Source organism: Pieris brassicae, chromosome 11 (genome assembly GCF_905147105.1).
Source record: "Pieris brassicae chromosome 11, ilPieBrab1.1, whole genome shotgun sequence".
In the NCBI taxonomy this organism is placed as follows: Eukaryota; Metazoa; Arthropoda; class Insecta; order Lepidoptera; family Pieridae; genus Pieris; species Pieris brassicae.
The window spans coordinates 10,541,925-10,652,527 of record NC_059675.1 but is presented as its reverse complement, the minus strand read 5'-3'; the positions used below and the strand labels follow the sequence as shown (position 1 = coordinate 10,652,527).

At 32.8% G+C, this 110,603-nt stretch overlaps 2 protein-coding genes across 8 annotated transcripts; one reads left to right on the top strand and one right to left on the bottom strand.

Moving 5' to 3' along the window:
• The first annotated feature begins 10,913 nt into the window (after positions 1–10,913).
• LOC123716395 lies at positions 10,914–68,854 on the top strand. Of its 7 annotated transcripts, none has more exons than XM_045672122.1 (17): positions 10,914–11,007; positions 17,286–17,647; positions 42,191–42,314; positions 52,489–52,697; positions 52,902–53,015; positions 54,235–54,420; positions 54,824–54,972; positions 55,580–55,724; positions 60,591–60,727; positions 63,463–63,595; positions 63,714–63,871; positions 64,033–64,189; positions 64,310–64,470; positions 65,406–65,601; positions 65,680–65,857; positions 65,937–66,124; positions 66,408–68,854. In XM_045672122.1, exons 2-17 carry the CDS (start codon positions 17,566–17,568, stop codon positions 66,491–66,493), a joined length of 2,403 nt encoding a protein of 800 aa, XP_045528078.1. In that variant the 5' UTR covers positions 10,914–11,007; positions 17,286–17,565; the 3' UTR covers positions 66,494–68,854. The 7 variants fall into 7 exon arrangements, with proteins under 7 accessions (XP_045528078.1, XP_045528077.1, XP_045528076.1 ...); XM_045672121.1 differs by having other exon boundaries at positions 63,463–63,622; positions 65,937–66,112; positions 66,411–68,854; XM_045672120.1 differs by having other exon boundaries at positions 63,463–63,622; positions 65,937–66,112.
• A 14,447-nt stretch (positions 68,855–83,301) lies between these two features.
• Positions 83,302–86,036, bottom strand: LOC123716206 (G protein-activated inward rectifier potassium channel 4-like). Its single transcript, XM_045671831.1, has 3 exons — positions 85,950–86,036; positions 85,726–85,807; positions 83,302–85,342 (listed from the first exon to the last, which is right to left on the bottom strand). The coding sequence occupies exons 2-3, from the start codon at positions 85,799–85,801 to the stop codon at positions 84,273–84,275; spliced, it is 1,146 nt and encodes a 381-aa protein (XP_045527787.1). The 5' UTR covers positions 85,802–85,807; positions 85,950–86,036; the 3' UTR covers positions 83,302–84,272.
• Between the last annotated feature and the right edge of the window lie 24,567 nt (positions 86,037–110,603).

Here is a 110,603-nt window from a genome sequence, read left to right as displayed (position 1 = left end):
TAAGTAATTAACTGAAATAGTTTTACTATACTCATCAGCGATGCTATTGTGTAATTCCCAATAGCTTTAGGAAATGCGAACTTTACTTAAGTGTTGCGGCTTTGTACTATGCGGTCCCAAGAGTGCGGATGCGAACATCTAAGCCCAGGTGGGGTGCCCCCAGCCCCCAGATCACTAGATTTGAAAAAAAAATCAAATTAAAAGGTAAGGTAAGGTAAGGTGGATTCATTTTCCGCAATTAGACTCATAATTGGTCCGTTGTGAGTTAAGTCTTGGCTGTTTTAGCTTAACTCTTTTCAGAAGCACATAAGTCTCCCGGGTACTTCACAGGCTTCGCGGAGCGACCTCACGAGCGAGGATTTTTGTACATTGTTTAGCCACAGCCTCGCATTCCAGGACTACGTGGGTGACTAATACCTCTGCGCTGAGACAGCCTCTACACAAGGGGCTATCTGTCGCGCCTAGGATATAAAGATGTTTATTAAGGAAAGATGGTTATTATTCAAATTCAAAACTCACCTTTGTTTCATTCGCTTGCCAATGATCTACAATAATACACCGACCTACAAACTATAAGCATAATAGCGAACAATGTAAAAAAGCATTCTATGGAAACATTTCAATAACTTCGTACAAAATAACTTCTCTAACTAACATTTATATCATGGAAATGAACATACGTGCCGCATGAATATAACTAGGGCACAACTTATGAGAATATTGTCATAAGCAAATAAACAGAGTACAACCAACTCTTATGACTTAACGTAGCAATATTCTTTATTCACACAGTTTTAAATCATAGATACTTCTAATACACATACATTTTAGGTCTTCCACATAAACTGATATATGTTAATAGACGAATGTGTTCAAACAAATTGAGATAGAATTTTAATAGTATATGAGAAAAAGAATTGACGAATATTGTATGAGTTTGGGATGTCCGAAAAACATGTGGAACTTTATGCATTAAGCAGGGTAATAGCGTAGGACTGGTTTACAATGCACAATGAATTAATGATTCAAAATTTTTGGTAACTTAATTTTTTCTTATATAATAAGAGGCAAACGAGTCTACGGGACGCCCAAAAAGGGCAATCATCGCAGCCCATAGATACCCATTTTTAGTGGGTGGTTGCCGGCCTTTGAGGGAGGAGTTAACTAACTTTGAAAAGTTGGAGGACGTATCTCTCAGAGAAGTCCGCAAAAGAAAATGCCTCGTGAAACGGACTGTGGAAGGCTTTCAACCATCAAGGTGATGGTGATAAAATGTTGAATTGATACTCGTACGGTGCTGAAAAGAGGCAGTAAGATCAACCCAAACAATTCTTCAGAGAACACTCACCGTAGTACACTTTATAGAAAATGCAAAGAGATGCAAAGTCTCTTCGTAGAGAGAGAGAATCAAGGCGATTATTCATTGGAGATTAACAATTCCACAAGCTAATCCTCCGGGCTTCCTGTTAACCAAAGTCCAGCCTAAGGGCTAGTTCCAGTTCTTAGCCCTACCCAAAACACGCAGTTTGGCTTTTTCTTCTAGATGACTGCGGGATTGGACTTCTTTCGAAGAAAGATGTTTTAAGAGTCAGCCTTTAAATTGAGAAGAGTTGACAAAAAGATCTCTCTTGGCAAAAAACTAACAGACCTGAGTCAATTTAACAACAATTTCCAGTATCGTTTCAATTGGGAAAACAAGTTAGTTATGAACTTCAAATGGGGACATGTATATTATTAGAACTAAATGTGCACAAAACTAGAAACGCACTATTAATAATACTTAAACTAGTACAATAATAATACTCGTTATGCATTTGAAAACAAATTTCAAGAAAATCTCGCGTTTAAGATTCCTCTAAACTCCGATTACAATCATTAAAAGTTATAACGTCGTTTGAAGTATATCTAGTATTAAATGTACTCCACGACGGGAACCAATTTTTTTTAATTTCTTTTATTTTCTATTTATTCGTTTTTAATTATTATTATTATCACTCCTAAATAGTTAAGAAGATTAAATACTTTATTTGTGTATAATTCAACATTTAGAAAAAGTAGATATTTGAAATGTTGTATTATATTTCATAGACGTGACGTGGCGAGATTACCCCAGGGGTACCACACGTTTCCGCTGTGGAGAATCCCCCTCTGAGCGTCCATCATCGGAACAATCATTATCTTGCAGAGCCAAATTTAGGGAAGCATACACACACATACAATAGAGACTTCGGAAAAAAATATGTTTTAAATTCCGACTAGAAAGCCACTTTTCTTTTGATATATTTGTTAAATACTAAAAGAGTAGTTTCTTTTAGTATTTAGCAATCCTTCTGCTTAAGAGGGCCCATAATACATGATTAATTGAAAAACCCGACTGAAAGAAAGTGTTAATTTTATTTGGAAAATAATTTGTGGCTTCCAATCATTCGTTGCCCCCCCAGACCTCCAAGCCCTACAGCTACAAAATAATCGGAACTTTATTATTAAAAATTATGATAAAAGCCTTTTTGCCACGGTAACAATTCAGTAAAAATCTAATAAAGTTGTCTTTTATTCAAGCTCATTGTGAAAACGTCGATAATGGATGTGTTGTGTCCTCATGTCCGAGCAGAGCACGCGACACGACGCTTGAACTAATAATAATCCTACGCCTTACTGCATTCCTCCTGTAAATAAACGACTTGAGACGAATACGAAAGAAATAGATGTGGCGTATGCTTGTTATTGAAATTCAAAGACTTGTTTGAGAAAGATAGAAGCTGGAAAGGAAAGTCTTTCTGTAATAAATCTTTTAAGTTACTTATATAAATTTTATTACATTTAATTTTATCTTTGAGGGTTAAGAGTAAAAAAGTTTTTAATCTTTGAGCAAACCTTTCACAAATCAGTTGTTGATACAATCGGTACAAAGAAATACCTTTTAAAGTTATTTATTTAAGTATTTCCGTGGCGAGACGTAAATTGTTTTTGCTTCGTACAAATACATCGAATTAAGACGTATTGTTTATCTTCCTTTTGTATACAGGAGTATACAGATTTTTATTTGGTTTTATTAACACTAAATTTATTTTTCATTTTTGTGTCTAATATTTTCCTTTTTAAGTGATTATTTGCTTTTTCTTGTTATCAGCCTACTGTGTCCGACACACACATGCTTTTTTGTTATTGTTACCGGGGATCCTCACGATGTTTTCTTTTCTCCGTACGAGCAGGTTTAATACAAGCGCATAGACAGGATGCACATAAATTTACCATTGGTGCACCGCCGGGGATCGAAGCAACCACTCCAGGTATGAGAGTCGCACTCTAACAAGAGCATTGTAGTTTAGGTGTGTAGAGCAATAATGTTTGTTTAAAAAATAATAAGTAAATATTCCATAGTATTTTTATAATTTAATTAGCTTCTGTAAACGATAGCGGTAGCAGTTAAACACATAACAAATATTAAGATTTTGCAGAATGGGCCAAAATCACAGAAAACATGCGATACGGTCATTAGACCCTACCGTTATTTGTCTATTTATTCCATAGTTTAGAATTAATCCCTAGGTTACATTTATTTATTTAATAATAATGTAAGTACATTAAAACAATTACAGAATCACAGATGAAATACATATTATTTATAAAAAGGTTTACAACAATAAAAATATTCAATACATTTAACTAAGTAATGCGTTATTCGCAGCTTTGTGTGACGAAATTGTATTTTATCATATATGGAATGTGAGTATCAGAGAAAGAAGAGTTAATTTTAAATATTTTGAAATGATCGTGCCTATGAACATTCACATAGTTCTAATGTTAGAAGACACCAGCGAATAGACCCTAAATTAAGCAATTGACATTATTATGACATTAATGTCACAGTAATTTGTTAAGCTAGAAAATTTGTTTACCAATGCCAAAAAAGCGGAAGGAGAAATGCTAGAAAGAAGCTTACAATTTTATGGCTATGTTTTATTGTAAATATTTTTTTTTTATAAATTCGTGTATAACGCATAGCTGCGCCGCCAAGAACGACTTTAATGATCGAATTCTCGTTTTTAATTACCATTTAATTATATTTATAATAAAAGCACGAAATAAATATAAATAATCAATCCGACAGTAAAGTTTTATTTCGTTTGTTCCTTCATTTTGTTTTACTGTTAAGTGTGCAAACTTTAAGCATTTGCAATTTGTGATGGCGATACTCAAGTGATTTTCCATAGCAACAATATTGATCACATTGAAATAGCACATGGCCACTATAAAACGAATATAAACGGACGATAAAGGAACATGTTTAAGCGTAAAGAACAAACGCAATGTTAGAATTACAAGGATCATTTACTGAAGAACAAATGATTATTTAAATATAGCGTTAAATAAAGAAGAAGTAATTAGGTTTTCTGATCGACTGTGAGGGGAGCAAATGTCTTTTCAGCACAATGCTAATTTCAAGATAATTTATACAAAGGGTATTCAATATTTAAAACCTCTAAAATTGAAACAGAAATGTTCTTTGCTTAAACCAAACCAAATATCTCGTAAATTGAAGTATTTCAAAGGCATAGTCAGAATTAATATCAGTACTATAAACTAGCTTTGACAAAACATTCAAAAAGCGTAGATTGTATACAACAACTATTTATCAAAGAGTCATAGGAGTACACATGTCCCTTGCTTTTCAACCTTTTCGATTGGCTTTTTTTCAAACTTTTTTGGTAGCGTTGCGTAAAATTGGGAATTTTCACATGGAGATGAAACGTCAGAGTTTTGATTTTTATTTATGGTTTGTGGTGTGCCAAATTGGGACCAATGAGATTTTTGATTTTTTTATTACCTACGGCAGATTAAATACATCCGAATATTAAGCACGTTCGTTCCGTAACTTTAAAGCGATTTTATAGAATTAAATATTTAAAATAAAGTGTGTACCGTTTTAGAAATTATGTAAGATTAAAATTTCACTTATTATTTAAGAGCATTACTGAAATACAGCGATACATACGCGCTCGTATGAATTCAATACGTAGTTTATCGTATCGTAATTATACCTAGTTATTCACGCCATAACTTAACATTATTAGACTGTAATATTCCATAAACAAAACTTGCGCTGGGCGCCTTGTAGTGAAAAATAGTAATACGAGAAACTTCTTGGCAATACAAACTTTGACTTGGTCCGACACATTTTAAACGGACTTCAAAAATACCAAAGGTGAGCTTAAAACAATAACATACCGACTATCAGACTATCATATATTTTTTTACATACAGTACGAATGTTTTCAATTATTGCCATAATAATAATGAAATTACGTAAGGTAACATTTTTGCAACCACTAAAAGGAAATTTTATCGAAATTACTATATTTTCTGTTCCAAATATTTTGTTATAGGTAGATAAATGACTATTGGAATAGTTGATAATAAAGTTCACCTACATGAGTATAACATGAATTAAAAACAAATACTGTAGGCATCTTAGCAATAAAATTATTAAGTCTGTACTTCTGTACATCAAATGACACGGCCGACTTATTTGCTGGATATTAAACGATATTAAAATCACTCCCCGGGAATCCATACTACTGGTATCTTTGACATCTAGATTATATTTTTATGACCGTTACGGTATGATAAGGAATTTAAATGGTCTATATTCTATTTTATTATATTATCAATAATCATGGTAGACGTTTTCTGGAGTATTATCAAAAATATAACTTTAATGAATAATACATTTAAGAAAGAAATTCAAACTTTCTCAAATGTTCATGGCCAATAAATAGGTCGCTTATTTTATAAGGAAACGAAAAACAAAAATTAAAACAATTGGAACAAAAAAGCAAAGACAAAGGCGAAATATACATTAACGCAAATGCCTAACTTCAATGAGGTTAAATATAGGGAGCGATTCGATTGTTTTTAAAAACTTATAAAAGCGACCTTATTATAATAGAACGCTTATTTTTTATATTTTTATCTATAAAAAGCAATCCTGTCCTGTCAGGTGACCCTAAATTAACAAGAATGCACAACAAATAAAAAAACATTTACACACAAAACAAAAAACAAACATTTATTCCAGAAAACAAAGTTACCGAAAATATAGGCATTAATAAATTATAGAACTTTTGTCAGTGTACTCAGTGTACCCATAATAAACAAGGTCTGTTACCCAATGTAATTCATTAACTAATGTTAAACACTGAATCATTTGCGTCCCTTTCAGATGTCCTAGCCGTGGGCACATAAAGTAATGATGGATCGATGTCGTCTGACGTACCGCATCAGGCACATTAAAGCATTTAGTACCTAATGCCGAATTACTAATTCTCGGCATACTCTTAGCTTGTTGTAACCCATAGAAAAAATAATAAAAGAACACCGTACATGCTAGGATAGAAGTGCATCAGAATTTTTTTATACCTGCTCCAACAACACCTAATACTTAATTTCTTCATAAATGCTCCATATGACTTTTAACCAGCGTATAGTACAAGTATAACACTCTCACAGTAATAATATTCGGGAAATATGCTTGTCTCAGTACAAACCCAAGTTTTTTTATAAGATTTTCGACAAATCTGTCTTATGTGTTCTCGGAACTTCAAGCCCAGCGTAAACACAATGCCACGATCGTTTAGTTGCGTCGCCCGTTTGATTGCTTCCGATCCTATTATGTAATTGTATAGTAGGTATTAGGTGTATAATCTAGCGTAGATTGGGAAAATGATAATGGAAGACTTTACAGCATTAAAGTTAGTTTATTTAAAATTCTCTCTGAAGATGCTCGTAAGCAGACAGTTACAAAAAACGCTACAGTATTTAGGTTGGTTGGTGAGACCAATACTCTTAGATTTCCGTATTTGTTATGTGATATTTTTCTTCTGAATAGCTAAATAGGTGATGAGACTTCTATGCCTCACGTACGCCATCGATTTGTAGGCGGCCAGTTTCCTCAAGATGTTCCTTTACCGTTCCAGTTCGAGTTTATTACGCATATAAAAAATAAAGTTTATTAGTCAGCAGCCATCATTCATACGAACGACCGTCAGAGTGCGTGATCAAGCTACTAGGACTACTCAAAGTAATAACTTTATAAAAAATATTAATAAAATAAATGCAGTTATTTGTCAATCACTATACTTTTGGGGTGTTGGGAGTTTCTGACCTCACATTTAAACATTATATAGATATATACGTGCGTATAGGAAGTCACGCGTTTATTTATTCAGTGCTAAACTTCAGAGTTTTTTTTAATTGCGAACAATAAAGAACAGGTTTCGCAGGCTAGTATTCGAAAAGTGTTGTTTTTTTCTTTTTATTTTCTCATCAAAAATATTTTGTAACATTTTCTAACCAAGCTTCAAAATATCCCTAAATAAATCCAAGATATTATTACACATTATCACGAGTACACTAGCACATGTTAAAAATTCAAAGAAAACCGAGGTTCCACAGAGAGTCTTTGATTCTAAGTAACAAGATTAATTTGATTTACATTTAATCGTCTGACTATATCACGAATTAAGACGGCACGGTTTTTGCAAGACCGTTTTTATATATAATATTATACTCATTTATGGTTATCATTGTCACGGCAGTACATAGTTGAGTAGGGTGTGAGGAGGCACTGTTTCGGAGACAGCCGGGACGAAGACCTGCACGTTGAGGGACTGCCCAGGGCTGGGTGATGGAAAGGAGATCTTTGCTAGATTCACTCCAGGGAAACGTAGTAAAGCGTAATTAAGTACGGGAAATAACACCTGTGGATTTTTATTACAATTTCACCGAGGCGCTCATGAAAATCAAAGAAGAGGCGGAAAGGACCAGGGAGCTTTGTCCCGAAACCCATACGCAACGGCAAAAGAAACCGCAGGGCCGTCGCGTAAAAGCGCGACTCACTCATTAAACCCTTCTAAGAAGTGCCCAAGCAGTGAAGCAGGGGTCCATACGCTCAAAAGAAGTGATGGTGATCTATGCCTGCAAGTACTGGACCCGATCTTCCCTAGATATTTGTAAAAGCGTATGGCCTGGTCTATGTAGGATAGGTACTTGCTGTGTCAAGTATCTTCACAGATCAACAATGGAGAGGCGGACGCAACCGCCGCATTGCATGTCGTAAAGCGAATAAGACTCTGCTGTTACCGCATCCCACCTAAGGCGAATGTTGGTGGCGCCATTTAAAAGGGGGTATGCAGAATCGCGAGACCTACATAACCCTCCCGCAATTTGCAGTCGCGCCGTGGTAGATATGTGCAATGCATTTTCATAAGAATCGAATTGCTGTACTCTCTATTTGACGGAATAGTAAAAATAGTTCGAAAACAAACCAAATAATAGTTTATTTACTCACATAGTTTCATTTCAACAGATGCATTAGCCAAACATTTGAGTCAAACAAAACAGAACTCCCTCGAGGCACATTAGCGGTGTATTCGACCGTGACTTGCCCTTATATTTCGGTTTCTCTATTATTTGTACTAAACGAAGCTCTATTTTGTATCTTTTCTCAGCTATTTATGGGTCTCACCGACAGATATATAGGGTATTTATGTTAAGGAATACTTTTTAATTTGGCTAACTTAATAGCCTATGCTGCTATGATGTAGGTATATCTTTGTTGTTAAAGAAATTAATTAATCACGGTTTAGGGAATAAAAATATTTTTACAACTTTCGAATATCCATTATTTTTGTGTGTTGTCAGTATAATGTGTAGTTAATGTTCTTTAAGCTGAACCCTAGTTTGAAAATACAAAAGCGTTCTATCACTCGTAAATCATCTACCAAAGTCGATAGAAAGCACATAACTTTTAAACAATCGAATTTGTAACGGTGTAGTCATAAAGACATTTATTAAGAGTCGTCCATTAGCTGAATTGCAAGTCCCGTCTGGTTATTATCCCTATAAAGTATAAATCACTACATTTTAACCACCGATTTAACGCTTCTTGTGAAGTTGCTGTTCTAGTCAACATTAGATGATATTTTAATAAGTACTCGATTACGGTATCAGGAAGGGCAGCATAATCCGCGATACAGATTATTATATCCTTATTAATCTACAATTGACAGCAAACTATCAAAAACATATTCTATTTGTGAACTGGGACATCACTTAATCTGTAATAATACTCTGTGCACAATACTAAAGACAATAAACCGATGTAACTCGTGCGTTTTTAATTCCAAAACTATGTTGTATGCATTATATAACAACACTTCAAAATAAGATGAGGTACTTTATTAAAGCATATCACGATTTGCATACGACTTTAAAATTAATGAATTAATTATCAAACTTAATAAACTCAGGAGTTGTACGTTTCACAGTAATATGATATTGCTTTGAACCCATTTCTATCATGAATTTGTTCCATAACGTTGAAGAACATACAACTTAATGAAATGCATAAGGATTCCAATCTTTAAAAGAATGTTTGAGTAAATGTTATGTTTATCATTTTTAGGTAGTCATATTTACATTATTAATAGGCAGTAGCCGCATTGCATACAGCTCCTTCCACTGTAACGAAAAGCGGATCGAATCGTCGACGATCAATAGTTTTCCGAGCTGCTTTATCTCTTGGTGTTGCGTAGAGATGTATGATTAATTTGTTACAGCTGGGTTTGAGATAATACGACATTTCTCCCGTATTATCTTGTCGGCCGCCATTCCACAACTGTGTTAAGTTTTTAAGGCAGTTTTATCCGCGCATCACCACTATATGGAATTAACTCCTCACTGAAGTATTTCCGGACCTATTTGATTCAGCATCCTTCAAGAAAATAGCTTACCAATTTTTAAATGGGCAGTAACGCACTCGCGAGCCCTATAATATTGAAAGTGTCCATGGTCCGGATCACTTAACATCTGGTGAGCCACCTGCCCGTTTGCCCCATGTCATATACAAACAAAATACATTTTTTAATGTACATTTTTGATCGAAAGATAATAGAATACAAAAAATCTACATTCACTAAATAGTAGATAAATACTTAGAGCAACAACCGGGCTTTTATTTAAATAATATGACACAGAATCGACGTTTAAAAATTATTTATAATTGTGACTCAAGTAAACAGAGCGATATACTGAATTATCAAAAAGGGGCTTGTAATAAAATTACCTCTCAACCTTTCGAAGTAAATAATGTTCATTCTATCTGTTCATCATGAAATTGTGGAACATGAAAGACCAACATTTGCATATGAACACTTAATTTATGTAAATTATCTGGTTTCATTTGACTAGCATAGATTTGAAAACATGGGTCTTTTAGCATTTTTGTTATTATTAGCTACGCAATAAATGTTTTAAGTTTTATGTTTAAAGCATAACTTAAGGTCCTAACTACCTTAAATATCGTCTCAATTTTGTTAATAGCAATTAACAAAAATGTTTAAACAGAATTTGTGAATGACTCATTTGTACTTGCATAACCCGTCATAATAAATTAACAATTAACACATAAAAGTAACTTGAAGATCCAAAATAGTTTGTAGAAGGCTTTTTATCACTGTAATATTATAAAACTTATGTATTTTTGAATCTCTATCACACGAATTTGATGTATTGTGATGTGTTTTACAATGATTATAAGCGGAAAGAAAAGGTATATAAGGAGATGGTGGAGATTAATGCACTTCGCTTTAAGGTATAATGTGTATGTATCCCCTGTCTTTTTATCGGGTATATACTAAAACATCACAAATTCCATAATTGTATGAATATTTTATTGGTTGTTATGAAGACTGTACCAACTGTTTTACACATCACAAACGATGTTTAAGGATATTATCACAAATAAATAAATTATATCTAGATTTAGGAAGTCAACCTAACCGACACAGTAGCGACAATTTATTTATAGAAACGGGGCAACTAATCAAGACCAACTAGTTCAAGCCGGGACATCGGCGCGCGCGCGCGTTTTAAAGTGCTCTTCTGTGGTTGATCGATAGTTTGTGTACTTGTTTTGTGCGTAGTTATCAATGGATATTATATACGGTTTGTTATTTTGATAATTTATTTATTAATATTATATAAATAGAACTAAGGATATAGATTTTAAGTCAATAACGAGTGTGTAAAAAGGTCTTTAAGAATTCAGTCGTAGTCGTTTGGCGTTGAATGGTTAGTACATTATATAAACACGGTCATGAAAGTCCTGAATTGTCTAACTTTTGCATTTACCTGGATGAATTTATTTTTGTAATATATTGTATAACACTAACTTAATGAAACTGACGTCTAAAAAACTACATGAATATGACAGAAACTAAAAAAATAATATATATTTTATGACATCGTTTGATGCTAAAAATAATCTTAAATGCTACATTTTTATAGCTATGAATCCTGAGTATCCTCAGGAGAGTTCTAGGTATCTCTGCTTTCCTAGTACGTAGATTAAATACACGATTCTTATCCCATGAGGATCGGAGGTCGTACAATTGAAACATAAACTTCATACTTTAAAATAGTCGAGGAGACGTAGAAATATGTTTGCCCGATTAGAGCGTTACAATACGCCATACAAATAATATCTTAAATCTCTTTATATAGTTATGTTTAAGTTCACCGGAAGTCCGTCACTTCAATGTAATTTACGTCTACAATTAATATTAATAAAAGGTAGGTCTTTTATAATAGGGAAGCAGGGCTAGCGAATGATTGATGTGCGGGCACTCATACTTATTAATATTGATTGCAAATATTACGACAAGGAGTTTTGCCTTCATGGATCATAATATGAAATCTTTAAGAAATAGCTTGTATTAAACCCGGCAATCAACTAGTGAGCAGTGAGTGACTCGAGCCTGTGACTCTCATCCCGAGGTTCCATTTCCTGCTGTGGTCCAATGGACTTTTATTTTTAACCCCCATTTACAAAAAAATTGCAGAAATCTGAGGTCAAAACCCAAAGCTGTTTATTTTGAAAAAATTGACGTTATTTAGGTTTAAAGAACAATAAATTGTTCATTAATAACTGTAAACCTTACTAATTTGAAGTATTTATTGAAGTTAAATAAGAAAACCCTTAAGAATAATTTTTAGAAGAATAAAATGGTGGACGAATTTCTACGAAGACAATTGGAATAAAAGCGATTGAACGCAAAATTGCAAACAAGTATTCCCTTTGTGTTGCAACATCAAAAGTAAATGTTAATTCGGACATTCCATTAGCGACTGTAGGGGAAACAAAAACAAAAGACTCACATTAAGCCCCTCCTCCGCTTCCCTTCATGATTTGAGATTCATTTTAATACTCGATTTTAAAACTGCTTGAAACTATATGTTGTGTCGAGTTTACGGTATGTTAAACACATTTTGAAATTATTTTTTTTCCGGGGTGGGCCCACCACTTTCTCACCCATATCTCGAGCTGTGGTCTGAACTTTGACGTAGTAGATAGTTATCACTCCCACGAGTACCTCCACCCTGAGTACCTGGTCGTAGCCGATGTTCCATAGCAGCAGACCAAGGTCGGAGCCGTGTGGTGTTCCGCATTTGTTAAGTCGCTCCCTGGTACCTGTTTAGAGGGTCACTCGGCGTTCTGTATATGATATACACTCGAACGGATAAGGAAAACATCGTGACGAGACCATCTTGCCTTAGATCCAAAGAATCGATTGTCTTAGTCAGGCACAGGAGGTTGATCGCCTACTTGCCTATTAGATTAACAAATTATCATGAAACACCTACCTAAAATATTGCACCGCCACTGATTTATTTTAGATAAGATCATTAAAAAAAATTTTCGATACTAACTTATACTTTATTACACTGTAATCTAGTAAATTAACATACTACTATCTACTAGCTGCACTTATTTATAGAAATATATAAAATTGTAATAACTACTGCAATTTACTATCTAGGCAAGATAGATCTAGTTCACACACGCTACGATCCCACCTGCCATATTAGTCACTTCCTCCTGCCAATCAATTTGCAGCCACTCTTGACACTTGCCGTTTCGACAATTTACAATCTAAATGATTTGCGCGTGATTTATGATAGTTGCATACTGACCATGCCAAACCAGCAAATCAACAGCTTTGCTTGAAATGCGAAATTGGTTCAAAGTTTCTAGAATAGTTTCAATCTGTGTTTTATATATTAAAAACCGCTACAACCTTTTGGCGTGAACCTCGGATTTTCTGTATTTGTTTCATAATCGTTTTTTTTACTGATAGGAAAGTAGGTGATCAGCCTTCTGTGCATGGCAACTCGTTGTAGAATTTTGATATAAAGCATGCCGATTTTCTCACAATGTCTTCCTTCACCCTCAGGTCTAAAAATACAATAGTACAATGGAGTAAGCACACATCTTAGTTCCCTTTATAAATATTTTTGGCCTACTATATTAGTGTTATTCAAGTTATCGATTCTTTGAGTAACACGAAACATTGATTATTTACACGGAGTATGGGGTATACATAAACACTACGCCATGGAGTCGGGAGGCAATATATTTGTACTATATTGTATGTATATTTAATTAATAATTTCCATGACGTTAATAAATACAAATTCTCTAGCAAGGAACTATATTGTCATGTTAGATATAAAATGGTGATAAGCAAGTATAACTGGGCTTGCAAACAATTTTAATAACAAAATAGTCTGTGTCATCTCTGGTCGGTTTAGTATTATAAATATGACAATTGAATTGTTTGAAACTTATCTGATTTTTTCATGTAATGTTCCCATATAATAAAATATATGCTTGCAAACATCTTATAAGAAAATGTTCACTGCTCAATAACCTTGAAAACTTTTTAAAAGGGCTGAACTTAGGAAAAAAATATACATTAATCAAATTAGGTTTAAATATGTAATCGTCCATATTAGTTAAAATTTTAGTTATGTCTTCTTTAGGCGCCAGTCTAGCTAAATACAATGAGTCATAACGATCCAAATTCCCTTCACAAACATACCTTTAATTGACGCCCGCAATTACCATTCCGCGTGACACATCTAAATTGAATTAATTAATTCGTTGATCCTAATATAATGGTTCTAAATGAGCCAGATAGATCTAAGTCTACAGATTATAGTATATATGTTTATTCCATCTCTAATATTAAAAACGCATTTTGCTAGGAATATTAATTTCATTTGAATCAAAGCCCTACCGCTATCCTTAATATTATATGTTTATTTTTAACGAACTGCAACTTACGTTGAAGTCATAACTAATAAAAGCAGATAAGAAACATAAATATCTCGGAACCCGCTAGTTTTCAAGAAATGTTTAATAGACTGAATGGGGATATCGTTAATAGGATTTTCCCTAAGCATTTACACGAAGTCGTCGTAATGATTGTAGTATTGTGTTTTATTTAAATTGGTAAGCGTCTTACAATACTGAGATGCTCTTTGAGGATATTTAGAAGTGAACATGTACTTAAGCCTGATAAATATTACTATAGTTTGTTGTAGTGTTATATGTTATATGCCAAAAATCTATAGCGAAAGCCTATGAATACATATTTTTAAGCGTAGGCAATAAGCAACAATTCATTTTCCAACGCATCCATTACAAACCAAGAATAGGGCGACATCACTCATCACATCATAAAACAAAACGTCAAAAATTCTTTCTATAATTAGTTAGTTAAGGCAACGTACATATGGCGTTATTATTTCAAGTTCTCGATAAACTGTTGCAAGTTGTATCACTAGTTTCTTAGTACGATTAGTTTTGAAATATTTTTAATTATGAGTACCTATTGGAAGCGGCTTACCCAGTGATGATGTTGCCGATGACGAAGTCATTAATTTTAGAATTGATGTTAAAATCTACAAATTTTTTGTCATACAGTGTCATAAATCCGACTAATTACCAACTCTGAAATCGTATTAAGATTGCGATTGGTCGAATTTTTTGTGGAAAAATATTCGTTCGTTTTTTCGTTCTACAGCCTCGACTAGAGGCTAGTTTAAAGTATGGAAAAATTATTAAAAAAAAATTAAATCCGCAATCGCAAAATATGAAATTTTTAAAACATAAAGAATGTATATTACTATGTCAAGTGTCAATCATATATTTTGTATTATTATTATACAGGTTTTTATCAAGGGCCTTTACTCTGCAGTCACCCTTATAACAATGTGTGCTATATCATTCCAAGAGCCACCAACCAAGGCAAATCACTCCCAGTTTACAAAATGTCACTCACATCAAAGAGCTTACATCAAAAGGTATTATAATGACTGACCATATTGTATCGTCATACATTTTTTTTCTGTACCAATTATAGGATTCTTACTATATGTTACTTACGTTCGTAAAATACGTTATTGTTAAGCTGATACACACTAATTAGACCATAACTAACTGCCGCGTGATAACTAAACTAATTATTTACAATAAAAAAAAAATAACGATGGTAAACTTATTATAAAAATATTACAAGCCGCCTTTTTATGTAAAACTAATTTATCTTAATAATCAAATATGACAAAAGTTATAAAGACCAGATTTTTTCTAAACTTAATTATTTTTCGTTGTATTAATCCTGGTAATTATATTTATCTAAACTACGTTCCGCCATGCTATAAGCCGTCAGCTGCAATTTAAACTTTGTCAAGATACGCATCCTTTCGGGATCTTTTTTAAGCTGATGACAGAGTTGCATTTATTTTGAACCCTCCCCAAAGTTGTTGTGACATTTATTAAGCTATTTTTGTCTAGATAAATGTCAAAAAATAGATAATATAAATAGAAAAAAGACACACGGTATAAAGACCTTAATTTCTTAAACTAATTCAAAAATAAAAACTAACGAATTAGTAACAATACATATGTTTATAGAATACAACTACATAAAAGTGTTCTATGCTTTTAGTTCATTTAGTAAGTTATATATTCACGGCACTTCTCTGGCGCAACACCATTATAAAGGGAGCAGACAATAGACACCAACTGCTTTGATCTGATAGCTCACATCGGACCGGTCAAATTCTTGAATTAATTGTGGCCTATAATATAGATTATTGATTTCTATTTTCATATTTAAGTATGTTGCATTTATTATAGTACTATTTAATTAAAGTATTTGAAATAATTGTTATTTTTTTGGGATTCACCGCTGGCCCTCACTTAATTAGTAACTAAACATATTGATGAGTAGGTAAAATACAGACTATATTAACCTATGAAAAATATTATATTATCTAGGAGTACATGTTATATTCCCAATGTACCGTGAAATGGGGATTTGTTTGATTGGAATTGATCAAAAGCATATTTAGATCTACATTGTGCTAAATGATATTAAGTTTTCCGATCGTTTATTCAGTAATATCATTTAACAATTTGATAGCATCAATCGGTTCGATAGATAATAACCGAAAAATAATGTATTAACAAAAGCATCTAATGAAATACAAACAATCTCTAGTCTCTGAGACATATTATAATATATTTCAATTTTAAAACACCAGATAACGATACCAGTAACATATGGGATGGTTATCTTATGTCAGGTATGCTTAATTTCATTAAATAATAATATGTTCATTTCTAGGTAATGGAAACTTATGTTATTATAATTTACGTCACCCTTATGATCCTTATCTTTTATTTATTAACAAGGGTAGATAAAAAGAAACGAATGTAATGTTAAACATTTTGAATGCTTTTTATTATTAAAATTTGCAATTTAGTTCAACAAAATTCCTTAAAATTGATTTTTCCCATATTACTAAGTTAAGGGACACTTACGTTATTTCAATTTTTTATAGTGCTCCATTTTTCGAAATTCTCATTATATCGTGCACTCTGTTACTGTATGACTTCAGAGTTAAAAGTTGCTTATTCATAAAATTATTTCATATAATTACTGGTCCTAATTGGATCCGATGAATTTCAAGGCAAAGGAAGCGAAGCATCCGGAGGGAGTTACATTATTAGTTCGACGGAAGCGTGACACATGTCCAAAACAGCCTGACCTCTTGGTGACACATTAACAATACCCAAATATAATTTATGTATATTTTATGAAGAAGAAAAAACTCTGTAAAGTATTTTAAAAATTCAGAACCAAAAAACCTTGAGAGCTTTTTGTAAAAGAATTTCTACTCTGACGCGTAGTTTTTGGAATTCGTAATTCGAAATCGTAAAATTATTTAGTTAAGAGTTTGAAAAACATGTTATTATATTATTGGGAATAATGTGATAGGACAGCATTGTGAACTTGTATGTTTATGAAAACAGGATTTAGATAAATATGGTAATAAGAATTTTACTAATTTTACCAAAACATTCCTTTCAGATTTCGAGTTCCGGATTACAACGTGGAAAGTTGGACATCGACTTCATATTATGACACTTTGAAGATTTTTAATAATAGCATTTCATAATGCGGCATTCATTCAATTACGTCAAAAATGGAACAGATAATCACGGAACACAATTAATTAAATAAATAAATGAGATACATTATTTAAAAATATAATGAAGAGTTAAATTTACCTTACACATGGATAAAGATAGTTTTTATTCTTGTAATGAAGATGGGTTTCGTTATGTTTCGAAAAGTATTTTAAGTGAAAATGGGAAAGGATTTGTGGGTGATGGTGAAAGTGCTGGTGATATTGACTATGACAAGGACTAGCTTTGAGATGATGGAATCAAGTAAGTTTCTTCTCGCTTAGATATTAGGATTAAAGGTTAAAAGTAATTAGCCGGGTTCAAATAGATAATCTCAGGCTTGAGTTACACGCCTTAGCCAACACTGGTGCACATAATTGTAGAATTTACTCAAAGTAGTCGAACAGATTATTAAACACACCCAATAACGTTTTAGTATTATATAATCTTATACATTAATAAAGGTAGTAGGTTTCCGGAACTGTGTCAGACTTAGCACATAGTTCCCGGTATAGCAAATAAGATCTGATGCACAGATTCAACATGGCAACTAATAATCTGCTAGATCAGCCAAATTTACCTGTGCTTGTACGATATTTAATTCAATTGAATGAATTATTGTGAAATGTTGCCAGACTACTCAGACTAAATGTGCAATTATAAAAATCTGGTCGCCTTGAAAAAGCATATAACGTAGAGGATAAAATAATGTTAGGTACTGTAAGCTTTCGCTCCCAGTCAGGGTTTGAACGTAAAACCACATAATTTGATAAATTCCCACTTAGCAACAATATTCAAAATATAGGCACTTGTATGCTACGAATTAAATTTATTTTGCACTACGAAGCATTTTATATGTCAACCGGCCACCTTATTTCTATTTTGACACTAATTACGACCTCTTCTAACCCTTATAAAAGACAACAGAAAAATGAAAACAATTGTAAAGAAGTGTGTGAAGGCGATGCTTATAGACAATATAGTAATAATAAACCAAACCTTTATATTAATAAATATAACTAATAACTTAACCATAAACCTGCTAACAGAGAGAATAAAAGGTAAATTTTAACTATATATATTAATAACGAAGTGTTTATATCGGAGATTTGCGAAGTCACCAAGCCTATGATGCGTTACTACGCATGTAAATATCAAGTACACTACAACTATAACCATTAATTGTTGCTGTCTAACTAAAAAAGGCTCGGAAATAGGCATATTGCTTTTTGTTTAGAGGGCAGTATTGAATTTTCTATATCTATGCAAGCAGCAGAGTCGCATACACCCTGGCGGTTCGCCAAATTGAAATGATGTTTTGGTCCCCGAATTTAAATATTGCTTGTCAATAAGATAAAGGTAATTGAAATCAGTCGCGTAACGAACACAAAATCACTTATATAAGTACTGCACATTATTACTTTTATTAATAAATCGATAAATAGTGTGTTATCAAATTATTGAAATTAAACATAACAAAAACTAATGGAATAAAAATTTGTATAAAAACAAAAAGGCACTTTAAATGTACTAAAATGACGTATTGCAACAATTTACGCCATCTGTGGCTTTCATACACGAAGTTATGCTATACGAATATAATGGTTACGAGTAAGCGTAAAACATACCTAAATCGCTTGTAATGATTATATATAATATTATATTTGAATAGCAATTATATTTTGTAGTTTGCAATGGCAATATACTGTCGTAATACTTTTATTAATACTGCATGAAATTAATGACAAGCTTAGTTTCCAATTGCTGGAACAGAAGAGTCTTTACTAGGAAGTTTAGGTGATTATGTGACCTTTAATAGTTCTAGAGGCTATGGGCATGTCTCGGTCGTCGTCGTTTCTGCTATGCATAAATTGTATAATATATAACTTTTTAACTTTATTATTTAACTTTAGGTCACTGTGATCTACTTTGTACTAAATATTTTATGAAAATCCTAATCCCTTATTATAAATTAGTAGGAATGGTGGGTTTATAAAAAATATTTTATATTTTTGCTTATTGTATTTTTCCACCATTGTTCAAGTTCTGGTAACTACTTCTTACTGTAAAATAAACATGTTTATCTAAAAGCCAATTAATTTAACTATTGCAATCTTCCTTTTCAATTAACATCCGTAACAGCATCATTTCTGTTGTTACCTCTCTGTACTTCTCGCTGCCTTTGTCTGGGTTGACTGAGATTTAGTTTGGGAAATTATTAATTGCACATCAAATGAATAATCGCATTTCAATATATTTTCATCATTTATAAGCTTTTTTTACATCCATTTAATTACTTCACTACAAAGAAACTAAATGTTTAATAGAACAAGTACTGCAGATAATTCGAAAATATACATCAGCTTGACATTGCTTTTTTTCCTGATAATGCGATACAAATAAATTTATTTAGGTACAAAAATACTGCATGTTTATCATAAATACTGACTGCACAGCAAATTAACCAGAAAGCATGTAGATGATACTCGTTGTCATAGCAAAATAACTATTCGAGTAGCAAATATATTATTCAGCACCACTAAACTTGCTCATCATATTTGTCGTAATTTTGAAGAAGACATGCTCGGCAAATTGAATAATATTATAGCAACAATTTTTTTCATTGCATTTGTCGGGAGTTAACCGCATAGATAAGTAAGTAGTAAGAGCGAAATAGAAATATTTTGTCAGGTTCTCATTTGTTTGTTAATATTCATTTAATTTACGAGGCAACGAAAAGCATTCAAAATTATTTTCAAGAAGTGTTTGGCACATAGTCTATAATGAAAATGTGTTGGGCACACGCAAAACCCATACAAACATTGTAGAAAAATATTATCAAGAAGAAAAAACAGAAAGGAATGTTGTATGATATCGACTCGTTCCACTCAGCTACCTCTTCTACGTTATTTCAACGAGCGTTAACTGCGTTATAACGTAAACATGCAAGTGAAGAACAATTCATAGCATATTTCAAACAGGAGTGGGTTTCACTCAATCTAAATTGGTATCTTGGATAAGCCGAAGATTTTCCAGCGACAAACAATGCACTAGAGTCATTCAATAGAGGCATAAAAGTCAGTCGCTTGTTGCGATGGTCAAGGAATGGTGATTGAGATAAATGAGAACGAGAAGAGAATTGAGATGAGTGATTGAGGTGGACGATTTATAACTGTACCTCCGAAAGAACTGTAAGACCGGACCTTGCGTATCAATGGGCGAAACTTGACAAAAATGTCAAATTCCTCGAGTCTGATTCCGAACTAAATACTTAGATTGTAGCAAGCTCAACAGCAAGTAGCATTACATATAATCAAGGTTGAGAAATTTTTGATGGATACAAAAAGAAAGCTTTCGCGTATTGGAGAGTTGCTTTGCCGCCGCCTTGATGAACGGAAAATGCACCTGCCCCATTTTTTAAAGAACATTTACATATAGTTCATGATGTCATCGGACTTGCGATCCGACTCAAGTACGTGGCACCACCTGCAGAGCCAAAAATGTGCCTATAGGCAAAATAAAAAGCGTGGACGCCCCACGAAAGCAAGACCCGCCTTAATAATCCAATAATAAAATTACTATTTGTATCTAATTTGCTATTTTTTTGCTGATCTCATTATGTTGTACTTAATAAATAATGAGATGATTATAACCAATCATTTCTTTAAACTGTTTTATTTAGAAAAACTGCTGTAATTAATACACAAATAGAAGGTATATTTAAAAAAAGAGTTAATAGGTGTAATGTGCATTAGTATTATTAGCTGTGCATTGGTAAAATAGCTTCGCTTTAAGATAAATAGCCGTACGCTGCGAACATAAATTGTAGTTTATTTTGTAATATTTGGAGTTAAGTATTTTGCTGTGCAATCAGTAATTTTGATGGGAATTCGGATTATTTTTTCATACAAAAGTATTTTTTATTTATTTGCGTTTAAATACTACCCATTTAGTTTTAGTCGCAAATGTACTCACAGGCTTAGTAATATCTATTTAAATATTGTAAATACTATATGGTATTAGAAGAAGTAATTAATGATACTTAAATTTCTAATATAGCTATGCCATTATGGAATTGATACGATTTTACGTAACAACTTTCTCAATTCCATTAACAACGTCATATTAGCTAGCTGCCTTCTAAATCATTAAACAGTAGCGTATTTGGTCTTTCAAATACGAGATATTATGAAACGGCAAGTTCAGATAAAATAGCACTGGATTCGAGAAGTTATTAGTATTTTACATAAGCGCTTAAAGCTGCAACATCCGATAAATTGCACGTATTGCGCTTTACAGCTCTTGTCTGCGAATTGTGGTTTTCCTATTTAAGATTTCTTGTATTATTTTATCCATTTGTTTAGGAAGACTATAAACTTGCTAGTCAAGGGGTTCGAAAGATGGCCCACTTGTCCTCCGCCTACGCCTCTACTGACTGCAACAAAAGTGATCATCGATTTTACAATTCTTTAACACATAAGATAATTTATATAAGAGGACGGCGCTGAGACTTTTTTTATTACTTAGAGACTTAACACAAAGTCCGCGTCGGTTATTGTGCTATGGATAGTGCTATGCTCGGTGTTTTTCTAAGTAGTCGAATAAGAAAGTAGTCGTACTGGAAAGTTAGGGAATGGTATATGTCCAGAAGGGGACATCGACATGTTGAAACGTTCGGAATGAACAGAGAGTGGGATTTACTTTTAAGTAAATGTCAGTCAATTTTATATGTATAGATAATATTTTCAAGGGACGTCTTTTTAATACAACAATTATTACATTTAAAAAAAATTAAAAATTCTTACTATCAGGCGAGTATGAAGTAGTTGTTCACATAATTTTCATGTATTTTCTAACGTAAGCTGCATATAGAAACAGTTTAAATACGCATAGGAAATAGAAAATATTTTGTTAAATCCTCTACAAATAACAGTTCGATACAAAAACGGTTTTGTCGAAAGTTAGAGAATTAAGGATTCAATCCGGATCTATGTTTAATTTAAGTCAAAACTACTATGAACTTTTTCAACAACCTCACTATTTATATACAAAACAACCTAATTGCTGCGTTGTTTTTTTTAATATAACACACACATGACACTATGACACACAAACAAAATGGTGTAGAGAACGGCTTACATACATCACATTTAAATAAGAAAACGAGTTGGTAGGTTTCGAAAGGTAATAATCACGATGTATAATTTTATGGAGTCATTAAAGACTCCATAAAGATATTCCTATCCAATACGCTAACATATTGTATAATATTTTGTATATAATGTTTTAGTGTATTGGAAGCGACTTGATTTATATACGTATAACTTAACTATGCCACGCCCAATTCAGGGCTAGTGTATAAGTTTAATTTGGTGACTTTATAATTAGACACATGTGATGGTCTAATTATAATATCTCAACAAAATAGGTGTGAGTCGGACGTGAGATGTCTGGTATTATAACTAGATGTAACTTATCATACTATTTTTAAGCACTGATTTTGTTTTACGTCACGCTTAGAACTCTACAATAGGGATTAAAAAAATAACCTCAATAAAAGTGATAACCTCCTTTAAGTCGGATTGAATTATAATAAAAGCTATATACCGCAAATTGCGTTGTATTTAATAATCGATTTGTTTGAATCGAGATTAAGCGATCAGAATGTTATGATGGATTACAAAAAAAAAATTACTGAAATAAATAGGTTTTTTAAGTCTCACGATTTATTTCCATGGCAATTAACAATTCTTAACATTCGTAAAATAATTTATAACTATTTAATTGTAATTATTAAGATGTTATAAACTTTAAAATTTGTCAGAAATTCATATAAAAATCTATTTAACGATAAAAATATATGGATTAACTTAATGACTACATCGTATATGGACTATCTATAATGATACATGTGAACATAAAGAAGATAAAAGAAGGATTGGGTCACTAAAAATTAATTATAAAAAAAAGAAGTAAAGTAGCTATGTGAACAAAATTTACTTATGTATTTGGCCTAGTGCTGATCCTAAATATTTAATATGTTTGGTCATTTCTAAAGGCAGTTAAAATTAAATAAAGCAAGAAAGGAAGGTAAAGAAATACGTTGGTGGCACCGTGCCAAGCAATGCTTTCAGAAATCGCCACGTGGCACGACAATTTTGCTACTTCTTCACGTATTTTTTATCAAAAGAGGATAACCGTGAGCCAAATGTTCGTGTCGGTTGCACCATGAGGTAGAAATTATCAGGGACAGTTTTAGGCATTAATAATGGAAATGTTGGTAATATTTTTACACTTGCTTATTTGAAGTTGATTGTCTTCTATTATTTTATAAAGATATTATGAACGTAAATCATGGAGAACAAATACGAATTCTATATAGGCGTTTTCCAACGATTTAACACATTATTAGCCATTATAAGTTAATAATTGAATATCAATTTAAATTATTTGCATTCACCGCAATATAGGTTTGAAAACTGACAGAAATGAACACCAGACATCTGATGTGCTCTAACAACAACATATATATACCTGCCTTAACAGCAGGAAAGGTTTATGCCACGTCAAGATTGACACTGCTGGAGAGTCAGCTGCTAGGCAATGTTCAGTACCACCCACACTTTCTGCATTTGGAACACACGATTTATATGAATAATATAATATTATAACAGCTTTTATTTAAAAAAAAACCTGGTTTTGTATTTCTCACACTGCTTATAACAAAACAGTTAAGCCATTTTGGACCTACTTCGGAATACTTCGGTAGTTGGCTGGCAAAAACTAAAAAAAAAAACGAAACGTTGACGTTCGGTGATGAAACTCAGTTACAGGTATTAATCCAGAGACACATCTCTACGCATCGCCAAGGGATAACGCCACTGGAAAAGGCATTGGTCATCGACGATTCGAAACGGTCTTCGTTAAATACGCTCAAGTGGAAGAAGCTAGAGCGGCAAAGACTGTGTTTTTAGCGGTAATGCGCAAGCTTGTGCTTATTTATATAGGGATTTTACTGTACTGTACTAATGTTTCATTACAAAACCACTTCTGTCGGGTCAGCGCATATCATAGACCCAATTGTAAATGTAATATGCAGAAATCTGACGAAGTCCTAAAATATGTAAATCTTAACTATGGATGTTATCTAATATAGAATTTGTGTAGCTAATGTGTGGTTTTTTGCTACCGGTGCTTATTTTAACTGATCTTTGGCGCGTGTCCAGAAGATGCCGATCCAAAAATATCGAGTGTCGCTGCAATTCTGTATTCAGGACAGTTTTGATGGGGGAGCGTTTTATTTTTAGCGTAGTTAAAAGAATTTTGTTTTGTTGACATCGAGTTGTGATGATCTCGATGTTGTATATATATTGTCATATGTGTATTCAGTATATGTACGTGTGTGTCAGAACGTAATTCATTACCATAGTTACTAGTGCTAACTTTAGTTACTAATTATGTTATTATTTTTTTAAGTCCAAATAAATTTACTAGAGAATATAACCAATAAATCGCCGTATCAGATTTGATTACTCGCTTTTTATCGAAAGTCGCATTAAAAGAAACGACTCTAATTTACAATCCTTGATAATAATTCCATAAACGTATCACCATTTCAAACGCGAACAAAATCGTTTCTTATATCCCATTGAGAAATCTCTCCGCAACAGTGATACAAGATATTTGAGAGAAAAAAGCTAATATCGGTCTCGTTATTGTCGGTTGGACGCCGCATACATAAAACATATCCTCTGCGGCATAACACCATCTATGATCTAATAACGTGTCTAAAGTGTTCCCATTGTTACACACGCAAAGTATTCTGGAACTTTCTTCGGATAAGAAAGGAGTTACCAGTGCGTGTTTACTACTACTAACTACAAATATTACTAATTCGAATACATGACGGAGTGAGATAGGATAGGATAGGATAGGGATAATGGATTAAAAGCTAGGATTCACAGGATCGATGGTAGCACCTACATAATCGTGCAGAAAGGTCCGTAAGAATTACGCGTGAAGAAAGGGTTAAACAAGAAACAACAAAAACAGGACCTGCGTTTACATGATAAAAGATAATGCAATCAGCAATGCTGCGTTCAAAAATTAGTTAGTTGGCATCAGCCGTTTAATCACATTGAAGTCTACTATTTAAAGGCTGTTATGGGTTTTGACATTAAATAAAACAAATTAGCACATATTAGGATATTTATAAAAGCAACCTCAAACAATGCTTCAGCTTGGTTTCTCTGATCAATCGAACGTTGAGGGCTGCACCCACCAGTTCCTGTATTTATAGCAACCCAAATTTGTGATAAACTAGTTTCGTGAAAATTCGTGAACTCATTCCGCGACCAAACCCGGACCCGCTATAGAGTCACATTTCAGTTATGGGAACGAATGTCAAGATTACTTTAATATTGTTAAGTTCGAAAGGTTTAATATTATGATAAATTACTTTTGACGAAAGTAATGACTATGGAGTCACTATTATTATCGACCATTGAATAGTCGTTAATTTATAATATTTTTAGGTTTTGAACTAATTTGACTCGATTTTAATAATAATGCCTATGAGTTTACTACTACTATAGACATTTTATTATATACAAATTATATAGACACTGGCAGCAGACCTTATTCTGTCTTAACTATGAGTATTGATTTCGAATTGGTATACTTAACTAAAAATGGTTTATGATATACAACATTATTTGTTTTTTTATCTCGAGCGTATATTAATAGTTTTGTTGGTATTCCGCCATGGGAACAGGCGACATATAATTGGCTATGAGAATAATAGGGATTATCAAGATTAATGCCATAAACAATTAGCAACTGTATTAATTTTATATGTATTTAATCAAAATAATAACTCCGATCGAAGCATTTGTTTTAAAAGAAATTCTTTTTTCTTACGATATAATTTGTAGCACATTCTGTCAAACGCCATATATAACATCAAAAATGTTTGAATAAAATGAAATGAAAATGGTTATGGTAACAAAAGTATTCTTAAATTTTCCACGCAATTTTCTTATTTTTTTCATAAGAATCTTCTCCTGACCATAATAAACAGAACAAAAAAAGAATTAGTGAAATCAGTCCAGCCGTTCATGATGCCGTGAACAAGGGAAATACGGATTCATTTTTATATAATATATAGATTTTAGAATATCAATAATGACTATCACAGTCGTTATTAGGTAAATAAAGTGATATTGGCAAGTCTAATAAACCTGTACTCATGGTTTTAAAGTGGTTACTCTCTGACGTTGTTAATTTACCATTACATTTTATATATTATATTATATATCCTATATTTTGACCACAAATGAAGCCAGCGCCATTGTTCCGACATATACTATGTATGTATGATATATATAGATAATAAGAGACGTATTAAAATAGTTCACTAGATGTTAATTTAAATTTTATTAATGCTTAAAAACATGAAAGAGATGTTTAAACATTGTTAAGTATTTACGCATAATGGTTAGAAATAGTGTTTATACCAATCTGGAGTATCATTATGCAATGTGGAGAATGGAAACAGGCACTTCCTAACTCAATTCCTAGAGCTCCTTTGATGAAACAGCATGTTAGCACGCTATCGCAACGATCCTCATAGCCTAACCTGTTTTTGTTGAGTATCAACGCGGTACCCTACTTTTGAGAGGGTAACGTAAAATACGTTATTCCGAGGAACTTCCGAGTGTTAATTAATTCAGATAAATCCATTCTTAAGAGTTCAATGTTTTTAGTGTTTATTAATTTATATTTATTACGATCCCATTTGGGCTAGGTTTTAAACTCGGTACATAAAATCAATGTTTCCTTAAATAGATTGATGCATAATCTTTTTTAAGGAATATAAAATCTGAGTTATGTTTGCCTGACGTACTTTAACGGCTCATTACGTTTTATTTTGAACTAATATGTGTTTAAACATGTTAAAAAAAATTAATATATCACAAAGACATTTAAATTTTGTAGTTTTCTAAAGCTAGAAACTGATCTAAGGTTCTAAACTGTTATAACTTTATATAAAATCATACCTTTACTATAGAAATCGTTTCAACTATTCCTAATTATTGCCCTGATTGTAGTATAAAAGCAAGGAAATCACACAGTTATTGTATAAATCTTAATATTTCTTGCTTTTTTAAAAACTAAAATAGGGTGCAATAAACTTTTAATCACTCTTCACTCCTTATGGTTTCATGTATATTTTCTAAATACGATTGGAACAATTTGGGAGCGTATTTTTTTGTTTTTTTTTTAAATGTCTCAGCGAATTAAGTAATGTAACAATAATAGTAGCTTAGTACAAAAGCAATGGTAATAGCATTAGATTAATTATTCCTACTCTAGTACTAGTACTCCAGACAATGAACATTTGCATGTGCTAATACTATGTGGTTAAATCTGATGGGGCCAAAGCAATCTTTGTTTGTAGAGTAGTTAAATAAATTGAGACTTGAGATCCTTCCAATGTAATCGGCCATAAAGAAATTCGTAGATTTTAAGACGTGCAATAGGAATTATAAAAATAAATTACATTACGATTTTAAAGATAAAAAGGCAATTTATAAGCATACTAAACCCGAAGCTTACTATATCGTAGGTGAAAAATCGACCTATACAAATTTATTATAAGATAAAATTTACAGAATCGAATTAAAGGACTTTTTTGATGCATCACAATTATTAATTTACAATAAGATATTATAATTGGCAGCACTGTAACATTTTTTTAAATATGGTTGTGGCTCAAAGTTAGCCTACTATTGAAACTCAAAATAACTTTATCCATATAGGTAAACAACTACACTTATGAAAGTCAGAAAGGATGTTAAATTAATTGTAAGTTTACATTTACTACCATTTCGCAAGTTAACCACACAAATCTGCAAATTCATAATTTCTTTTATAATTATCAAAATGTTTTTAATTGTTCTGGAGGGTCGTAACCTACATAGCGGATAATATCGTTATCATTATGATTCATCAAAATGTTTAATTAAAGCTGATTGCTATTAATTTATAATAAAATTAAGAAATGATCGTAGACGATAAGCCATTTCTCGTGAAGGAGCAATTAATTATCGTAAAAATAATAACTGAGTATGAGGCTATTAATATACATGTATATGAAACTATATATGTATATTAATTAGTGAAGAAGAAAGAAAGGAAAATATTATGAATCCATTTCTGTGTATATAAGTGACTTCCCAGTTTTTACAATATTCACGTTCATAAGGCTACTTATTTAACAATATTGATAAATAAAATCTGAGTTCATTTGATTCAGTATCACACACTTAATTAAGCTAATAAAGTTTGCAGCAGCAGCATGTAGCATTTTGTGTCCATAACTTTTAAGCTTTGACAGTCAAGCTGTACATCGCTAATGTTTTTTTTTAATATTTTTTGTTGAATAATATTAATACAGTTCAAAGTTAACTGTTTTATTTTAAATTATTAACAAAGTCAGAGAGAGCCAGTCAAAGTTAATCTCGATTTGGACAAATTTGATTAGCCCATACAATAAAGAAAGAAAGAAAAACCTCTTCAGCTTTTTAATATACAATCATTTAATCGAAGTCAACCACGCAATTAAATTTAATTTAATTATTGAGTTACATAAAATTATAAACGTCCACAACTTATTTTAAATTTCGATGGATTTCAATAAAATCTTGATATGAATATGGGAATAAACAATCTAGGATTCTCTGAATATGCATAACCAATATTTTGTTGGGCGTGTTACTTTGCTGTGCATTGTCGAGTAGATTTTTAGGGTATTACCACATTATACGAGTAAGTCTAGATTTGATATGCTTAAACAATAAATAAGATTTCATTAAAATGTTAAAACTTCTATTTGAATATCAATCAATTTATTTCCTTTTACTAAAATGTATCCAATTTGCTCCCTTTATACAAAAGGTATATATTTGTGTAGATGTGGTTTACATGTTAATAACACCAATAAAATTTTAATTTAATATAATTTATTTGTCTTTTAATCATCTTTTTATTGTGAGATATGTGAGACCCATGTTGAATAAAATTATAGGTAAGCAGGCGCTGGGCCCGAGTTATATTACTCGGTCAATCATGACTGTCATACGCTTATAATACATTGTATACCTAGAAAAATTACATACTTCAACTTGGCACGTAAATCATTATAGATATTGATGAACAGATAGACAGAAAGTGGCGATAGAGGGTTTCTTTTTATCTAATATATTAGATAGACTCATCTCATAACTCTTTCTTTCTTGGAAATCCTTTGAGGTCTTTGCAGTGGGGCTATGGATCTCACTTTTTGTCCCTATTCGCTTAGCTCCTTCTCTATCTTCCTTTATATCTCTTCTGTACAAAGAATACATATTCACATCGTATCCTTCCATGCATTGTTACTTTGGTACTAACTGATGTGTGACTGATCTAAACTTATCGTGCACTTTTTATTTTAATATAAATAAATAATTATATACATAAAACTTTTCTCTAGAATTCATTCGTATGTATCTCTCATCATTAAGGCATCGTTTGTAAGAAACGTTGCCGTTCGACCGTTTCTTCATTAACTTACTTTGCAATTACGACGCCCACGAAATAGTCAACATTTTTCGGTTTAAAAACTCACAAATACATTTCTAATCTATCGTTTTGGTCGATCTAAAGATTTTTATTAGTTTTACCTGTTTGTAATATTAGTATAGATTCAAACTTCAAACCATATGCAGCTTAATATGGGAGATGTCTTTACCATATAGATTTGATTGTAGCTGCAATGCATTTCTGTTTCGTAGTTATAGCCCAACGCAGCTGTGCCTCAGCTACACAACTCGAAAATATAACTATTATTATGTGTAATCAATATGAAATGCACCGAGATACGTTCTATGCAACTATTGTTAGGTTATGTAATAATCTTCATATAACGGTATTGTATGTTAATTTGTAAAGAGTATTTTCTATTTAAAAAAAGAGATAATAAACTACAATATAAACGCTATTAAAATCGTTTTTTTTAATTTGTTGAGTACATATCTTTGTTAAATCAGTTTTGTCTCACTACACATCTATAAGGTTAACTTTATAACTCTGTAAATAATAAATATATAATCTGTGGATATATTATAGGTAATTATATTTTTTTAGTCCATATAGATGGAGTGACAATATTTATCCGATACATTATATCTAGTTCAGCCATAAGTTCTGTTACAAAAAAATGCATCTTTTTAATGAAGTAATGATAAGTATTATTAAAATTGTATACCTACATTTTTATTAAAGTCTCATCAAAAATAAAAAAAAAACTTATGTTCGAAATGGCCACCTTTGGCTTTTATACAGGCCTTTAATCTCTTAGGCCACGAGTCAATGGATTTACTCACCGTTTTCAAGGGAAATTTCGCCAATGCTTTCTCCAAACATTTTTTAAGAGACTCAAAGTCGCTGTGTCATTTAGACCAGGCCAAGTCTAAAGGGTGGAGGTCTGGGCTATATGAGGGCCAGTCTTCAGCGCATATAAAGTCCGGAACGTTGGTTTCAGGCCCGGCTTGGTTAGTTCGTGCTTTGTGACCAGGCGCAGGATCCTGCTGGAAAGTCCACGGTATATTAAAAAAAAGGTTTCACAACATGATCCAATAATGTATCTTGATACACTTTGGCTGAAGTTTAAACAACTTTTTAAAAAAAAATGATTTGTGAGTCCTTAAAAAGACTCACCCCACCTCACCATCACCGACGGAGGATTATGACCACGTTGTGCCTTTCCGACCACTTAAGCAGCTTCTTTAGAACTGTGAGCATACAATTTATCATTTTGCTTATTGTAATGTTCTTCAATCGTGAATATTTTTTAATCGGTAAAATGATATTTCTTGATTGATCTTTGTGTGTATTTGTGTGTTCTTATATCATACTCTCAATATGTATTGAGAGTATGATATAAGAACATACGGCTGATATCAAGCTTTTGAAGTGGCTGGAATATGACCGTTGACTTCCATACCCACTTTGGGCAAGGTAACCACTGCAATCCTATTTTCTTTAATACCCCATTCCATATTGTAATTTCATACTGAACCCGAAAAAATATGTGAAATAGTGCAAAATTGAAAGAGTTGAAAAAAAGAAATGTTTTACGTAACAGTATTTATAGTCAGACTAGTAATATGTATATAGTAAAAAAAAAAGCTTAAAGTTCCTACACGAACAAGAGTAAAGGTTTTTAACGTCAGTAGACCTACAATGGCGATTTATTTAGTGAGTTTTTATTCTTTCAATTCCAAGTATGTGATTAGCGTATAACATATAACAACATCGTAATATGTATATATAACTGTAAATGTACGTAGGCTATAATTGTGACTTGATTTTCTTGTTATTGTGCCATCGCTTTTTGAAGGTCTACGATACTTGGCTACTTTGATTTTGGATGCCGCGCTTCTGATCATTGATTTTGTGTTTTGACTAAACATTTAATTAATTAATTAAATTAATCATTTAAACATTGTTTATGTACGTTGTTTCAAAATCTAAAACAATTATTACCTAAAGCTATGTTGAGAGCCCACAGAGATCATGACACATACTAAATATTTATGCACACTTTAGAGAAACTTACACAGAAATAGGCACAATACAAAAAAACCAAACTAGCACAATACATTAACATTATGGCTCATGTATACAATTAATTTTAATATATACAAGGCTTACGTTATAATAACGAATGACATGGTTTATGTTATATTGTAACATGGCGTCCGCCGTACAAATTAATCCGCCTGTGTTCTGATATTAATTCTAATTTAATGAGATTTCGATCCTGGAAATTCGCTCTGGAATTAGTATGTATCATAATAATCTTAATGGAAATTAGAATGACAAAACGTTAGACTAGCTGCTGATATGTGATAATTGCCAACATAAGTATCCTATCCCATTTAAAATAAGTGAAGAAGTTTTTTTTATAAATTTTCAAACAGTAAAGGAATAAGTGAAATTGCGAAGCTAATTATGAACAAATATCTAGTTCCTCAATCTCCACTGGTGCTAATATTGTTGTTCTTTAATGTAAAGCTAAATAGTTCGCAATTTCATTTATTTTAAAGCTCTTGATATTAAAAATAGTTCAGATACTTAAATTGGGGTATTAATTTACTGTTTGAAAATTTATAAAAAAAAACTTCTTCACTTATTTTAAATGGGATAGAATATTTATACTTAATACAAAACAAAATATTTTAAATTTGAAAACATATTATATTAAGATAGATCCTAAATAATGTAATGTAATTTAAATTCATGTAACATGAAGTACAAAAAAAATCACCATCTATGCGCCAGTCTACGAGATTTTCAGCCCAGCTAATGCATGTATGCATACCCACGTTTAATATTGCCTTTATTATTTTTGGATTTCACCTCTAATATTTGTTGAATAGGTAATAATAATCTATGTCTATGGGGTTTGGTCTTAAATCGCATTTGTTTCCTTAATATTTTATTATATAGACACTCATCTATATTAGCCTTTAATGTCTGACACTTGTCGTCAGTTTTTGGATTTAAGTTATACTGATTTTCTGACGATATTTGGCTTCATGGGTGTAATTGCGTACTTAAAAAGAAAACCGAATTATTGCACTACCGGGACTTGAGTTCATTGTTGAAAGTTATTCGCTCAAGCCACTAGCTAAACTCTTATTATATATAATTATTTCTATAATATGATAGCCGTGGTGGAAATAAAAGCAAATTACATAATCCTTTATGGGTTTCGGACTACGAAAACTTTGCATTTGAAATATAAAACCAGCTAAGTTAAATCCCAAAGCAGAAAAGCAATTTCTTAAAGAAGTGCTGACTGGAAATTATCGGAATTGTCAAGTAATACAATTACAGCATAGACAGAACGCGAGTGCCTAGAATGAGGTTCATTTACCGAGATAGCATTCAAACTTACTTAGTTGTCGATATCTTTGTCCTTGATGCCGTAGATGAAATATTAGATAGACTTCCCTTTTGCTTATAATGTATGTTTTGCTTAAAGAAGAAGGGTGTAGTAACAGTTAAAATACAACGAATATCGATATTTTTTTATAGAACATGGGGCAAACGGGCAGGAGGCTCATCTGATGTTAAGTGATAACCGCCGCCCATGGACACTCTCAATGTGCGACTACATTGACGGCCTTTTAAAAATTCGTACGCTCTTTTCTTGAAGGACCCGAATTCGAATTGATTCCAAAATACTACTGTGTGTGTATACTACCCCATAGTTGACTTTATTCTCATTTTATCATCTAAAATAAATAAAGACCACCTTACATATTCACTTAATTCATAATTTTGAATTTTCAAATATATTGTCTAGTCTGCATTTTCATAGCTCTTCACTGTCGATACGATACGAACGGAGCACTTCCAATGTATTTGCATTCAACAATACTGCGACACTCATTTTTGCTACTTAAGTGGGACATTTCAATGAATCGCCTTTGAAATCGTATCGATCTGTTGTTTCGTCTAGTTGATTCATTGTGGGGGATGAGAGGCTTTTGTTGCTCTTTTGTTTATAACGCTCCGCAATTGTTTTGTTCCTGACATTAGAATGCATTTCCAGTAGTTTGACGTTTACGTTGTCTTTCAACAGGTTATGTAAGCATTTGGTGTTGGAGTTGCTAAGAAATTTGCGTATTTGTATACGGTTTGAAACTAAAATGCTTTTGTTTGTATTTCCATTTAAAATATCTTACCAAGTTGCTCGCAAATACACGTATTTAGTGACATACAAGGCATGACCTAAAGGAAGAATTATCTGTACACTTTAAATATACATACTAATTCAGTTCTATGTGTATTCAAAGTTTATCTATCTAGTCATCTGAAATGTTTTAATTAAACAAAAACAAGTTTTGTTGAAGTGCTTTTATTTATTACTAGTTCCTACTTTAATGTCGTTCGTCCCAAGTAAACATAATTATGTTGCATGTATGATAAAGTTCCTACTAATTTTCTCGTTCCAACATTTATGGACCGGATTCACCCGGTTAGCATAATAAAGTAACTTAAATATAAAACAATAGTAAGCTACAGATATCTGATAAATATAACACATATTTTTTTTCAAATTTATAAGGAATATTTTTGCAAAATAATTACATGTCTTTATGCTTCGGATATTAATAATCGCAGTCATAGTCAGCGAAAGTCATACAGTCACTTGTAAACAATGTTATATATTTCTTAATGACGATTTTTAAAATTAGTAGAAATCGCATAAACCAAACACAGTTTTTTGTTACCAAATACTCTTCCTATACTCATCAATTAATAATATATTAAACACCATACCCATTCATACTGTACTATTCTAAAATCTGTAAAATCATTAAAAAGCTGTGTGTGAAAAATAAAAATAGTAACTCGTACTTAGGATACTGTTAATTTGAATAATATAATGTTGAAATGCTTGAATCGGTCCAGTCTTTTTCTCTTAATGATATCAGTAATGAGTTTTGGGGCTCCAGATTACTTGTTTTAAGTACGTTCCCGACAAGCTACGTAATGAGATAAACGTCGACGGCCACCCAAGTTGACTTGTAGGTTATTAATTAGACACCCTTCCGCTTTTAAGTAAGCACACATTTCTGTATATTGTTTGGGTTAATTCATAACATAAAATATACAATATGTATTTCTTATGTTTGTTTTATTGGTACAATTAAGCTATTCAAACCGTGTCGTTCAGTGAGTAATGTTGAATTTCAAGCCTGAGCACCATCATCTCATCATATTCTTCGGCTCTGAAAAAAAATCTAAATTAACTAAAATGAAGTTCCAAAATGTTTGTAAGGAATAAGAAATTATAAGGAATACTGTTAATTCCGTTGTTGTCATATTCATGTATCATATCTCTCTATCTAAAATAGCGATATTGATATAAGTCAAGAGCTAATGTTTGGGCGGTCTCATGGGAAATAACCGATATTTATCGTGAGCAACGGAAAATTAATCAGAGACGAACCGTAATACATATTATATTAGTCTAGCATTCATAAGGAATATCCTATATACGTACCAGATTAACTAACAATGAATGTTATAATAGCAATTAATATTCGTAATTAAGACAGGGCAATGTCGGGTCTGCTAGTACAAGATAAAAATCAACAGTATGCAATGACACAAGCTCTAAATGCAATCAGAAAACGTTAAATATTCCAAATAAACTGATTTCTATGAAAAATGAGACCTGGGTCGGATGACGGCATTCGTTAGGAGAATCGATGGCTCATACATATTCAGGGCGTGGACACAATTAGTCCTCTCCATAGTACTGAGCCGGACCGCCAATTATATTTGCGAATCGCTTTTTGCCACTAATTTGAATTGTCGAGTGTTCGCGGCGTGCGATCGTGTTACGATTACGATTTGGTTCTCGTTCAAATTTCGATTTGGCAATTACAATCGAATAACCAATATTGCTTCGCACTTATCTAATATTACGAATACTGCCGTTAAGAATCGGAATTGGTTTATGAATAATTTAAACCAGGTATGCAGAAATAGGCTGTATGGTAAATTAGACACATATTATCTTACATATCAATATCTTATTATCGAATGAGATCTAAGTTATAATATTGAAATTCAAAATATGGCAATACCTAGTAGGGCTTATTGCAAAGGTATTCTTATATTTCTAAATTATACTTTGCAGCAATTAAGCTTTTTTTTTGCAAACAATAGAATCTTATGTTCAATACTAGGAAATACTTATATTTTTATGAGTCTTGAGAGATTTTTTTTTCAATTGTTAGTTTTTGTTATATTAGAGACTTACAGGGAAATTAAATAAATCATGGTTTTCAAAAAACAAGTAAACACCTGTAAAAAATTGACTTTAGAATTCCTGACCAAAGAGGAGATATTTGAGGTCAAAGTGGCCAGTACAACAAAATGTCAATTTTATATGTTTTCACCCAACACTTAACACTCAAGCCAGGGAAGAACCACGCATTACTCGCGTCCATTATGTCCGGGATCTCCTATTTTGTACCCTAAGTATTTTTTAAAGAAGGATCAATAGAAAACTAAAGTATATTTAAAAAGTCTCGACCGCTCTACGCTCTTTATTTGCAAACTGGTAGTAAATGTAAATATGGAATCAATTTTATATCTTTTATGGAGACGTTCATAAGTGTACTTGGTTACCTATATGAATAAAGTTTTTTTGAGGTTGAGTTTAAGTTTGAGACATTTAATGTTGGCAGCATTTCCTTGCTGTATTATTATCATTGCTTATTCAAGCAATAGCTCTGGGGTCATCGGCCTATCGAGCAGGCGGCAAGAATCTTACTGTAACTGAAACAAAACCAAAGTTGGAAAGAAGACTCCTCTGCGGCCACATCAGATTTTGTGCTTGTGCAAAGGACTTGTGTTAGTCCCAATATCTCTACCACTACCACCTACACTACTACCACCAAAAATCCGATCCTCCAAAGAGACCGCCGCATTACGCCACCTATCCCGCAATATATATATAGCGGGATAGGTCGTCGTTATATATATATATATATATTACGTACGATATATATAGATGACCCCAAACATATATATATATATATCTGAGGGGATGCGATACCGTAAGCGAATATATATTATTTCTTGAAATTATTTCATTGTGAGCACATGAAAGAAACGCTGGAATAACTACAATTCCTGCGTACTCCCAATCCGCCAAAGGAAATGCTGTATTTCAAAAACATGTTTCAAAACGAACGTTTAAAATAAAAACCCACATTTTTAAATGATTATCCAAATCATGCAATATAACAAAATGATGACATCACACACAGTTATTTGTGGTTTGTTGTGTGCCGTTAAATTCTCATGCAGATATAAATAAAGTATCATTATCGTCTCTTTTCACACACTTAAAATATTTGTAACCACAATATTACTTTATTGTTTTATATTTTATATAAAAAGAATATTAAACGAATATTATAACAGAAATTGTATACACAAAATAACAAACCGATGTACAATCACAAATACATCGAGGACAGAACTTATGTCCAAAAGTATAGTTATTAAACGAAGGTCAACAGCTTTCGATACGTCCACTCTTTATTGTTAGTGGCGAATACACGATTTACATACAAACCCGTGTAACTAAGCCGCTGTGTATCGGGATTAAATTTTTTGATAGTTCTGAAAGCAATTTTGTTTGATTAGGACGGAATTTTCAGATCCATGTGACTGATCTTTACTCGTTTATTTTAATGGAGAATTGATTATAAATAAATTTTTTTTCCATTGTATTAAGTCCAACAGAGAATTATTAGCCTTGAGGATAATCGTCGCACTCTTAATCAGATCTAGATCATCTTTTATATTCAGAGGAAACTAGTATATCTTAGACTTTAAAAACTTGTTAAGAGTAGAATTTTTAAAGAACTTACAATACTTATCACCGACTAACACCACAATTTACTTATTAATTGTTTAATCACCTGCTAATCGTCTCAAACAATTAATTAAGAAAACTTAAAAAGCGGAAAACTGTCAATGGTTTTTTTTAAGTTACTAGAGGATACGAGGTGAAAATAAATCACCAAAAATGTAGATATTTGGTTTACACTTGCGTTGAACATATGAATATTTGTTGTAAAATATGAAACACTATGCGCGATTGTAGCATGCCGTCATCAATAAACGACATTCCTTAAATGATTTAATTGTTCCCATAATAAAGCCCTGTATTACGCACTGCGTGTCTAAAAGTATTTTATAAAAAATATATTTTTAAATGTATATAGGTCATCGCATCGAGTCTGTAAATTATGTATTTAACGCGGTCACTAATCTTTTGGACTCTAAGACAACAGAGGTAGGATCTTTACAATGAAAATTATGCGAGCTTGTAGAAATGGGAAATACAAGTACATTTACATCGAACTATGAAGCTTATCAAAATTGAGTGCCGGGCCTATAGATAATGACCACAGGCCAGGCATACTTTCGCAAGAATGACATTATTTTTTCAAAATACGCGACCTATTTCCACCTACCAGCATTGGTAATATAGAAAAGCAAACCAGTTCTGACTCGCGCGTCAATCAGATTAGGTATCAAGATGCACGATATATTGTGCTACACAAGCGACCAGGTGGCGTTGATAAACCACCTGGGCACAGGATGTGGTGAATTCAATAAAATTAAACTCATAATCGCCGACCTTCCGGATGTTGAGGTGCACACAGGCTTTTTGTAATAAGGTGGGACATCTAAAGTGAACCTGTCTATTGCTGTGTATAAAAAAAAAACTGAGTGTCGCACGTCTGTTAATAAATATTGTGAACAGCAGACAGTTACACGATGCTCTTATTGTTATAATCGTCATTCGTGCATCATTCCAGGCATGCACGATGCATACTTTCCTCTTCAATGATCTTGAAGAGAGAAATAATGATTGTAGAGGAAATCGCTTATTATTTACTAGGTAATAAATAAACTTTGTTTAACCGTCTCACAGCAATCGTCTCCGTACCATGTTTTTTTTCGATTCACTAATGCTTTGTTAAATGGAGTCTACATCGTAAAAGCAAAGTATTATCTACCTTTTTGTGTTTGTTTATAAAACAGGGGGCAGGCAGGTAGTTTTATCTTCTTCTGAATGTCTAGAGAAGCTCTCTATTTTTTTACTTATAGAGCGTAAGCTATAGTTATGGGCTCCCAAAAATTTTATAACATTTTTGAGATAGGAAGGAGTTTTAGGATTGAACAGGCTGGAGAACGTGAGCATCACGCCGCTGACGAATGGGTAAGCCTAGCCTATGGTCGTATTTCTCAGACCAAATATAAATCGGATACATACATTTTTGGAGACGATCCAGTTTATTTAGCAATTCCTCGTTTAGAGCGGACGAGAAAAAATCGGCGTAGTCCAGTAATGGCAGTAGGAGCGATTATGCCAGTGAGGTTTTAGTGCTAAAGGGAAGAAAATTACTAAGACGTCGTAGTATTATTTTTTTTATTTCTTAAAGTTTACTACATTATACATAGTACTAAATCTCTTTTATCTAAACATAAGTGTTAGAAAAAAAAAACATAATATAGGTATACAAGTTAAAATAAAAATACCAGAAATTTTTGTTAAGCACAAATAAATAAATAAAAACCTACAATACATAGCTTCAATCCGGTAAAAAAGTGATTTTTTTAACAAAAACCTAGAAAAACAGCGGATTAGGTTCGATAATGCTTTTTTTAAGCCAGTCAGCCCACTACTGAATATATCCAGTTCCAAATAAGTTTATCCCTTAATATCGCGGACAGTCAATCTTGAAAAGAGCGTAATACAAAAACCGCTAAAACTATGCATCGTTCTGGGATGTACAGTGCGTAAGTATGGTAATAATGTACTAGTAATTAACGTAATAAAGCTGGCTAGTATTTGAATTAGGATTAACTAACATATAATTAAGAGACGATTATATGAGCGATAAATATTACGTCATATTTTTTATGCCCAAACATATAAATGAACATGTGTGAATTCAGTACATATGATAAAACTTTAAATGTTATAAATGCCAATTAATTATTTACGCAACTCGACGTTTCCAGTTTTCATCAACGTATCCTCAATTAAGTTTTGTAAATATTTTTTGTATCAGATATTTCAATGTCGTGCAAACTAAACTTTATTTAGTTTAAATTTCATATAGAAACTCAAAAATAAATAACTTGTTTCCCTTTGATCATAAAAACTAAATCAGTATAATTTTACCCTTTTAATTACACTCTCATTCTAGTGTTTACGCTTTTTTTTGAAAAAAAAAGACAGGTTAGTACTTAAGTTAAAATAGCGTAAATATGACTTGTAGTAAATGACAAGTTTGTTTGTTTATGTGAAACGCCATCTTATAATATATTTAACTTTTAGGCGTTGAAGAAATATTTTACAGCAGATATAATAGCACATTATGATTAATAGATAAAGCCTAATCATAGTATCCCAAGTGATTATATAAGTTATAAGTTATGAATGATAATTATGGGGGTCAAACTTTGGGGTCAGCTTAAAATGGTATCTACCGCAGCCAATAGTACTATTAAGATGCGTTATGCTATCGTAACAGTACGCATTGTTTCAAATACCTAACATACTACTACTACAATAATATAAATACAATATTAATTATAAGGATTTCAATAACTGCTGGCCATAGCTTTTACCACAATTGACTGTAACTATTCTCTTCAATTTGTATTAGTGCTTATAAATGAACCAAAATAGGTTTGCATCTAATAATATGCCACTTTGTCATTTACTTGATGTGCATTATTTACAAGAGTTAATCATTCTTAACAATGCAAACAATATAACGTTTATTTACTTGGTTAGTCATATTTGTTCTTAATTTTCTTTAGGATTTAGTTGCTAATGCTAACCTTGAGTTAGAGCAAAGTTACAAGTAAAATATGACGTAAAACGTGTGTGTTTAAAGGCTATGTACAGGTTAATCGTCTCAATACAAAAGCTTGATCATTAAGACATTGTCAAGATCAAAGATCAACGCGTGTATTCTATTACTGTTCGTGGGTGGAAACGACAAAGCCTTTGAGGCGTCGTTAAATTCAAGATTTTCTTGTGATGCAGCGTTTACATTTGTAATCTTACTAAGACGAGTTAGTGTGCTTCACTTCAGCTACTTTATTGAAATTGAGGCAGAATAAAAATATATGGTATAGATGATAACAACCTCAAAAGATATAGATATGTAAGATAAGAGAGATATAGGATAAGATTAGATATCATATCTTGTATGATGCGAACCAAAAAAGAAGCTAGTGCTATAAATTAAAAGGTAGTTTTCCTAATAATCTATTAAATGTTTGCTTGTTCGATCGTTTTCTGTCAACGTCTACTGCCGGCTATATCTAGCAGTGGACCGCGATACTCTCAGTGGCGTTTCCCTAAATTTCCAATACAACTTGCCGAACGCACGGGTTCAACGCCTTCCCTCTACCCTCACCAGATCCTCATTCTATCTGAGGGCGGCCATCCAACGCTTCGTTGTCTGTTCCTCCATCTCTCGAACATCGGTTCTTCGCCTAATATCTTATTGAATACAAAATATAAATAAATAAATTGTACTGAAATTGAATGGAAACGACACACGTATGATTGACATGCACCATGAATTAACATTTAGAAGTCTGAAACACATGAAGGTGAGGATGATTTCAAATAAGGTGATTTGAATAAGCTAATACAGAAATTTCGGTGAATAAAATGGAATTTGAAAATCATGAAGTATTTCAATTAAGTACATTTACTAAAATCATTTTTATTTATAACAACATCTTATACAAACGCAATGTAAAGGAAGCACTAATACGACACTGCCCGCGAACAATGGACACTTCCGAGCTCACTCGTGATGTTCTTTCGCCTCTCCGCAGCGTTTTGGATTTTAAACCTTCCCTTTGTAGTAAAAATATTCAAAAAAATGCTCCTCACAGTTTTAACTGTGAGAAGAATTTTTTGAATCAGGATTTTCGATATTAAAGTGAACAAATGCTTTTTAAAACTTTTATTTAAAGCAAATTTATCTCAAAATTTGTTACAATAACAATGCGTGCGTCAATATTTTAGTGTTTATTAAATAAATATTGGTTATTCTGAGTTTATGGACGCTACCTAACTAAAACAAACAACAAGTAAATTAACATAACTAATTATCTTTACAGATGTGATTCAAATATGGTCAGTGCCAGGCAGTGAGACTCGCCTGCCTTGTAACCTGGCTGCGTCAGTTAGGGATGTTGCCATGACAATGTGGTTCAAAAATAACGACAGGATGCCCATATATACGTAAGTGTTATATGGTTACTACTATTGGTACTAGCTATCATACTATTGATAAAAAGAGACCTAATTCTGCTTGAAATTGAATTAAGAATATTAAATATAATACGTAAAAGATTCTAATTTCGAAAACAATTCAACAATACCTGACATCTACTGTACATGGCAATAACATGACCAGTTATTAAACGCAACTACTTAAATTTTATATGTTGAACGCTCCGAATTTTAAACTGGCAATAGTCTACGTAATCACTTAATAGTGTACTGAAATATATCCATGCGTAGTTAGACTAGAACTAATTTGGTAACATTTGCTCATAGCACTGTACACGGGGTCACAATAAATTATCACAGGCGTTGACACGTTGTGAACTATGTATATTCGCGCTGACAGTTCCATATCTTTATTAATTATCGTCGTGTACTATCATGCATAAAAGTGTCAAAGGTTACGGCAAAAAAAACAACAACAGAAACATTAACTTTGAAACTGTCTAACGATTAGTGAACGAGATTTTCTTAATAATTTTTAAAATCTGCAAACGAGTGCTGATTTCAATAGTAATCGTCACTATTCTTCCAATTTGACAACGGTCAAAGAACTTTTGTATCATTGATGTCCTAAAATACAAATACTATTGGTAGCGCACGTAACCAGCGTCAACCCGTATCAAACCCCAGACTGTCTAATCGCTCTTATGGGAGTTCATTGAAACGTATTTTTTCCCCGTGGGTACATATAGAGGAATTGAGCTGCAAAACGTCACAAAATGAGATAATTAATAACGTGCGATAGTGATGGATAAATATTAAATAACTTTGGTTAGAATCTTGACATAGCATTTATATGATTAAATATTTGTGTAATTTTTTTTTCACGAATACTAAAAAAGGCTTTTTTTTATTTATTCAGTCATATTGACATTGTTAGTAATTATAAAAAAATGTTAATTATTTAAACGTTATACGCTTAATTATTTGGGTTTTATTAATTATAGGATATTCAATGCAGACATACGTCGAACTGTTGTAACCCGAATTTGACTGATAATAATTGAACTCACAGGGAAGTCCTATGCATATTTTAATTAAAATTAAATCCACTCATTTACAAGACTTCTTTATATATATAGTTATCTTGAAAGTGAGGCAGGTTCTGCATAACGCACATAAATCCACCCGGCTTTGTACAGGGCGTGTGAAGCCATTCCTATGTCTCGTAAATACAGAGGTAATTAACTGTACCTGTCGAATCTCTAGCGACGTGGCTAGCTTCCAAATATAAGTTATATGGATTACAGTTATAAAGGGTCAGGGGTTTATGTTACAGTTGTCGATATTTACTTGTTCTAACTAATATAAATAGCAATCTATGAAAATATGAGATATTAATAGAAACCTTCAATTAAAAATGGATTTGTATATATTTCACAGTTTTTTACTATAAATATAACTTATGTGGCCATAAGTTCTGTTACAAATTAAAATCCATTTCAACTTTTAATTATTTTGAATTTGACACACATACATTATTTTAAAAACTTCTTTCCATTTTACGCCATTTCATATATTTTTTCATGCGAGTTATCAATTCACAATATGGAATGGGATGTTAAAGAAAATAGAATTCCAGTGATCGCCTTGCAAAAAGTGGGTATCGAGCCGTCGGTCACATTCCAGACACTTTAAAAGCTTGGTATCAGCCGTATGTTCGTATATTGTACTATCAACAGATACAACGACACTTCGTCTGTCGAAGACCAGAAAAAATCGGAGTGGCCGCGTGCTGTTACAACTACCAAGGCTGTTATGTTGTTAAAGCCAGAATTCATCGAAACCCCATTAGGAAGCAAAACATCTTATCGTGAGAAATGATGATTCCTCTAGGACTCTGTCGCGTATTATAAAATAAGACCTGAAGGTTATTGTCGATATACTGGTCGTGCCCTAAATCAATCTTTACAATTAAAGAGAGTGGATCAAAATGCCTTCTGTCGCGATACACAGGTGAAAAGCACACAAGCTTTACCGATGAAAAGTATTCACGATTGAAGAACACTTCAATAAGCAAAATGATAAATTCAAAGTTCTATAGAAGCTGCTCAAGTGGTCGGAAAGGTACAAGGTGGTTATCATCCTGCGTTAGTGATGGTTTCGTGGGGCGTGTCTTGGCTAGGAATCACAAAACTGCATTTTTGTTAAAAAGGAGTGAAAACTACAGCCAAAGTGTAAGATACAGTCTTGGATCGTGTTGTGCAACCTCTCAGCAGTTCACTTTTTAAAAATATACCTAGGACTTTCCAGCAGGGTTTAGCACCTGGTCTCTAGGCACGAAGTACCCAAGTCTGGCTTGAAAACAACGTTACGGACTTTATAAGAGCTGAAGACTGACCCTCATCTAGCCCAGACCTCAACCCTTTAGATAAATTATTGTCAGTTTTAGAGGACATGGCCTGCTCTAAAGGACACGGCGGTATTGAGTCTCTTAAAAATCTTCGTAGCAAGCAGTGGCGAAATCCACGGTGAAAACGGTGCGTAACGATTCGTGACCGAACAGATTAAAGGCCTGTTCAAGAGCCAAGGGCGGCCATTTTGAATAGAATACTGTTATATTTTTTACTCAATTTTTATAAATATGTAGGTATAAATTTTAATAATATTACTTCATTAAAAAAAATACATTTTCATTTGTAATAGAATTTATAGCTGGGCTGGGCTATTCTATATTGCTTTATTAAAACAAATGTAACTTGTACATCTTATTTCAATCAAATAATTCATTAAAAGTATCTTGTATGAAATTATCAGATCGATATTGGACTAAATACAGGCTTCTATTTTGTAGTTTAGCAAATTTCCTTTCCTATCCAACATCTAGGGGAGATAAAAGAGCGGTATCTTAGTGCACTTACTAGATTAACACACGAATACTGTGTGTTAATCTAGTAAGTGCACTCTACCTTATAAACAGTCAACGTATCGATCGGTTTGTGGGCCGGGCCTACAATAGCAAAAAAACGGAGCCCATATTTTTTTTCTATATTAGTTTTATAACAGGAAAATTTGTATTTTTGTTAATTATAAAGAAATAGGTCAAAATCTACTGCACCGATTACAAACATTATTTCACCGTTATATATGCTTATCTCTGAGGAATTTATATAACAAATGACGTACAAAGCTAGGACAGGATATTATTACATAACTATGTATTTCAAAGCTTTCTTCTATTTTTAAATTACAAATAGGTGAAACGTAAATGTGTTTTCAGAAATATATAATAAATGGAAACTACAATTTTTTCTCATCCATATTAATGCGGTATTGGATCTTGCTCTTTGTTCACATTCAAAGCGAAAAAATATATTTTTTTGGTGTGGCAGTCAATATAACATGATAGAAATGAAAATATTAAATGCAGACTTGAAAACATAGTACTTCACCAGTACAATGAACATAAACTTCTTATTCTATAACCAAACCAATATTTATTTAAATTTTTGACTTTCTTAGGTAACGTTTTATATAGGTTACCGTTAACCTGATTTTATAGTAGTATTATACAATTGACTTATATAGAGCACCCTTTATTTTCATGAAATTTAAATACGCGTACCCCATGCTAAATCGGTGTTTTTATCACAGTTCGGTTATATAACCTACTCCTTGTCCTACCTCCAAAGAGTTCTAATGAAAACTTCGGTCGTTATTGTACTTAAGAAGAATATAAAACTGCAAAAGGACAAGTCGATAACAGATAGTTAGGACATGGCAATAGTCCAAAAAACGTTACGAAGGTACGCCAATACAGATAGCGTTGCTTGAAACGAATACAAAACCTTAATTACTGAGCACGGCATAAACAACAGTCTGTGTAAATGTTCAGCCTAGAAATAAAATTGAATGCATTCATGTTTTGTGTAATCTACTGACTATTAGGATGAAACTATTTTGACTAGGATATTGGACGAAATGTGTTGTGTTACCGTATACTATGAACTTAACATGATAGATTTCTCCAATTTAATAAGCGACTAATATTAGATATATAAAAATTACTATAATAGTGTTACTGTGGAATAATTTTCTCTAACATGTTATGCTAATATGATGTCAGATCCAGTGGCTTGGATCATACCATTTAAGGGGCTTCCCCTATAACTCAAGAGTCGCCAAATATTATGTCTTAATGTGTTTCTTATTTCTGTCTAACATCAGTTTTTACATAGACAACTGTAATGAATCTCTTTAATTATGATTTATTATAAATGGAATACCAGAAAAAAATATCTTTATAAAAAATAAAAATATTATACAATAATTTTATTTATATTAAATAAATATATTTTTTAATTCTTTTGGAGACCACGAGATAATTTAATAAATAAAATGATATTTAATTAATTTATATACGGGGATGAAAATCCTATTGGGTTCTTTTATAGATTTGGATGGCTCCCCAATTTTAATTCTAAACTTAGATAGGACTTATTCTTTACTATAGCATAACCCTAAAAGTGAAACATTATTCTTTTATCTTTTTTTCATAATATAATTTTCATTAAATTTAACATAATATGAAACTAATTCTCGATGAAAAATATGTCATAACTGAAAGAAAATTACGGTAATAAAAGAGAATGTTCGCTTGCACTATGACAGAAAATTAAGTCTCGTAGTACCAGTCACTTTTACGACTTCAAGATCGTAATTTATATTTCAATTACTCTATTTTCATACACATGTGCAGTGTACATTACATAATATATTTTCATCGATGTGTGAAATAAAACTTGAGAGAAGAAGATTGTTTCACTCATACTTTCCTTATATTGCCAATCTGCCTTACCTTGATAAGAAATATATGATGAGTTAAGTCTAGCAGCTTTAAACGGTGCTTAAGTAAATGCTCAGTTATTTGGGCATGATTCAGCTTATTCAACAAGTTATTTTCGAGTTTCAAAAATTTACAAAAGCCACGGATTTTGTTATCTTTAAAATTATATTAAGACTAAATTGTGATCTCAATACTCCTGATTTGAATTGGTAACTTTATTTATTAATTTATCGACAACAGTTCTTCAACCTCCCTCCCTCCTTCCCAATTACAGTAGTAGAAAATTCAAGTTTATGTTATTTTAATTGAAAAGTCAAATACTAACCAGTGTCTTACTGGTGGACATTAATTTTTAAGTGCTCTGAAATTGTCTGACTCAGCCCTCCCAGAGCCCAGTTTATAGCCTAGATGCGGCATTAAAACAGGTAACTTTACGGCGCCCACTCCCTGCCTTGAGGTATTGTTTCTTTACCTTTGTCCGCAAATTGAACTCCCGATCTCATACAGTAATTTAAAATTGAATTTTACGATGGAATCATTGTAAAATCCTATTATTTCCTTAATACTAATAGCTCAGGTATTATTTCCTTTGGTATTTATATTGCTAGCGGTACAGTTTTAGGATTGATTCGAATTTATATTCTTACAGGTGAATGCAATAGTTTATTCAAGTCTCTCTCTTATGTTGCGACGAACTACTGATTTATGTACATTATATAGTTTAAAACGAGGATAAAAAAATAGTGGTGCTAAAACCCTTGGTTATAGCAGATTTCCTAATAGGCAAGTAGGTGATTAGCCTTCTCTGCTGGACACAACACGTCGTAGTTTTGGGTGTAAAGTTGGTTTCCTTACAAGGTTATCCTTCACGGTACGAGCGAATGTTAAATGTGCACATAGGAAGAAAAGTTGGTTATTGGTTCACAGCAGCTGTTTGAGGCAATGGATTGAATCGATCAAACAATGTTTCTACAAAGAAAACAGTAACCTTAAGCCGATTACACTATAAAGCCTGTCTAGAGATTGTTAGATAATTTACACGTCAATATTAAATGAAAATTCCATTGTTTGCCAAATATATATTGCATATATTTGAAGGCGTAACAAGTGAAACATCTTGTTTCAAGTAGTACAAACCTAACAAACACTATTAGGCAATGGATTGAATCGGTCGAATAATGTTTCTACAAAGAAAACAGTAACCTTAGCACGATTACACTATAAAGCCTGTCTAGAGATTGTTAGATAATTTACATGTCAATATTAAATGAAAATTCCATTGTTTGCTAAATATATATTGCATATAGCTTGGCTGGAACCCAAGTAGCGGGCGTAACAAAGGACTTTTAGGATTGCCATACACGAACCAATTGAATGATTATTATTTTGTGATTTAATAATACGGTTTAGAATGTGCAGACGTAGAATACGTTTAAACTTTAAACGAATCGATAATGAATGCATTGTTTAAATCGAATTAAAAGTAATATCTATGTTACAGGTTAATGACGTTATTAATCCCATTTACTTAATTGTTTTCCTTAATATTGTTTAATATAAACATTAATGAATTGAATATTATTAATATTATTAAATCAGTATTCAAGCCAAATGTCAGGTAAAAAAAAATACCATATAAGTGAAGTATTCTAAAAAAATATAATTCGTTTATTATGAACCTATACAAAAGAGATTTAGAATGCATAAATGAATTTAAAACTTTGAAATAACTCGACGAGACGACGGAATGACGAGCGTTTCATTTTAACAGTTTTATTTAAGTCCATGAAGTATATTAAACTCCAGCGTCGCAAGATTTATATCTTTACTTATCTTTGAATGAATGAAAACTTCTGAATCATGCATATACAATAAAAGCTATATAATTATATCACTTGATATTCTTCGATAACTTCAATTTATTTCTGATTCCATGCTATCGAAATCATCGATCATTGACCTCGATTCCCATAGATAGAATAGTTTTTTTTCGATAAGTACTCTAACACAAGCTATTCAATCGTTGAGATTAACACATATGAAAGGTATGTCTGCCTTATGGCCTACTAAGAGGTTGCAGGAATTCACTAAAAATGTATTTATTTTTTGTTGTTCGCTACATTTACAATGTAATGTTTCCAAGTGAAAGTGTTGTCTGTGAAAATTTCATAACGAATACGTTTCAAATAAGCAATTAAGATAATAAAAAAGTATAGTATTTTTGACGATTTATCACATCGGTCACAGTAAAGTATTTTAATGAGAGAGTTAATTGAATGTTGATATTATAGCTAGCATATTGATTTAAATAAAGCAGCGTCGAAAACGTTTAACTATCTGTCTGACCGAAAGCCAGCGTGTTGATTAACAATTTAAAACAAGACTCCGCCATGATTATTTCATTTGTTATTGTTATTTCGGTGTGATCGTGAAGAAAACCAAATGGTTAGTTTAGTCTTGTTGCCTAGGAACGTTTAGGAAACTCGTTAAACGTTTCGTTAACTCACTTGCCCGACGGAACTTAAGCGAATTGATTGAATATCTATTTTTAATTAACTATCTAGAGATCCAACTAACTCTCTTATTTAACTACTTTACTGCGACATATCTATTGCGATGGAAAACTGAAGGCTTGCGATGTAATAATAATAATATTTCACTCAAGCAATTTACCGATTTATTGCGGTAGAGTTAGAATAGGCAAAGTAACGCTCCTTTTAATTATAAAAAACTGTTATATTGTGATTGGTTATGGAAAGTTTTACAAACCAAGGCTAAGTCACACGCAAATTTAAAATTGATTTGTGAGCGCTGATACTGACAAAATTGTTGGAGTTATAACAGAGCAATTATCCGCCGCAGACGCTATGGTAGTGTAGTGTGTATTTTAATTTATCATACATAATCTGTTAGCGCATATGTGTCCTCCTTGTATCTCCAAATATCAGAGCTGGTAGATGTAGCACAGTATTTGCTTAAATATATCTATTAAACATATATGAACCATGTTCATAGCTATATCTATATATATATATATATATACTATATCAGTATATTAAACAAATTACTAAACAAATATTTCATAAAATTATACTATGATAACTTATTATATTGGCATTATTTGAATAGTAATCTAGTCTTCTCTATTATGAAACTCGTGTAGCAACTTCTCCAAAATATTTCCACACGCTTTTGTCACAGTGTTTTGCGATTCTATTGCAAAATTTGCTTGCCATGCGCGAGATACCTTTATATCGAAGCGTTGCTCCACGTCACATCTGGAGGCCGATATTGAGATATTCGAGATTAGATTGAACACTACGCGGTAATGTTGTAAATTTAATTTTTGTTTAACTAATTTATTTAACTAATTTTTTTACACTTATGAGGAAAGTGAAAATAGTGTAGTGACACTTCATGTCATCCAAATAAACAGCATTGTAGTTTAAAATAATTTGTCAAACAATAATAGTCAATGTCACACTGACATATTTTGCTAGTTAAACATTAATAGATGTAGATAGATAACAGACATATAAGCTTGTATCAAATTTATTTGGAAGAAATTTTATATTATCATTTTTAAACTGAAATACTTGTGAAATAACATAAGCTAGAAAAGTCACTCGATTTTCTCGACCGATTTAAATTTGTTTACAAAGGTTTTTATTATAACTAAAACTACAAAGTATAAAAACAAATTAAACTACCATTAGAGTTTAAAACGCTGAAGGAATCAATCAATCAAGGAAATTACAAAAATCTAAATAACATCTTTTACAGAATGTTTCAACTTTCTGAAAGTAGAATAATTAAGGTGCAATTAATTTTAATTCCTCAGTTCTTTTAAGTGAGTAAACTAATACTAATTAGTAAATAAAATGAAATTTATGGTGTAATGTAAATTAATACAATAAAAAATACATTTACAACTCACACAGAGTTGTAAATATATTAACAATTTACGGAAATAAATATTAACGTTATACATAGAATATATATATATAACCATTTTATGCATTTGGGACTAGGCTGAAATGTATCAAGCTTTCCTATATATATAAACTCAGCCTTTCCTTACGCCAAACTTCAGTGAGAACCTGCCCAATTTGATTTTTAGTATCATTAAATCAATTACAGAGGAAGCAAGAGCACAAGTATATTCTTATAACGTTTCGAATCATACTATGTCTCCTTATAATCTTACCTCAAGAAGATATTGCATGTATGTGTGTATGTTAAGTATTAATTTTCAGCCTAAGCTTATTCGTCTATGGCGTACCAATGAAACAACATTATCATAGATAACATATTTTTCCACCATTCATTTGAATGTTATTGATATATAAAATATCTTATGATAAAAACAAAGTCTACATATTCCATAAATAAACTTTATTGATTCGGCGAGTAGTTTCGATCAAATATTTTTCTTGGCTCCCTGGAGCGGTTCCAAGTACAGGGGCGGTACTGAATAGCTTCCTTCCGAAAACCACAGCCAATATAATTTGAGTGGTTCAGTAAAAGTGTTTATTAAATGTTATTTCCATCCTTCATACCTCAACAAAACCTGTAGTGTTAGGTGTGTATTTATTTCTATCTTTTGTTTATAGAGAGGTTTACTTAGAACCTTTTTCTTTGCAAGGAACTATTAATGGCGAAAAAAATAGAAAAATGTGTGGATTCAGATTGAGTTAGAGCTGGTGATATACACACTGCGCGAACCTGGCTAGTTAATTTGTAACTGCAAATATAAATAAATTGATTAAATCTTGCTTTGTCGTAATTTTGTTTACTATATGTACGTATACTGCACCCAGATGTAAAGAGTTGTTTTAAAATGAGTCAATGGAGGAAGTGCGCACAATTTGGCATCACTTGTGTTCTATGATTTGGAAAAAAAATTCAGCCATATTCTAACAATACGTCGCATCGCATACAAAGGGTTCTTTGCATTTTATCGTTCACATAGAAGAGTACTCTTGTATATAATGTATTTAATTTAACGAATCTAATATATAATGATTGTCTATATAAATCGTTTATTAGTTCGAGTCCATTGGTCCTCCATCAGAACTGTCCCGCGTTCCCTGTACGCACTGTCAAAAGTCAAGATAGCACCTCAACCCACCTGGACTCCAAAATAAATCTCAATGATTTACCAAAGCAACATTAAAATCAACTGACTCGAAAACTTCTCTGCAATAGTCCCTTAATGGAAACTATGTAACATAATGCTACGATCAAATAAACTGTGTTGCCGCCGGCCATAAAACTCTATTAAAAACGTCATCATTTACTTCTCATTTACATAAGGACTAATTTAAAATATTGTTTCAGTGTAGACTTTAGAAACGGACCACCAACACATTGGGCTCTGGCAGGCGAGTTCGAAACAAGAGCTCACTTTGTCCTAAACGAATCAGATACCACCGCAGCCCATCTAGTTGTTAATAACGTTACTCAGTATGACGAAGCATTGTACAGATGTAGGATAGACTATATTGATGCTCCTACAAAAAATTATAAAGTCAATTTAACAGTCATTGGTAAGCATCTGAAACTACATAGAAAAAGTTTTATATTTTTTATTATTTATTTATGTAATAAAAATAATTGCTGCTCCGTTTTTATATTTTAATTGTTTAATAAAAAACTATATTTTACACAAATAAAGTCCTCACGATAAAAATATTATATTTAAATTGAACAAGTACATTGTTCTATTTTTATAAAATAGTTATTTATTACAGTACCTCCTGACCCACCCAGAATATATGATAGCGAGGGTCGAGAGATCACTGGCAACTTGGCTGGACCTTATCGAGAAGGACAGGAGCTCAAGCTGTCCTGCCAGGCTCCTGGTGGTAAGCTGTAACATATGTTATCTATAGTAAAAATTGAAGTGCATCATTAAGAATGAAATTGTCAGATTTACATTTCACCGAAAATACTAATAAATGACTGAAAAAGAGTTTATATAAAACGACAATATAGATTTCATCTAAATATTTAAATGAGTTAATTCTATTTAGATGATGTTTTTTGTATGCCCTTTTAGGTGGCGCCTTATCAACTTTCGTGATAAATTTCAGCCAATAAATATTGGGTGTCTCAGCGCCGATGTTAAATATTTAAAAAAAATGTTGTATTTGTACTATTATAATTGCAGTCAATTATAATGTATTAGTGCGGCTAACACCGTCAAGATGTCTTCCATCACGGTGAATGCGGTCTTCAAAGCGCACTAGTGAATTCGCAGAGACGCGGTGCAGGACGTCAACTGAAATGGCTCTTACTTTTGTCGTTATTTTAGTCTTCAACTGTTTAAAATTCGTAAGTGGGGTATCATAAACTCTTGCTTTGAGTTAACCCTATAAAGATGTCAGCTGGGGTTAAGTAGGGAGATCTGGGTGGCCATTATATGTTTCCAAAGCAGCTTCAGATTTTTCCCGGAAATAACGCTTTTTGATTTTGCACCTCGGTCGTTTTCGAAGAAAAATGGCCCGATGATTTTCTAAGCCGATATTGTACACCAAATAGTAACTTTGGGGCTGTCTAATGCTTTCTGATGTTTTTGTTTTGGATTGATGACCTGTAATGGCAATTTTGACGATTAACTTACTGTTCGAGGTTAAAGTATGACTTATCACTAAAATAAACATTGTCCATCCCATTTTCCTCTGAAAAAATCACAACATCTCCTAAAGGTAAATTCTTCGATGGTTATAGTCTTCTGGTATAATTTTTGGACTATTTGGATCTTATACGGTAATCTTAAGTCCACGGCAAAAATTTTATTAACATCCCGTCGCTCTGAATTTTTCTACCCACGACTTAATTAACTTAATCACTTTCAGAGCGATTACAAAATTGCGTTGTGATTCATTCAACAAATACCAATTGCAAAAGTACGCCACTACTGCATACGCGCGCGATATACCGATTAAATATCCGCATTCGTCACCTACCGAACGCTACCCGCATGTTACTGGAAATTTGTGTTTAAAGTTTTAAAGTGCTGAGACACCCTTTATTAAAGCCTACTAATAATATAATAACTTAAATATCAGTTCATGTTTCAAGGTAAGCCCTTGCCTGATATCACTTGGTACCATGGCAATGAACGGCTAAGCATCGCTAGAGGCTCGTTCAATTGTCAAGTGCACATAAAAAGCTTATCACGTGAAATGAGTGGGGCAAAATTACGGTGCAGAGTTGACCCGCCCCTATTGCAGCACTTAGTCAAAGATGTTTCGCTTAAAGTTTATTGTAAGTACATTAGTGTAAAATACGTGGAGTTATAGTTTGAAGTCTACACTAAATGGAGCATACGCAACAAATAGTGTTTGTTTTTAGCTTAAGACGTCCTTACGTTTTTATTCACGCTATGAGAAATTATAGCGAACATAGAAAAGGAAGTTCCACCGGTGTTAGAACGCACGAAATCATAATTCACTAAATTAAGCTTAATCATAAGGCTGACCAAATTTATTAGATATATTTGCTGCACTATTTTTTTTTTGTTATATATGACAATTTAATTAAAGAAACAAGAAAGACAGATTTGTAAAAATATATGTAAATCTAGTGATAAAATATGTATACAATATTATCTAATATTAATTGTTTAGTAAGAACAATGAATTAGAACATTTGATATTTTTTTAAATAGTGAAGCCTCAATATGTAAGAGTTACTGGAAGCGGAGCGACTCGCGCTGCCCACGAAAGATCATTCGTTTGTACAACGCGCGGGTCAAAACCAGCCCCAAATATCGACTGGTTTATAAATGCGCAAAAAATTGACTCAGGGCTTACGCAGGTAATAGATAGATTTTAGAAATAGATTTTGTTTTTAACTATATAGCAAACGTAAAAGTTTTATAATAAACATTAACATATCAATACAGTTACCAAAATACAATCAAAACCGTTTACGACGACATCGTTTACAAAAATATACCGGCTATATTGACCAAAATCAAAGGTCCTGAATCATATTGTATTAGGTACTTAATAACAACTTCATCGGCTGTTACGACCAAATATAAGTAGTCCCTTCGATGTTGTTATAACAGATTTTGACTGTATTATATAACATTTATTAGGGAGATATTCCGGAATACTTTCAGCATAATACTTAGTTTCTGGTTGTACTAATTACATCTACAAATAAGATGAAAGAACGATGATATTATGTAACGATTTTAGAATGAAGATAGTGTATTCAATACTACGGAACATCTACGAACTATCGTAGAGGCTCGTAGCTTCAGTAGATGATGCTACAAGACAACGGACATTCAACTTTTAAAGATTTTTCTAACATTTCGTATTGTCCTCTGACAAAATGATTTTAGTTACAGATACGTTAAAAATAATCATGTTTAATTATATTTTTTAGTTTTAAAATGTTTCTCCGCTAATAGGTGGAAGTTGATGGACAATTAACAAGAAGTATTCTGACATGGCGTGTAAGACGAGAAGATAGTGGCAGAGAACTGGTCTGTCGCGTTTCCAACCCATGGTTCCCAGCCTATACTCTTGAAGATTCTATATTACTAGAAGTTATTTGTAAGTTAAAATTTAAATTTTTAAAAGCAAAAATGTACATTTATTTGTTTTACCTACTTTGATAAGTAGGTAATGTAATATAATCACTGTTAGACAGGGTAGATTTTTATTGTCTTTTGTTAAAATAGATTTTACACATTAAGAAAAACACTTTTTGAACGGATTAAAGCTATGTATTATTATTAAAACTTATAATTATTTACATAATTCTAAATTTTAATTTTTTTACCGACGCTTCGCGTGCTTTTCAGCGTGCGTGGTCACGGCGATTGTGGCCTGTCTTATATAGAGCAAACTAAACGTAATATGTCCAGCAGACTCAAAGAGCACATCACAGACATAAGACATAGACGACACACAAAATTAGCAGTCTGTAAACACACACTAGATAGGTCTAATCATTATATACGCTTTGACCAACCGAAAGCACTTGCGAAAGAAAAAAGATTCTTCCCAAGATTGGTACGCGAAGCCATTGAAATAAAAAAAAACACCCCAATTTCAATAGAGAAGACGGCCTAAAATTATCAAACACCTAGGATCCAATAATATCCAGATTAAAACACGAAGACAAACAATCCGCGAAAACATAGGACACCGTGAATCATTTTTGCAAAAACCCGTCATGTTTTAGTCGATATCAACTTCGGGGCAATAAATACAGATAAAACAACTTTCTCTGCAGCTGTGATACTTTTGACATTTAACACCTCTTGTCTTCAGTCACTGTAACCACGCACGCTGAAAAGCACGCGAAACGTCGGTAAAAAAATTTAAAATTTAGAATTATGTAAATAATCATAAGTTTTAATGATAGTACATAGCTTTAATCCGTTCAAAAAGTGTTTTTCTTAAAGGGTAGATTTTTATTTATTATAAAAAAAACTACCCTATCCAACAGCACCCATAATGCTGGCAGACTTTTATAGTCGTTTGCCGATACACCTTGGAAGTAATGCATTTTAAAATATATTTGCTATTAGTCATTATTGCATGTTATCATTCGTTAAAATATAATCATTATCGGATGTCGAGTCAGAATACGAATGCGTATCACCTCGATGTCCACCGTTCCACAACTTAGCGGTTTTCTGGTATTTCCGAACTAATTCGATTTAGGGTCGTTCAAGAAAAGAGCATACCAATTATTACTGAACCATGATGACAATTACGTTTTTTGCTCTACGTTGATTTCTCTTGGATTATTTCACAATAAACATGTAGAGAATAAAAGTAATATACTTTTATATCTATTTATTTTTTCTTGTCTCATTTAAATGCAAACCTACTAGCAAGCTATTGTGGTTGTAAACAGTTTATAAACGCACGTACTAAACAATAAACAAAGTTACAATACAAACAACGTGATAATTGTACTGGTGCATACTTTGTGCGGACTTTGCCAGAAGCGTTGTGAATGGACAATGAATTTAGACTTATTCAATTCAATTTTATGTTATGTTCTGTTAATTAAATTTATTAAATTTATTAATTTGAAAGTGAATGTTTTATATTTAACGTTGTAAAACTTTGTTGGTGTCATACAATTACATACTGTTCGTTCCTCGACACGACACGTTTTTCTGGTGCGGATATAAAGAGTTTTGTTGCTATTCCGAAATTTTTATATGTAATTTCTGAATATAATAACTCTAATAGAAGCATTTGTTTTAGACGATATTCCTTTTTATTACATCTTCTTTGATATTTGCTGCATGCATTGAGTCAATGTTATGTGAAACGCGATTAGGTTACATGAAAGATGTTTGAATTGTAAAAGAGGTATGCACAGAACAAAAAATCGTAGCAAAAGTCATGATTCTTAACATGGTGGTATAATTCTTAAGTTTTCTAGTTTTCTGTGCAATTTTCTTATTTTTTTCTTTCATAAGAACCTTCTCCTGATAATCACTATCACAACAAAAAAAATATTAGCAATCGGTCCAGTCGTTCACGCGTGATTCTGTGACCAAGGAAAATAGGGATTCTTTTATATATATATATATATATACGTTAGGACTCGTTCCAACTTCGCACGTGTGGTCCGTAAACCCTTAAATATAATTAAAACTTTCCTGATCCTAATGATGTAATTAAAGTGGATCATTCTAGATAATTCTGTAATACTGTATAATATAATTTTATACCGTAGTGTGTGTCGCGAATAGACATACATACAGATGCAGCCGAGGATTTGTCTTTAAATAATGTAAATGTATATATGCTGTCGGTAACTGCGTTGTACGGCAACCCCGACCGTTATTTATACAATTATCTTTGCAAATCCGACTTATAAAGGTCTTTTACTTTTTGTAGTCAATGACACTTACAAACGTCGTCACTTTTATTGTTAAAAGATATTAAGTGTAGATTTGAAATGTTGTGTAAAATGCTACGGTGGTTTTAACATCGCTCTATGTCTCTATGGACGGCTACTACTACTTTAACATTTATTTACATGCTTCAACAGCATTCTAGTTTTATTTGCTAAGCTTTTCTCAAATTCTAACCAAATGGGAAATGTACGTAACTAACTCACACAATAATTAATTAAATTACAATGTTCACGATTTGAGAAGCACTCGTGCCTTTAATTACTTAAAGGTGACATTTTGTGCAGTGTTCTATTTATTTATTATTTAAATATTTTATATATTTATTGACTTGAGAAATTTCATTAAATGTTATTTTCTTTTAAATAGTAAATAGCCATTAAATCATTTTTGGCGACCTGACTGACAATATGTCAATCCGTGACAATTGCAATGAAAAGCTTAGGACGGCCCTCTTTGAAATAAAAATATATTTTAATAATATTTTAATTTATTATATTTATTTAAGTTTAACTATAATAGTTAAGTACATGTGGATATTCTTATTAAATTTTAATAGAATATTATTAGAAACATTTTCTTGAGCCAGTTTTTTCTGCTATTCAGGACAGAGACAAATACAATCAATCAAAAACCATGCAAATTTTGTAAAAATCTCGATTTAAATGTGTTTTTTTATATAGAACAGGGGGTAAGCGGGTAGGAGGCGACACCGTCAATGCCACAGGGCTAGCGAGTTCATTGCTGGCCTTTTAAGTTTTGGTACGCTTCAGTTTGTTTGTAAAATCCCGACTTTTTAGATATAGGTTCTATGATTCCTAAATATATTTTAATGTTGTTTAACAATACTGATAATGTTATTTATATATAAACAAATAATAAAGTAGTTTAAGGCCCTATCCCAGCATGAATTTCTGAGTCAGTGTCTCGGGGTGGACTGCGGTACGCAATGGAGAGCTGAACCACTGCCGCGCGCCGGCATAACAATTGGCCCGTAATAACAATTGGTTTTGTAAAACATTAAATTAATATAATTTTATCATTTTTTTTCCGACCATACCATAAACCATACGCACTTAGCCGTAGTTTTTGATGGTAAATGGAAACTAATTAAGATATGTAATAAAATACGACATAGTATATTCAACGTTTTGTCAACCTTCGTGTTATGATGTTTTTCTACAATTATTTATGGTAGTAACTTAAGCAGGTACTTACTCATTACATACATAAATAATTAAAATTTAGTAACATTTGATGTTATAAATTTATAAGCTCTAAAATATTTTTTTGAAAACAAACTTAACATCGTATTCAGATTAAATAAAATAACTATTTTATTATGCTTGGTATTTGAATAATACATAAAACTACTACTGCTGTTAAACGTTGTAGGTACCAAAAACAGAGTTCAGTTTTGGTTGAAAAAAAAATCAACATTGATTGCCGACCAAAATCAATTTTTTCTGAAGAGTTATCATACGTCCTTATAATAGAAATATTATGAATAAAAGAGATACAGAACTGTTCAATACTTTGAATCATATACAACTTTATTATATACTTGAAAATAAAAACAAATTTTGATCATTTTAGTATATTGAAATCTCAAAATTGTGTCTTTTAAATTCTTGAAAGTTAAATTGAAACATTAAGATTTGATGTACGAATAGAAATACCACATATCACCTCCGCTTTTTCACAAACAAAGCACAAAAAGTAAGTTATAGTGAAAGCGTTAAATGTTTATATTTCACATGTTTAGTTTCTTTTTACATTGGTTTAGTCAAGTAAATAGGTATTTTAATGTACCCTTTGATTAAGTGGTTTGGCCATATTATTGAATATCTTGTACAAATATCGCCTTCATTAATTTGATAATAATCTTGAAAGTGGTTTAAAAACGACTTAATTTATGAACTCAAAGGAGTTCTAGCATTTTCCATCTTCTGTTGTCTCCAGCCATCTATTAAAACACATGTTTGGATATAGAACATAAAATAGTATTTAATTTATAAAACATTGATTGAATGCTCTAAACCCCGACCAGGAAACCGGTTTCAATTTGAAAGAACAATGACCAATTCATTCGATAATGTACTATTATATACATTAAAATGTATATACAATAAAGATAAACTAAAATCTATATTTAAGTTTACCTAAATATCATAGTTGTATAATAATTCAATTTTCATATAACGAGAGGGAGTGAAATTTAGAGATTGTCTCCGATCTATTGTGGGTAAAATCGAAGATTGCTGAATCTGCATTTATTCATGTGTCTCGACATATAAAAGTTAAGGGCCATGGGTGATGTATCAATAAAAGTACTTAAAATTGCATACAATATCTATACTCCAAGAACAAGAGAGTAACAATAAGGTGTTGTATCATATAAAGTGTTGGCGCCTTAATGTTACACTTATATTGTTTTGCTTTTGTTAAATATCTTAAAGTTAGATGAAATAATTCTCAAATTGATTATTAATATTTTGAAAATTGTTTAAGTTATTTTCAATATTTGTTACAGACCCACCAATACCCCAAATATCTGTGATTGAACCGAGGGAAGCCCACCAGCTTCGCGAAGACGAAGATGCTGTATTGTTATGTTCTGCCGATGCATCACCACCAGCATTTAACTTTTCATTCTATAAGGGTTTTGAGGTATGGTGTAAAAACTCATGTTGTTTACAGTTTATATGTCATTATTGTGAATTGATAAGTACGCGACTTAACCTGCGTCCCTTGTGTCTCAGGATATAACTTACTAAATGCATAAAGTCAGAGTTCAGCAAAATTTGAAGTCGTGATTAGTTGAGTATTGTTTCTAGAACATCACTTTACTGGCCAAGCGTGTTGTAAAGCACTCGAATCAAGTCCAGTTTTGTATGTTATGCCATAAATTCGCGTACACATTAGTTAATTTTTTTTTATAAAACATTTATAATAATATTAGTTAACTAACCAGAAAAACGACGCAATTCCAGGCATTTTATAGAATTCAGCATAATTTCTCATATGAGTAATATAACTTGCGTAGATTCATAATATAAGTTTTGTTTTTGTAACTTGATAATGAGATACGTGTAGTGAGATATGAGTACCATCTAAATAAACTTCATCATGCGTTCACGAAATTAATGTATGTAGTTACAGCGTATAAATTATTCATTGTTATTAGCTGAGTATTATATTGAAAGTATAAACTTTAACCCTTTAGACCCTTTTTTACGAAGTCGGTATTTTGACGGTACCAAATTTATATACAGTAGCATATCCGAACCAATTCGACTTAGGGTCCTTTAAGAAAAAAGGGTACCAATTCTTTATAGGCCGACAACGCCAAAATTGTCCAAAACATTTAATGAAACTTGCATGTATATACCAAGGGATCCAAAAAGGCTGTGGGTTCCTGCATGCTGCACCACGATATATACAAAAAAATTATACGCCATGGGTATCAACATATTTAATCGCCTTCGTAAAAGTAATAGATCACAGTCGTGTAATTCTTTGTAGGGAAACGATTATGTTTAATGTTCTTATATATAGTATTATAAACATTAATATGACATTTGCATGCCTATTTATATATGGCTGATTGTGCGGTTTTTTTCTAATTACATAAGTGGTCCCATTTTACAACTATCCTAGCAAATAAACAATATTATTATTATTAAAGGTAAGTACATTTAAGCTAAGTTTTAATGCGTTGCGAATGTGAAAATCGCGATTGGACATCGTGTTGGATTAAAATTAATAGGACAAGATAAGCCAAATTTTATCATTTATAGTAATTATCACTGTTAACGTCAAAGCTTAGAGTTGTTACCTTCTTGAATGCCATAAAAGTTCACAAATAGTTTGATTAGGAAATTGGATTAAACAATACGATTTGATATGTCGCAAGTGAAGTCAATTCACGCAAATTGAAACTTAAGTCTACATGACGTGACTCGTAGCGTGACAACACGTGACTGGGTAATTAGTATTGAATTAATTCAACATAAAAATTACATTTATTATGCCGTAAAAGTAATAACTTTATAATAAAGCTTCATTAACTTAGTTCGCTATTATATAGTTTTTGAACCATAACGTTCTCGATGAGAAAATCGCAATGTATTGTACTATATCAGATACTTCTTACAGTTATTTTAATGAATAAACAATATATATATATATATATATAATTAGAATGAATGCCCAAAAAATGCCCATGTCAGATACCTAGATACCACACCAGATTCTCACTCTTAGTAAAGTCGGATAGTACATTAATCACGCATAGTCGGTTCTTTCGTCACAGTCGGCTGCGGCGTTTATCTTCAGTTCTCCCTGTGTAAATAGTTTCAAAAAGTCGTGGCCATTCAGGATCTACGCTATGTGGGGTGCGAATTGCCTTGTCTTGACTTATTTATGTACCACGTTTGCACCTTTGTAATTTTTTTTGTGACTAAGACTGTTCCTCCTCGCGTTCGTTTAAGGTATCTAATGGCTAGTTAGCCGTCGCAATTAGAAAAGCGGGTACGCGTCGTACCTAATTTGCGTCCAAGCCCCAGTGCCATCAGGAGAGTGCCTTCGCGAAAACGTACGCCCGCTCTTTTTCCGGTGTACCAACGTGCGCCTTTACCCATTTACATGGCGCTCTTCCAGATTCCGGAAAATTTCGGCTGAGCACCGTCGCATTTAGCCTTACTAAGGCTTAACTTACCTTATACATTAGTCTAGTATTAGTCCATGCCTACACCTTGCTTTCGCTTCCGCGGACGATTTGCGTTTTGTGAATAAGTTTTCCATAGAGAAGTCATCAATTTCCAGTCCAGATTTTTGCAAGTTATTTTAAGTCTTAAGCAGGATAGGTAGCCTCAGTGTTTAGTGTCACCACCATTCCATTGGTTTTTTGAGTCGCAATCAAGTTCGTAGCAAGCTCTTTTGCGAGATCAGCATGACATAATCTGCCAAAATTTCTCATTTTCTCAGCATCTATTTCTTTTTTCGAAAATTAAACAATAAGTTCTAGAGATAGGTCCGGCCGTCGAGGCAAGTGCTATCCTGTAGTTGTTATTTTCATGATTTTATGGCCTGTGTGATTGAGGACGATGCCCCTGTCCTAGTAATAGCTGTTCCATACTCTTTTTGCAGGACATTATTTTTTCACGAGTCGTACCACCATAGCGACCCGCTTCCAAAGGACCGGAAAGGAAATTAAGTCCACGCGTTCATGTTGAATTTCCATCGGAAGATGCACTGTTGTCCTGTAGTTTCTAAGGGCTAAAGCAAGCATAAGATGGATAACATAATTGATGATGTGGCTATTTCATGGAATGGATAAATTAAATGATCGAGCCACGACGTAAATACCTAATATAACCTGATAAATAGACTTTTACTTACAGGACCACCTCGTGCGTGACGATCCTGTCGGTGGTATATCTGTGGAAGGACAAAAACTGTTTCTTCATAATCTGAGAAGGCACCATGCAGCCAGATATCGGTGCAGAGCGTGGAACTCAGAAGGCAGTGGATTAAGTGAAGCACTTAGTTTGAATATATTATGTTAGACTCAAATTACAAATTATTACAGAATTTTTACTAATTATTTTCTTTTCGACTTTCTATAATTTAATAAGTTATACTATTTCTTTAGCTCGACCAGAATGCTCTGCCGGTAACGTTGTTCAGCAAATAGCTGGTGCCCCAGGAGGTGAAGTCAGAGCTCGCTGTTCTGTTAGTGCTCCTTCCGCAAGAGATGCTGGACCACTTAAGTTTTATTGGACTTATAATGGGACCAGGGACGTTCTGCCAGTGAGTTAACCAGGATTCATAAAAACAATTAAAATGAAGTAATCGTTCTTTTTTTCACTTTTCTGTTAAAGAAGGGAGTTACGAAATATTGAAAATTAAACGCGCCTGTCGGTGAGAAGGGTACATGTTCAAACTCATTAAGAGACATTCTTTATTTTAAGATTCCTGTATCAAACGTCACAACAATGGGTTCAAGTAGCACTGCTATCCACGGTTTACCTAGTATTGATGACGAGGAATTAGGCTGGTTGGCCTGCTGGGCTAGGAATGATATTGGAAACCAAAGAGAACCTTGCTTATTTAGGATCATGCCAGCTGGTGAGGGTACCTTTATATCCTTACTTGAGATTTTTTGTTATTTCTAATATTGTAAACAGTAGTACAAATATCATTTCAAAACATTTTGACTAGCTATAGAAAATATTTTTTTTGCATCAGGATACCCCGAACCACCAAGCAATTGCGAAATAGAGAACGACATTATAAGATGTGAGGCTGGACATGACGGCGGTCTTCCTCAGTGGTTCGTAATGGAGGCCCTTGGGGTTAAACAGCAAGAAATACAACGAAATGATCTGGATTCTGCTATGAATGATCAAGTATGAAAATCATTTTATTCATGTAACTAAACTTAACAATGAAAGAAACAGTAATCATAAACTAATTAAAAATTACTAAAACGAAAATAAAAACAAATTTAAAAATGTTGGTCCCTGTGGCAGTGTACCTTTAACGCTGACAGCATTTCCTCGCTGTATTGTGATACTTATGCCTTGAGCGAAGAAAACACAAGGCACTCTGGGGTCGCCACCTACCACGCGCTAACTTAACTCTTTAATTAGCGCCTGTGTACTAGGGAACTAAATCGCAGTTGGAGGAAAGACTCGTATATTTGAGACGTTTATTATTTTCCGCCTGCTTTGCGGCCGCCTTAGGTTTTTTGCTTGTCCGAGGCAGGTGAGATGGAGAAAAAATTATCCATACTAGTAGCATCCCAAAATATATTCAAGTTTTGATAGTATGGCCTTCAGGCGTCCACGCGTCGGGTTGTATCTCTCACTCCCAAAAATATGGCGAGGGTGCCAATGGATGCGTGTATGCGGTGATGTAAGTTATTTCGACTAAGATCACCGTATACACGAGTTGCACGTTGTTCCTACGAGAATTTAAGTGCGTGCTTCTATTTCATCATGCCTTCTGCTGATAGAGGATCTTTCACAATCTGCGACAAATCTTTGTTTGTAATTTGTTTTATTATTTTTTATTACTAAAGATGTCATTTGGAACATGGTGTAATGGTTGCTGCTCCCTATAAACATTTTGTAAGACAAAAATCTTGACGATTTAATTCTTCTCGTCCATTCGACGACCTTGATTTGAGAACTGAGAACAATTACTGCAATTGTTACATTTGTAAATGGTGCCTAAATTAATAAATAATTTTGAATTTGAATTTAAATTCAGAGGGTATAGTAATATAAAATAATATTATTCTAAATAATCTGACAGGCTTCAATGGTCATATGTTTTACAGGGTATCTCTGGGCGTGGATTAACTGAGACAGTGTATAAAACAAGTAATGATGCGACACCTCAATTTCCCCTTGACTCACTTTCTCCTGGTCGCTATACATTTCTAATATATGCTGTTAATCCTCGTGGTCGATCATTACAACCCGCTGCTCTACATAGTGTTCCTGTTAGGACTATGGAAGACCTCGACCGACCAGGTAAGTGTAAATCCAAAGTCTTGTGTTTAAATCCACAAATTCAAATAAAAAAATTATAAAAATAACTATGTGTGACAGGTTCACTCCAGACCATGACACCATCTCCACCACAACTGAGTCCCCAAGATAACAGCGTGCCTTTGCTGGTTGGTGCAGTACTTGCCTTGGTTATGCTAACCATTCTTACTACTCTCTGCGTTACGTTAGTAGTAATGTGTAAGAAGAAACCACGTCGTACACGGGACACTGAACAGAAGTAATTTCAAATTTGATAAATTATTTGAAATCTATCTATTCTATATAATCCATTTAATTTTTTTTTCTATTTGATATAGTGCCCTGACCCGTAACGTTGGAGTGTCTATGTATAGTGGAACAGCACTCTCCCCGAGCATAGTTCCGACCGTCGTAGTACGCGGTCACCGGGGATCTAGAGTATTAGCTGCTCGATGGTCAGGAGTCTTGGATGATACGCCACTTGCTGTACTTGCATTAGATACAAGGCCACATTGTAAGCTTGAAGGTATATAAATACGATAACGTTCAATTATATCAAAGTGTAATTTTCAATGAGTTATATTTATCATGAGATAATTAAATTTGAACGATATCTTTAATTATGCAAGATTTTTAAGGGGAGTGACTTTGTGAGTGATATGACCTGCTTATATAATATAAGTTCGCCTGCGTAGGTGAGATTTATAGCCAAATATAGATAATTAAAAGTATTTAAATATTTACAAGGGATCAAAATATATTAATAGCTTATAAGTAATAGTTTTTAAAAAAGGTTTTCTATTTTCCAGCAGATATGGACATTAACAGTGATGACGATATCCACGAAACTGAATTTATACGGCACGAGAACATGGAGACGCAAACTGATTCCTAAAGTAACCTAAAAATTTACAATTATATTAGCGTTGTTTACAATAATGTCGTTGCAAAAAGATATTAGATTACCACGTGACTTCAACTTTAAGTACCACGTAATTACAAGTTTGCGTTAACAGTGGTTTATTAAAATTTTTGACCTCATTATTGTTTCTTGTTAGCGTTATTAGCCTATTATTGAAGGTACGTGGTAATCTAGTAGTACCTTATTGCAGAGTTTCCCAAGCCTCACCTCAGTCTTTCCAAAATTCTAATGTCCCCTATATATATTTTATAATACAAAAAATGGAAGTTTTCACTTAAGAAACTTTAGCATATTTTCGAAAGTAATCACTAGAAAATTGTTAGTAAACACTAATTAAATTTTCAAAATATAAAATTTAAGATGAAATTCAAATAAAAATAATTTTAAGAAATTTTGGAAGAACCTCCTTAACCCCTTGAATTGCACCCTGTGGGGCCAACGTTGGGTAACACTGCTCTATTGTTATTTTGTTCATTCAAGTGATAAGTTATATGCATTCAGTATTATTTAAGTGATATAAGGTAGATATTCAAGATGGCGTGTACTAGTATATTATTCGTCATTAATGATAAGTTTTTACTATAGATTACCCTTTATATAACTGAATAAAATGCAAAACGAAGAATATAAATGGCTATGTGGAAGGTTCGGAAGTGAGACGTAGCCCTTCCAAAACATATTCAATGCTTTTCTTACATACCGATGTCATATGATGCACAAACTACTTTATATTGACCACAATCGTATTTTATGACATATTTTCTTGAAAAAAAAAAACATATATTTAAGGTATTTTATATTTAAATAACTTAAACATTGTAAATATAAATTCACCAAAGAATCTGCATTACCAGCCGTAGCTTTCCATATAAATAGAACATTTCTTTTTACGGGTATATTTTTAAGTTCTAGAGATTATGTATTTTATTTAGTTAAGTTACTTTAGCAAACAGACTCAAAATTATTTTTATTAATAAATTACATTTATTTTAATTGACAAAATGTAATTTATTAATTAATGTAACACATTGATCACTTAGAAAGTCCAAATACTAAACAATTCTAAATTTACATTTACTGACAGCTCTTAAATGAAAGCGTAGAACGGGCGAGAAGAACTGGGAATAAACTCTCCGAAACTTTTTTAAGGTTACAAACCTTAAATATGAAAATTCCAATAAAGGTATTATAATAATTACTATATAGTCAATAATGTTTCGTTGAAAGTAGGGTAATAACATTGAATAGAGTATTTATATTACCATAAATTTTAAATTATTTCATCTCTGTTCCTTTTCACAATAGTCTAAATACTTAAAGCAATGTGCATTTTATAATCCATAACATTACAAAAAAATATAACCATGTATAATGAGTGTATTTCTGGCGACTGTACACATGTCAAGTGCCTAGCTTCTTCTTGGTCTCGAGTCTTTAGGTGTCGACAAGAATACGATGTGTTATGTTACATACGCGTTTTCATAGATAATGAAAAAGTTTGTCTCGATGTTGTGACTGTTAGAAAGGGACAAAAGATAATATACGAGTAGATTCTCGATCACGGACGACCTCGTGATGTTTCGACGAGTATGAGTACGACAGTCGTCAAAAATATCCATAATATGACTTTAAGCACTTTGAATGGTACTGTGTTTTAGCGAAAACAATCTTTTTCTTTTAGTCAAATCTACGATGTCACATGAATGTATACGTTTTAGTATCACAGCAATCAAATTTTGTTCCATAGGATGATATATTAATAAATTATATTTTAATTACATCTAAAATGTATTTTTTATCTATTTTTAGATCGCCGTTTAGATACAACTAGAAATTTCCGCAAAGCAAATAATTTACATACTAATTAGAGTACTTTGTCAGATTTGACCTAATCTCTGTTTGTATGGATTTATGCAAAATTAAATAAGATGTATTTGTCATTTAAATACATAAAAACTCTTAAACCCAATATCACGCATTCGAATTCCGCCTAGGCATCAAGAAAGATTTTTTTGTATGTACACAATAACACTTGCGAAGTGCTAGAATTATGGCAAATAAGAAAAATATCATAAACGAACTACTACGTTTCTATATAAAAAAACGCCTGGTATTTATAGTTTCCTTATCTGTATATTCCGAACAGTCTTATACAATCTACTTGTAGCATTAATAATTAAGCTGACGCAAGAGCACACGAAGCAAAGATTTTCTAAGTAAGTAAAAATCAGGCCAGCCAGAGCTGAAAGCTTCCGAACTGAGTTAAAACCCGTGTAAGTTTTCTTTGCACTTGTTCTTTGGTTACTTAATAACTTAATTTGAATAAATGATATTTATTGCAACCGAGACAGTTTTATTATTTCACTAGATTTTACGAGTAGAAGTCAGTCAGAATAACGAAAAAACAATGGGTAAAACAAATATATAGAGATTACCTAGAGCTATTCGCGGGACTCTGAACGCTGTCGTCGTAAGTTTTGATTGAACGAAGGAATTTCTCCATATACAGATACATATATACAGCATTCTTGTTAATTCGACATATTCACGTTAGGAGATGATAGGGATGAGTATTTGCGAAAAATTTAAACCACCATATGGATTATTCAAAAGTGAACCATTTTTAAGTACGAACCTTTTTAGAAAAAAAAAGTTAAACTTATGAATATTTAAGAAAGGATAAATTTAAATCGTACTTTTCTATAGATTTCTAAAAAAATAAACACTGGTTATTAATCAGTATTATATGGATATGATTATTATTGGTACAATAGTCGGTCTAAATTTAAAGATGCAAAACGAAAAACGATATTACTCAATAAAAATATATATCCATTAAACCCTACAACGAGCACGTCTAACTTACCAACTCACATTACTAATTGATACCCAAAGAAAAATATACTCGAGTCATTGTTTGTGATGAGAGATATGTATGATGTATGTGTAGGAATTTTACAGTATCGATAAAATTTCTTGTTAGAGATTACTATTTAAAATTCACAACGTCAAGAATTTGGCAGCAAGATAACAGTATTGGCACGGAGTTGATCTATTAAAATTATTTCCTACATGTTGGTATAGTGATGATTAACAAGCTTTTTATAGTAAAATTGGATTTTTAAGCTCTTAAACTTGCAATACTTTTGCCAGCTGAGGCGCACTAAGTAATTTGTTTTGTTGACTGCTTAATATCAATATTCTAACGATGAACAAAAATCAAAACAAAAAAGACTTAGTACAAATACACACATTTATTAACTTATCAAGATACAGCCTTGGATGTCTCAGCAAAATACTTTTTAAAAATATACCATGGAACAATCACAAGGAACGAACTACCCAAGCCTGGCTCGAAACCAACGTTCGGGACTTTTTAAGAGCTGAAGACTGGCCCTCATCTAGCTCAGACCTCAAACCTCTAGCGAAAAGCAAATCCCAAGTGTGTTGACATTTTAGCTATGAAGATGTTATGTACATTTATTTACACAGCATTTTATTTAAATCCTTTAAAAAATAGCGTGAAGTGAACGTAGATTACGTTAAAAAAGCGTCATATGCGTATGGACCTACTCAAATCGAAATTTAAACTTTTCATCTTACAAATGCCCAAATTTCCTAACAAAAATTTTACCCTTGTCTGTCAGTCCACATTAACACGGCTTTACGAGTATAAATTGTTTCCTTTACCAAAAAAATAATGAACAACAATCAGCATTGAGATTTCTGGTATTTATATAAATCTAATGCCTGTTATTATTAATATAATTATTTCGTAGAATTGTATGAAAGTATGTAATTTCTTGGAGAATTAAGCCAAAAGTTACCTTCAGAGTATAACATATTTTTATTGCCATATTCATATCAATGCCAAGTCATATTATTATATTTCACCAGAAGATGAGAAGTGCTAACAGCCCAGACGTGTCCAATAAGCGTTATGTATGAACGACAATGCGCAGACTTCATTTTTGAAAGCGACAATTTATTTTCTTTGTGTAGGGCCATGAATTTAAGAAACAAAACGGAGAGATATAATCGCTATATAGAAGTTAATTACAGAAACATATTATTGCCATGCTAAAAACATAAGAATACTTAGATAATAGTCGAAATTGTATGTAGTTTATTCATCTGTTGTATATTTCTTTTAAATATACAACAGATGTAGATTATCTTACCCAGACAGATAAGAAAATAATTTGTAAGTCCTAGATGTTTGTCCGTTTAGTACAGTGGCTCAGACTTCCTCTATCATCAGTGCGAGGGTAAGATTAAAAATTCTGACGTAACAGTAAATATACATAAACACGCCAAACCCAGCAGTCACGGATGTCTTACCCAGTTTAACTTTTAGGACTATTGTCAGTATAATAGACATATACCAAACATGTTTTTTTTGAAAACCGTCAATTTACAGCAAATTATTAAAGTATACAATATGGAACTAAATGAACCAGCTCAAATGAGCATACCCGTGCCTCCGAGTAATCAAAGCTTTCGGTTGTCCTATGCCATCAAAACTATCGTCACGTAGAATATTCACCCCAAAGAAAATGGAATAGAAAGAGCAATGTTACATGTCATACGTATTCTCCTCTTCATTGGCCAATAGATTATCCGGCGATTACCTCAGTTGGACCGATTAATCTTATAATACATTAGAGAACATTAGAAATGCAAGTTTTATACCTCCAACCGAAACAACTCAAACGCGGTTTTCCTTGCCTTCCCTAAGACAAGTCACGCCGGGTTAGTAATATGGAGCGAAGTGCGGTCGGAAAGGCGTTGCTTGACTTTTCTCATTCGCCTTATAACTGACAGGCGTTCGAGATAACTAGATCAGTTTGAGTCTTCGATTTGCACCCAACGAATGCCATGACGTCCATGTTGACTACAACGCTTTGTTTGACGACAACATATTGAGATTAGGCTTAAGAGACAAAGCCAAATTCTTTTTTATAAAAAAATCATACTGATTCTAATGATTACTAAATATAAAGGGTTTCCAAGATATATCAGTTTCGATGAGGTTCTGTCAATATCTTTAACACTGATAAGCCAAATTTTAATTTAGTAAGAATACACAATATTATGAATTGACTTTATTAGCACAGGTTTCACTTTGTATAAATTTGTTTATTTATTTAATTAACACATATTATTAATTTCTACCAGTTAACAAAATGTACTTTTAAAATTTTTATGCTTCGGGCTTAGACTTTTATTGTACACAGCAAATTTATATTCCCTCTACAAATTTTAGGACAGACGTCAATAATGTTTTATAAACCATCAAAGGGCTTGCGTAAAGCATCTTCTAAGTTATTAACTTTAGATTGCAGTAAACTTAAGATCGCTATACTTTTATGACCGAATTAGAAGACATTATATGGAGGGGTTTTGCCAACGTTTAGGTAGGTCTATCAAACGATTATCAATTTTATGCCGCGGAAATAAGCGCTATTGTAGTATTATCTTATATATTTGTTTTGTTGTGTTTATGTTAAGGTTTAGTAGGGAAATATCCATTTTTATGAGGTAAGAATGGTCGGGTTTTGTATGGTGGCGGATATTAATGCTGTTTATTTAGGCCTGTCGTCAAATAACTATTTATTTTGTGGTTAATTGATACTAATAAATAACTTAACAGCCGAATATTACCCCTAACGTATAAATGGATTAAAAATACAACGATAAACAGGTTGATTAAACTATTACTTAATGACTCTATCGTTGCTGAATATTCTATTTATATTTTTCTTTTCTGTTTTTACAGAAACCTAATACTGATTTAATACAAAATTATACATTGTAAAAATACTCTAGGAGCTTAAGTATTTTTCAAGAAATTGGTTTTAATTCTTATCATATTAAAGTTTTTATTAACTCGAACTCAAATTCAAAATAACTTTAATCGTATAGGTAAACAAGTACATTTATGAACGTCAACAGAAAAAAATATAAATTGATTCAAAATGTACAAGTCAAGAGAGTAGACCGGGCAAGAATGTAAGAAACTCTCCGCCGATTTTTGTAATCGCTAATTCAATCCTAAAGATCATTTAAATATTCGTCGAATTTATAAAAAAAACTTCTTGATTAATTTACGTTTAACGGAAGCTTATAGCGCAGTTGGCCTAGAGGCTCGAGCGTGCAACTGTCATTTCTAAGATCGTAATTCGAAATCCCAGCTGTGCACCAATGAACTTTTCCAAGTACGTGACACACAGTACATTTAACACTCGCTCGTACGGTGGTACTACACTATCTTTTAAAAATGTTTGTAAGTAATTTTATTATTGACAGTTTTAATCATTAACTTACTTTACGGTTGCTTATTGCATAATATAATAATAAATTGTAATAATATTACAATAAATAGAAGTTACAAGTATTTTAACTGTTCTAATTACTGATTCATAGATGAATAGATATCTTAATTTACAAACGCCTGTAACACAGAGTTGCTAACGGAAGACAATTTATTAAGAACTGTAACTCGACGTTATATAAAACCTGGCCGTGCCAAAATAATAATAAGTTCATTCTAAGCTGCTCGCGAGAAAGATTTAAAATGATTTATGTGCTTATAATGTTGCCAACAAAATATTATGTCATTTTCTTGTATGACTTTATGTTCGTATAATTTTATAACTTCTAACACAATACTGATTTATTAACTGTAAAATATATATTGTATTAAGTCGAAAAAATATCGTCACTCCATCGAGATTAACTTCGTAATTAGCGGGTTAGTGGGTAAAGTGCGAGCACAAAAGACAGGAATAATTATCGTACAAAATTTAATTTTGTTCTACTCCTGTTAATACAATAAATAATCTTAAATTTTCTCTCTATGTATCTAACCTGTTAGGAGGTCCAGACCAAATTAAACTAATTTTTTTAAGCATCATTCATTGTGTGTCCCATTACAGATTATATTTAATAAGTGTATGTCCAGTGGTTGTTACTGATTGCTGGAAATTATCTTATATACAGAGTGATGTTGAAAATTACCGAACGATTTCAATACTTTCTGCAATTCCTAAGGTCCTGGAAAGATTAGTTCATCGACGCATTAATCCCAACTTAAGGCACGTTATTATAAACCAACAGCATGGATTCGCAGCTGCTAAATCTACTCTCTCTAAAGTCCTTTTTTCTACTAATAACATTTTGCTTCATTACATATGATGCTTTTACAAAAGCTGCCTTTAATGGTATTAAGGGCAATCTTTTAAGATGGTTTACAGCATATCTATCTAATCGTGTACAATCGGTCAAAATAAATGGATTTACTTCTTCTCAAATAGTAGTTGAAATCAAAAAGTTTTATTGTGCTGTTTTGAATTTTATAACAAAAATGTCAGAATATTGTTTAATTTGTGCTAAACTTTTAACTGAAAGTGAAGTTGTTATTGTTGAACTTGGTATGAAGACAATCATTAATGCAAGTTATTCATTTTTTTCCATTGAACAATCTTTTTTAGTAATAATTTGGCCATACATTAAATAAATAAACACTACATTAGCCAAATTGATAAAGTGTACGCTCACAGTTCTAAAGAAGCTAGAAAGGTACAACGTGGGCCACATCCTGCGTTAGCGATGGTTTGGTGGGGCATGTCTTATCAAGAAGTCACTAAACTACATTTTTGTGAAAAAGGAGTGAAAACTTCAGCCAAAGTGTATCAAGATACAGTATTGTAAAACCTCTCAGCAATACTCTTTTAAAAATATACCGTGGACTTTCTAGCAGGATTCTGCACCTGCTCACAAGGCACGAACTACCCAAGCCTGGCTTAAAACCAACAAAGCGAAGTTATTTATTTCGAAACTCTTTTTCCAAGGTGAACATACATATCAAGCTTTGAAATAAGTTTTGTGGGTTCAATAAAACTGTATCACTGGAGTAAAACCCAATAATCTAATTTAATCATAACTTGCTCGACGTAAGTGGAGTTGACGTGGAACGGAATGAAAAGTTATAAGTAACATCTTGATAGCTTTGAATTTTCCGAAACCCTATGATAATTCAATTTTTTATCTTTAAATACCTTTTTATATATATCTTAATAATTATAAGATAAGATTTATAAAAAAATGTCACCTATAATGTCGACTATAATCGAATCCACTATCATTGAAACACCTTAGTCTGTAAAATCACGAATCATTTACTAGCTCAATTAGTAATTGGCTGACATTTTCTTTAAAATAACCTGTAGGTCATCGTCATGTATGACGTCATCAACTTGATCAATTTGATCCCGATTTTGTCGATGAACATCTTAGCGTTAGCGTAAGAATGTGGAAGTTCTTTGTGGACTTTATGGTCGTGAACCAATGTTGGAGGGATCTACTGCTCCCCGGCTGATACTCTCCTATCCGGGTTACAAATTGTAATAATCCTTTGTGCCACGGGCGGGAGTTTACGTGTACGAGAGGACGTCTGTTCTTGTCACCTCGGGACGCTTGAATGAACGGACGGAACGGATTTTCTGCTTAAACTACCAAGTTTCTGTCGCCCATCCTCTGGTTTTTTCGGATAGCGCGTGGAGTACTGTGCTTACTACGCGCCCTCTACAGCCTGCAGATTGGGATGGGATACGGTCTTTCATACCGTCGGATGCTCTAAAATCCGTCGCTGACACTGTCACCGTAAAAGTTCTGCAGAGCATGATACTCTTTATTCCATTTTCTTGGGTGGTGGCAAGTCACAGCCGTGGTTTAAATGTTCTTGAAAGGCAGCCTTGCGTAGAAGGCTGCAACATCTAGTGATGCCAATACCAGCGAACTAAAAAAAGCATACAATTCTGCATCCAGCTCCTTCAAACAGGATATTGCTACGAAAAACTCTGAGCACATTGCCAGATTTGTTGAAAGGCCCGCCCGAAAAATTGGCCCGCCTCCTTTCAGGGACTCGAGCCTTCTGGTCTTTCGCCAAAGCTGTTCTAGGGAGTTTTACCAGTCCTCCATTCCAAGACTACACAGGGAGGACTCGCTCGTACTAAGAACGTACGAAGCGTTTTTAAAACAGCACACAGCAGCACAACAGCTACTGCAGTATTTCCAAACAAATTTGCCTCTACCCTACCTTTAAGGAAAGAGGGTACCAATTCTTAAATTCTCTCTATCTTCTAAAGATCTTGCATTGAAATGTCCAAGGGCAGCGGTAACACTTAACATCAGATGAGCCTCTGGCCCGTTTGTACGCACAGGCCTCCTGTTATATAAAAGCTAATAAAAAAGACTTAAAAGATAGGGGTGGTCATAATGTATATTATTTTGATTACTCACTGAAACAAGAAAGATATTCCTGTTTGTATAAAAAACTTTGATCCTATAGAAAATCACAAAGTGCTACATCTTTATCAAAAGCCGGGTACATATAACTTAGCCGGAAATGTTATATTACCGCAGCACCTTGGAGATGGGAGAAAGCTCTTACGTATCTCGTTCGATATCGACCCAATAATTCACAATTGCGTCTTCCATACACAATAATCCCATCAATTCTTTAGATGTTACTGTTAGATTGGTTTTTAGACATTTAATGTAATTTTTTTATTTTTTTATAAATCATATGAAAAAAAATTGTCTATAAAGTCGGCAGTTTAACGTGACAACATCACAAGTATTAGAGTGGAGCAGAGATAGATGATCCCCTCCCCCCTCCCCAAGACAAACAATCCGCGAAAATAGAGGACACCGTGAGTCATTTCTGCAAAAATCTGTCATCTTTTAGTCGATACCAACTCCGGGCAAATGAATACAGATAACAACTTCTCTACAGCTGTCATACTTTTGACATTCAACACCTTTCGTATTCAGTCACCGTGACCACGTCGTCGGAAAATTTAAAATTATGTAAATAATTATAAGTTTATAATAATAATACATAGCTTCAATCCGTTTAAAAAGTGTTTTCTTAAAGTGTAAACGCCATGTAAACAAAAGACAATACTAAATAAATTGTATCTAAGGGAACGAAATTCTAAGCTATCATGTCTTATATGCGCAACTGATTCATGAGGATCGTGCGGTAGAAAAAACGTGGCTTTAAATTCTAAAGGTAAGGGTAAGGTGTACCCTTAAAAGCGTTTTAGGGTAGTGTTCTCTAAGCTTTATGGGAAGGTGATAATTTTTATTAAAAAACTATTCGATTGCCATGGCGTAGCTGTCTTTTATATAGCGAGGTGCTATACACAGATAATATTGGAATTATAAAAATATTAACCAGCCTGTTACAAAAATGTTGAGTTTCGACCTTTCACTACAACCATGTAAATCAGAAGGGAAGATGTTATTGCGTATATATTTTGACCGCGGCAAATGTCGATGGTGTGTCACGACAATCTACCAAATTACCGGTTTATTGATTGATGTTTTTCCAATCTTCTGGCCAGGAAAAGATTAGAAGCAAAAGTTTTCATTTACTTAGAAGGTAAAGTGCAGAAGATGTAGATTTTTCTGTCTGGGGCAGATTAAAATTTAATATTTTTAGAAATAATATAGCGCATAGAAAGGGAAGACCGAGTTTTAAACTGGAATTCAATTTCATAATCAAATGAAATAATTTTAAACTAGAGAGATCGTGTGGTACATTAATGATAACGTTCAAAAACGTAACTTTGGCAAATAAATAGAGTTTTGATATATTCAAAACTTTAAACAAGCATCAGTTTGGCATCGCGAGTGATCCGACGAGCGAGCTGTTAGCTCGTTGCGCTAAAACGTAGTGATTTATGAGCTGGAGGCGACTCGCAATCCGCACTGCACTCACCCGACTCTTAAACTGGACACTAATGCCTTAACTGCGATTCAATAATTTATATAAAAGTTAAAGCTTAGTTATAAAATGAATTGCATTTATTCTGACACCCCCATCAAATACTTTTAATGTGTGACTTGCAACAAATTAAATTAAATTTACAAAAAAGATAAAAAGAACCATGGTTAGTAGTGTGTTTGTTTGTTTGTAGAGGATACTCCCTCTAATAAATAATCATGATACGATTATTATTAGAATAGCTTTTTCAAACTCCTTGTCCATTTGTTTCTTAATTCATGGCAGTCGATTGACAACGTACAGTTTCCTTACATTACGTTACTGAGAGATACAGTATCTGTACAAAACAAAACAAAAATATTTTTTTAGTAACTTGTTTATTAAATGGAAATGGAATTATTATGAAAGATATATCTACACTTTGGATTCCAATGCAATTTGCCAATGCTTATGTTCGTCCGTCTTATTTTACACGAAATATCACAAAACAACATAAGCTTCTAATTACACTAGGATTAGATATTTATCCTGATTTTTATTTCATCATATAACCAATAAATAAGATAAGGCAAACTTAATCTTTCGATAGAAATTATTCGAATATAATTTTATCCTCCTTTAACGCATAAGTGCCAAGCCAACAGTTGGACAAGAAACGCCGGAAAGCTGAATACTGTTATGTAACAACATTATTATAATGTAGTTAAACCACATTGTTATTTTCAACACCAACTTTTAACTCAAACTCGCGTTTACAAGTTCTACGAGTTAGCGCATGGTATAAAATAGGAGACTACTTTTAAGAAAATAATTTGAATAAGCAAATAAAATTATAGAATAATAAATTAAAGAGGATCTGTCACAGGAACAAGGAATGAGGGCAACACTCCATTAGAAAGGTGAAGGGTTACGCGTGGAGCAACGAATGTAGAAAGCCACAGGTAATGAACTATAGGAATTTTGTCGTTGAATTCACTTCATTGTACATATCATTGCTACCATAGGAAAGATACTCTAGGTACGTACCACCGTGTTTTAAGCGCACTTTAGTGACGGGATACAAGCGCATCAAGGCTGACATTCAATTATTTAATTATATTACATAACATTACGTCAATTGAATACCTCGACCTTCTAATTATCGAGGAAGATTAATCACACGTTCGCCGTGTCTAAGCACCCGAATGCATAAGAAACCAGGTGAGGTACTGAGCACGTAATAACCCGTCCCGTTAAAATGGCATCAGGTGACAGTCACTACGCAAATAACCTTAAAGAATACTTACATACTCGTAATCATTATACGATTTTAATGATATTGATAGGAGAAACACAAAATCTTGAGTCTTAGAACATATCGAACCCTGTATTACGCCATGTTAGCATCATAGATGACGCTACGCCTACACCACTTATCTCGACTTTACATTTATATACTCCCTTATAAATACTGAAACAAAAAAAAATGTTCTATTGCAAATAACATATATTACTTTTACAGTGTATTAGTTTGTATTAGTGTATTAGTATACATTAAAATATAAAATTTTAAATATATAAGGCTTATTCGAAGTGGTCTTCATTGGCCACAATACAATCGTCGAGGCCAGATATATATATATATATATATATAGAAGCGTGAACTCTTTCTATGGCAAAATGTTTCGCTGCCAATCGTACGGATTGTGCGGATTCCAAATTATCATGGCATTTTGAGCAAGCCGTACTCTATAAAACTGACTATAAATTATAATCCATCGAATTATGATCGGGACTAGACTACGGCCAGTCTTCAGTTCTGATGAAGTCCAAAAGGTTCGTTTCCAACCAAGACAGACAGAAAGGTTCGTTTGTAAAATTTAGTAATTTTTCATTGTATGCGGATTATATGAACATTTTTAAAATAATTAATAGCGCTCGAGATGTGGAGTTATTGCAAAGTGACGTCGTCGGTATACAGAGGTGGTGCGATCATAACAAAATGCTTCTAAATGCCAAAAAATGTTCGCAGATCACTTTTTCTAAAAAGAAACTACCAGTCAGCATTTGGACTACGGTAGTATTGTTTGGAACCCACAATATTTGGTCCATATTGACAGAATCGAACGAATTAACTGCCATCGATAATAGATATTTTAAATAACTTGGTAGATTTACATAATGTTTTAAGTCAAGTGAACTTCCTCTTAAAGAGGAACACAAGAAACACTTCAGTCCTTTTTTACGTTCGTGCAGTGAGGACTAACGTGGGTTGTGATGCTCCACTAAACAGATCTCTATCTGCATTGAACGACGCTCTGAGTACATGCGATGCAGATCCATTTTATGACAGTCTCCATGTCTTCAGACGTAAGATGCTGCAGCCACTGTTGATCCGGGACCAATAGTGACAATTGCATAGTAGAAATATATTAAAATGTTAAATTGCAATTGTATTATTTGTATTTTTTGGTCTGGTTTGTCTTTTGCTTTCAATGTTTAAGTTATTTTCTCTTTGTCATTTTAATGTTTCCCTTGTTATTGATTCACATGCATGTATCGTGTTATTGTATGTCATGTGTTTTCTGTAAGTGTTTCGTTAGTGTGCCTTTTAAAATAAATAAATAAATAAGACTGCGTAGACCGAGCTTTATGACCCGGCGCCGAGTCTTGCTAGAAGGACCATTCTTGGTTATTAAAATTGTGCTGTTCTTCTTCTTTTCACTACCTTCTCATGAATGGTATATTGATGATTGACACTTATGCCGATGCTTTAGTAACTTGTTCATAAAAGTATGGCTCAGTCACTCCTTCATAGCTAATACCCCAGCAAACTATAACTGAAGTCGGATATTGCATTGCGTTGCACTTTGTCGACTAATTGAAAAGCTTCTTTAGAGCTTTGAGCCGTTCATCCGTTAACTAAATTTTTCTATGACCTGACTTTGCGAACCGCTTCAGTAATTGTTTCGGTTTTACCACCCTATTCTTTTTTAAAACATCAGTTAAGAAAGTCAGTTAAAATACGCGACATGGTGTTATCTTCATATACCAAGATAAAATATCTGGTTTTGGAAAGGATTTCTTCGAATTCTTTCCCGTACTGCTTTGATCACCTTTTTCGTACGAACGCTACGTGGACGGCCAAATCTTTTTCTGTCACAAACAGAGGAGCTCTCGTTGTAGTTACAACTAATAGACCGGTATACAAACTTTAAAAATACCGAGAGCATGGAGAGTTTTAAAAATTGCATTGCACACCTACTTTGTGTAATGCAATCACAGCGATTCGGTTTTCTTTATCACCACATTCCATTTTAATATCTCAAAATTGTACAATGTTTTGGTGACACAATGAGAAAACACATGAATGATCTAAAAATGACAGGTGCAAATTCAAATGTAATATTTTGTTAATTATCAATTGTAACAGTACAGTTTGTAACAGTGTATTTATGGCCCATTTAGATGGAGAGAGTTTCTCTCCACGCGACTATCACCAGCAATAATCACCAGTAATTTATTGCTACGGGATAAGTAAGGCGATAGTTAAGGCAGTAAGAAGATTCTTACTTACGAGAATCTCGACTAGTATAAACACGATCTCGTATGACATTTTTTATGTTCATACGAGTATCGTTTAAATCGGTTTAAACCGTTTTGTGTGCGAGATGTTTCATAATTCATTAAAGTTTAGTGATTACTAGGGTATTGATCTAAAGAATGACACAAAAATCCATTAAATTTGGCGCGATTATAAAAGTAACGAGTGTTTGTGTAACACGGAAAATGAAAATTAACCCAACATATTGTTTACGTTTAATTAATTCTTGTCATAGAAGAGCACATATAATTAAAACACCCTTATGCACTGTACTCTTGGTAGCCTAAATTGGCCTAAAGTAAATTCAACTATTTAGCAATAAAAAAAACTTAAATTAAATACGTGAAACTTTATTTTCTACTTTAGGTAATTCAAATACCTTATTCGGAGGTAATTTCGATGTGTTTGAGTTTCGATGGAGATTCTGTTTGATTCCCCATTTAGCTATGATAATCATTAATTTGCTAAAAAACAATAATAAAATGCTTAATTGTGCCCTCCAGATGTTTCTCTTAAAAGTCAAGCTGTAGCAAACAAAATAATATTTTGGTACAAAAAGCTAGTTAGGAGAAATGGGATTGTAAAATATCATCCAAATATGTTCTTACAACTCACTTTTCTTGAATCCTGACAACAACCGTAATTCAAAAACCTGTCCTGTCCTATCTCATATCATGACAGAGATAAACCAATTCCTACTACTTTTTTACGTACATTTACGGGCGTCCCTCAGATATCATAATTTAGATGCGGACTTTGCCATGAAAGGAAAGTTTTCATTTCTAATTTCGCTTTTCAGAGTCACGTATCATGGAATTTTACAATATGATAGAGTGCGGTACAGATAAATACATAGCAGTATGGTTTCAAATAACATTGTTTTTTTACAAACTTATAAATCACAAACACTGTAAGTTGTTTAACTTAAATCGCATCAAAGTTTTAATAAAGCCGGATAATATAAAAATGAACCTTACGATTTTTTTAATATAAATTTTATAAGTGATGTTTATGTTGTATGTTAAAGATTTTTCTTATGAATCTCGTTTTGATGAAATATTTAAATATAGTTCTATTTAATTATTGCTAGCGGACCCAACAGACGGTACCCACATCTTGAATACTAAATTCAAATCAAAAAACATCTAATTGTAAATTATCTGAACTATTTAAATACTTATATAATCGGTAACCCACTTATTGCATTACGCCTTTGCGGGAAAAGATTCGATAGTCTTGGCTTGGCATTATTTAAATGATAATGATATGATGAATATCGGCACGATAATCTAATTGAAACTCAAAATTGAACTTCTAATTGTTAAATTATCATACTTAGTTTTGTTATGGTTCTATGGTACATCCCCAACAATGTTCAGCCAAACCGGTTGAGACGTTCTTGAACTATTAGTTATATATAACTAACACGACTTTACTTTATACATATAGATATATGACTAAAAGTTCTCCTGAGGCAACATTTCAATAAATCTAGAAACACCAATAATACTTTTAACGTTTTTTAAACCGAAATCATATATATATATATTATTAGAAAAAAAATTACCGAAAATAAATAATAACGATAACAATGGTAGTAATAATTCTTTAATAATTAATGAAATTCTGTAATAATCTTAGTAGTAATAAGGTAAAATGAAATAATTGTATTATTTGTTTTCGTGTCTATGTTAATAAAAGCCTTTTGTTAAACTTGATCTAAAAATAAAATAAGGTCATAAAGAAGTTTCACTTAATTCATGTGTACACTAGTACACGCATACAATTTGTTTAATTTGTCTTAAGATTCAGAATTATTTTACATCGGTATTGTCGATGATTAGGGCTATCTAAAAGCCCAAAACGCGTTCTATAGATCTCAGGTTAAGTCACGTACAACATTACTCGTATGACGGCCTGGAGCTAACTTCAACCTTGTATGTGTGCATAAAACGAAGTTCGCCTTTATTAATTATGTGATTCAAAATATGTCACTTCAATAAACACTTAAGTTACTCAATTAAAAATTAAATGAGTATAATCTTATTTATTTATTAACAGGTCGCACCTAGGACGTTTTGTTTTTCGTGGACTGTTTGTTTTGTATGGAGTTTTATTTTCAAAACTCACGAGATCGGAGTTTTTTATCGCAATACGGGCGGTAAAAGATGACCGCCCCGCCGATCCCAAATAAATGTGTCAAATTGTAGTTGATCGATATCTTGGCAAATAAACGATTTATTGTTGTTATTAAATAACTTTGTTATTTTGGTTTAATACACAGGACATTAGTAGTTAGAGTATTCATGAGAAGTAAATTCAATCATTGATAAATTCATTTTAATTTCTATTAAATTGAATAAGTGCGAGTCAGTTCTAGTCATTTTACACTTAAGTGGTTTAATGCTAAACAAAAAAGGACTATCAATAATGTAACATTTTAATAGGTGTTTTATTTTTTACAACTTTCATCGAAATATTTAATTACAATAACATAAACTACTTAGTGAACAGTAAACACGTCTTTTTATTTCACAATATTTTGATATTTGATACGTTTACATAACATGATAGTATGTGTATTCAGCCATTTGATTCAAACCTTTTGCTAATTAATTTTGAAACACTGATAAAAACTTTACTAATTTATTAAAGCTCATCTTAAATCTTGTTATAACTTCTTCAAAATTTTGAATACGTTATTTTCAAAATTTACTTTGAATTCGTTTGAGTCAAGCCTGCGTAATATAATATAATAATTTCGATAACGCAAACCTTTTTCGTAACTTGTGGAGAGAGTTTATTTCGTATATCATGAAATGCGAGGAGTGTTTGGCTAGTGGCTTCCGCATGCGTCCCTCATCCCTAAGGTCGTAGGTTCGATCCCCTTCTGTGCACCAATAGACTGTCTATGTGCGCATTTAACATTCGTCATTGGTCTTAGACCCAAAAAGTCAAAGGCGTGTGTCAAACCCTGCAGGTTGATCAAGTAATTGCCTATTAGATTGACAACTGATCACGAAACAGGGCCACTAATATATTTTTTTGTCATGGCAAAAGATAAAAGCATCAGCGAATGAAAAAAAAACATTAGAAAACTATGATTACCAAGCTATAACTATCATTTTTACAGTCTTATATATACATTTAACTGGTAGAAAATTTGTATTTCTTTCTCATTAGAACTTGTTTTAATTTTTTTTGAAAAATTGATTTTAATTATTGTATGAAACACAGTAGTGAGTATCAATTTCAAATAAAACTGTTAAAAGGGGCACTCGAAGGCCAAGTCAATAAAAAATTGAGGTAGTTATTTGAATTTAGAAATTACATATTTAAATACTCAGAGAATTAAACCACCTCTTTGTTACAACTCACGTCCGTTCATTAAATTCTTGCGATGTATTGAACTCCCGTGAAGTGTCCGAAATGACTGATAACAATGTGCTAAATTCACTCGCAGAACACAAAGGAGTGTCGACCTGTTGAATTTCTGATAGCTTTGAAAAATCGACATCATACATCATCCTCTCTGTATCATAGCCAATCATCGTAGCAAATCTATGACCCCAAAATATATCACACTCTATAAAACTCGACCGCGCTTGCACCGATTGACCGGTTGATTCTATCATACCTTCAAAAACGACGAGTATTTCTATTTTACTACACAACAGGTCAGCTGCTGATAGTTTGTAAAACGGACTCTGTTCATCTATCCAATGGACCACCGTAATTGGCCATAGAAAAAAAGTTTGTTCGCATTCATCTACATCAACATTCAATTCAATTTGATCGCTGATAGTCATCTGTTTGTGCTGAGTTTGAAACCTTATTACGTAGGCTTGAGGCTTTATATTCAATATTCTAGACTTCCTCATATCGCCGACTCTGAATATTAGACAGAATTTGTCATTTCTCAGATTTATAACTGCTTGTCTGCTGAAAAGAATTGTCTGCGTCCTGGCTCGAGGACGAGTCAACTTTGCGAAAAGTATGCCGACCATTATTGCCTGGAATATTGAGCTCACAATGCATTGTAAGCACATCGCAGTTACAGTCTGGGGACATTCAAGTGTGATTGCTCGCTTTCCGTATGCGACTGTTGTGTGAACTTCGATGCTGAAGAGGAAAGCCGAAGTAAACCCATATAAATTTCGTATGCACGGTGTTGTCTTTGAATCGTTTTGAGAAATGTGTAGAGGTAAGAAGTCGTCATGGTTATACGAAATAATCCAATAGATAGTTCCAAAAAAAAGCCAAATGCATGTGTGTGCGCTTACAAAATTGAGAAGGGTCCACCTCCACCTTGCTTCAACGAGTGATACGATGTAGTTGGAGAACAGTTGTCTTTGTTTTGATTTACTTTCGATATTCAGGTAACCATTTTTGAGTACGGCACGTATGTTTTTCCTACGTGTATATGAATTGATACCAGGGACACCTGAAAACAGTAATTGTAGTAAATTAGTCTCAGCCAGATGTTAATTGTTATATATGAATTACAGGATGGCTTTTAGATTCAAAAAGCTCGACCAAAGTTATACTCTACTCATTCTTATGGTGCCATCTCCTTTGAAGATTGCCGACCGTCATGACTACTTTTATTTTGGATGACGTGCTTCTGAACAATGGCTTTAGCCAAACCAATGTCAAAGAATTCAATCAATACTTAAAATTTGACGAGAAGGTCTGATTTTCATCACTGCTATTTTTTCTGATGACTATTTGAATATAATATTAAATAAGTTTTAGTTTAATAATTATTAAATAATAAATATAATATTAATATAACGCAGATTATATTATTTAAGCCGCGTTACTTACGATTTTTTGGACGATAAATTCCTGGAACTAATGGAGGTGGAATCTCGTCTGTACTTAAAGGTTCATTAAAAACCATTTTTTTCTGAAAAAACAATTATTAGTTAATTTTGTTTCGTTAGTTTCTTGAGATTATACTTTTCATGTTCGTTAATAAAAAGAGAAATTTTGTATAACACGCATATATTTATCACTAGTTTACTTCTATATTATTCATTATTACTTACCTTTTCCTAAAGAAAATCATTAGATTTTACTCAACAGCTGAATAATTGACACGAAAACGTATAATCGTAACATACATCTTTAATTAAATGCCGACTACCAGTTACGTAAAAGTATTTAAATACACTGAGAGGCGTTGATAAGATAAATTAATGACGTTAATAATAAAGAAATTACATAGCGAATCTGTAGCCTCGATTTTGTGAAGCCAGAGCAAATAAAACATTTAAATAATTTGCTACAATGTTGCGAATGGATGTTTATTTAGCGGTCTGTGAGAATGTTTGCGACACCATTTTAGGTAACAGAACGCTCATCTGATGTTAATTGATACCACCGACCATGGCCCCTCACGGTGCCAAAAAGAAGGAAGTACATTGTCAGCCCTTAAATAATTGGTACGCTCTTTTGTTGAAGGACCCTAAGTCGAATTGGTATGGAAACCGATGGTACTTTTTATTGAGCCTTGACGTTCGATGATGAAACTCAGCTGCAGGTATTGTTACAAATAACTGAATGCAGACAGACCTCACATCTCTACGCAACGCCAAGGGATCAAGGCGCTCGGAAAATGACTTGTCCTCGTCGATTCAAATTTGTAAGAGATGGCCCGGAGTAAAGTGCCGTTTCGCCCTGCTGCACCAAGCTTCTTAGAGGCTAACCTAGCCGTTCCTTCTAAGTGACCGCTACTGAACGTCATTCGGTGTGGTAACGGTCAGTTTTCCGATGCTAGCTGAGGTTTTAAGCAGAGGGTCTTCGAAGAGAGGAGTAGCGACAAAGCGTGGTTTTTAACGGAAAATACGAAAACTTTAACATAGCATAGTGTAAACAGTGAAATCTTAAGTTATGTAATAGGAGATATTTAAAAATACTTTTTTTATATGAGATAAAAAAAATTATAAATAAAAATCTTGCTTATAAATAAAAATGCGTCTTACATAACTTTAATTTATATGCTGTGTAAGACTGCAAAGATTTAAGCTTTCGTTCTTCATATATCTGGCATGTCTTGAAATTGTTGTCAAATTAAATGGCATATGTTAAAGACGCAATACAAGTTCCAGTTGAAATAGGCAGACTATCCATTCCCTGATTTAAATTATATATAATGATGAGAATGGTGAACTGTGTAAGTAGTTGTTTGCTGGATATATTTTTTGCTTCCCTCGATTAGACTTGGAAAATGTATTCTACAATTTTATGTTCTACAAATAATCCGTAAGACTCGTGTTGGGAGAGATACACGACTAAGTGTACGACGTTTTGCCTTATTAAAAATAACGTTTTTATCGTATATGTTACAAATTGTATTTAAGATAGTGAAAGTTTGTCGTATGTTCGTAATATTATGACCGACTGTCACAATAAATTTGATAATAAAGTACACAAAGGTAGAATTGTTTGTTAAAAAACCGGAATATGAGCGTTATATTATAAGATTTGAACCAGATTGGCCATAAGGTCTCTAACAACAACAAAATTATTGGGATTTTTCGACTTAAATGATCTCAGATGGCATAAAAAGGTAACATAATAATTATTTACATAAAATAAGATAAATAATACGTATATTTAATGTGTAATAAATAGTATTAATACATATTAATTAGCGTCACACGCATTCTATTGGGGGCGCCTGAAACAAAGCGTTTCGCAATGCCGTAACAATCGTATTATTTCTTGCGTTGGATAAAATGATGTAGTGGGAGTCTAAAACTAGTTTTTAGTTATATCTTAAAAACTAAATAAAGTATGGAACAAACATAAAGGCATCTTATTTATCTATTCCGTTATAGTTTTATTCTTACATGTAGGAGTAACTACTAATTGCGACTTATTGCCTTAATAGTATTCAATTAGATAATGTTATAAATTATACATTTTCTTTATCACTCACACTTAAATAATATTAAGTGGCTTAACCATGTGGTTTGAATTTTTTGTTTGTCGATCCTTGATGAGGCATCTAATTGAATGCTTAATATTCTCAAAAACAAGAAATAAAAATCCATTATTGATATTTAATGTTTTCAGTAAATGTCTGTAGATATAATAGATATAGGGTCGATAGGGTCTCAGTCTCAGGGACTAAACATAATTTTATATTAAGTCCCTGAGACGGACTTATTAAATAGGATTCACTGCGTACTTTAAGTATAAACTCATAAAATTCCAAATGTATGAAAGTCCCATGTCAATCCATGTCACCGAAATGGGTGAAAGAAAATCTTAAACATTATTTATTATGTGCTATTAGTGACCGAGAGTTGTTGTCCCATCCTGTCGTAGGATCGATCCCCGGACTAAACTGCACCAATGGACTTTTTGTCTATGTTCGCATTTAACAGTCGCTCGTACGATGAACATCGTGAGGAAACCGGCTGGATTTATCATGAAACAGATAAAGAACTCTAGTAGGTAGTGTCATGTCTTTTTTAAGGGATTATCTATGTACTCATAATTTCAATAACTTTGAATAATACATTGAAATTATGAGTTCAAGTTTAGATTAACAACTAGGTAAGTTTGTTGGCCACTTCTCAGTATTTTTTTTTTTTTTTATGAAGGAGGTAAAAATGCACAGCTGCAGGCCCGCGAGCGCATGCAGTCGCTATCGCGGGGACTGTGGGGATGGTTAACTCTTATCCCTCTGCTAATCAGAGGGGAGAAACCCGACCCACTAAAATTTCCTCCTGAGCCCTCCATATCGCCTGCTATGCCGGACACATTCATTCTGAATGAATGACGTCTGGCACCGCATTGAGTCCCCCGGGGGTCGCACTAGGCATTCAACCCAGGGAACTCAGGCGAATATGACTGCATACGGGCTCAGCGACGGCGCAGGGGGATACTGTTGGGCAAACGCTCCTCGCGTGTTGCCCCCGCACCCCCGCCTCGCCGCCGCCGAGCACAACCCCTTCGGCCATCGCCACGCACCTCCCGCTGACGCTCGGCAGCCTCCTTCTGCAGCAGGACATGCTCACAGAAGAAGGCCACCGCACGCCATGCCTCTTGGCTACCAAGCATTGCTGCAACAACGCTCGGTAGCGAGAGGTCCGTCCCGACGACCGACACTAGGTCATGGCGTTGCCTCGACCAAGTGGCACAATCGGCCAGGGTGTGCTCCGCCGTGTCCTCTGGGGCACCACAATGGTGGCAGATGGGAAGGGTTTCCCGCCTCGCCACCCTGTGCAGATACCGCCCAAAGCACCCATGCCCAGACAGTATCTGCGCCATCCGAAAGGACACGGCTCCACTCGGGCGATTCACCCATTCCCGTAGGCATGGGCGAATCGCCTCCACGGTGCGTACTCCCGCCCTAGGCATAGCCAGATCATGGGCCCATCTATTAAAGGTGGCCTCCCTGGCTTGCCTCCTTGCCGGTCCGACCAGTTCAGCCCATCGGCCACCTGCCCTAGTCTCACACTTGAGACGATACAGGTCGCCTAGGGCCAACGCCTCTAACTCCCAGGGGGGAGTCCCCGCCAACAGGCACGCCGCCTCGAACGAGACGGTCCGGTAGCATCGAGCCGCCCGAACCGCCATCACTCGCTGTGGCCTCCTGAGTAGGGTGCGCTTCCTCGCCCTCAGCCTATCATCCCATACAGGGGCCCCATACAATGCCATACTGCGTATGATTCCGCAGTACAGCCTCCGCACACTCTGCTTAGGGCCCCCAATATACTTCTCAGTATAACTTAAGTCAGTTCAACTTTCTTAATGACTATTCAAAAGCGCTTGAAAAAATCCGCCTCGACAAGTTAAGAAAACTTTAAGATATTGTAATATTTCCGTATTATACAACTTTTAAGATGTAGTTTTTTTATTACTTTAAAACAATCTCGGAAAATGTTCGAGAAGCTATTGACAACTGTAAGTGAACTTGAATTAACCTAAAATTAAGATGATAAAGTATAAATTTACTTCAAATTGTTCCATACTACTGTTGACAATAACACATTAAAACGAGAACACTTATGAAGAAAAATAACAATTTACCAGGTTTTCATCCACACTCAAATTCAATATTTTCATTGATTTTTATAAAAAAAGAAGAAATATTGAAAGAAAAGGCAATGGCTAATTGATTGAACTGATTAAAGTTTCTCTATTTATTACGCACAACTCAATTCATTAATCGATTGGGAATGCTAATGTATGGAATAAAACTGTTTTCGTCGGTAAAAAAAATGTACCGTGAACTCTGAAGAAATTTCATTATAAAAGATAGAAGCTGTATTTGGGACATCAGTCATTGTGTCTCAAAGAATCTCATATCCGCCAGTCTGTTTGGGAGTAACGAGGTTAAGACGAATTCATAATGATAATATTACTTTGATTTCAATTCCAGGAATCAGTGGAAATATATTATAGTTTATTATTGAGCTGAAGTTCATCCAACGTAACGTAAAACTGTCTATGTAAAGAATAAATTGTGCAATTAATTAAGCTATACATTATACACTCTATAAAACATGCTGTACTCTCAGCAGCAATTAATATTTCAAAGAAACTGACTTTTCGTGAATTTATATTATATCTTAATTTATACAATGATGCAGAGTATAAAAGCAAGCTTACGTAGGGAGAGCAGCAAACTCAAGGGCACGCCGTTTATACTAACTCGATATTTTTCTTAGCGTGTTTTAGTTTATTTAGTATTTTACCTTGTAAACAAGAAAAATGGGTGTTTGACAACAATGTACAAGTGTGAATACTTGTATTATGTAAGACGTGGAGTCTTAATTAATTCCTAACAAAATCGATGAAGTTTTTTATCAAGGTCGAACCAATATTAATAATTTATATTATTCCTATTAGATTAATATCATTTTTAATAAGTCAATTTCTAATCGGAAAAGGTTGAAACAAAATGTGTTTAGTAAAGTACTGTAAAATCTATTCTCTCTCACGAGGAATCCAGACCGTATCTATTAGATATTCTGAATTTAATCCAAATAGTCGTATAATATTAAGAAAGAGTAGTGTCGGCGTAGTGGTCAAAAAACTCGACAGCGTGTGTGCTGAGCATAGAAAGCTGATCTCCTCATTGCCTATCAAGACATTTAAATGATCCCAAAACAGATATCTGAGGCCCAAACTAAAAGGTTTTACAGCCGCTGATTTTTAACACTAATCCACATAGTTCTTTATATTATTTCTTTGCGATATTTGATACAAAATATCTAGAAGATAAAATCGGTCATTTTGAAATTAGCATATTGAATTTCTCAGAATGTATGGGTTAAACAGGGTTTTCGAATGTTAAGCTTCACATATAGACTAGGACCAAAAGCTCAATAAATTTACGCTTAGTTTCTGAAAAGCTAATCGACGCAATTTACAAATTAAGCGAGAAATCACCGATTATTTGTTTAGTTGCTAAAAGCACGATGACTTCACTAATTTGTTTTTCATGTTCAATTAACGCACTGGTCACGACGTAAGTAATGTATGGCTTTAACTTATTGAACGTTATTTAATATTTCATATAATATAAAAAGAAATATCCCTTAAGTTTTTGTGGAAATGCGCCTAAACTAACTATATTAGGTTCAATTTTAATTACATGAAGTTGTTTTACTTAACTTAAAATAGAATACTTGATGAAACGTTAATTTATTAGTAATAGTGTAATAACTTATGCTATTTGTGAGTGAAGTTCTGTTTAGTTAATAAGTATTTTTATATTAAAAAATTCCACCAAATTAACCAAGTTTTTGACAAAGTTCTAAAATCTGTAAAATATCTGTATGAACCAATAATATTTTTAATAAATAATAAGCACAATGAGTATAATGCGCAAAATAATTTTTTTCATGTGAACCTAGTATTTGCTGCTCTCTCATCGCAAAAATGTTTCTTTGGAATGAGGCTTTGGCGGTTACTGCGTTTTTCATTAATTATTAGATTAATTCCACCTATACGCATTGCAATAGATAAATCGCATGAAGGTGGAAAGGTTGGGCAATGACTTAATATTCAAAGTAAGCAATTGTAAACCGAAGGATTTCGAAGGTATCGAAGTGTATTTGTATTACTTATTCAAATGTAACTTCTTCGTTATTTAAGGAAAAAGAGAAATTTACTTTCCCTTTTATCAACAGATATAGTATCGCAACACTGCTTTGTAATAATTTTATTTATAATACGATAGCAAAAAAAAAATTCGAAGTAAGCCAGAATTCCTCATAGTTATTGATGGTTTACTCTTACGTTACCTATTATTAGATGTGAATCATTATTTTGTTACTTGACCACTGAATTGTGAGACTTAATGTGTAAAGCAATATTAAATTTCTCAAGAATAATCTCTCTTCTCGCGTTTCGGTTGACTGGGAATTGTTACTTATTTTGATAAATAAATAAAAAACCGTTATAAGACTAATAATAATATCTGTTGCTCAGGTTACTTTATATTATTACAGCAGAGATGCTACGCATGTGGTTCAAAAATAACTGACATAAAGCCGAAGAACGAACGAAAAGAGATGATTTTTATTGTGACTGAGTTTGAGTTATCTGCACCATGCAGTTAATAGGACCTATTCGTAAGTTTGAAAAATATCCCAAGTTTCGCCGTTAAGCCGCTCAGATTAGCCCTTGTTCACGTGCTGGAAGATATTATTTATTACACTTTAACTACAAGATTTGTCTAACTTTTAAAACTTTGGTGAATGTACCTTAACTTCGAGTGATTTTAAGTTCGTAAGTAAAAGTGACTTTTTAACTACGGAGTGGTGATATTTCTAATAAGAGGATATAAAATTGCGTATAATTAAAATAAAACAATCGTTGTTTACGTTGAGTACGTAAAACGGGTAATTCCAAAATGTATACAGATTTGCTAGTTTCAAATACCGAGCAGCTTGTTACGTTTGCATTTCAAACTTGCCAATTTTCGGGTAAACTTCCAGTTAAAATATCCCAAAGAATCTTCGCTTCAGCGTTCACCCATACGCTCCTCAGGCTGACTTCTTTGAATACATCACAATACGACCCGTTCGATATCGTATTTTTATTGTCGACCTGATTGATCGCCCGGGGAATGGCTTCAAACGTTTCCTTACAGAAGTAAACAGTAAAGGTTTCTTAGATTTTTCCTTTGTTGATTTATTATTATTGTGATGTTAGACTAACTACCGTGCAAGGAAGTTCGTCACACTCGGAGATAAATATAAAGTAATCAGCTAAAAATCCGTTGAAATAGTATGTCGATGATAATTAGAATCTTCAAATTAGGTATACCTAAATTAAACATAAATATTATCTGACACCCGCCAGGTTTTTAGAACAATAATTAAATCGTATTGAATAATTTCCAATGGCATTTTTTTAAAACTATGTTACCAGTAATTTACTCTAGTTTCAATCACAATTTACTGGAATAATAAAGGAACAAAAACAACGGAGCACGTTAAATAAAAATTAGCATTTTGCTGCAAAAGTTTTAAATGCCGTATGAAAACTTAATATGTTGGTACTGCGGATTCAATTAGAGCCCCGTCCAGGTGCGAGCCGGTTTCAACTGCTTCTAGCCGGATATATCCAGATGTTACAGCAAAACTGTGGTTTAGATATTATTTGTTTCAAATTAATATTTTAATAATTATTTTTAAAATACAGTAAATGTCAGCATATCGTGTTTACAAGGAAAATACTTAAAACAATCACGGCCAACTTCACCCTTGGAAACTATTCCCTTGAACGTGTAGGCTCTGTAAGGGATCTTGGGGTCCTTTTTGATTCCAAATTATCCCTAGATAAGCACATAGGCTTGATTATTAATAAAGCCTACCGTATAATAACGCGTGTCACCAAACTTTTCAAAGACAAAACCATATATATTCACCGCTTGTGCAGTCTCAGTTGGAATATGCTTGTCCAATCTGGAATACGCTATATATGACACGCAACTGGAGGTTGTACAAAAGATTTTTTTACGTATTTTAATTGTCGCATGAATGGTGGTAGGGCTAAATACAAGGGACTTTAAAAAAAATATAATTTACTTTCTTTACTAGGGGTAATTTGATAGATTGTGTAACTGTGTGACACTATAAGAAAAACATGCGTACATGAACTAACTTGTTCAAATCTTCTCGAACTCATAAGATTCAATATTCCTGACAGATCTCTACGCTCGCACAGAACCTTTAACCTTCCAACTCCCAGTTTCCTCAGATTCCTCAGACCCAACATTGGGTTTCGTGAGTCTCTTCACAGGATGTGTTCTACTTTGGATTCTGCTACTAATATCGATCTTTTGTCGCACTCCTCTCTGCTTCATTTAAGAATAGGTTAAAACAACTATTAAAGTCCTAAACCTTGTTTTCTTCTTTATTATTGCTACTAGTATGTTTGGTGTTCTATATTGTCTACTTAAATATTTTATATTGTATTGTCTACTTAAATAACATTCTGTTGTCATGTTTTGTTTTGTTTTGCTTTATATCTTATTATTTATCAGTGAATCTTTTTGTGGATATATCCAATGTGTTAATTTTATGGTAATTTATTTTTTTATACTTTTAGAGATGTATCTGTTTTGTGTATATGTGCATTTTTAAAATATAATGCATAACTAATTTACTGTTTAAAGTGTAATAATATAAGCTCGATTAATAACTCATAACCTAACTATTACATATATTTCAAGAATAATACGTTATTTAATGTGAAATATTTATATTAAAAAACATTTATATAAGAACACAATACATTTGGCATTATAGGTCTTATATTTTTTGAGTAAAGTTCACAAATTGACGTATTTCAAGAATTCACGCTGACACGGATATCTCTGGATATTTGTACAAATTGCAAAACTACGTGTGGTTTAATTTCATCCGACGTTGCAACGTACGAATATTATTTTGTATAACCAAACATTTTTGTTTGTTGCATAAATATTTTGACGCCTTAAACAATTACTTTAGTCATAATAATTTGCTAAAATTTTATACCAGGCGTTAAAAATCTCATCCTCATTGAGTTATCACATTGTAAATGTTCTGAGGTATAAACATTTTCTTCTGTTTGTTCTGCATATCAATGATATGTTGCAACTTAGCAACTTTCATTGCTATGCGGATTACAGCACTGGGGATACTCTTTACACTGGCCGGGCCAGTATTTCTCGGGCACTTGTCTATGAGTACCGGAACAAACTTGTGTCTGAAGTCGAAACTCTACTACGTGGAGTATCGCACTGGGGTAGACTAAACCTAGTCCAATGCAACCCCAAGAAGACACAAGTTTGCGCGTTTTCCAAGAAAAAAACACCCTTTGTCACTACGATTCTTTTAGAAAACACACTTCTTGAAGCCACAGCCAGCATTGGAATACTTGGCGTTGACATATCGAACGACGTTCAGTTTCGCGGTCATTTGGAGGGAAAGGCTAAATTAGCCTCCAAAAAGCTTAGTGTGCTCAGCAAGGCGAGACGGTACTTCACTCCGGGCCACCGCTTGCAACTCTATAAAGCGCAAATTCGGCTCCACATGCAATACTGCTCAGCTCAGCTCTGGGCGGGGCTCCTCAGTACCAGCTCCTTCCACTTGACTGTATCCAACGAAGAGCGGCTCGATCCTTTAGGGTTGCGTAGAGATGTGGGGTCACTCTGCATCTTCTACCACATTTACTATGGAGAGTGTTCAGAGGAGTTGTTCGGATTAATACCTACAGCTGAGTTTCATAATCGGACGTCGAGGCAGAACACAAAATACCACCCGTATCACCTCGACGTCCGACGTTCCACGACTGAGCGTTTTTCAAGGCAATTTTGCCGCCCACCACCGCTATGTGAAACCAGCTGCCCACTGAAGTATTTCCGAACCAATTCGACTTAGGGTCTTACAATAGGGTAATTACAATCTTGAAATATTTTTTTTGATTTGCGACGTACTAAAATCATTTTAATTAATTTATAAGATGTTTGATAACACTAAGTGTTTCAATATAAAAGCTCACGAGACGCACCAAGCTATTGCAAATTTAAATATTTAGCTTTACTTTCATAATAACATAATTACAGCTGTCGAAATATAAAAATATTAATAAAAGCAGAATATTAAATTTTCATATAAACAGAATTCGCAACAAATATAAGATAAGAAACAAGTGGCACACTTCAGAACGACCAGTAAAATGTTATCTGTGTCTGTTTTAAGAATATTTGAATATTTAATTTTACGTCGGGGACGCTCAGTTAGATTCTTATAGTGTGCTTATTATAATTTCAAATGCGCGGTAATGTGATACTGTTCCATTTTTCTTCATCGTTTCGCGATGTGAAAATGTTTTTGCTTAAGCACATTTTTATTGATAAAAAATCTTGAATGGACAAGAAAACTAAGGCTATTTATTATCGAGGATCCCTGAATCTACTATCTAAACTTTAGGCCATTTTTTATTACTACAAAATGTCGTCCAATTACTACAATGTCCCTACATATCAGTCTTCAGATTAATTTTAAACGACTAAGAAAAACCGAAGTCATCTTGACCTCTCATGTTTTTCCGCATACATACGAATGTTTTAAGTACCTCTATGGACCTATAAATTTTGGTGAATTTTGAATCAGTTATTTAGAGATCGGCCGGATGGTTTGCAAAAATGTGTTACATGTATTATAAACGCCGAAGTTGGCATAATTTGCGTCTACGGCGTAAAGCGCATTACGCATTACGTAACGAAGCTTGTGGTGGTCGTAAGAATTTACAATATCATCTAGTGATCTTAAAATTGATTTATAGCTAGAGTATTAGTTCTTCAATTGTCGTATTTCTCAAAACACTGAAGCTTTTATAATAACTCATATTTGATTACAAACACATAGTATGTTTATTTTTCTTGTAGCTAGTTGGTAAATGTGTTGTTTAAATAGTAGCAACATTGGCGTCCGTAATATTGTCGCAATGGGATCGGCCTTATCGTCGGTAATGTAAGCGATGCTTGTAAAGGTGGGAATTAAGTTTTCAAGACTATCTTCAAAGCATGGCAATTCGATTACGAAGAGTAGAACAGTGCAGCGGTGAAACAAAGTATGAGATGGTTAAGGTTTGAAGTATAGATAGGAAATATCCCTGAATACTACACCGTCTATTAATCAGAACTTCTAGCATATACTTCTGCTATACGCAACAAAAACCATACTATGTAGCGATAACGAAGAGGAAATTAAGATATTATTTACAGATTCAGGGGCGGCTGCAGAATAAATAATCAAATCAAAATCGCTCCATCCTTTAGAAAATATAAAAAGGTAGAAATGATAAAAATATAACGACAATTTCACAAACAAATGTGACAAATGCCGCATTTCTTACATAAAATCAAGCTCTTAACAGACCCTTTCCACGTGTAATAATAATTAATTTACAAATCAGAAGATCAATAAGTAATTAAAAAATACAAATTGCGTTTCAACAGTTTCATAAATTCGAAAATTAAAACCACAATTGAATACGAATTTACATACAAATTTAATGCACCTTTAGAATTAAGTGGATAAATAAGCTGCTTACTTTGTATCAACGTCGCAATACAGTGGAGAAATGCTGTCATTGTTAAGGGTACCTTCTCTGCCCCTGAAACGAAAATGCCTAGGTAACACTGAAAATGTTTAGAAAATGGAAAACGTCTTAACGTAGAAAGTGGCCAATACTTTTATTGTTTTTCGAAGCAATCTCCGTTCCTCTCTACACATGGTCCCATTCGGTGGAAAAGCAGTGGGTCCATTCTTCTTCTATGGCATTTTTGTACGCTTTCACCGCATCTTCAGGGCTCGTAAAGCGAATACCACGAATTGAATCTTTGTTCTTCGAAATAATGAAAGTTGCAGGGCGCCAGGTCAGGACTGTATAGCGGATGACTCGTTATCTCGACACCTGCCATAGTTTCATTCAACAAACGGTTTTGTGGTGTGCGTTGATGCATTGTCGTGGTGAAGGAGGATCCTGCTTCGAGGGCTCTGCTGTCGATTTTTTTGTAGGCAACAGGCAAACAGCGATTGAGATACCAGTCTGCAGTAAGTGTCCTTCCATATTCTAGCACAACTGTCTCGAACTGACCTTTCCGACCGAAGAATGAAGCAATTATCTTTTCTCCTTGACTTCTTCCTTTCTTGACCTTACTTGCCCGATCCTCGAAATGAAGCACCCACTGAGCTCATTGTCCTCTGGTTCAGGGTTCGTGACAATATATCCAGCTTTCATCACCTGTGACGTTCTCATATGAGTCACCGCCATCGAACTTATATAACATTTAACGACACCAGTCCATGAGAAGGTGTTGGGTGTCGGAAGTATGGGGAATCCATCTAGTACAAAGCATTCTGACGCCTAAATGTTCGTGTAATATTTTTTGAACTTGATTCATACCAATGCCTATTTTTGCCCGTATCTGCTGATAGGTCACTATCTTCATCTATTATGTGTCGTACAGCACTAATTTTATCTTCAGTAGTCGCTGTTAAAGGACGTCTCTCACGCGAATCATTATTGACGTTGCCATTTCCACGCTTAAACTCGTTTATCCAATTGTAAATAGTGGCACGAGATGAGGCTTCATTTAGAAATGCAAATCGCAGCCTATCATAGTCTTGTTGTTGAGTAAGTCCACAAAAAAAGTCATAATAAATCACTGACCAAAATTTTTTCGCGTTAGGTTCATTTTCACGTGTAACAACAGTTTTAGATTTGCCGCCAATTTACATAAACAAATGATAAATGAATGCAATGTTTCCAAAGAGTTCTAAAATTGAAATTAAAAAAAAATTTCATTAGCAATGTTTCTAACTGGTCGGTTCTAGACATTTTCAGTGTTACCCACGTATATATTGAGTTTTAGTTTAATTTTATGGCGTCCAGCACGATGTTAATTTCAAAAATGTGCGATGTATTAGTACTAAATGAATACTTATTGACCGATATTTTAATTTTAATAAAGTTTACTTTATTAACTTTATCGTCCTAGCTGTTGAATCCGAGAACTATAACGTAACTAGCTGCTTGTACCAGCTTTCCAAGGCTGAACAATAATTTATTTTTATTAAAGGGATGGATATGATTATGCTATTGAACAACACACATAGGCAGCCCCTTTAATGAAAGCTCACAGAGGTATTTTTTCTCACTTTTAAATATTAATAATAATATTAAAAATAATGCGACACTGTCATACTGACCATGTGATAAAGCACACAAAGCTCGTAAAGACGTTTGCTGCGCTTTATCAAAGAATTTTATATTGCTCGACGCCCAGCAGTGAGTGTGTTTTGTATCTGTGTGTGTGCCGTTGCAGGTATCGGCATTCGGCGCTCAGTTCCCTTCGGGCTGTCGAGCTTAGCGATTGTGTGTAGCTTTATTATCTTTGAAATCATAATATTCGCTATATCCGTGATCGAGAAACCACGCGAAATTTGAAACAAACAAAATTGATTTAATTTGTGGTTTTTTAATTTACGTAAACCTTCTATGGATTACGGATATTGCAGTGCTGTGTTCTTGTGTATTTGTACTAATCGTGTGCTTAATTGATTTGCAAAAACTGATGGTAACGGAAAATTAAAATATAAGTAGTGATTGTGATTGTGATTTTCATGAAACTAATTAACATTTGGCTGTGAGTATTTATCAGTTTTATTATTTAGGAAATCGAAATTTGACGTAAAAAATACATAATAATGTAAACGGTATCTTATAAGTCTCACTGTTACTTGATTTAAGTAATTTCATTTTAAAATCACTAAAATCAATTATTTTCATATCGCCGGAAGTTTTATTTCGAATGTGACAATGTCAAAAAGTTTAAACGTATTTATATTATTTTAATATATATACAAAGACAATATAAAATATCAGCTAAAAAGGTCTTAAGCATCGTGCCAACAGTTATCAGCTATCAACACTCTTCACCAAGCCAACGCCGCTTAGCCACGCTTGTTCTTAGTTTCTGTAGCCGCAGTCCAGGCAACTGCCTTGTCAGGATATCTGCTTCGATATTTTTGATGCATAGGTACTTATATTATACATGTTGAATTAAATCTCGGATGTAGTGAAGCTCAATGTCGATTTTTTATAAATCTGGATCAATAAATTCGAATAAATTTGCGACTCACGTTAATAACAAAATTAATTCACAATTTTGGAGTTAATTTTAAAGCTGCTTGGTTATGACTTAGGATTGTTATGCAATCATTGTTTACATTTCAGTCGCTGAGCAAGGATTTTAAATGTATGGCTCCCTTTGTAGCTTCGGTAAGAGCAACGTATTCACCCCTGTTGAAAGTACATAGCTATATTGTTTGTTGGACATCCATTTTTCTGTACCATTGCCACTCTGCTTGCTTAAGTCCATGTATCGAGGAAGTTTTTTAACCCTTATTTATTTCAAATAAGTTTCTATATAAATTGGATATTTCATATTTAATTTTTCATCTAAAGTTCTGTGAAGATATGCAGTTGTGACATCCGTTTAGTGAGAATTTAAATCTTTCATACTTAATACAAATATAGATCGTATTGTACTTAGTTTTGCAACGACAACATACGTTTCATTAAAATCAATTCCTGGACGCTAGCTTTACTAAGGTAGCGTTTCGAATTATTTAATTATCAGAAGCTTTTTAGTTCCTTAAAATATATTTTTATTTTATATATATATTAGATTTTTATTTTATATATATATTAGATATTTTATATATTATTTTTTTTATTATTATATATATATTAGTACTTATTTTATGTTGTTGTTATGTATCCACCATTTTCAACATGTACATTTATTTTAATAGTACTTGTACATAATATGCCAATATTCATATTCACCAGATGGATGAAGGACTTCCATGATGATGTTATATCTTCATCTGTGGTGGATGTCTTATTCTTTGGGTCCTATCCTTAGAGGCGTCTGTATGATATCAGGAACTACTTCATTTGATTAATGGCCTGATTCATATTCCGATTCCTCTGTGTGCACCTGATGAATTTATCGATAAGTACTTTTCTTCAATTTCGATTACTATCTGTGGTCTATTATTTTTTTAACACTTATTTTCTATTTAGTAGAGACGATATACATCGAGTATATCGTCCATTCCACCCTTTCATTTACAAGGCTCTCATAAGTTTTATTTTTAAATTAAAAATACATTATGTCAGTAAACCTTACATGTCTACTTATCACAGCTTGATTGTAATATAAATCCTTATGCCTTCCTTTTGTTACATTTTCGGAAAAATACGTTTTATTCTTTCGCCTTTTTTCTCTTAACTTAGTTGTGGTGTATCAGTAGCGGTGAGTCTTCTCTATTCCATTTGCAGTTAAGAAATAATTAAATTATTTATTCCTGTATTCCGTACCGTTCTCTGATTATAGGGACTTATTTTTTTTGCGTATCAACTTTATTTTGTAGTACTTGAAGACTTAATACTTCATCCCTTCTTTTAATGAAATATACGTAATAATATTACAAAAAAGTTTGATCTCCAATTTAATTCCGTTTTAAATGGCCCACAGACGACGGTATGCATTGCCTCTAATACATCGTTGGTGTAATAAGCATTAGTCAGCCACCAACATTTACCCTGAACTTATCAGACGTACAAATAATAGGTTATTAACAAAATAGTAATAGTTTAGTTATTATTTTACGAAACTTTAGTAATTTTACCAAACGTGATTTTTTACTACAACTTTTATTAGGTACTTTATCCAAAAATATACTTTACAATACATACACTACTAATCTAATTAGTAAAAATAATATTAAAAAAAGTATTAAATGATATTTAAAGTTTTATATCCTTTAGACAGTGATAGAATATTTAAATATCAAACTGGCATTATTATGATCTGTATTTTTTCATGGTTTAAGTATATTGTTAAAATTCATATAATTTAGTATTAAATCAATAATAATAATATAGAACTAATGTTTCTAAATCATAATACGCATAGAAAAGTCTAGTTTATTTCGTGATTTTCCTTCAAGTTATGATACTTACTGCTACTATGCTAATTAATCCAATTCATTGTTTTACATTGTAACATTAAAAAATAGGTTGTGTAACCTACTACCTATTCACAACATTCATTTCAATTTCAGAAAGCAATTAAAATCAACTTGACATATAAAAAAAAACAAATTGTGTGCCGAGAGAAAATCTAAGTAAATGAAAATAAAAGTCTTTTAAAGGATTCCAAATGATAGAAAAGGCAAAATTAATATTTTGAAGCGGTGTAGGGTTTCGTTTAAGATGTTGCGAAGATTTATCGTTTGTTTGACAAAATCTTATTAGTATCTACGGACTTTCAGTAGTATTTTTCGACAAGTGTAAAGGCGTTTATATAATAACATGTATATTTAGAAACGTTTTATAAAAACGTTAACTGTTTATTTTTAAGTTGTAAGTATTTTTCTAAAAGTTTTATTATTATTTGCTATTAGTACTTACTTATTGAGCCATATTCCCTAGATGGTATAATAAAAAGTAACTTTTAATAGCGACAGTACTTAGGTTCAATTTCAACCAAGCCACTGTCTTTTTGCAGTTTTGTGTGAAAGTGTTTTTCTTCTTTGATATTTACATATTCATGTTAACGAAAAATAGGGAAATAGATACATATATAAATCTATATATGTATCTATTTCCCTATTTTTTACCATAAATATTTTATTATTTATTTGCTACGTTTATATTTATCCGTTTAAAGATTCATTATTATTATGAACCACAATATTATTTTAGCTTTGGTCGTAATCACAATGTCAGTAAACACATAGATTTGAATAAAAATCCAGTCTGATCAAATTTTCTCTATTGAAATAGCATTAAGTGTTAAAAACTGATGAATGAACGTTTTTATGAAATCAGCCGCAATAAAATACGGAAATTAAACAATCGTGCGATTTAATTTATGTAGGGTTGACATAAATATACCTATAAGGTGTTGTTTACGAGTAGAAGGATTCAAATGAGTATGATATCAGTTTAATATTATGCAGGCAAGTAATAATGATTAATAGTGCTAGTGCCAGTAGTAATGTGTATTATAATGTTAAATAAATATCTAAATAATAAAAATATTTGTATTCAGAGCAATGGAAAAGTCTATTAAACAACTAAGTGCAACATAATTTTAATATCGACATTAATATCACAACAATATAACAAGAGGTTAGACAAATATTTGAATTTTAAATTTAATAAGAAATACTAGATAAATAGAAATTTAGATAGAAGAAAAAGTTGAGAAGTTAAATCAAGATCGAAGTGGAATCAATAACTACCAAACCATAGATTCTGTCCAGATAATCAATTGGCGCAAGAAGTTGTTAGTATGCACAATATTAAAACATGATACAAACCTGTTGCAACAGCCCTACTGGTATTGTTAAATTTATCTCGTTGGCAAAAATTCTCATTTAATTTTGCGAGGTTATTTTGAATAAAGAATCCCGGCGTAGCCTTTTTTCATTAAATTTTCCTAAGATTCGATAATCTGTGTTCTAAAGAAAAGGCTTTATGGTTAAGGAATTAGGTTTTTTTTTATAGAATGGGTCAATGGCTCACAAGTGCGTTATCGGCATTTTAAACTGTTTTCTTACCCGAAGAATTGGTTCGGAAATATTCCAGTGATAAGTTGCGGTAACATCTTTTTAATTAAAGTGTTATTTCGTAACAGTAAAGTTTCGCTTTGTATTTATTTTTTTACGTTTTTCATTATCTGGAAGAGATCGCTTGATAGCGAAAAGGCCGCTCGTTACATCCCTATAATTGTTATGTTATTTGTTTTTTCTTTTAATGTAACGAAGTGTAATAAATAAATAAATTTAGCAGCAATTAGCCATACATTTTCAGTAACTATTGAATTATGTTTTTTAATATGTTCAAATATCTGTGTATATAGTGCATACATCGCACTTAGCATTAGATCATTGTATTTTTTCCTTGTTCCCAGAAAAATCATGAAACAGTTGGCCAAAATTGTATTGTAAAAACTGTACATTATCTGGCAATACATACGCCATTTAAAAATACCACAAAGTGATTTAAAAATTAACTAGCCGGTTTTAGTAAAAAAATATCTAGAACGTGAATTTTATGAAAAGTTTAAATTTTTACTTTTCTAGGTCACTACGTTTCTGTGATATTAAAAGTTGGGCTTTAAAACAGCGAAACGCTGACATTTGTGTTTTAAAATTGATATGAGCGCTGTTGTTATTACGGATGAAGTTCTTATATTTAATTATAACATACTAATTATAATAAATGTCATGTGATTTTTATATAAATATTTAAATCAAATTACATTAATTTACTCACTCATACTCACTCACTCTGCTGGCTTTCCGACCCAAAAAGTGCCTTGGCCTTCGAAATAAGAATCTGCCAGCGCTTCCTATCGACTGCTGCCATCAGCCGCCGTCAAAAGCTGACGTTTTAAGCTTCTCCACTCTGCTGATCCAGCGGTACCTAGGCCGACCCATTGGTATCCGACCACGGCTGATCCGGCCGGCACAGGTAAGCGTCCTTCACCGATTTTGGCGCTCAGGTGCCAAAATTATCAAGTTTCAAGTTTATTTATGCGATGCTTAAAATAATATACGGCATTAAAACACATTTAATCATCACACTTATTCCCTTCTTCTCGCGTGCTTTGGTACTGCATGAAACGGGATTCTGTACAATATATAAGTATGCCTATTCGTCAAAAATATATAAATATATATTTTTGTGCATAGGAATAAGTTCTTTTAAACTGGGCCTACTAATAAAGTCTCTATTTTTTTTATTCCTGCACCTATTCATTTTTGGTATGATTTTTATGTATTCGAATTAAAAAAAATCTGAGGTGCATGTTTTACATAAAATAACAAACATCTTCAATTAGCAGCATAGCAGGATTATAATATATGTCTTGATAATGTAGGGTAGGGTATATATAAAAGCTTTAGAACTAGTATGAATTTGCATGTAACCCATTTGTAATTTATTATGAATAAACTTAAAGAACTTCTAGAACTGAACGTTGCGTAGATTGCAACTTAAACTAATTAAATAATCTTTATATACAAAAACTTTCATAAAACTTTAATTTTAATATATTTGGGTGATTTGTCTATTAATAATATTGTCACTAACCCGGATTTGCACCAATTTATAGGTAAGAATTTATTAAACCGATGTAATTTAGGTTTTTCTATTATATAGCTTTGCACTGACTTTTTTGTTAAACCGCTAAGAGAATAATAATAATTCTTAATTTTATGAGACAGAAGATCATGGATGGCAAGGATGACATAATTGCTTTTGCAAGTCTTTTTTGTCTAATACTATATATATTATTTGTGAATAATGGTCCTGATATATTTTTATATATTATTTGTGAATCGATATAATTTAGTATGATATTGAGTTAAATTATGTTCATTATGTAGTTTGTTTGCGTAATACATCGTGTATTATGGTACGTGGTATGGAAGCCATTCCATGGATTGTTAGATATTCGCAGTCTAATCGCGGTGATTATTAAAAAAAGTAATATGAAACATTTTGTTTATGGGATAGCTATTTTATATAAACATTAGTCAAGTAAGAGTCAGAAATGAAGACATACGCGTGCCAAGCCGGGAAATGCATCTTTAACATCGAAAACATGATAAACTTTTACAGAGCAACAGAAAGTAGTATGACATACATAAATAGTCACAAGTAATTGGACCCTGGACCAAGCTCACATCATGGAAAGTACTTAAGGCTAGGGAAATAGAGGCAGATAAAAACTATTGTTTACATACTATGCACAAGACAACCATACACTGCTAAATTTATAAAACATATTTTATAAATTTATATACTGATACCATGTAAGACAAGTCATTTTGTTTTTTTTACCTTTTTATGTTTAACAGTGACTCGTGTTATATTATTAAGGCAGCGGCTCATGGTAGATCAGTGTAGGTATAGGTACAGGATTTTCCATAATATTCTGCAGAAGGACTGTAAATGTTTTCCAACATGCTCTTCCAAATGTAACGGACAGGAATAAAGCAATAAAATTTAATTATGTTTATGCAGCTACGACACATTGACGGAACGTTTTCGTTTTAATAACTCATTTAAATTTATTCACTAGTCTTTAAAGTTTCTTCTCTTTCTTACATATCATACTTCGTGAACGATTAAAAGTAAAAAAAATATCCCTCATATTGTTGTAAAATTATTGTAATATAATTTATTTGACATATCAGTCAGTCTCAGTCTCACGCTCGTCACGACTACTGTAAAGCAATTGAAACATCTAATTAGGTAAATAAATTGAAGTTATATATATATATGAAATATAAGATTTCTTCTATTTAAATGTTGTTCGTAATATCTTTTCTGACATTTTAAAACTGTGCTAAAATTCTATAGATTCGATTGAAACCTATAGATTTTACGTCACGATTATTATAATAATGTATTTTTTTCTTCAGTTACAGTACAAAGAACAATTATTGTACATTTGTACATAAGCATAAATCATAATCATTTTTCAAATAATAAAAAAAATGTAAACATTAATAACTTAAATAATTAGCGGTCTTTGGAATAATGAACATTCCGGAATCTGGCTGTTTTAGTGTTATTCTTCGTTTCCATCAAAAATGATTATGAATGATACATACTTGACGTGCTCTAAGCTCTGTAATCCTTTTATATTATGTATATATCTATAAAAGAAAATGAATTTTTAGAGTATAGCAAGATACATTTCGAAATAAATAATATTTAAATACAGGTCTACGTACATGAAATAATTGGTATTGGTTTGGCTTTAGTTTGGAAACTGTTAGGACATTCCGATTAAGCATTGATTTTCACATTTCTGCATCATTGTAATGTTACTAGGTATGTCAGCCTTCTGTGCCCTCCAATGCGTAACAGTTGTTGTTTTGCATTGTCAGGGCCATTTGTTATAGGAGTTAGAAACTTAACCAACTACGACTTCCACACTTTAAAACATGATGTTCCGTAACTAATATCATTTTAATTCCAAATCTTGAAAAACTTGAATCTTTGAATGAATAATGTACGTGACCTGATATTTGTAGACTTACTATAACGAAACGTTTACAAATAAAAAGCCTCCAGAATGCACGAACAAATCGGTGTCGGTCTACAAATGCAACCAGTATATGCAAAGAAAACATCGAAAAAAAATATTAACATTAGTAAGTTGACAAACTTAACTTGCTTAACCACAATGTTAAATAATAAAAAATAAATACGCTTCAACCTTTTTAGTTCTGGGCCTTAGGTTTCTGTATCTGTTTCATAATCATTTAATCGAATAGGCAAGCAGGTGATCAGCCTTCTGTGCCTGGCGCACACAGTCGACTTTTTTGGTGTAAGGCAAACCGGTTTCCTCACGATGTTTTCCTTCACCGTTCGAACCAATGTTAATAAATAACCACAATGTTGGTGATAATAAATAATTGGTAACATTTATCAGCGATTTCAGACTTCGTAATATAGTTTACTTAGACAGCCGTATTTGGGCTGAATTGTTATACCTTTAGGCTATTTTGAAGTAGGTTATACATACTATAGTCCAATTCGTACAGAAGCGTTAATAATGATTGTTTCAGTAGGGGTATTCTAGTTTAGCTCCATTACCACAGATTAATTACGCATAACCATGTACAGCTGGTCTTTATCACCATTACAATTAACCATATGACGTAGCACAACAATCTCAATTATTTCATTAGAGCCAATATACACGTCATAATCAATAGTTAAATTACCATAATTATTGTGATAATGGTATCGGTTAAACGCATGAATATTAACGACCCGTTAATAACAATGGATTATTTTACATTTCAATTTATTTCACGTTTAGTTGTTGTTGTTGTCATGGTTGTTTGTTTCAATTACTCATTGAGTTGCGGCACGTCGATATTTAAATGGGTATGATTGTTAAATTTAAATTATTTTTGGTTTTACCGATAACTTAACGTAAGCATTTAATTACTAAAAAATATTGACTATTAAAGGGAATTGTTTAATGACGCGGTATTAAAACTTTATAATTTATTTCTGTTTTGATCTAATACCTACATTTTATCAAGGGAAAGATAATTCCATCTGTATCTTTGCGATGCATGGAAATATGGTGGCACTTTTAAGCAATTTTTACCATTACCATCACCACAGTTTTGACACCACGCTTCAGTCTAAGTGTCTAACGAGAACCTACGCTAACAAAGTTAGTATCAGAATTAAGATACCGCTAAGAGAGAAAGGAGAGAAAGAAAAGATAGGATTTAACATTATTAGGAACCAGTCAAGACTCAATCGAGGTGGACAGATCCGTGGAACAGGCCCCAGTTTGAAAGAAGAAGCGTTGGCAAACCACGGCATAGGTGGACGGATGATCTCGTGAAGCTTCTGGTGAATAGAAAGTGGCTGCATCGAACCAAAAACAGAGAACATTGGATGGAAATAGAGGAGACTCATAACAATAATTAACAAGTTTAACAGCATTGTTACTATAGTTATTTAGTTTACTAGCGGACCCGATAGACGCTGTGCTGTCTTAAGTATGAATATTGATTTCGAATTGGTAAAATTAACTAATCATGCCTTATGATAAACAACATACTTTGTTTGTTTTTCTGGCGCGTATTTAAATATATATTTTTTGGTATTCCGAGGTGAGAACAGGCGTGTGAATAACTGCCATGTGAAAGACATGGATTTTCAAGATTACTGCCACAAACAATTAGCAACTGTAATTATTTGAAATGTATTTCTCCGATCGAAGCATTTGTTATAAACGATATTAATTTTTCTTACATCCTCTTTGACGATATTTGCAGCACGCGTTCTGTCAATCTTATGTCAAATGCCATAAGGTAAAATGAAAAGAGTTTAAATTGTAAAAGCGAAAGAATTAGCGAAATCGGTCCAGCCGTTAACGCGTGATGCCGTGACCAAGGGAAATAAGGATTCAATTTTATATATAGACACGTCATACATTATAGGTAAGTAAACTCATTATTTTAAATTCCACTTACCTTTATAATATACGATATAGTATTTGTTTCGCTGAATCAATATTCAATTATAAAATGTTAAGTTTTCGCACCAATTGGTTGTCAATTAAGCCATGAGAAAATTGCAATCAGTATTACATATTTTTGGCAGGACGGACGTAATTTAATTATGGATCTAAAGGGGAATCGATCGTAAATTCGTTGAAACAAGAAGGGCATTTAGAAAAAGAGATTTTCTTGTGGTATCACAACGCAACAGATTCTTTTTATTATTTTAAATATATTTGTCGAAGCAATGGCAGCCGACAGAAACCCTATTTAACTGATATAAATATCTTTACATATATAAATTATTTAATTACCTCCTTCTATAAAGCTGGACTGATTTTAATGAAATGACTGGAGTGAATTGGAGAATGATTTAGATTTACAATTACATGATTTTTTTGTATTCAAGACGAACACCTGTGCGGTCTGCGAGTTGATTGTTTTGTTATAACTTTTGGTGTTTTTTTTCGTCTAGGCCCCTTTCGCAACCCGCAATAAGGAACTTCGTTCTAACTAATTAATGATACTTAAAATAATAACACGTAAACGTAACGTAATAACAAATAAAAATACGTTAAAACAGATGCTTATTTAATAGATCGAAAAATGCCTTAAAACCTTACCTATCAATAAATCTATGCACGCATTTAATATTTACTTTAACAATATTGTCTAAAAGTCGCATTGTGAATACTATATTTTGACAATCTATAGGACATCAAGCAAATTAAAATAATTGGGTGCAAATTAAATAAAATTCTCCACGGGGCTTTTCCCGCTAAAGCTTCATAGATAAAGCGTTATCGTATAGAACCAATTTATTCCGATTTCAGATTTCATGCCAAGAAAACATTCGTAGCATAGATAAACAGGGCAGGAAGTCTTGCATGAAATCTTGCTTTTCGTTGGGAAAAGCAAACGTGAGTACTTACCCTCGTTCATGTAAATATTGATGGTTGACTGGACCTCTGAGAAAGGCTACTGTTTACCCTAGGTTTTGATACGATATACATATATATATTTCATTCCATGACACTTTTAAACAATATATTTTTTTGTTTCATACATTTTCTAGACGTAACAAGATAAATACTGAAACAGATGTCAACTTAAAACATGTCTGCCAAAGTCGTAAAAGCAAAATCTATTTTTTCAAGGAAAAAAAATCCAGAATGTAATGCTTTTATTACTAGGATACTAAGTACCTTACGTATATAATTATATATATCAAAAGAAAGCTTTTCCCAATTCGACGATTTAAACATTGTTATATTGTATTTAATGTACAATGCATGATTAGTTGAACAATAACTAATCGTGCATTATATTCATCTTCTAAAACTAAAGAGCAAAAGCGTTGATTGTTTCACTGTTTAAACATAATTACGGACGACACAGTACAAAGGCACGACGCTCTTTGACGAATATTTAGAACGTAACAATCTATTACCACTCTTTTCGTCAACTGTCACATTAACTTTTATGATTATTTAGTAGAATAAAAATCTAAACTAAAACTATCTACATGTTTGTTGCGAACTATTTGGA

Coding starts and splice junctions, on each gene's coding strand:
- LOC123716206 (XM_045671831.1), bottom strand. CDS start 85,801: ATGGTTTTTAATGAACCTTTAAGTACAGACGAGATTCCACCTCCATTA. Junction 85,343..85,725: donor AATTTATCGTCCAAAAAATC/GTAAGTAACGCG, acceptor TACTGTTTTCAG/GTGTCCCTGGTATCAATTCA.
- LOC123716395 (XM_045672117.1), top strand. CDS start 17,566: ATGGGAAAGGATTTGTGGGTGATGGTGAAAGTGCTGGTGATATTGACT. Junction 52,698..52,901: donor AGTCAATTTAACAGTCATTG/GTAAGCATCTGA, acceptor TATTTATTACAG/TACCTCCTGACCCACCCAGA. Junction 65,602..65,679: donor GGAAGACCTCGACCGACCAG/GTAAGTGTAAAT, acceptor TATGTGTGACAG/GTTCACTCCAGACCATGACA.